Raw genomic sequence first — 142,312 nt, 5'->3', positions numbered from 1 at the left:
GAGGTGAGCTGGAGGTGGCAGAGTTGAAGATGATAAGATTTTAATTGGGAGTGATGAAGAAGGGACAGGATTAGGAACGAGTATATTAGAGGAACAGCTCAGGTTGGACGGTGTGGAGACAAAGCAAGAGAGGCGAGATGGAGATGGTTTGGACATGTGTGGAGGAGAGATGCTGGGTATACTGGAGAAGGATGCTGAATATGGAGCTGCCAGGGGAGAGGAGAAGAGGAGGTTTATGGAGGTGGTGAGGGAGGACATGCAGGTGGCTGGTGTGACAGAGGAAGACGCAGAGGACAGGAAGAGATGGGAAACGGATGATCCGCTGTGGCGCCCCCTAACGGGAGCAGCCGAAAGTAGTAGCAGTAGTAGTAGTAGTTTCATATTACTGTGCAGTAGCTGAAACGTATTCATTGACAGTACGTCAATACAAACGTTAGGGGGGGGGAAAAATACCAAGGTTCTGTGATTGCACACAAACTCGCCGTGCCGCTTGAGGGGGGGGGGGGGAACCGCAAGCCCTCACACATGGCGTGGTAGCCTTCGGAGCTGAGGGTGCCAGACAACACTGCTGGGCACAGGACTACTATTGTCTCCGCAAGATAAAGTGTATTTGTGACCAAGCCAAGGCAGAGCGGCCGAGATGCCGTGAAGAGATAGGGGTGTGTGTGTGTGTGTGTGTGTGTGTGTGTGTGTGTGTGTGTGTGTGTGTGTGTGTGTGTGTGTGTGCGAAAACAAAGCACTTTGGTGTCGCGTTGTTGTTTGCACACTGAGGTCATCGGTCCAATCTTCAGACAGACGGAATGGCCTCACACGCCATGTTGAATAGCACTGATAGGTGGGACATAAGATGTCAAGACGGCTTGTCTTTCTTTTAATCTTGTCCACCTCTCAGTTAATTGACTCCGAGGAGTGTTTGTTTGCCTGCAGGGAGCAGTCATTAAGAGTGAATAACAAAATTTAGCCGGGCAATAGAGGAGCCAGGGATCAATGGGCTAATCCAATAGCCCCTGCACGTTGCGTGTGTTGTACAGGGATATATTCGCGGGGCCTGTAAGAGACTCGTGCAGTTTTAGTGCAATTGATGCAGGTAAGGAGTCGATAAAAGCGGCAATTTTGGCTTGGCCGGGTTGGAAAAGTATTTTCGAAGAATTATGGAATGAATATTACGGATGGTGTGCTGAAAACTTTAATCAGTGACGTAAAGGTGGGAAGATGCAAATCCACCTTTGCAGCAGCCTCACCCAGCACCGTCCATGCAGTGTCTTTGTCCAGATCTGCATCTAAGTTTGTCTTCGTTTGATGGTCTGGGGGAGCCGGCGCTGGATCGGCTGGGAGAGCTCGGTCTGTGTTCCCTGCGGGCCCAGGGACCACGGCCCTCTCTGGAGCTGTGCCCGTAGAGGGAACACGAGGGCGGTCTGACAGGACGCGGAAGCGGGGCAGGCTAAGCTAACCGCTAGCCCACGCAGACCGGCAGTCCCGACAGTCATCCTGGCTGGCGTTCGTTCCCCTGGACAGTGAATTTTCTTTTTGTGTGTTTAGTTTAGATATGTGTGTTAGATTGGATATATGTGTTCTTGTAGTTTTTGGATGTGTTTTTGTCTTTGTGTTGCACTGCTGTGGGCCGGGGGGAAATGACAAAGGTGTTTCTGATTTCCTGGTTCTGAAAGGTCCGTTTAAACACAGTCAGCGACATCGTATTGCCTTTAGGTTACGATGCCTTCAAGATTGGCCGAAGTCAACTTTAAAGATAAATTTTACTGAGCTTTACTAAATGTAGCTTGACTGCTGTTTACCGTCCTCTACAGCTGCCATCAGCCAGCGTGTCAACATGTGTAAGGCTGTATTAAAACCGCCTACACGGCCTACCTCATCTCACATGTTCCCGAGTGATCGAGGAAATAATCAGCCGTTGTATTAAAAGCAGCCTTTACCCACTTCCTGTGGAGTGTTTTCAGTCACGTTAAACAAGCGGTCACCAGTCATTCGTGTCATATTACTGTAATCCCATCACAAGCAACCCTTTCTCCTCCCCCGACCCTGGTTTATTTAGGCCCGCCTTTCAAGTCCTGCTCTTCTCTAAACCAGCCAATGCCGCTGGGACACAAGCCAGGGCCTGGCCAACCCCGGCTGGGTCGCCTGAGAGAGGGCGTATGATGTTGAACGACCCGAAATGCCCGAGGACCTCAGGAAACATCACGGATGATGTGTCCCAGTGCATCCTAGGATGGATCTGCGAGTCAGGTCTCTCTGTCTCTACAGGCTCCCAAACACTGTGGGATTTGGGACATCTTGCACATTTAATGCAAGTCACACCGTACGACGGGGAAAAAGGTCAAATCCCGATCCATCCTCCCCCGTCACATTGTGCGAGTCGAAGTGTCGGGACACGCCCTTCTCGTAGTGCATACGATTTTTGGAGCAGGCTGACTCCTACACACGTTAGTATGATATTCTATTCATACATGCATCTAGTATGATGTTTCATTTGGGGTTCTCCAGGTCACCCGTTGTCACTCGGCCCACTCACTTACTGACAGGCGGAGGTCTTTCCCTGGTAGCCCGAGTTGCCAAGTCACAGAAAATGTCTTCATGCATGCTCAATAATCCAGGCAAGAAAATCCCAGAAAGTCGAATCAGCTCATCTGGACACAACGTTTATTGACAGACACGTTTCATCACTCATCTAAGTGATGTCTTCAGTCTCAACTGACCGCAGGCATCCCCACCCTTATAAACAATACAGTGGCATAACAACCCAGACCAACGAACTGGTCGTTCACCGCTTCCGGTGTGGAAAGATGGCGGCGCCAATTCACGTTTGCAGCGGCCTTGCCCAGTACCGTCCATGCAGTGTCTTTGTCCACGTCTGCATCTAAATTTGTCTTCATTGATGGCTGGGAGAGCTGGCGCTGGATCGGCTGGGAGAGCTTGGTCTGCTGCGTCCTGTGGGCCCAGGGACCACGGCCCTGCCTGGAGCTGTGACTGAAGAGGTAACACCGAGAGCGGTCTGACAGGATGCAGAAGCGGGGCAGGCTAAGCTAACTGCTAGCCATGCAGACCGGCAGTTCCGATAACACCGAGGGTGGTCTGGCGGCAGCCTCGCCTAGCCTTGCCTGTGTTTTTAATGTTGTTGTGTGGAGTGCGGGGAGGTGTGTCGAGGGTGTCTGGCTGGGAGAGCTGGCGTTGAATCGGCTGGGGGAGCTTGGTCTGCTGCGTTCTGTAGGCCCAGGGACCACGGCCCTGCCTGGAGCTGCGCCCGAAGAGGAGACACCGAGGCGGTCTGACAGGATGTGGGAGAGGGGCCAGGCTAAGCTAACTGCTAGCCCACGCAGACCAGCAGTTCCGACAGTCATCCTGGCTGGAGTTCGTTCTCCTGGACAGTGATTTTATTTTGTGTTTAGTTTAGATATGTGTGTTAGTTTGGATATATGTGTGTTCTTGTAGTTTTTGGATGTGTTTTTGTCTTTGTGCTGCACTGCTGGGGGCTGGGGGCTAGTGAGGTTTTGTTTCATTTCATGTGCAAAAGTGCATAAAATGAAATGACAAATAAAGGGTTTCTGATTTTGAAATATGGGTGTGACCAGTAACCGGCATTACAAAGGCCATGTGTACTACTCACACATGATTGGGAATGGTTGCAGTCACAGCATTGTAAGACGGTGACAGATGTACTTTAGGCCCCCCCTCCCCCCCAGTTCAGGAGTGGGTTTCAAGTTTGTTTTTTTCTCTCCTTATGCAAAGAATTAATAAATAATTTGGAGTGTAACTTTATCTTTGTTCATTGATTATAAGCCTACAACATATGGCACATCATCAAAAGTTAAAATTAAGGGCGTCTGGGTGGTGTGCGGGTCTATTCCGTTGCCTACCAACATGGGGACGACGGTTCGAATCCCCGTGTTACCTCCGCTTGGTCGGGCGTCCCCTACAGACACAATTGGCCGTGTCTGCAGGTGGGAAGCCGGATGTGGGTATGGGTCCTGGTCGCTGCACTAGCGCCTCCTCTGGTTGGTCAGGACACATGTTCAGGGGGGGGGGGGGACTGGGAGGAATAACGTGATCCTCTCACGTGCTACGTCCCCCTGGTGAAACTCCTCACTGTCAGGTGAAAAGAAGCGGCCTGGCGACTCCACGTGTATTGGAGGAGGCATGTGGTAGTCTGCAGCCCTCCCCGGGGTCAGCAGGGGGGGGGGGGTGGAGCAGCGACTGGGACGGCTCGGAAGAGGTGGGGTGATTGGCCAGGTACAATTGGGGGGAAACCCCCCCCCCCCAAAAAAAAAAGCTGAAATAAAATAGAATAAATTAAATCATCATATTATTATCATTATTAGTCATTATTAAAAGCAAACGTATAACAAATACGTCAGCGCCGCTCAGTTTGACCCATGCTGGCGGTTTTCCCGCCGAGGCCCTGGAAGGCCTCGCTCTGCCGCAATTGCGCCTCATCCTGTGACGGAAATAATCGGCACATGTGTTTGCAAGGCGAACGTCTCGCGCAATCTAACCTGAGCAAATGCACCGAATCAATACAGAATTACAGGATGTTTGTCTGGCCGCCACAACGCGCATTCCTCCTCGCCATTGTGTCGACTGGTTTTTTTTTTTTTTATTGCCTCTACATTAAAGGAGGCACTTATCAACAGACAGATAAGAGACAAGCGGCGACTGCTGACACAAGTCATAAGGCCTTGTTAGCAGTAAGGGTTGTCAAACAAAGGGCTTCTGCAGGCAAACACACTCGCCTATTGAGCAGATATACCTGCAGGCGCGGGAGAGGAGACGCCTCCGGGGGGGGGGGGGGGGGCAAACCTGCACGACAAAGTGTTGCATGTGAAACGAGCGCGCCACACCCGCTAGTTCAGCCTGCAGCGACAACCGCACGGCAGTACGAACACACAAACGAGCCCTCTGCTGCACTCAGCGCACACCAATGAAGCCCCGAGGTAAACAAACAAAGAGAAAGAAAAAGTTGGTGGCAACCCTCCATGTTGTTTTTCACCCCCCCCCTCCTCCTCCCCCCTCCCCCTTTCTCTCTTCAAACGCTTGCAGCAAACACTGTCCGGCGAGCGCCGAGGAGGGGGCCCGCTGTCTGCTCGGACCCGAGTTGGTGCATGTCTCCGCGGAGCAGATGGTCTCCGACAGCCTCTCGGACGCGCCGTTGTCTTCGTGTCCCTTGAGAGAATGCAAATGCTACCTGCTCGGCGAGGAAGCACGGCACACTGGCCATACTTGTCTATGAAAATGAAGGTAAATGTCATGGAAGTGTGGTGTGTGTGTGTGTGTGCGTGTGTGTGTGTGCGCCAACACACTATCCGTTCATAATTTTCTCTAATGGCTCTACCACTTCACATTTCAAGAAGGTTCGAAACTAATTAGCTCGGGGTGACAGTAATGTGGTGGTCTGGGTCCCCTGACAGCTGCAGGTGATTGGTTCAACATCTGAGTAGGGGACCGAGGGTACCGCAGCGAGACGAGAGGGGACTCGCCTGTCTGAGGACGTCGTTTCAGACCGGCGGGAGAAAAATTGGGAAAAGGTGGCTTTTTTCCTCCTGTGGAGGTGAAGCCGAAGATAAACACATGTTGATGTTTCTGACCAAGTTATACAGCCATCCATCCATCCATGCATCCATCCATCCATGCATCCATCCATCCATCCATCCATCCATGCATCCATCCATGCATCCATCCATGCATCCATCCATCCGTGCATCCATCCATCCATGCATGCATCCATGCATCCATCCATCCATGCATCCATGCATCCATCCATGCATCCATCCATCCATGCATCCATCCATCCATCCATCCATCCATCCATGCATCCATCCATGCATCCATCCATCCGTGCATCCATCCATCCATCCATCCATGCATCCATGCATCCATCCATCCATCCATGCATCCATCCATGCATCCATCCATCCGTGCATCCATCCATCCATCCATCCATGCATCCATGCATCCATCCATCCATGCATCCATGCATCCATCCATGCATCCATCCATCCATCCATCCATCTATCCATGCATCCATGCATCCATGCATCCATCCATCCATCCATCTATCCATGCATCCATGCATCCATGCATCCATCCATCCATCCATCCATCTATCCATGCATCCATCCATCCATCCATGCATCCATCCATCCATCCATCCATCCATGCATCCATCCATCCATCCATGCATCCATGCATCCATCCATCAATCCATCCATGCATCCATCCATCCATCCATCCATCCATCCATCCATCCATCCATCCATCCATCTATCCATGCATCCATGGATCCATCCATCCATTATTCAAACCGCTTATCCTTACCCAGGGGCGCGGGGATGCTGGAGCCTATCCCAGCAGTCATTGGGCGGCAGGCGGGGAGACACCCTGGACAGGCCGCCAGGCCGTCACCGGGCCAATTTATACAACTTTTTTTTTCGCCCCCTTTTTCTCCCCAATTGTATCCGGCCAATTACCCCACTCTTCCGAGCCGTCCTGGTCTCTGCTCCACCTCCTCTGCCGATCCGGGGAGGGCTGCAGACTACCACATGCCTCCTCCCATACACGTGGAGTCGCCAGCTGCTTCTTTTCACCTGACAGTGAGGCGTTTCGCCAGAGGGATGTAGCGTGTGGGAGGGTCACGCTATTCCCCCCCAGTTCCCCCTCCTTCCTGAACAGGCGCCCCGACCAACTGACCAGAGGAGGCGCTAGTGCAGCGACCAGGACACATACATACCCACCTCCGGCTTCCCACCCACAGACACCACCAACTATGTCTGTAGGGATGCCCGACCAGACCAAGCCGGAGGCAACGCGGAGATTCGAACCGGCGATCCCGGTGTTGGTAACCAATGGAATAGCCCACTACGCTACCCGGATGCCCTTTATACAACTTTTTAATGGTCATAGACATACAGAATCACCTACTGAGCGTACTGTGTAGTTCGCTATATAACGGGGACGCGGGGGAAATAGAAGAAATCCTAAGCTCCAAGCCTCTATAAGTGTGCAGGAGGGTAGCCCTCCAGCTTGTGAGATGTTTCGAAGGAGATGCCGTTTCCAAAAAAATAATTTTCTATCAACAGGCTTAAACATAGCACGAGCTTTACCCCCCCCCCCCCACACACACACACATAAAACCGTCCCTATCTGTGTTCCCCATCCTGAAAGTGAAATCAGGTGTAATGAGAGGAGAAAAGGGAGAGGCGGTGCTGCAAAGGAAAAGAGGACAGATAGAGTGAAGCGCGCCAAACCAACAGGGGTTGTCACTGTAATAGAGTTTTATGAGCTCCAGACCAGACCCCGAATGGAGTGCCGTGCGTGCGCAGCAGCTCTTATCAGCTCGACAGCGGTAAGGCAGGGCGAGAGCTTCGGCACTTGCGCCCCGTAAAAATGGGCTGATTCATTTTCTGCATGAGAGGGTCTCACTCTGGGGCGGCATCGGACCAGCCAGGCCACGCAGATTTATGGCCCATTAAAGCAGCAGGCCCTCTGACCACCACAGGCTGCCCACTCAGTCATGCTGCACCCTTCCCATTCATGCTCCCGCACTCCTCCCCGCCGTCACCGCCCGGCCTCCTCGCCGGTTTACGCCACCGCCACCCCCCAGCCGCTTTAATTGTTTTGCGTGAACTCCACCTTAAGCCGGTAATCTGATTTTTCTGCAGCAAATTCCGTCTTGTTCTGTACTGTCTTACCTGAGCCGGTCCTCCTCCAAATCCCCTCCGTCGGGTTTTACTGTTTACCACAAATCTTTCATCTTTCCTCTAATCAATTCTTCTTTTTTTTTTAATATTCTCTCATGTGACCAAATAAAAAAAACCTATCTTAAATGGTGTTATTCGTCAGCAATCTGTGTTAATAGTCTGTAATGTGGTCCTAGGTAGTGTTTTGGACATCCCTGTCGATAACGGTGTGGGGCATTTCGCCTCAGCCCTGACAGTTCTGAAATCAGATTAGCACCGTTGCAGACACACAGACTAATGGGCCTGCCTTTTCAAAGCATCCTCAATCAGCTCCGTTACCCTGGTGATTGCTGTATCTCACTCTCCTCTCCCATTTGCTGGCCTTGCAACTTCATCATCCCTAGCAGTGATACCGGAAGGAAAAAATGGGGCGCAGTCTATGCTGCTTGCCGGCCCTAAGAATAGCTCAGTGTGCATGGATGTGATGCCACAGCAACCTGAGCTTAGACGGCAAAAAAAAAATGGAGGGAATAAATAATACAATGGACTCCTGCGTGCTCTGCCACTGGTGACGTATCACGTCACACTCTTCAGAACCATAAACTAATCTACAGCTTCCATCAAAAAGGTAAGGCATTTCCCTGTGGAGGTAAAATGAACAACAGGAAATGTGCATAACATCACCCTCGATGTCGTTCTTCGTCGTACTACACACCGGCCTAAGATGTGCACTTCTGCATGCTTTCAAAATATAGCTACCTGGAAATTATAGCTGGTTAGAGATGGTGAGACAGATGGTTAGAGAGCACCATGGTGCCATTGCTAGAGCAAGGCAGGTGTAAGGTGCAAAGAAAAACGTCTTCTAAAACAGTTTGCTGTGCAAGCCCTGCAACCAAAAGCAGCCATTGACTCACTGCAAAGCCTGTTTGTCCGGTTCCAAGACGTGACGCGAAAAGGGGTGTGCATCAGCAGCATCGCAGAGGCATTTACATTACTGCCGTGGGCCATTTATTCGAGCTGGGTTCATGCCCGGTACGTCCAAACACAGCCCAGGCTGTTTCATGGCTTCCAAGTAGAGCGGCGGTGGTGAGTAAAGGTATCACCCCGCTGTGAAAGTTACAGTTTGGTGTAATTACACCGTTGGCCCGTAGGACTGCGCCCACTAAGCAAATATATCAGTGGCGGCTGGTGCTAAAAATTTGAGGGGGGGGGTGTGTGTGCGCAATTTACCTTAGCGCAGCGCACCTGACAGCTGCTTTAATGTCCACACAGTCACAGAGTTATTATAAGGACAATGCAGCCTATAGATTTTATCAGGGTTCGCAGACGGTGGATGATTGACAGTCGAGACGAGGCGTGGTGGTGGGTGTGAACATGATTGACAGCCACGAGAACTGTCCAATCACATTAGAGCAAACAAAACAAAAACCAAAACAAAACATTAAAACGATACCAAATTCGCTGCCAGTAAAATTTGGAGAGCGCGCCCCCCTGGAAAATCTGAAGAAACCAATCAGACAGCAGCCTCGGGTCACCTGCTCGCCACAAGCTGGAGGGCTTAGATAAGGTATGGTTTGGCCGGGGCCCCTCAGCCAGGAAGTATATTGTAGCGAATTCGGGGGGGCAACGCAACCACAGGAAGTGCCGCGGCCGGGAAGCGAACCCGCGTCGCCCGCACCGCAGGACACATCGCTAACCGCTCGACTAAAGGGTCAAACCCACCGGCTAGTGTGTCTTCTTATCCATGCACGTTACAATACGTATTCAGACAGAAACCAGCCAAACACCATTTGGAACCCATAGTTAAGACCGAAACACGTTTTTATTTCGCAATCATTTGCATGATATACAAATGTAACCGGTTATTTTCTTGCCCGGTGCGGGATTCGATACGGGGTGTTGTGCACCACAAGGCGACATCGCTAACCGCTCGGCTAAAGGGTGAGACCCGTTAGCTAGGGGCTAATGTGTCTTATTAGTGTTTACAGTCGTCATCCTCCCCGGAAGCGCGCCTTCGCGCTTTGTTATTCCCGCGCTCCGAAGAGACTTCTGAGGATCTGCACACTTCCGGGTCCCGCCGCTGCCACCAATGTAACCGGTCGTTTTCTTGCCCGATGCGGGATTCGATACGGGGTGTACTGCACCACAAGGCGACGTCACTAACCGCTCGGCTAAAGGGTCAGATCCGCTAACTTGGGGGCTAACGTGTCTTATTAGTAGTTTACACAACTAAACTATATTTAACGTGTTTAAGCGGATTTTCCTGTCTTGATGTCCTGTGCCGGCCAGCCGCCAGCGACATATATTTAAAAAGGGAAAAAGTCCACCATGGCCAGGCTGCCTGTATCCACCACGTGAAACCCTGTTAGTAGGTCAAGTTCCAGACACCGCGCTCCCTTTAATCATCTGTGGTCGCTCGGTGGTTGCCAGAGCAACCAAGTCGGACACAAAATCGCGTATACAGTGTAGCGAAAACTTCATCTGACCGCCTATGTGTGTCATTTAGCACGCCGGGTGCCGTTAGCGCCCCACTCCTCCCAACAAGTTCCGAGGGGACCCGTCAGCAGTTCCAGCCCCCCCCCCAAATTCAGCCCCGCCCGCCCGCATCGGATCTGGTCAAGGTTAGGGGAGCATTAAAGCGCACCGTGCGTGTCCAAATGTAAGCACACAACACGTGATATAAAGTGAACGCAGCGCCGCTTCAGTACCGACGGGGGGGCGCTTCAGTACCGACGGAGGGGAGGGGAGGGGGGGGTCTGTTCAGGGCTTTCCTTCCGTCTCCGCGGGTCTGGGTGTGGCCGCGGAGCGGGCACTTGCGTTTATGTGGGCCTGGCGCGGCGGCGTGTTTTCGGTCATTTCGCCGGGTTTGCGTGGGTCGCTTCCGTCCCCCATAAGTCGCAGCTATGGACGGTGTGACGGGTGACGCCACGTCACTTGTACAACACAACCACACTAGTTCCTCGTTAAAAGCCACATGCGGTGGCTGAAGAAGAAGAAGAAGAAGAAGAAGAAGAAGAAGAAGGACGACGAGGAGGCGAAGAAGAAAAGTAAGCGCGGCTCGCACGGCCGTTGCGAAGTCGGGACAAGCGTTTCCCCCGTGCTTCCGCGCTGCGGCAGTTGCCAGGGGATAGAGGAGGGGGAAGGGGGTTCTGATTGGTCGAGGGCGGCGTGTTGCCACGGCGACGGCGAGGGGGTTCGGTAGCGTTGCCGTGCGCCGCCGAACTGCGCGCTGCGTGCGTTACGGAGGAAGCAGCTGCCGTGATCTGATCTCTGACACCGCGCCGGGCAGACGTGCGAGGAGGCGGCCGCCAGCGCTCACTTCCAACACGCCGGGCTTTGAGGAGTATCGCTCGCATGATTGTAAGTACCCGGGCCGGCATGTTTGTGTCGCCAACACACCGAGAAGTGTGCGTGTGTGTGTCGGGGAAGAAGCGTAAAGTAATACGGGGTTTAAAGTGACTTCGCTCGCTCGGCCAGCATGGCAGATCGGCATGTGGCCGGGCGGCTGGCAGCAACGTCACTTGTTTCGCGTTCTTGGGGGATCCAACGTTACCGATTCCCCCCCCCTCTCCCCCGAGACGTTTCGGGGGAGAGGGGGGGAATCGGTAACGTTCAGGTGTGGAAAGTTCACGCGGACGTCTAAACGCTGCCATTTTCTGTTTCCTTAGTTTCGCTCTTCCCCAGCGGCGGCGGACGACCGCTCTCACGCCACATGTCAGCCTCCTGATCTGGGTTGGATGCTGATTATTATTTTTTAATTTTCATTTTATTTTGCCGTCGAACGAAGCTAACCGGGTTCGGCGATTATAGACGTGAAAAAACCCCTAAAAGCAGAAACAACAAAACGAAAACTTGGCGTCAGGAAGTGGCTGGCGGTCGCTTCTCGCCAACGCTTTCGGTCGGGTCCTCTCTCTCTCTCTCTTTTGGGTTTTGTTTCGAGTTCGGCGAATCGAACCGGCTCGCCGAACTCGAAACACGCGCCACCCCCCCCCCCGGTTGTTCGAACCCGCGGGAACCGGTTCGCGGACGCAAACTTGCGGCCCCCCCCCCGTAAAGGCGCTGTGAAGTTGATGCACTCGTGGTGTCCCTCCACCACGCTGGCTGGCTGGCAGGCTCTGGGCTACCCGGCACCAGAACTACGAGACGGAAAGCGGCTTATAAACCCGCGTTGTTTGGGTTGGGGGGGGGTTGTGTGTGTGTGGCTCGGTTCGTTCAGACCCCCCCTCCCCTAGACACTACCCCGCCTCACCCCCCTACGTTTCAAATGTGTGTAAATGACCAGTGAAACCAGCGGCGAGGAGGGCAAAGCTACATACGAGCTAGCTAAGCACACGATGCGATGGCTTCTCGCCAGGCTGGCCCGCGGTTCGGACCGCTCTCCTAAACCGCGTCCGGCTTCGTGTCGGTGTCGCCCATCGCCGCTATCGGTGTTATTATTGTGAATAGGCTGCGAGACACGTGACCGCCATCGTCGCGCTCGCGTGTCTCGCGTTCCTTCCTGCGGCCGCGTGACGCGCGCTCCTCTCCGGCTTCGCGTCCGCGTCTTCTTCGTGGGTTCCTCGTTGTTGACGCGGGGTTGCGGAAGGGGGTCCGAGAAGTGGCGTTCCCCCCCCCCCTCAGCAAGGTAGCGACGTTAAGACGGGGCCAGATGCTGCCGCCGCCCCCCCACCACCACCGACAGATGTGCTGGCCCCGGTGATAAAACCGTAAACAAAGGAGAGTCAGGAGATTGTAGAATAGAAAACACAAGTGGGTGAACAAAGTCAGTATAGGTTGGAACCATCCCGTTGTTGCAGTTTGTGTTCCAGACCCGTGGACGCAAAGTACTAGTACATGTTTGTGTGTGCGCAGCCCCCCACAAGGGTGAGTATTTTTACCTCCCAGAATAGACGGGAGCATGCTTACTTTACTGGCATTCGAGGCTATAAATAAAAGCCGTCATTATACCCTGTAATGGTGCTGTCGCTGAAATGAAGCGGTTTTCACTGGTACATGGCTCTTGACACGTTTGGAGGGGGTTAGCTCTACTACTACTGCTACTGCCACCACCACCACCACTACTACTATCACTACTACTGCTACTGCCACTACCACTACTATCACTACTACTGCTACTGCCACTATCACTACCACTACTACTGCTACTGCCACCATCACTACCACTACTACTGCTACTGCCACCATCACTATCACTACTACTGCTACTGCCACCATCACTACCACTACTATCACTACTACTGCCACTATCACTACCACTACTACTGCTACTGCCACCATCAATACCACTACTACTATCACTACTACTGCTACTGCCACCATCACTACCACTACCACTGCTACTGCCACCATCACCACCACTACTACTATCACTACTACTGCTACTGCCACCATCACTACCACTACTACTGCTACTGCCACCATCACTACCACTACTATCACTACTACTGCCACCATCACTACCACTACTACTATCACTACTACTGCTGCTGCCACCATCACTACCACTGCTACTGCTACTGCCACCATCACCACCACTACTACTATCACTACTACTGCTACTGCCACCATCACTACCACCACTATTACTACTACTGCTACTGCCACCATCACTACCACTACTATCATTACTACTGCTACTGCCACCATCAGTACCACTACTACTACTATCACTACTACTGCTACTACCACCACTGCTGCTACTACCACTACTACTATCACTACCACTATCACTACTACTGCTACTGCCACCATCACTACCACTACTACTATCACTACTACTGCTACTACTACTGTCACTACCACTATCACTACTACTGCTACTGCCACCATCACTACCACTACTACTACTATCACTACTACTATCACTACATGAACCAAATAAGATGATTTAGATTTGCGTTCTTGAGACTGATTTATTTTAATGATAAGTGAAATGGAAAGTCAGACTTGAGTTTTCTGCTCTGCAAGTTTATTTACGCAGCACATTTCGTACGAGGGCAACTCGAAGTGCTTTACATAAATTGTTGCTAAATTGTTTTAATGAATTGTAAATGCCTTTTTTCTAAATCTTCGCTTCTGAACTTTTAACAAAAGTTTAAAGTGTGTTTTTTTTTTTTACTTCAGCATAGACATGCCAATTCATGGCCTTGTTGTAACTTCCCAAATACTTTGCTTTTTAAATTGAAGTTCCTCATTATTGGGATATTTGGCTGTCTATGTCATGCTGGCTGAGCATTGAATAGTCTTTCATTGTGTATTCAAACACCCCAAAGTTTGATTACCATTGTTAGTGTTAACCGGTGCAACTTTTCAGAGGAGTTTCTCCAGTTTAGCGTCATTCCGTTGACTGATCAAAAAGTTCCCCTTCGCGCTGAATAAAGTTACGGTAAAATACCTTCAAAGTAAAAATAAAACCGGCCGAAGCTGATCACTGGGTTTAACATTTCCATCCACTGTGTTGTATTTCCTGTGATTCTGAAGCATAGAGTTTCCAGGGGACGTGTTTTTGTTTTCATGTGTTACACAGTAGATCGCAAATATCTCCATGAGGGATTGAAAAAACAGGACATGAAATGTCGCTCCGTGGGTTTAACTCTTATCAAAGTCAGGTGGATAAATCCACAGTGTAAATGTTGGCTCTGCCTCTTGAGCGTCCTTATCACAGACCTCTGTACTCTGACCCAGAATAAATGAAGGGCTGTGTCCCCACACGGCCACGGTCGTGTCTGTAAGTTTTTGTTTGACTGTGACTTCTTACTTTTGTTTAAAAAAAAAAAAGAAGAAGAAGAATATAGACTGGGGGAAGAATCGTTTCGGGATATATAGCGAATCTGGAGAAATCCCCGAAAGTTTTGCCGTAAAAAGGCCGAACAGAAAGAAAAAGTTGCTCACACCTTCTTGAAGCCCACCGACGTCTCAAAACCCAGTGACTCACTCCCAAGTGACTGAAAGTTTTTTGGATGTTGGATTAGTTTATCGAAGTTTGCTTTACTTCCAGTCACAACATTTGATGATGACAGTGTTACAAAGTAGTAGCTGCAGTTTTATGCACGAGATGCACATTACTTCCTGTTTGTGCATGTGGTCTCAACAATTTGAGTAACCCCGTGATTTGGAGATTTAATTAATCATGACTCTTGAGGGTATTTGGGTAGCATGGTGGTCTATTCCGTTGCCTACCAACAGGGTGATCACTAGTTCGAATCCCCGTGTTACCTCCGGCTTGGTCGGGCATCCCTACCGACACAGTTGGCCGTGTCTGCGGGTGGGAAGCCGGATGTGGGTATGTGTCCTGGTTGCTGCAGTAGCGCCTCCTCTGGTCAGTCGGGGCGCCTGTTCGGGGGGGGGATAGCGTGATCCTCCCACACGCTACACCCCCCTGGTGAAACTCCTCACTGTCAGGTGAAAAGAAGCGGCTGGCGACTCCACATGTATCGGAGGAGGCATGTGGTAGTCTGCAGCCCTCCCCGGATCAGCAGAAGGGGTGCAGCAGTGACCGGGACGGCTCGGATGAGTGGGGTAATTGGCCAAATGCAACTGGGGGGAAAAAGGGGGGGGGGGGCAAAAAAAAGATGATTCTTGGCCGTCCCACTTCATGTGGAGATGTTATGATCATATATCATCATAGCACCATCATAGGGCAAGTTGTAGGAAAGTTACATGGGTTGAACAACTCGTTCATTTGAGCTATATAACCTCTTATATGAGGGGAGGGAAATAGATGTTGCCATTTGCCTTTTCAGAAGGAGGCGAGGTGTGTGTTATTCTCCCTTTTTGATAGCAGTACGTTTGAGTAAGATCGGATGAGAATGCAAAATCTTAATCTTTGGGCGTCCAAATTTCTACTTCGCATGTAAAAAGCTCATCCAGAGTTGTTTTTTTTTGTTTGCTTTGTTTGGTCGGGGGTTGTTGGCCCTTTAAGACTTGCCAAAGTACCATAGGACACCCACAGGAGCTGGGTGACTTCTGGGCCATGTGGTGGAGCAACGCATTTCGTATTTTGTTTGCTTTGTGAACAGAGGACAGGAGGCGAACTATGATGTATGACGCCCCCAACTGAACTATTCTCACGATTTGAAGCAACAACAGCGATCGTGCTTTGTTTGCATACGGACATGTTTTTATATTAGTAAGGGCAACTTTTTGAAACGGCCTCAAACTATGCGTGACAGCCTTCCGTTAAAGGGAAGTGAAAGAAAAGACTTGTTGTTCAGTTCAAGCGTTAGTCTCTGCTAATCAAGCATTCATGGCCAGTCTAAGCTCTCTGTTAGATCTGTGGCGAATATTTTGACCTGCCCATCTCCCGTTCTTGAATCTTGCGCGCCTTGATCTTAAGTTGAGCCATCCGTCAGACATCCGTCTTTGGTGTAAAACCAACCGAGGCTCAAGCCCTCTCACTTCTACTGATCTCAAGTCTGTCTGACTTTTTGTGTTGAGTCGACAGCTTCTGCCTTCACGGCGCCCAACACACTTTTTGCGTTGACTGACTCTGTCTGCAGCTGCACCGGTTGTCGTTTTTATTTTTCTCTCTCGCTCTCTCCCTTTGCCCACTCACAGCCACGTCCCTCTTTGACCAGAGCAGCCCACTAGATGAGGGGACCTCCCCAGGAGTCTACGGTGCCTCTGTTGTCTTGGTTACACCACATTCAGGGAGCATTAATCAAATATAGATGCTAGCTTTGAATTTGGGTTGCAAATCTGTTTCTCTGGGCAGTTTTGTCACCACCCATGGCCTTCTTTGGGATCCCAACCCATAAACAAATGTTATCTCTGTGCACTCACTTCAGTCAGGGATATTGAATCAGGGATATATTTTTTATTCTTATACTGGTATTATTGCTATTTTTTTATGATCACAGAAAGTTAAATCGGTTCATCTAGTCAAAACAAAGAGAGAGAAATGTTTCATCACTCCTCTAAGTGACCTCTTCAGTTGAGACTGATCCTTTATAAAGGTCCCCACCTTCATAAAGGGAGAGGTAATGACCATCCCTGAACCCGGGGGGGTGGGGTGAAAGTACATCTTAGGGCCCCGACACACCAGGCTGACGGTCGGCCATCAGCCAATGTCGGGCCGTCGGTGAGCGTCTGTGACCCTAGTTTTTGCGGTGTGTCCCGCACCATCGGCACCAGTTGGACCCCTGTCGGCAGCTTTTCGGCCGATTCAGCATGTTGAATCGGCAGAGCCCATCGGTGAGAGAGATCACTCTGATTGGCTGTTCAACTTGGCTAATCGGTGTTAAGCTAGCGAATCAGGACCGTCTTTGCGGTGTGTTCAAGTGCTACTTTTTGGCCCGGACGGCAGGCGATGTGCGGCGACGCAACAGTCGGCCTTCGTCGCTGCTAGTCGGTTTGGTGTGTCCGGGCCCTTCCATCTTGTTGTGATTGCAACCATTCCCCAACCCTCTGTGAATAGTACACATTGTCATTGTAACTCTGGTTAATGGTCACGGCGATTTGCATATGAAGCAGATCGTTGTTTTTGGTCGTTGGGCCACTGTATTGTTTATAAGGGTGGGGATACCTGCAGTCAGGTGAGACTGAAGAGGTCACTTGGGTGATGATGATGAAACGTTTCACTCAGTAAACGTCGTGTCCAGATGAACTGATTCAACTTCCTGTGATTTCCTTACCTGGGTTATTGATTATGCATCAAGATAAAATTTTTTTATGCTTTGAAGTCATTGGCCATATCCTGATAGAGAAGAATACAGCTATCCTACTATGTGTACTACTTGTATATATGTACTATAGCAATCCTACTTGTCCCTCTTTGTGCTACTTAGCATCACAAAGTCTCACAATTTACCTGTGTGACGATGCCCTAATGTAACCGGCGTCGTTACTTCGCAAAAAAGTAGAGGCAGGGTACCATCTCAGCAGCCACCAGAGAATACACAGTCTCGATGTCGATGGGGACCGTTTGAGTACACACCCCTGTTGGTGTGTTTTCTCCACCTAACCCTGCCTCTCTCTGCATAGAACTACACACAAGTCATGCTTGGGCAGTGGGTGTTCTCCGTATTGGTCACAGTGGTTACGCGTTGAATCTATGGGGAACCACCTCCCTCTAGACGGTCCCACTGCCGTCCTTGATTTCTGAGACGTGGCCCCCATCAGAGTTCCTCTCACTGGAGGGGGGGGGGGGGAGCGCGCGAGAGAGAGCGAGAGATGTTGTGTCCTGTTTCACAATAGGCCTTTGTTCTGGCCACTCCTGGCTGAATTAACAGGGTTTATTTAATTGAGATGGTTGTGCGACAGCAGCAGCGCAGGCCATAAACCAGCTTGTGTGCAAGCGATCAGGAGCTTTTGGCGAGTGGAGGGAAACGCACGGAGAAGCCTCGTATGGAGAAGTCTCCTATCAGTTTAGCCAAACTCCAACGTCGTAGCTCCAAGAAGTGCAGAATTTAAACAATAGAGAATTGCATGGTTAAAAAAAAATGACCTCATTTGAAGAGTGCACACGGGCTTTTATCTGGACTCACCTTAGGTAAGATTTCCGGCTTTACACCAGGCAAAATTGGAATTCTAAGTTCAAGATTAAAAAAAAAAAAGTTAGCGTAAATTTTTTTAACTTGCAAAAGTAAGTTACCTGCCCACCACGACACTGCTGTCGTCTGAGCATGCAGTCGGGCTCTTTTAACCTTGGCTGCACTTTAGCGACGACTCCACCCGTGAGCAAATGTGGAGCCCAGTTTACTAGAGCGTGTTCCGACCGGGGCTATTTTTGATCTTCCAGTAATGCCATCAAACCATTATGTTGACGTACGGGCGCATGGCAGAGAAATGCAGAGGCAACTTGTTGCGTTGCATGAGGTTTCTGTGCTCGTTTGGAGCAGAAGCCACGGGGCAAGCTGCATAGTAGGGTGGAACTGGGGTAGAAAATCTTCTTGTTGTATTTTAAGATAAAATCTCTGGTCCGTGGCGCTTGCAAGTGCTTTCAAAGTTTCCCCGACTTTACTGCGGATTTTGTGTAAAAGTGTGTGTGTGTGTGGAGAGGGGGATGCAGGGATCGACGACGGCAACTTCGCTAAGGCCTCGCCGAACCCATCACGGTGCTAATTTATGTTAATATTGCCTCTCGCCATTGTTTTCTTGACGAGCCTGTCAGGAGATTTCTGTCAAACTCAGGAAATTAAAACTGCAAAGGAACTGAAAACCGTTGATTACTTGGACCCGTCGGTGGCACGTTCAAACGCCCGCCGCAATTAAACGTGCATCAGGCAAATGCAATCGGCACCGCATAGACGGTGACCTCGGCTTGTTGTGTGTAGCATGCCTGCGCAGAATAGTGCTGGAGTTGAACGTATGTGCCACTCTTTCCACATTACCCTCTTGAATGTTGCTGAGTGTTTGCACACTGAACTCCGACCACATGACTCCCAAGAGATAAGGTTTCAGTGTTGGCTCATAGTTGGCTTGTACTTTGGAAGGTCTTCCATTCGACGGTGTGTGCGTGTGCATGTGTGTGTGTGTGTGTGTGGGGGGGGGGGTTGAAGTAAAAGATCCATCTCCTTAACTAACCCGAAGATACATTTCACAAGTGAGGTTTATGTCTTAAAAAACGTCATTATTGTCGCCCATTGTGTTGTTTTCCTGTTGTGCCCCGTGAGGCAGCTTAGTGGACTTTTTCATTGTGTGGGGTTAGTTTCAAAAGGGTTGTTTTTTTCCATATTGTCTCGTTTGACTTTGAGTATGGAGCGCCATGGTGCAACACTGATGGCTCGCCTGGTAGACGAGGCCTTTTCCCCAACGCGTAGTATTGCGCCAGCCTTTCGCCACGCTGTTTTATTTATTTATTTATTTATTTATTTTGACTCGCAGTGAAAACTGCGCACCGCAATGCCGATTAATAGCTTGCCTTTTAGATAAGGTCTGTTTCCAAGACCCGTTATTACACTACCCTTTTATGACACTGGAGTCCTGACGGGCATTGCAAGGATCTGAACTTCCTCTTTCAATAGCTGGAGGAGCCTGTGCCATCTCTGCACGCCGTCGCTCTGCAGACGAGACACGGGCCCGCGCGATGCTGAAGGACCCGTCAAAAAAAATACTCCGTGTACGATATCGAGTTATCCGGCTTACTGCCGTTCTTTCTTCTGCATCCAGTCCCCAGACGTATGACGATTATAGTCTTTCGGCAGCAGTAAAATCCCGCAAAAACAATCCTCCCGATTTTCGACCCGGCGATTTCGACGACTGCCGAGCCGATGAGAGACGTGGCGAGCGCCGTTGCGGGGCCCGCCGCCGGCTGAGTCGACCGGGCCAGTGTAAGTACGGGAGGCTGACGTGTCTGTGTGAAGTCTGATTGTGTTTTTCTGAAAACCAACTTCCTCAGCAGGCAGGAGGTGTTTCCTTCCCTCTCGGCCTCGCCGCTTAATAATGTGGGGTGAATACTGAGCACTTTCCGAAACATTACGAGAACAGAAACAACCGCTCCTTTGTGTGAGGAGATTGTGGGGGTCAGCTGTAATGCCTTCGCTCTCACCTCGGCCACAGAGTAGAGCTCAGTTTGTTTATTTAGTTGTTTGTTTGTTTGTTTATTTGTTGAGTCGTTCTGTACAGAAAAGTGTGCCGTTACAATGTATCTGAACACCGACGCGAATAACTCACTGTAACTTACAGGTTGCTTCTTACTGTGACGTCACGCGACCCTGTGAAACACTGACTGGGTATGGATCACTCAGCTGATTTGCTTTAACATGTACACATTCTTTCTCTCTCTCTCTCTCTCTCTCTCTCTCTCTCTCTCTCTCTGGTCTCTGTCGCTCTCCCTCTCTCTCTTGCTCTCTCTCTCTCTTGCTCTCTCTCTCTCTCTTGCTCTCTCTCTCTCTTGCTCTCTCTCTCTGGTCTCTGTCGCTCTCTCTCTCTCTCTCTCTCTCTCTCTCTCTGGTCTCTGTCGCTCTCCCTCTCTCTCTTACTCTCTCTCTCTCTCTCTTGCTCTCTCTCTCTCTCTTGCTCTCTCTCTCTCTGGTCTCTGTCGCTCTCCCTCTCTCTCTTGCTCTCTCTCTCTCACTGTCTCTGTCTCTCTCCCTCTCTCTCTTGCTCTCTCTCTCTCTTCTGCTCTCTCTCGCTGTCTCTCTCGTCTCCCTCTGTCTCTCTCTCGCTTGCTCTCTCTCTCCTTCCTCTCTCTCTCTCCTCCCTCTGTCTCTTGCTCTCTCCTCCCTCCCTCTCTCCCCCCCTCTCTCTCTTGCTCACTCTCTCCCCCTCCCCCCCTGTCATGTCCTCTCTTATTTACACACTCAAAGCAAGAAGGCAGCTTTAACTAAGCAGCATGTCGATAGCTTAAATATCAGTTTAGGGTTTCAAATAACAGCCCTTGCCGTGTTTTGTTGCGACACACCTTTGTGTGTCAGTTACAGAGGTGTAACTGGTTTGTGTCAACCGCTTTAGTTCTCATGAGCAGGGTGTGGCGCGAGTACACCTGTGTCATTCAGACCAGCTTAGTGTGGCCGTTTCGCAATCTCGAGACGAGGTTCCGTGTGTCGGGTTTCACCACGCCGCCGCCACCGTGGTCAAGAAAACGGAAAGTTGCCGTGTTCCTGCCTGGAAATGGACCCTCAAATTAAACTCCCTCCGGTGTCGAGGGTCCAGGTGATCTGCCGGCAGCGTCGTATTGGCGATCGGTGCGAGCAGCGGCGTGGCGTCCAGGTCGGCCGCGGCCTCCCCCCCCTCTGCTCTCTTTGTCAAACAGGTTTGCAGAGAAGGGGGGGGGGGTAGACTGCTGGCCTCAGCACTTTTTCCTCCTGTATTGATCTCCTCACATTAGGCTCTCCTCGTGCACAGACGTGTGCACAATAGCAGCCCTAACAGCACTGGCTGCCTTGGCAACTGAGAACAGATCATGAGATTGTCTCCCGGTATGTCGCCTCTTACACCGTTGTCTCTCTAAGAAAAAAAAAACAAACGACAACACAACAAAAAAAAAATGTCTCAACCGGGCATTGTCATTTTTGTGTCCGCCATTATCTCGCACCTCCTTCACATTCCCTTGAACATATTTGGCATATCAAGGCTCGGTTTCTCCGCTAAAGGGCGTTTCCATATGTCTTTGTGTATTTCTGAATGGGCTAAGTGCTTAACGGGATAAAAGAGCAGTTTGAACGGGGGGGGGAGAAAAATGTGCCTTGGCACCTGCTGTTAGCGTCTGCCTGTTTGCACATGAATATGATTGGGCCGGCGGTGCGCCGAGCTGTTTTAACTTGCAGATGAGCCATTGGGTCAGCAGCAGTGCAGCTCTGGTGTATTTTCAAGGATGAGTTGCAGTCAACGGGCCAGTCCGGCTCATTAGCTCCCTCTCCCCCGCCTCTCTTTACACACTAGTGCCCCATTATCCACCGCATCCCGGGCCGCCTCGCTCCTTTGATGCCCGCCGATAAGAGCGCCGATAATGGGGGGGATCATCGGAAAAATAGTAGCGTTAACTGACCGGCCGTAATCGCGGCGAAACACTTTGTGTTTACATGGGTGCTTGGCGGGGAGGGCTTCTCTCTTTTTCTTCCTTCGTCGTCTCATGTCCAGACACAGTAGTCTTCCTGAGGAGCCTCCCAGAGGGCGGATAAGCGCTGCCCTGCGCCCCGGGGCCCAGTGGGGAGGTCAGACTCGGGGGTGGCGCTCATGGAGTGAAGCTGACCTCTGTGGTGCTCTCAGGTTAACCAGCAGTCTTGATTATTTGTTTGTTTGTTTGTTTGTTTGTTTGGCCGGTGCCTAGCAAACTCCATCCCTCGCGGTTTCGTACAAAGGAGAAACAGGAGATCCCCGCCTCACGTATTCGCTGCTGGATATTAGTCTCGCATATTTAATCGTACCGTGCCCTGCTGCGATTAAGGTCTTACTTTAATTCCCCCCCCCCCCCCTACACCTATGCCGGCTGATGTAGCGGGTTTATAATCCAGTGACCTAAATGCTCACCGTGGATATGCACGCACAGGCGGTGATGGCTGTGGACTTAACCGTTAGTCCGTAGCAGAAGCCATCGCTTCCTGCTCGCACATTTGTGTGCTTTGTGGACGCACGCCCGAGACCGTGTGTACAGTCTCAACAGCTGTTGATATTTGACCTGTACACACACGGCACTGACTGACACCTTGTCTAAACTGGTCTCTACCGGACCTTTATTTTAGTATCTATTTCATTTTTTGCACAGCGGGGGTGGGCTGGGGGGTCCGAGTGTGGACCTGCCTTGTCCCCGGCTGGTTCTACGTCCGTCTGGAGTGGGAACTTGTCCTGTGAAGGGGAATCTTTTTGTGATTGGAGCCGAGCGGAGCTTCGCTCTAACGCAACCGGGCACGTCTTTTAGCCGCCTGACGCGTGTGAGCGCTCTGCTTTGCAGGGAGCCGTGATTCATCCTCGGCTGAAGATGACTTATACAGCTTAGTTCCCCATTCAACCTCTGTCTGTCTGTCTGTCTGTCTGTCTGTCTGTCTGTCTGTCTGTCTGTCTGTCTGTCTTTGTCTCTCGCTCTGTGTTTCTCTGTAAAACGAGAAATATTTAAGCCGTTGCCTGTGGTCACTCTTCCACTTAACACTTTCATAGCCCCTGGTGTCTCCGGCTCTTTGGACTTGAGTTCACCTGCAGGCTTTCCTGGTGTTGTGTGTGTGTGTGTGTGTGTGTGTTTGGATCATTTTAATTTGCCATGTGCAACAGATGCAGGAGGAATTTGACTTGGGCAGTTGGTGCCTATTTACACACAATAATAATAAAAAAAAAAGTGATACGACAGCATCCGGGTAGTGTAGCAGTCTATTTCGTTGCCTACCAACACGGGGATCGGCGGTTCGAATCCCCACGTTGCCTCCGGCTTGGTCGGGCGTCCCTACAGACGCAGTTGGCCGTGTCTGCGGGTGGGAAGCCGGATGTGGGAATTTGTCCTGGTTGCTGCACTAGCGCCTCCTCTGGTCGGTTGGGGCGCCTGTGTGTGGGGGTGGGGGGGGGGGACTGGGGGGGAATAGTGTGATCCTCCCATATGCTACGTCCCCCTGGTGAAACTCCTCACTGTCAGGTGAAAAGAAGCGGCTGGTGGCTCCACATGTATGGGAGGAGGCATGTGGTAGTCTGCAGCCCTCCCCGGACCGGCAGAGGGGGGTGGAGCAGCGACCAAGACGGCTCGGAAGAGTGGGGTAATTGGCCAAGTACAATTGGGGGAGAAAAAGGGGGGGAATTAAAAAAAAAGGTGACACGACAAAAGATTAATGCACTAAGCGCAGGGCAGAACACACCAGGGCCTCTACATGTAGCGCACACGCAAACACGCGTGTGGTCGTCGGTGTACTCTGAACGCCTGAAGACGGAACGTGGCGGCCCTAGGTGACGGAAGTGACCCCCCCCCCCCCCCAAAACCAATATGTGATTTGCCTACACTACCTGTTTTTATCCTGTCGTTGTGAATGGAGTGGGCACTTTTTTTTTATGTGCTCATATCTCCTTTTTATTGCCTCCCTCCCCCACTGGCTGGTTCTGAGAAGCTTCCCTCATGTGTGTGTGTGACCCAATTCCTGTCTCGGAGCATCAATGGGAAAAGATATGCCTTTATATTCAAATCGCTCACTCTCTGTCTGTCTGTCTGTCTCTCTCCATCCAGCCCTGAGCCACAGCATCCTCGACCACCCCAGACCGGGGCATCTGCTGCATGCACACACGGTGCAGCAGGAGTGTTTCGCTACGGGGTGGCTGCTCAGTGGTCTTTGGTGGCAGAGCCAGCCCGGATGGATTACTCATTTTTCCCCCCATCTACTCTCCGTTTGGTGGATTTCTGCCCTTAATTGAAGGGACGGCATGGTTGTCATGGTGACACCGAGGGCATAGATTAAAGCTTGTTTTTTGCCGGGCCGAGGGAGGGATCTCTTTGTGTTCTTGGTGTCATTGACCATCATGTGAGAGCACCGCCTGCCTCTTGTAACGTTAACTCGATTTAAAAAAAGAAGTTCACAATTAGGAGAAAAAAATGCAAGCCCTTGTACCTAATAGGCCATTTGATTTTTATCAAAAAAAAAACAAAACAACAACATTGTATTGTGTCATATCGTAAAACCAACAACGAACCGGTAACCCCTCCTGAGGCTGGATTTTGTCAAGTCCACTATGTATTTTTGGGAACTTAATTTGCTGATCATTGAACCTTTTGTAGTAGTTAAAGACGTTTACCCGTTTCGAGAACCAAACGGCTTGAAGTAAGGCTAATGGGCGGCTGTAAGAGCAAATGTTCCAGGGCAGCATTGGGATCAATTAATCACTAATGAAAATGATTTCAGCAGTGATATCACATTACATCGCTGAGTGCAAGTGTGTTGTGCTGTGTGGTTCTGGATCTCCCGAGGCCCCGTCACAAGGCCTCGATGCCAGGAGCTGTGTCATTGAGAAACTGGTCGTAACCTTTCACTTCAATTGCCAAGTAACATGAGTGGACACAAGTCTGTTTTGGGGACATTGTTGAGACACTGGCAACTTACAGAAGGCATGGACGGACATACTGTTGTACGAGAATTCCAGGACCTCAAAAGACCAGTTGTGAAGTGGACAGTACACAGTGTAGTTCTGCACTATACGTATAATGCTCTTTAGCTGAGTGTTAGGGCTGTGTGGTACTGTGAAGGAAGTTGTTGACCTCAGTCTTGTGAACAGCCAAGTTGTACACTGTTCAGTTTAGAGGGGGGACGATACCGGATCGAGTTCTGAATCGTTCGATACGGTCTTCACGGTTCGAGACGCTCCCCGTTTCGCGAGATTGTGTGTTCTCATGGCCGGGATTTCCCTCCCACTTGAAACGATCATGGGCGGGCGGTCAAAATGACGGCGGGTTTTTAAACTCTATATTCTGTCAAGACAAATACCCAATTGAGATATTAATGCACTGCATCTGTTAGTATGTCTGTTAGGGAACGACTCGCACCAAAATTAACATTTTAACAACTTTAATACTGTAGCGAATTCAGGGGGCAGCCAGGACTTGAACCCGGGTCTCCCGCATTACGGGCAACTAGATGAAGCAGTCGACTACAGGGTCCGACCTGTTAGCCAGCGGGCCAGCGAGTCGACACATCCGTGATCGTTGCAATACTATTTTTCAAGCAATTTAAAATGGCCGCTGCCCGACGCCTGTAAATACTGCAGCGGTAGTCATGGTGCGTCTGTAACCAGACATTTCGGAAATACGACCTGAAAAACAAAACGGAAAACACATGTTGCTAATCCAACAAACGCAACAAGGCCTGTAAAACGTGAGATGTAAAAGGGAACTGAACTCTGCCAAGGAAATGACGCGGCCAACACACGTCCGAAATAGTGACGTGTCGCGCAAATTACGTGCGGTCATTTCGACCGCTCATGGTCGTTTCAGGTAGATCCTATAACTTCTTTTGTGCAATTAATCTAAAACTCATTTTAATGTAAATATATGCCGTTTTAGGAGCATTCAGGGAGCGGCAGGTCTGTGTCTTTTTCCCCCCCACAAAGTTATTGAACTTTTAAAATCCAAAACGGTCAAAATGACCGCCTTGGTCGTTCTAGTAGTTTTTAACAAGTTCCAACAAAATTTTGTTGGAACTTTTGCACCTGCGTTACGTTCGAATACATGCCTTGATAATGCCAAAATGTTGGGCCCAGTTCTTAAAATGAATGAAAAATAGGGGGCTGCAGTGGTGTTTTGTCTCTTGCAGGTGTCCACTGTATCGCACTGAATCGAAACCGCGAGCCCCGAATCGTGAGACATATCGAACTGCGGGATTTGTGAATCGTCCCACCCCTAATTCAGTTGTACCCTAAGGAAGTACTTCAGTAAAATTACAGGTATTGGCTGAGGTGTTAAACAGCAGTGAATGTGACTGCCAGAGTTTGTGTGCCAGGGCGGGAGTTCATTTGGTGTGGGAGCAGTAGTACTTACAGTGGTTACCTCGCTGTCTTAGCAACCCTTTCATAAGACTCACCTGTGTGTCAATGTTTTACAAAAGTCACATTGGATGAGAGGCTGTTTGACTAACCTGAGATGATTTCGTAAAGCCTGCAGATACTCGGCACCTAACCACACCTCTAATGTACCCATAATCCCAGTTGGATGGCCTTTTAGGTGTTCTTGTTATTGCACAAGATGCTGACTACTGAACACTGCTCCTGCCAGAGGTTTAACAGTGTGACGTCTAAAAGTAGCTCGGTCCCGTTGATGAATTCTAAGAGGTTCTTGGGTGGTACTTCTCATTGAAATGGGTCAACTGGCAATTTGCCAGTGCTATTAAATGACTAAGGAGACCCAGACCTGCAGCTTCTGGTTGCCACTTCATGTGGCATGTGGCACACTGGTCCTCGGCCTTGGCTGAATGCAGCTCTGTGTCCAGGAACCATCCACTCTGTCAAATGGAGGCCCTCCACTCATTCTTGCGGTTGTGGCTTTGATTTTTACCAACGGTTTCATGCTCATTTAAATTACACTTGATGAGAGGCCGCGTCTTGCCTGAAATGAGGTGGGCGTTTAGGAGTGGAGCCTTAAGTCGAGAGGACCTCCTCAAAGGTCCTTGGCTGGAGTCTGGAGGGGAGTGCGGAGAGCCTCTCCATCTCGGTGAGATGTGCGGGAGAGAGGGGTGTTGAGAGAAGGCCGGGATGTGAAATGAGAGCAGACAGGCAGGACTGCAGAGTGTGTGCCGCCTGGGGAACCTTGGGAAAACAAGTTTGACTTGGATGTTAGTTAGACTTAAACGAGCCTATCACCCCAGTGCATCGCGTCCAGTTATTTCCAACTGCCAAAATCAACTCGCCGTCAAATGCTCCAGGTTTTTGCCGTGTGTGTTGCCTCTCTCTGTTCAATATCTTAACTTTTTCTTCTTTTTTGTTTTGCAGACCTGCTTGGTTTAATGGGTCCAATCATTGGGATGTCACCAGATAAGAAAGCGGAAATTCCGGGCATGCAGGAGGAGCGGACGGGCCTCAGAGGTGCGTGTGGCGCGGGGACGCTGCCTGAGGCAGAGTGTGCGTCCAGTCCGCTAGCCACCAATGTTGACTGTACCGGAGGCTCTGAGGACGAGGAGCTGACCAACCTCAACTGGCTTCACGAGAACCTGCTCCAGAACTTCACTCTTGGAGGACCTGAGGCTCAGCTCAGCGCCAGCCCCCTTTTTGACATCGAAGGGGACCACTTGGCCAGCCAGGGCCCATCCCCTTCCTCTTCGTCATCGCCATCACACAGCAGAGGCAGAGAGAGGGACTCGCTGAACTCAAAGCCCCCTTTCTCCTTCTCTCTGCTGATCTACATGGCCATTGAGCAGTCCCCCAGCAAGTCTTTGCCTGTCAAAGAGATCTATGGGTGGATTCTTGAGCACTTCCCGTACTTCTCCAATGCGCCAACTGGCTGGAAGAACTCGGTGCGTCACAACCTGTCTCTGAACAAATGCTTCCGCAAGGTGGAGAGAAGCTTGGGGAAGGTAAACTGACAGTCTCTCTCTCTCTCGTGTATATGTCTGTTTCATTTTACTTTGGCGTTTAGTGTGTTTTTAATAAGGACGACGTAGTCTTAGCTGCTGGCGTCAGAATGGTTTACCTTGGTGATGTCATCTTGTAAGATCCACCTGTTCAAACCCCCCCCCCCCCCGTCTGAATTTTTGAACGCCACACATTTGGTGCATAGCGCGTTGTGGCAGAGAGAGCTGCAGTGGGGCTCATGTGACAGCGGACGGGGCAGTACAGCAGCCGCAGGGACCCATGGCTCGCCTCTGATAAGGTTGGAATCCTGTCAAGGTCACAGACCTTCCTTCAGAGGAAATGCAAACACAGCAGAGAGCGATAGGGCTTTATCTCTCCCACCACTACAAGGTAGGGCAACTGTTTCACAGCGCAAAGGGACAGCCCACATTTGGAAATCTCACAGTTGCACAATAAGAGGGGAGCAAAAGTGAGCGGCAGAGGGGCCAGGGACAGTTGTTTTTTTTTGTTTGTTTGTTTTTTTTTTCCACTTGGCCTATCCTGCCACTGCTTTACCTGTCTGTCCTGTATGGATTTGTTTTTGTCTTCTGCATGTCCATGAAAAGAGGGAGGCAGAGAAGCTATTTTTCTCCTGCGCACACGTAAACGCATCATACATATCTTTGTGGCGTTAGATGCTCCATCACTTTGTGGTTTTCTAAACCATTTCCTGTCTTCCTCGTTCCTTTGTTTTCTCATTCCGTCCCGTAAACCTACGACGAGACGGAACTTCCCAGGCCCAGTTCACAAAAGCATGTGAATCTGAGTGTGTGGATCTAAAAGCAGTGTGGTCTAAAAGCACAGAATCCAGTCAGGGTGACGTTATAAACGGCACTCTCATGTTTTGGTGCGTTTTGAGGAACTTTTTGTGCTGCTCCGCAACACAAGTTCGTTTGACGCCGCCTCATATTCAAGTAACAAACATGTGCCACGTTACCCCCGACACATGCAAACAACATATGTCATGAATCGGACTTGCAGCTCACAATGCTGTGACCACACGCACCTCCCCGCATTACTCCACGAGGTGTCGCTTTGGCCGCCATCATGAGCCGCCGTATAAGTCCCGACTCGTGACAGCGGCATCGCACCCTGATGGCTGAAGCCGCGGCCGGCTCGGGAGCTGCCGTTTTGTTTGCCTGCCGTGGACAAGGGGGGGGGGGGGGACAACGGAGGGCGCCCATGGGGTGGCGGGTGCTGCATGGCACTCGCCACTTGGGGTGCAGGTGCACAGCGTGAGCCCTTCTGTCTGCTTAAAGACCAGCAGCACTGGTTTCACATGACACTGCGCTGTGGTTTCCGTTGCCATGGCGACATTTCCTCCTTCCTGCATGGGAGCTTGGTTGGTAATCTGAGTCAAGGTTATTCTCCTCCTCCCCTCTTCTTCTTGTGTCCCTCCCTCCCCGACTGGGTAGGAAACACACTGCGGTGTGCTAAGACGACGGTGTGCACACACTGCTGTTGTCTCGTAACCTGACAGACTCACACGTCACGTGTTGCCCTCTACAGACTGGCCAAAATCTCACTCACACAAAAGCTCCAAGGGACAAATTTGTACAACTAGATCTAGCAAGCCAGAGTACATTTAGCCTTGACCCTGGGTGGTGGAAGTCTTCTGTGATGTTTAGCCCTAGATATCCAAGAATTTGGCACCTTTGTTGTTATAATTTTCTAAAATACGTTGGAAATCGGGGGGGATTCGCACTCTACTGGAGCGTGAACATGGACTCGTTGATTGTGAGTGTGTGTTAACTGGAAGTTTTCCTGACAGCTGGTTCAACGTCAATTACATTTTTATGTTTGGTGCATCCTGATTTACCGGAAAGCTAAAAAGACTTTCAAGAAGAAGCTTCTTCTCTCTCTTGCTCATAAAATTTACGGCCCAAAGTTATTTGTCGATCAATATCTTTATGCGATTTTGCAAATTTTTTTTTATCATTAGTTGCTTGCATTGTCATAAAATAATCCGCATGACCAAGACGGGTGCATCGAAACAGCCCGCGCTTTTGCCTGTTGACATCGTGTGCCTCTCAAATGAATGATGTTTTAAATGGTTGCTGAAAACGAGCCCACAGGTGCTGGCGTCTCACGCGCCGTTTCTGTCTGATGTGGCTTGAAAACCTTAACCGTCTCTTTCCTCCTTTACTGCAGGCCAATGGGAAGGGTTCTCTTTGGTGTGTTGATCCTGAGTACCGGCCCAACCTGATCCAAGCCCTTAGGAAACAGCACTTCCCTGTGGCACACGCTTTCTGCACACCACCCGCCTCCCCACCCAGGTGAACCCCCACCTTTTGTGTTGAATGATCACTTTGCGCTGGCGCCGATCCAATAACTAATCAGCGTCGTTTGGAAAATTATCCTTGACTGGCAAGCGGGTTTGTCCGCCACGTGTGTTGTGTGACTGAGGACTTGGAAGTAATGTTCCGCCGGTGCTGATATGCAACCTGGCAGTTTCAGTTAGGTTTGGATGCCGCTGGTGATTGTCATTATAAGCTGGTAATTCTGGTGGCTTTCAAGTTCTTAAGTGATACACGGGTTTGCCGGGGGGTCACAGTTATTCCTCTTGTTTCTCTTCCCCCTACCCCTGCTAACACAAACCTTGACCTGTGGTTTTATTTTATATGCCCGCTGCAGTGCCTCCTCACCTCCTCGCCACCTCTTCCTGCAAGGCTGTTCATTCAAAGGTGAGATCAGAGCTATCCACCGCTCTTTATGTGTCCTCCTTGAAGCATCCACACACAAAAAAAGCGCCTGTTTTGAAGGTTAAGTAGCACTTCAAAATAAAAGACAACCTGCTGGTCACCCTGCAAATATTGATGTAGTGTACTTCATTGTAATCCTGCTTCGGCGTCTGTTTATGCAGTATTTTGCCTGTTGCCGCCACACATTCCAGGCACAGGACGTGCAGCATTGCTACGCTTTCATCCTCGACATCTATGTTGTTGTTTTTTTTTTTTGTTTTTGTTTTTTTCCTTTTCTTTTGTTAAGTCACCAAAGCTTCATGTAGATCACAATGACGAGGGCTCCCAATCTATGTGTCAGCCCCCTCCCTTCCTCCTTCCTGCCTCATGGTTTTGTAACCTTGACAACAAGCGGGAGGTTCTCCCGGTGCCTCATGTCGAGCACTCAGTCTCAACAAGACCATTAATAATTTAGAGAGCCAGAAGTGAGTTATGGGGCTCTGAGACATCTCTCACTTTCTTTCCTCCATGTATCAAAAGATCGAGCAACTGTAAATATGGCAGCAGCCTGATTTGAATCCTCTGGCTTGTTTGTTTGGTTTTGTATAGCCACTCAGTTCAGTGAGTGACGTTTCAGGGAAAGAAAGAAAGAAAAAAACAAGAGAAACCACTTCAAGCGACCTCTCAGCCCTGTTCTTACACCTCAGGACTGATCATCATGCATGTTCTCTCCTCTTCCAGAGTCTGACATTGATGCTGCCACTGCCATGATGCTCTTAAACTCCGCCCCCGGGCACCAAGTCGACCCATGTAAGACTCCACCCCACACTGATGCCACGCTTCCATCTCACCCCCACCCCACCCCCCACACTGCTTACATTGTTTTATTACTTTTTGTGCCTGTCATTTGTGACCATTCCCTTATCTTTCATTGTTGTTATAAAGCTTTTTTTTTTTTTTTTTTTTTGGGTCCGTGTGTTTGCCTCTTGTCAGAGTGTGTAGTTTTGTTTAAAAAAAGAAAAACTAGGTGTTTGAGTAGTATTTTAATCAACCAGGAATCAGGAACACTTTATTTGTCATTTCACTTCATGCACTTGCGTACATGAAATGAAACGAAATGCCGTTCCCCCCAGCCCACAGCAGCACAACACAAAGACAAAACACGTCCAAAAACTACAAGAACACACATACCCAAACTAACACACATGTCAAAACTAAACAAAAAATCCCTGTCCAAGGGAACAAACACCAGCCAGGATGACTGTCGGAACCGCCGGTCTGCATGGGCTAGCAGTTAGCTTAGCCTGCCCCGCTTCCGCGTCCTGTCAGACCGCCCTCAGCGTTTCCTCCTCGAGCGCAGCTCCAAAGCAGGGGCCGTGGTCCCCGGGCCCACCGGACGAAACAGACCGAGCTCCCCCAGCCGATCCAGCACCAGCTCTCCCAGCCAGACACCCTCGACACACCTCCCCGCACTCCACACGATGACATCAAAACACCACAATCAGCGCCAGGTGAGGCCGCTGCCAGACCGCCCTCGGTGTTATCGGAACTGCCGGTCTGCATGGGCTAGCAGTTAGCTTAGCCTGCCCTGCTCTCCCAGCCGATCCAGCGCCAGCTCTCCCAGCCAGCAAACGCAGACAAAATTTAGACGCAGATGTGGACAAAGACACTGCATGGGCGGTACTGGGTGAGGCCGCCGCAAACGTGAATTCGCGCCACCATCTTCCGACACCGGCACTGGGTGAGGCCGCTGCAACCGCGACTTCGCGCAACCATCTTCCCACACCAGAAGCGGACCACTGAAATGCATGCATGTTGTCCCAGGTTTGTGTGTAGTCCAATAAGACTGATGACACAATAGAAAGTACTACGGTCATATCCTAACCCAGTGTCTCCCAGTCCAGTCCTAAAGTACCCCCATCCTTCAGATTTTCATTGTTACCCCGTGTAGCTAGGGCTGCTCGTAGTTACCCCACATATTATATTATAGCACTTAGTTATCTCCCGTGTACCAAGTCTCTTAATTTTTAACAGCATTTCACATTTAAAAGACAAACAAATAAAAGTACAGAACAAGAGGTCTTGCTTGTTATCATCAAACGCCAAAGACATATACAGGTGCAGGTTCCCATTACATCCCATCACACAGGGATTTCAGCAATGTTGCCTATAATGAGAAAGAAGAGAGAGAGAGAAAAACCCTAATCAACAACAGTTTCCTTTAAATAACAATCCTACTTTTTCCAGTATTTTCCCCCTTTGTCTTTCTGTAGATGGAAGGACGAAAGTCATCTTTTCCATGGAGCATATATAATTGACAATTCCAGTAAAAAGGTCCATATTTGGAGGGTTTTTTTTTTTTTTTCGCCAGCCAACATTTGGTGACAGCTTTTTTAGATGCTACCAAGAAAATTTTCAGGAGATAGGCGTCACCTTTACATGAGTTTTTAGGGGGAACACCAAGATACAGAGAAGGACACATCAATATTAAAGCCCAGGTAGGGCTGCTCGTTGTTACCCAACAAATTATATTATAGCACTTAGTTATCTCCCGTGTACCAGTCTGACATAATGGAATTGATTGGTTGAGTAAGTACTAGCAGACCTCCCTATCCAGAGTTATAATGGAAACCTGAGCGTAAGGTGGGAACATGCGGGCTGGGCTGGGGAACAGTGCCCTAAACGATAAAGTACACAATAGAAGATCATGTCTAAGAAGTAACAGTCGTTTATGAAGCTTAGATCTTACATTACGAACATATAATATATGTAGACATGCACTGGTGTAAGGTTTAAGTGGGAATTAATTTTGTCTGATATTAAATCATTTTTAAGACCCCTTTATCATACCGTGTCAGATTTTTCTTTGAAACGTATATGGAGACTTGTAATATGGGACTAAGACTTTCCATAGCTTATCAGTTATCAAAAATTCTTGAAAAAGATTCAGCTCGGCATGATTGTTCAGGTATTTCATGTCCCCCTGTGGCTTTACTGCCTTTCCTTTCAGTAAAACAGTATCGTTGCTGTTTTCTTGACTCTTTATCAAGCTTAACTGCGAATATTTTAAGAGCGCTCTTCACTTTCATTTACTTGATCTCCTCACAGCATAAGCTTACTACTCTACCATATGCTAATGCCGTGCCCAAGTATCGACATGCACGGTGGTCTCCAAAAGCCTTTTTCAGTCCCCTCATCTTTCTATTTCTGTTTGCTCATGATGTTTTTTTAATTATTGTTTGTTTTTGTTTTTTTTCTGTATCCTGCCCACTCTACAGGTGACTCTGACAGTCCACTGGATCTGTCCAGACCTGACGCAGTGCTGGTGAGCAGTGATCCAAAGCAGGATCACAACTACAGCAGTGTGGCCCTGCAGCGGTGCTCCTCGCGCTCCTCATCCTCCTCACTCTCTTCCCTGGACGAGGGAGGATGTGACCGCGGGCAGACCCGCCGTGCCGGCAGCGAGGGCTTCCACAGCGACGAGGACTCCGACCTCTGCGACGAGAGAGGAGGGGGTCAACCTCCACGGCGTGCACCCTCCATCAAGTGGCCCGCGGGTAAGAGGGCGCGGCACGAGGCCAAGCCAGAGCTGGACGAGGAGCTGAAGGAGGCAGCTGGCTCTCTGCTGCACCTGGCCGGCATCCGCAGCTGCACGGAGGGCTCCAAACGTACTGTGAAGAGCAAAAAGTTGGCCAGGAAATGATTTTTTTTTTCTTCCTTATTGGACTCCTCACCCTGTCGACCCTAACCTCCGACCCCTGACCATGTGTCCCAGTGTGCCTCCTTCTCCTTATCTGATCGCTGATAGGCCATTTTAAGCCTTTTTATTTTTGCTTAGGAGATCCCTGTCCATCAAAACAAATGGCAATATTATCGTTCACACAGGAGAACAAAGCCATATAGAGACTTTTGTAACTCGGGGATTCCTGCTGGGTTGGGTGGTTTGGGCTGTGGAGAAACATTGTTGAGACCTATCCAAAATGACATGCCTGCTGTTGGATTAGATGATTATGATTCAAGGATTCTTCGCTGAAAAGACAAAGTGAGAAAAGCTGAAGGTTTTATAACTCAAAAGCGTTGCATGCTTCCTCCTCAAACTTGTATCCTCTTCCAAGTGAACCTATTTATGATGCGAATGAGTGCATGTTTGTAACAAATGAAATCTAACCTCCTGGTGTAGTCGGTTTGTCCTCTTTTGTGCTGAAGAAGAACACCACCATTTTGAAAGGCATTCTTGGTCTACAGATCTTCTTTAACGAGAGATGCAATAATTAATCCTCAACCTTGACTGCTCTTTTAAATGTTATTTGTTTTGGTTTTTACTCCTCCAGATTTCAGTATGCTGGTTAAACTTTATAGTTGAGAGAATGAATGAAGTAGTATTATGATTTAGTAATCGGCTGAGCCTGTCCACGAGCTGCGGCTCTGTGTCAGGATCAGCGAGATGTGAAAATGATGTAAAATCTGCCACTGCCAAATTTAGTCGCAAAGCTAGCCATGCCGCTTCGGTTAGCCATGCCCACTGTATGAAATGGTAAAGCTATCACGTTTACATAACCACTCTTCACCCTGTCGGTCCCTCTCTTACATCACTGTGTTTTTTTGTGTTTGATGTGCAAGCTCTAAACGTGTGTTGCGTTCGTCTTTCTGCTCCAGACCTGTGCAAGCTGAGGTAACCGGTCTGGCCTCCCGTGGTCAGATGTTAACTGCATGCTCCCGTAGGTCAGTCGTAGAAAAACGAGGAGTTGATCAGAATCAGGATCATATTAATTTGCCCGTGTAGGTTTGCACATACATGGACTTTGACTCCGGTTTAACGTGGGTACCCAAATCTAAGATCCAAGTGCATGTTGACCCGAACCCAAGACGACTTGCATGGAAGAGTAATGTCTGACTCACTCAGATTAACTGGTTCTGTTTCAGCTCAGCATTTTCATCAAATAGTTTTTCATACCGATTGAGTTGTCAGGCAGGTGGTGGGCTGAGTTGAGAACATGATTTGTTTGGAGGATCTAGCCAATACCCTGCTCCAAAATACAATTTACTGCCGACTGCAAGAGAACCCTTCCTCAGTCTGTCTAAAGACCGCTGCTTCCTTGTTTTGCTTTGGGTCCTTTTTAAATAGAGAGTCAGGAAAGAGGGCAAACTAAGGCCATATGCAAATCACCACAGCACCTGGCCCTGTTCTTTTGCAGACTTCATTATCTGGGTTGGTTTGTTTGGAACATACTTTTCTGGTCTTACTTTTTTGGACTGTAGTGCTCCGCATCTTTTCTCTGGCCAAAATATGGATTTACTGACATTTTACACGCCTAAATATTTGGATAGGAACAGGGGGACTCGAGTTTCCTATTGCTTTAAGTTATGGCCAAACGCATCCACTGTTTTGTCTGTGTTTGGGGGGGGGGGCTGGGTGTCGGCTTAGGGTCTATAGTGCGGGACGTGGAGGCGCCACTAAAGTCACGGTCAGTCAGAAACTGGAGTTTGTGTGTGCAGCGCAAACAGGATTGCAGCTGTGGAGACAGGTGTTGGCGAAACAGGCAAGGCTCGTACGCCCGATTTTTGCAGCCGTCGATTCTGACTGGCCGACGTCGTCGCCTCCCCGGTTCTTCCTCCTAGAACAAAACGAGGAAGTGCACGTTCGCTTCATAAGCTGTGAAATGGGATGTTTGTTTCCAGTCGATTGCATGCAGATCACCGGGGGGAAGTTTCAAGTAACGTTATGTAAAAGGCCACAGTCCTCTTTTGAGCGTTCATGAAAGGCCGCATAAAAGGCCGTATAAGACTGCCCAGGATGCGGGGAGAGTTTGAGAGCGCCGCAAGTCCGCAAACTCAAAAGTGCATTGCATTTTATACGTGGAAAATTGTTGTACCACATCACAGTTGTAGTCACGGTGACCGTTGGTATAGTTTGCATGACCAGTGCCAAACGTATGCTCGTGCCAAGGCCGTGGTCATCTTGTTCTTCTATTCCCAGTATTGAATTATGTGGTTTAGAAGGACGGTGCCCTAGTTTTGAGAATCATTTTAACAGGAAGCGGGAGAGGACTCTGACCGGTCGAACCAGACGTTGGTTTGTCTTTGTCAGGAGTGAGGATAGTGGAGGACTCGGGACTAAACTGTGGTCCTCAGTAACGAATCTTACATACACTGGTCTTGTTCAGCTGTGAAAGGAAAAAGAAATTGCTGATGTTCATTAATCATGGATTTATTTATGACGTTAATTTATGGGATTGTTGAGGGCTTTCTGTCAAATGATGGTCATTTGAAAGGCGTCTCACTAAGGCACATTTATTTTCTCCCTCTGTGAAATAATCATGATGAGATCATTGCTTTGATTTTCCCCCCTTGTTTTACTGAAATATACCTTATTCTCTCACTGTTTTATAGTGATAAACTATGAAAGTATTTTGCCAATGTCTTTTTTTTTTGTCTTTAGAGCGGGTGTTTTCATTTTAACCACGACTGCCAGATTTTCCTGATGTTTTGTTTTTGCTTTTCTGTTTAGACTTGATAGAAAACAATTGATTAACCTATTGATCCTGAAACCTTTTGTTGCCAAAACTGATGTTCGGTGAAAGCAGGGGTAGACCGTTCAGATAAACAGACATTCCCCGCCTTGATTCCTTCAAGAGTTCATTTAATCGTTTTCGCGACCGTGCCCTGACGATGCGGGTTTATATTCGGATATTCTGAAGTCACAAACTGGAGCTAAGCTGTCGGCTTTTGGCTCGTTGCCGTCATTAAATTATGTCACACGATTACTGCCACTGATGAGTTACGCTTCCGGATATTTCTGTGTGGCATTGGAAAAAAAACCCCAATCTTTTGGGTTTGTCTTTACGCACGCTCAGTAATCCAGGCGGGAAAGTCACAGAAGGTTGAACCGGTTCATCTGAGAGGAACGTTTCATCACTCATCTAATGCCCCTTTTCCACTACACGGGACCGGCTCGACCTGACCCGACTCGACTCGATTCTGTGTCGTTTCCCATTACCGTAACAGTACCCCCTCAGTGTAGGTTTTTGGTAACCGCTCCAGTTTTTTTTTTTGGAACCCCGACAAAGGTGGTACCAGAAAAGTGGTAATGGGGGGCCAAAATGCCGGTACTGGAGTCATGTGGAGTTGAGCCGGTACCGTGTTGTGGAAAGGGGGCATTATAAGCGACCTCTTGAGTCTCGACCGACTGCAGGTATCCCCACCCTTATAGACAACACAGTGGCGTAACGACCGAAACCAAGGATCAGTTTCAGAATCAGAAATCGGAAACACTTCGTCGTTTCATTTCATGCGGTTGTGCACATGTAACGAAGCGAAACGTCGTTTCCCACGGCCCACAGCAGTGCAACACAAACAAAAACATCCAAAAACTACAAGAACACACATATCCAAACTAACACATATATATCTAAACAGAAAAAAAATGCCACTGTCCAGGAGAACGAACACCAGCCAGGATGACTGTCGGAACCGCCGGTCTGCATGGCTAGCAGTTAGCTTAGCCTGCCCCGCTTCCGCGTCCCGTCAGACCGCCCTCTGCGTTTCCTCCTCGGGCACAGCGCCGGTCAGGGCCGTGGTCCCTGGGCCCACCGGGCGCAGCAGACCAGGCTCCCTCAGCCGATCCAGCGCCAGCTCTCCCAGCCAGACACCCTCGACACACCTCCTCCCTGCACTCCGCACGGCGACACCAAAAACACAGTCAAGGAATCACGATCAGTCGGTTTCATATGCAAATCGTCGTGACTTTGCAGCGGCAGTGTGTACTGTTCACAACGTGTCCAGATGAACCGGGTCAACCTCCTAAACACCGTCGACTATTGGATATTTGCCTAAATTGGAATGATGGGAAAGGAACGGTGAACAAAGACGGAGAGACCGTCGGTGATGAAACTCACGAGCTCCCTTTGTAGCACTCGCAAAACAAAACTTGTGTTGGTCTCAAAGTTAGCAACTGTTTCAAAACTCAAGATTGGATGAATGTTAATCTGTGGATGAGCTACCTATTATTATTGTTATTATTATTTATGGGGTCCCAGGTCAAACGCAGCCCCGAAACCCGCATACAGTCGCTTCATCGCTTAACAGCTGTTATTGAATATTGATTATGTGATTCTTCAAAATCCAGTTAAATGATGGTTACGAAGAGCATTTTGTTGCATTTGATTAAGCAAAGCTGCCAACCCAGTATCTGTTTGTGTCAGTCGTCTGCCATGCCTGTTAGACAGACACACCTTTTGGTTTTTGTATGCTAACCTCTGTTGATAAAATGTTTATAAGATTTATTTTCGCCAAAGATATGCAATTGCATTATATATGGTATTACAAAATAATAATAAAACCTGTTCTTGTTTAACCACTGCGAGCGCGCGAGTTTGTTCTAATGAACTTGTCTCAGCAGACATCCCTGCCACGTTGCTGTAGCCTCACAGCGGGAAGGGTCCTGGGTTCGAGGCCCGGGGTAGTCCAGCCTTGGGGGGGGGTCGTCCTCCGTGTGGAGTTTGCGTGTCTGTGTGGGTTTCCTCCGGGGGCTCCGGTTTCCTCCCACCGTCCAAAGACATGTAGGTCAGGTGACTCAGCCGGACCAAATTGCCCCTAGGTGTGTGAATGGGGGTGGGGGGGGCTGTGTGATGGCCTGGCGGCCTGTCCAGGGTGTGTCCCCGCCTGCCGCCCAATGGCTGCCGGGATAGGCCCCAGCATCCCCGCGACCCCTGAGAGCAGGGTCGCGGGGATGCTGGGGCCTATCCCGGCCTAACCGCCTACCCTGCTCTCAGGGTCGCGGGGATGCTGGGGCCTATCCCGGCCTAACCGCCTACCCTGAGAGCAGGGTCGTGGGGATGCTGGGGCCTATCCCGGCCTAACCGCCTACCCTGAGAGCAGGGTCGCGGGGATGCTGGGGCCTATCCCGGCCTAACCGCCTACCCTGAGAGCAGGGTCGCGGGGATGCTGGGGCCTATCCCGGCCTAACCGCCTACCCTGCTCTCAGGGTCGCGGGGATGCTGGGGCCTATCCCGGCCTAACCGCCTACCCTGAGAGCAGGGTCGCGGGGATGCTGGGGCCTATCCCGGCCTAACCGCCTACCCTGCTCTCAGGGTCGCGGGGATGCTGGGGCCTATCCCGGCCTAACCGCCTACCCCGAGAGCAGGGTCGTGGGGATGCTGGGGCCTATCCCGGCCTAACCGCCTACCCCGAGAGCAGGGTCGCGGGGATGCTGTGGCCTATCCCGGCCTAATCGCCTACCCCGAGAGCAGGGTCGCGGGGATGCTGTGGCCTATCCCGGCCTAACCGCCTACTCTGAGAGCAGGGTCGCGGGGATGCTGGGGCCTATCCCGGCCTAACTGCCTACCCCGAGAGCAGGGTCGCGGGGATGCTGGGGCCTATCCCGGCCTAACCGCCTACCCCGAGAGCAGGGTCGCGGGGATGCTGGGGCCTATCCCGGCCTAACCGCCTACCCCGAGAGCAGGGTCGTGGGGATGCTGGGGCCTATCCCGGCCTAACTGCCTACCCCGAGAGCAGGGTCGCGGGGATGCTGGGGCCTATCCCGGCCTAACCGCCTACCCCGAGAGCAGGGTCGCGGGGATGCTGGGGCCTATCCCGGCCTAACCGCCTACCCTGCTCTCAGGGTCGCGGGGATGCTGGGGCCTATCCCGGCCTAATCGCCTACCCCGAGAGCAGGGTCGTGGGGATGCTGGGGCCTATCCCGGCCTAACCGCCTACCCCGAGAGCAGGGTCGCGGGGATGCTGTGGCCTATCCCGGCCTAATCGCCTACCCCGAGAGCAGGGTCGCGGGGATGCTGTGGCCTATCCCGGCCTAATCGCCTACCCTGAGAGCAGGGTCGTGGGGATGCTGGGGCCTATCCCGGCCTAATCGCCTACCCCGAGAGCAGGGTCGTGGGGATGCTGGGGCCTATCCCGGCCTAACCGCCTACCCCGAGAGCAGGGTCGCGGGGATGCTGGGGCCTATCCCGGCCTAACCGCCTACCCTGCTCTCAGGGTCGCGGGGATGCTGGGGCCTATCCCGGCCTAACCGCCTACCCCAAGAGCAGGGTCGCGGGGATGCTGGGGCCTATCCCGGCCTAACCGCCTACCCCGAGAGCAGGGTCGCGGGGATGCTGGGGCCTATCCCGGCCTAACCGCCTACCCCAAGAGCAGGGTCGCGGGGATGCTGGGGCCTATCCCGGCCTAACCGCCTACCCCAAGAGCAGGGTCGCGGGGATGCTGGGGCCTATCCCGGCCTAACCGCCTACCCCAAGAGCAGGGTCGCGGGGATGCTGGGGCCTATCCCGGCCTAACCGCCTACCCCGAGAGCAGGGTCGCGGGGATGCTGGGGCCTATCCCGGCCTAACCGCCTACCCTGAGAGCAGGGTCGCGGGGATGCTGGGGCCTATCCCAGCCTAACCGCCTACCCTGAGAGCAGGGTCGCGGGGATGCTGGGGCCTATCCCGGCCTAACCGCCTACCCCGAAAGCAGGGTCGCGGGGATGCTGGGGCCTATCCCGGCCTAACCGCCTACCCTGCTCTCAGGGTCGCGGGGATGCTGGGGCCTATCCCGGCCTAATCGCCTACCCTGCTCTCAGGGTCGCTGGCCGCCCTGCGACCCTGCTCTCAGAGTGGTCGCGGGGCGGCCAGCGACCCTGCTCTCAGGGTAGGCGGTTCGGATGATGGATGGCTGGGTTTCCGTGGATGCACCTTCGTCTTTGTTTTACGCTTTCACCTGAGGAGTCCGCATCAGCCGGTGTACGTGGTCACTTTGCTCGGCCGGTCGGAAACCTCGCTTAGGTTTTCTGATCAACATTGCCACCTTCTGTGTAGGTCACAAGATTAGACGGGTAGCTACTAACGGTGCGTGGCGTGCAACAGCCAGCTCTCCCTCCGTGTGGCCGGGTCCTCGGCTTCCGCATGACGGCGGTGCGGCCGCTGGCCGCCTCCCCCACAGAACTTCGCCGTCGAGCAGCTCCGCCACCGTCTCCCCCCCCCCCCTCCCTTCTTCCTCCCCGTCTGTCTTCTCCGCTGCTTCAGTGTCAACATGGCGGGTTGCCAAAATTGCACCTTTTCCCACTAATGATAACTCCAAAAGCTGCGCGCGTGCGTGCGCGTGCGCGCGTCATGGACGCATCATCAGATGTCCTAACGATGCCTGCCTGTTAGTTAATTAGTCATGGAGGAGTGCGCGATGAACACAGCGTGACCCTGAACAAGGGCTTGTCTGACTAGCCTAAGGCCCATTGGCACAGCTTCTATTGTTCAATAGAGTCCTCTGTCTACTGGAAGCGGGAGGGGGAGGGGGTGGGGGGGGGTTCTCCCTACTGACTGCCTCAATTCAGCGAGAAATCAGAGCACCGCCGCCTCCCCCCTTCTCCCACATGGCCTTAGCAACCACGCCACGCCGACAGTTACCAAGCAACCAGACAATGCTGGAGCCTCTGGCTGTGCGTGCGCTCGCGCGCGCGTGTGAGAGAGAGAGAGGCGCACACACACACACACAGTTTGTATTTTACTCGTTTTGTGTTTTTTGTGTTTTAATGAGGAATTGCGCGTCATCACCGGAGATGATGTTTTGTCGGTAATGAGAGAACTCGGCGCGTGACTCATCTCGGAATTCTGCAAGACAGAATTAACAGCTGGCAGGTGGACGTCCATCAAATTCTGATTCATCCACTCGTGCTATGGTGCCACGATGACTTTTAAGATGTCAGAAGAGGTGGTGGTGGTGGTGGTGAGGGGGGGGTGGTATTTGGATAAACCGGAATGAATCACGTGAAGGTGGTGCGCAATTATGTGCACATTTCGCGTGCGGCGTCCCAGCGCACCTCTCCGCCCGAACGAGGCCATCGGCGAGTTGCGAGGAAAACACGTGGTGCGCACGGGCTCCCGCACGGGCTCCCCCCGCACGGGGCTGCAGCGGCCCACCCTGGGTCGAGACCTCCATCCCCGCCGGTCTTACCAAAACTCAACGATACAAAGTCATACAGCGTTTCAAGCTGATTCACCACTAAAATGGCGGTTGAGGGGGGGGGGTCGGTTTTTGTTTGAGGGTCCGGTTACGTCACCATGTGAAGTCATAGTATCCAGTCTAATTCACAAAACAAAACCTCGGCACCATGTGGTTCACTTTTTCATTTTACTGGCAACGTTCTTCTCACGCAAGCGGGCGTTTATCCAATTCCCGACCTTACTTGCGCCATTCCCTGCTTGAACCCGAACCTCTCTTAAGTTCTGTTAGAATATCAAAAGAGAACCAGGGCACAAAAAAAGTTAAACCGCTGCGTCTTTAAAGAAGCCCCTGACAATTCTGTGATTTAATGCATCTTTATTCTTATATTTATTTTCAGTTTTAATGCAATTGTTTTTTTTCTTTTTATTTAATTTAACTATTTTTTCATGCAATGTATGTATTTTTTCATTATGTGGTTTATATTTTAAATGGGGGGGTCTGTTTTGTTCATTGTGAGTTTCTGCTTTGTGTTCGAAGTGGTGTGTACACCGCTGTTATGTGGATTCCCGTGTGTGTATTTTTTTTGGCAATTAAAAGAAACAATATTCCGTCTCAGTTTACAGCAGAATTCAAATACACGGATCACAGAAAGTCCAATGGGTAAAACGAAAGCAAGTCCGCTGTTCGTGCGTTCAACTCTATCTCCGTCCGCTAGAGGGCGGTATGCTTTGACAGTTTACCCGCCGCTGATTTTTTTTTCTTCTTCAACTTTGACCTCTTAAATTCGCTTCCGGTCGCCGTCGCTCGCTCGCCGATACGGACCTTCAACGAAACTAAAGTGTTGTTTTCTCGTCGGCCGAAGACGTGTCAAGTTCCGCCTCACGACCTGCACCGCCGGCGGACTCTGTTGCAGGCCGCTGGCCCGGGCGCGTCGCATGGGACGCCCGTGTCGCGGGGCCGCCGACTCGGTTAGCTTAGCATGCTACAGACGACGTCCGGCTCCCCCCCGGATCGAATCAGACGATCGGCGGCCAGTCCCGCTCCGGCAGCCCGTCCCTTCCGCCACCATGTGTCCGGGGTCAGTGGCGCCGAGTGGCGGAGCGTGACAGCCCCCCGTGTAGCAGGGCCCCCCCCCGGCGGCTAACGCTAACTAGCCAGGTGATCGGAGGAGGCAAACTTTGCTAGCCGTAGTGTAGTGCGAGCGGGGCGGACGGCGCACCGGAACCGTCGACTAGCTTAGTCCGCTTTCTTGGCCACACCGAACAGCCCGGCCTGTCTCGGGTCGTCGCTATAAATACACAACTCTGAAGTGACGTTTTTGGTTTTTTTTTAAGGGATTTTCGAACAGCTGACAGCGCGCGGGAGAGCTGTCAATCCGTCCGTCATCTTGGCTGACGTCTACGGTCAGCCGGTGTTGACGTCGTTTCCGTCTCTGCGACAATGGCTGCAGAGCTGCAGGCGAAGTACAGCAAGCTGGCGCAGGAGTACTCCAAGGTAAAGGCGAGAAACGGACGCTCCGGCTGGGTCGCCGGGGTCTCATCCGACGCCGGCCCGCCTCCCTGCTGGCCGGCTGTCACAGAACTGACGCCCCGCTGGGTTCTCACGCGAGCTGCCCGGTGTCTCTGCTTACTTTTCTTTCGCTTCACGACTGAAACCTCTCAGTGCAACAGTGTGCGCCTTGCAGACAAGTAGAAGTCCTGCGAGCCCCTTCTTGCTTTGCGACGTTGTCATCTTTACCTGGTGCAACTTGCAAATGACGAGCACCGCACACGTGCGCTCTAACCAACGAGGGGGCACCTGTTCCCCTCGTTTTAAAGACCCTCGGTGTCCTCTTCATGACTGCTTGCACTACCTTGAGTCACAGTGCTGATGGGTCGTTTTCCGTATTCTGCAGTGGACCGTGGCTGTGCTAATATAATCCTCGACTTGACTTAGGGCTGACTTTGTGTTTACATGCTTGCTAATTAGTCACCCTATGTTGAATTTGGCCAATTTTTTCGCAGTTGTCCTTTGTTCAAATTTCAGAAATGATCAGAAGAGGGGAGTTTGTTAATGGCTGACCGTCTGTGCTTGTGGTAATAAGCAAACCTAACATGGCAGAGTGAGCCGTTGTCCACTGTTTCTCCAGCCTTTTGTCTCTCTTGTCAGCTGACAGTGCAGGGAGTGTGTGCACCGCTTCCTGCTCCATTATCATCTGTCAGCCAAGCACAAGTCCATATCCTGCACAGGAAGTGCTGACTTTGTAATTGTCACGCTTGCAGGAACAGTTGTACGACTTCGGGTGCAGTAGCTACAAAACGTCCACTTTGGTTGTAATGAATAGACTGGAATGCGATATTGACCCTTGAAAATACATAGACTAAAAGATGCTCATGCAATGGATGGTCTCAAATGTGAATTCTGCTACATATGCCACCACTTCAGCTGTTTGGCTATATAACAGCCAAAAAACGTCCACTCACAACTTGTTGGCCTAAAAAACAACACAATGTTGTTTTCATATTCAGAACAGCCCTTCATGATGAGGTGTGACAGCGGATTTGAGAGAATGAAACAATGCATAGCTCGTCTGATGCATAACCTGTAATTTACACAAAATGATCTTACACTCTGAGCAGCAAATCAGTAAATACTTGCACTGACATTTGACTGTGAGTTTGCATCTTGGTTGTCCTTTCAGAAGCTTTTTTTTTTTTTTTTTAATATATGTGCCATCTTACGCCTCCACCCTGTTTTTACAGCTCCGGGCCCAGAACCAGGTGCTGAAGAAAGGTGTAGTGGATGAACAGGCCATGTCTGCCTCACTAAAGGTAACACAGTTTATTACAATTCGTTTTTATTTTATTTTATTTTTAATATGGCAAAGACCACTTACGGTTTTAACAATATGAACTTCTGCTTTGGCCGTGATGTATAATTTTGCTCACTGAACATATATATCACATCTGTAATAGGTGTTGGGGGATTTCGAGGGAGTTCCTGACCATGTGTAAAACCAATTTCAATGCAAGTATTGTCAGGGCAGTAAGTCCTCTTAAGAGAAGGCAGTCTGTTAAGAGAAGTTCGGTTAAGGGAGTGGCAGTGGTTCGAGAGATAAAGCAGGTCTTCTGGTAACTGAAGGGTTGCCGGTTTGATCCTCGGCTCCTCCTGGCAAAAAATATCAAGGTGTCCCTGAGCAAGACACCTCACCCCCAACTGCTCCCAATGAGCTGGTTGTTACCTTACATGGTTGACACCACCATTGGTGTATGAGTGTGTGTGTGTGTGTGTGTGTGTGTGTGTGTGTGTGTGTGTGTGTGTGTGTGTGTGTGTGTGTGTGTGTGTGTGTGTGTGTGTGTGTGTGCACGTGGGTGAATGTGAGGCATTGATGAATTGTAAAGCGCATCAAGTGGCTGTTGCAGATAGAAAAGTGCCACATAAAATGCAGTCTATTTAGAAAGACTGACGCTTACTATAGCTTCATATTTACCAGCAACAGAAATGAAATGGTTGGTTTATATCCAGGCTATCAATGATAGTGGAAAATTATGTGTTGTGCTACAAAATGTCATTGCAAGCCTTTTGTATGCATTTTGTTTTAAATCAAAATAACACTGTCACTTCTTCAAACACTCTCATTGTGTGCTGTAGCAGACCAGTGAGCAGGGACTTCATCACATGTTTCATCTGCTGTAATTGATTGACTCAACCTTACTTACTCCACAACAATAAAACATGTCTGCCCTGCTGTAAACCATGACAGTAGTCTGGGCCCCAACTTGTGTTCTCCATCTGTTCCTTTCTCTCCTTCCTCAGGAGCAACTGAAGCAGAAGGATCAGAGCCTGAGGAAGGCTGAGCAGGAGATGGACAGCCTCAGCTTCAGAAATCAACAGTTGGCCAAGAGAGTGGAGCTCCTGCAAGAAGAACTGGCTACGAGTGAAGCAAAGGGCAAAAAGGGCAAGGTAATCACAAGTGAGATGTGGGACCAGTTTGCTTGCAAAGAATAAAAACATTTCACCTCAGACTGCATAATTAAGGCTAGTCTGGGTTACTTAGCTAGATGCCATGACCATTAAAAACTATGAGTTTAATTCTTTTTGATTTGAAGAACGATTTTTACACTGCTCGTTTGGGATAGTATTGACATCTTGACCTCAGTAAACTTCAATAAATGTTAAAAATGGAAGGAAATACTTAAATACTACTGTTTGACCAGGGTTGAAATAAGATTTCATTTGTAGAAAGTCAAAGCCGCACTATATAATAATTCAGAATTATTTGTGAATAATTATCCAAAAGCCTGGGATTGCCTGTTGGTCTTCACATCTCTCTCCTTCAGAATAAAGGTGACTCCCCCTCACAACAAGGCCTGCAGGCCCAGAGTGTTTTTGATGAGGACCTGCAGAAAAAGATCCAGGAGAACGAGCGGCTTCACATCCAGGTGAACTCCCGCCACACACACACACACACACACACACACACACACACACACACACACACACACACACACACACACGTCTTTGGTTGCTTGTATATTTATAATTAATGTAATAATGCAGCTAAAATTATGGATTTGATGGTTGTATTTTTGCTTTGATATGGACTGTTTAGTTCTACGAGGCAGACGAGCAGCACCGGCGGCAGGAGGCTGAGCTAAGAGCCCGGTTAGAGGAGCTGGAGAGAGGCGCAGAGAAGCACCAGTCAGTTGTGGATAGGCTCACCACCAAATACATGGAAACCATCGAGAAGCTGCAGAGTGACAAGGCCCGTTTAGAGGTGAGGGAGGACAGGCGGATGGGGCAGTGCTAATACAATGGACAAAAATGTTTCGGTTTAAACTGAGAAATGTTTTCATTTCTTGTCTGCATGTCTGCTCTTCTTTGGCAGGTAAAAGCCCAGACTCTGGAGAGAGAAACAAAAGACTGCAGAATGCGAACAGAGGAGTGGTAAATCTTTCTTTCTAATTAATAATGTGAGAGAAGTTGAATCCATGAGTACAGTAGCAGAAAGTAAGAGGCAGATTTGGGCCTTAGAGAAAATATAAAATTATAAATAAGTCAAAAGTAGAGTGGGGGCTCAGTTTTTTACAGTATTTGGGTTTTACTTTTTACAGTGTAACCTCTTTTCACTGGTAACATACCCTTCACCTCACCTCACCCCTCTGGCTTTGGGCTATTGTGTTTGAATAGGACTCGGATGGTAGTCGTACTGTTTTGAAGTGCTTATTAGCCCTGTTAATGTCATGGTGGGCTGAAGATGAATTGAATGGAAGGCATGAGGTTGGTTGTTGTGCGTTTTATTTCCAGTCATTCACACGGTTACTGTCTCTCCACCTCCAGTCAGCAACAGTTGAGGCGGTGCCAGTCCGAGTTGAACAGACACGTGAAACAAAGCAGTAGTGTCATCCAAGAGAAAGTGCCCTTCAATGACACTAGTGAGTATAAGCCTCATTTTCACTCAACTGAAAACAAGGTTAGGACTTGGTGGCAAGCAGCCACCTATAATAGCATACCCACCTCTGGGACTGGGTCCACCACAGATAAAGTTCACTGTACTTGATGGTTAATTAGACTGGTGATTGAACTAGTCCAGTGTGCAAGGTAGGGAGAAGCTATACCAGCAAGTCATTTTTGTCAAGTTAACAAGTCTGTTACCCCAACTAACTGGCGTGCTCTTCTCTCCGGCTCTCCAGAATTTAATGACTACAATAGCCTAAATGTTCCACCTCACAATCGCAGGCACCAGGTTAGTGAGAAAATGTTCTTGTTGCTGCAGTGTTCATCTTTGACTTCATCTATACTTCATATGATAAAGAGGCGATTAGGGAAAGTTTGCACTGACAGTTGTGTGTTGGTTTTATGCTCTTCCTGTCAATCTAGCTGAAGGCCCGGGATGTAGCTGGTCAGGCATTGGGGTTTTTGCAGGATTTGGTGGCGGCTCTGTTGAATTTTCATTCCTACACAGAACAGAGAGTGCACATCTATCCTTTAGACTCCTCCATCGAGCCCATCTCCCCTCTTAACCAGAAGGTGAGGCAGCCATACCCGCTCACTAAAATCTACCATGACATTTAGTCTGAGACTTGATATCTACAGCAACTTAAACTTTACATTAACTGTAAGTCTATGTTTAAAGAGCGAGCTCGTACTTTGAAACAACATGAGTGACAATCTTTCCATACCCCTTTTCTGCCAATTACCCAGTTTTCCCAGTATCTACATGAAAATGCAGCTTTTGTGCGCCCTCTGGAGGATGGCATGCTGCAAGTACATGAGAGCATTACAGAGGAATCGGTCACAGTTCTGGTGAGCAGTTTTGGGACGGAGGCAAAGTAGGGCTGTGCGATATGACAATACATGTTGTGTGATGATAGAAAAATATCTATCATTTCAGTTTATGCTCTAGTGATTATTTTGTTGTGTCGTAAATCACACTTTATGGCGATATTTTTCGTCATTTGGAGTCTGTCCATCTTTTGCGTGGTTTACATTGATAAATTACTCTTATTGGCTTTTTACTCCTGAAGCTTTTATTGCACTTACAGTAACATAACTAGTGTAGTTGTCGTCAGCTCTCTCCTGCTGTCTGTCTCTCTGCTCCGCTGAGCTCCATGTGTGGAAGGGCTGAGCGCCGCCCGCGGTGAAGCGGCGCAGAGGAGATGCGAAACTAACGCAACCACAAATGACAGCAAAATGCAGTAGAGACTATGTTTATTAATGTTGTTTACCTAATTTATGTGCACTCCTTTCATTTCAGCTCAGTGGGAGAGTTTCTACTGCGTTTTGCTGTCATTTATGGTCGCGCTACTCTCCTCTGCTCTCTGTGGTTCAGCGAGGGCGGGGCTGCCCCCCCACACACACACACAGCGTGTGCACACACGGGGGGAGGGGGGGGCACGAACCAGAAACTGTTTATTCATTGAATTTACAGAAAATGTGCTATATTGTGATATGTATTGTCATTGGGATATGAAATTGCCTGTATCGGAATATGACATTTTGGTCATATTGCACAGCCGTAAGGAAAAGTGGTTGGCCAATATGTGCTGGATGATCAGCCGTAAACTGTATTCTATTTGTTCTATTGAAATGAAGGAGACCGTTGGCCAGCTGAAGAAGTTTGCCGATCACTTCTCCACGTACACCCATTTTCTGCAGAAGATTTTACCGTACCAGCTAAAAAGGTCAGCAAGTCTGTCTGCATGTGTGTGCATGACATAGACAGAAAGAGAGCAAGAAATCTTTTTATTTATTGCTACCCAATCCTCTTTTTAGCCTGGAGGAAGAGTGCGAGGCGCCCCTTTGCACTGCTGCCCTTACTGCTAAGAACCAAGAGTTGCAGAGCGACATGAAAAAAGTAACGTCTGTGTTTGAGAAACTGCAGAACTACATAAACCTGTTGGCCTTACCCAGTAAGTCACATGGGACGTTTGAGCTCCACCTGCTGAACATCACTATCTGTTATGCCCGTCTCTGACATTTCATCGATATTATTCTTTTACAAGTCATCTACAATTTTTTTGCTCCCTCCACTGCTTTTAAGTACTTAATATTAACTGATACTTTTTTTTTTTACACTGTCTAAAATGTCTCTCAGGTGTCCGACAGGATGTGATGCCGCACAGCAGCTCCTCCGCTGTTTTCACTCAGCTAGCTGCCTGCCTGCACAGCCTTCACGATGCTATCAAAGGTGAGAGGATTTGTGCAGATGTGTTTCAACAAAGGTTATTTGGGGGCATCCGGGTAGTGCAGCAGTCTATTCCGTTGCCTACCAACACGGGGATCGCCGGTTCAGATCCCCATGTTACCTCCGGCTTGGTCGGGCGTCCCTACAGACACAATTGGCCGTGTCTGCGGGTGGGAAGCCAGGTGTAGGTATGTCTCCTGGTCATTGCACTAGTGCCTCCTCTGGTAGGTCGGGGTGCCTGTTAGGGGGGGGGGGGGACTGGAGGTAATAGCGTGATCCTCCCACGCGCTACATCCCCCTGGCGAAACTCCTCACTGTCAGGTGAAAAGAAGCGGCTGGCGACTCCACATGTATCGCAGGAGGCATGTGGTAGTCTGCAGCGACTGGGACAGCTCAGAAGTGTGGGGTAAATGGCCGCATACAGTTGGAGAGAAAAGGGGGGAAAATCCGACGACAAAAAGAAAAAAGTTATTTGCAGACAGTGTGACACGTCACACTCCTTTAAGGACTTACAACAGCTCATATGCTGCTGTCATTCACACAGATTCTACTCTCTTTGCTGTTATTAGCCACGGTGTCTGCCGGCTAAGTTGTTGAGACACAGAGGGTAGGATTCAGTGTTTCATCAGTCACTGACACACAGTGTGAGGGGAAGAAAACACAAAAACTTGAGTGAAGTAAAATGATTATGCTGTTTTTGGCAAAGTGAAGCCATTCTTACACAGTTGAGAAAGTGGGGATCTTTCAGTTTGCAGACTGTAGTCCATTCATCTGTCTTGCATGACTTGTGTGCAAAATATGGAGACTCTGGCACTTGGATCAAACTTAACCCCTGCAGTGTGCAATGCTAATATGCAACAAAGATCCATTGCACATCATTACTCTCTTTGGTTAAGAGCCATTCAGTAATGGAGGCATCCCAAACATATTATTTATCCAGGGTTTTTCCTGCTTAGAGAATTACGAGGCGGTCGCCTCCGTCAAATTCCGTCCCGCCTCCAGCTCTCAACGGGGGTCTTAATGAAAAACACTTATTTTCTAATAAGCGTTGTACTCGGTGGATGTCATTTTTTAACTGCAGTTGCGGCATTACGCCGTCACCGTTGTGGTGGCGCTGTATCCTAATCAGCACAGTGCGCTTGGAAAGGCGCTGCCCAAACTGCCAGAGGAAAAAAAAGCTGCAATTTTCCAGAAGTTTCCAGTTGTGAAAAGTGTAAATTAAAGCTAAGTCTTTTATGTTATATTTATGTTCAACTACACTGCAAGAGGGGCCATGTGAACTTTAAATGAAAACAATAGCTTATGTTTTATTAGATTTAATTTTAAACAACTTTACTGCCAAGTGTGTAAATTAACACATTAGCATTTATGTTGTATTTCATTTAATGTTGAACAGGGCACCTATATTTTTTTAAATAAAATATGCTTTAACGTGATAATTGGCATTTTCTTCAATCATAACATTATTAGAACTCCTAAAACATGTTGCTTGTAAAAGAAGAAGAGTTTGCTTGAGCCAGTTGAAGGCACGGTACACATGCACGTGTGTGTGCATGTTCAGCATGGTACCACCTCCGCCTTAATTTGAGCCAGGAAAAGCCCTGTTATCTTAAAACATGATACATTTCTTACACAGCTGGTAATTAAAATAGAAACGACAATAAGACCGATTCCTCGCCTGCTTCTCTTCTCAATGCTGTGTATCCAGAGACGTCAAAGCATTACAGCCAGAAGGCCAGCTTAGAGCAGGAACTGCCCACCGTCACACAGAAACTCCAGACCACCACAGAGTGTCTGCTGGGATCCTTGGGTTCTCTCACGAACAACACTGGCAAGGTAAGCCTGACAGGGGGCAGGCAGCAGGAAGGTGCAAATTGCTTAACAATACCATTTTAAGCAGGGTGGAACTTCAATTTGTTTGGAAAACTGCTCAGATGTAAGTGGTAATGAGTTTTCATTGTAACTGGCTTACGTTGCCATTAACCTGACCACATGATATGGGACTCAGGTGGGCAGCAGTGCAACATTCATAAACACTGACAATACCCCAACCCTCCACAGCTGCTTCACATGGAGCAGGGGGTAAATGACTTCTCCTCTTGCCATCTAGAACAGAGTTTATGAGTTGACTGAACCGCTGGCAGAGATTTAAAAAAAAATTTTTTTTTTCATGAAGTCCAGAAGAAGGTAGTGGTTGGCCTAAGCTCCATGGCCTAGCAATATATATTGGCTCATGATGTGTAGAATGAGTGGATTCATAAGCAGTCTTCTCAGCAGCCTAAAGCTGAACAGCCTACATGTTTGACACCTTGGACAGTGCAATCAAGCCCCTCCTGTCCTAGCTGTTCAACCAGCTCTCCTTGGAGAATTTTATAGATTGTTTTTCTTCAACATACAACACACTGGTTAGTACTAGACATGATGAGCACATTTACACAGAGATGCATCTGATGATTGTGGGTACAGTGTCTTTTTTGATTTGAGGTGCTGAGGACTGTTCTCACTGTGTTATTATGCTGAAGATATCAGTTGTGTTTCTGCAGATTGCCACCTTCTTCAGCAACAACCTAGACTTCTTCACGTCGTCCACAGGGTACGGTCCAAGAGGCGGGACAGATGTCCTCAACCCTTTGCAGGCAAAAAGTATGCTTGATAACAAAAAGAGAGCAGCTGCCTATATCCATGCTGTCAGAAAGGTCAGTTTTGTCCTAGGCTGAAAGCATGCTGACACTAAATTAATCCTCTCTGTTACCAGTGTTGATTTTTCTCTTCTTATGTCATTTTGTACTTAGCCTAGGCCACAGTCGGTTCCGTACAGAGAAGCCCTTTCAAATCGTCGTATATTGACCAGCTCCACAGAAAGTAGAGAAGGTCTCACTCAGCAGGTGTGCCACTACTCGTCTTCATCTCACTCACACTATTACAAAATGGCCTTGGCACATAATCTCCTAACTTTTTTCCCTATCATCTTTGTTATCATTTGTTTAGTCCTCTTCTCACAAGTTCGTTGTTCATGCCTTTCCTGCCCTCCTTGGCCTCCTGCAGGTGCAGCAGAGCCAGGAAAAGATTGCCCGTTTGGAGCAGGAGAAGGAGCACTGGCTCCTGGAGGCCCAGCTGGGGAAGGTTAGGGTTGAGAAAGAAAACCAGCGCATTGCAGACCTCGAGGCCCAGCTCGCAGCCGCTCTGGGAGGTAGTCTGACCTCACATGTAGCTTTAACCACTGAAGTGATGCACGACCAGGAAGATGGAGAGATGGACCAGACAACCACAGGGAAGGAGGCTGTGCTGTGCACTACCTTGGTATGATTGCTTCACTGGCTCTTTAACCTTTTACTATGCTACATTTCCTGCCCACGGCATGGTTGTGGATGTTTTTGCTCTAAAGGATGTTCTGGGGGTAGGCTCCAGCATCCCCACGACCCAGAGAGCAGGATAAGTGGTTTGGATAATGGATGGATGGGTGTTCTGGGGTTGTTGGGTTTTTGTTTTTTTTATGTGTTTTTTTTTTTGTGTGTAGTTTTTGATTTTTGCAGTTGTGCATATTGTTTATGATATAATTTTACTCACCAGGTTAATTGTAGAGGGTTTTGGACACAGTAGCATCGCTAGTCACTAGTAGTAATTGTCCACTGATTGTCATGGGAGACATGAATACTCTTACTGAGAAAACCCAAACGACTGACTTCCTGTCTCTTCTGTCCTCCTTTGACCTCAGACAGGCCCCCATCCCTCCCACACACAAAGCGGGCAATATTCTTGATCTGATTTTGACTTGGAACTGCTCCACAGCAAATCTGACTGTCACCCTCCTATATCTGTCAGACCACTTCTTTATTCAATTTACGGCCTCCTTACTGGAACATCCTCACATTCCTCCACAAAGGGTCTCCTTCCGCTGAAACTTCTGGTCCCTTACACCGACCCAGCTCTCCACTGAGGTCTTGGTTTCCATACCTACTCATAATGAATTCTCTTCACTTCCTGTTCCAAGAGGCTACAGACACTCTGTTCCTCACTAGCCTCCTCTCTCAACAGTCTCTGCCCTCTAGCATCCAAACCTACTCGTAATGCCCCCCCTAGTCCATGGCTCACTGAGGTCATCAGAGAGCAAAGGGCAGGGCTCAGAGTGGCAGAGAGAAAATGACGTAAAACCATAGAGTCCACTGACCTCAGTGACTATCAGCGTCTCCTAGCATCCTTCTCCTCCAGCTTAAAACCAGCTAAGACCACTTACTATCAGAACAAGATCTGTGGCGCCACTAATGCTCTAAAAATGTTTTTTGCTTCTAACTCACTCCTCAAGCCGCCTCCTCCGACCTCCACTTGGCTCACTCCTGACATGTTCACCTCGTACTTTACTGATAAGATTTCTGCCATCAGTAACCAGCTCTCTGAGCCTGACCAACTCTGTCTGCCACTGCCAGCTAACAGTACCCCACTCACCTCATTCTCCCCCCTGACCGAGGAGGAAGTCTCCAAGCTTCTGCTTAACTCTCGTCCCACTACCTGTCAGCTGGACCCAATATCATCCAACCTCCTGCAGACCATTTCCCCCACACTTAACCCCGCAGTCACACATATCAAATCCTGGCTTACAACAGGTGTGTTCCCCACCGCATTTAAGCAAGCTCAGGTCACCCCGCTGCTCAAAAAACCTACACCCAACCCAGCCCAGGTTGAAAACTACAGACTAGTTTCACTCCTACCCTTTCTTTCAAAAATACTTGAGCACACAGTCTTTAACCAAGTCTCTGAATTCCTTTCTGAGAACAATATGCATGCTCTGAATCAATCTGGCTTTAAGCGGGGGTCACTCTACCGAGACTGCAGTCCTGTCGGTAGTAGAATCACTGCCTTTGGGTAGAGCTGCTGGTCAGTCCTCAGCTTAATTGCTGCTAGATCTGTCAGCTGCCTTGACACAGTTAATCACCAAATCCTCCTATCCACACTCACTGAGCTTGGCATCTCAGCATCTGCCCTCCGCTGGTTCATTTCCTACCTCTCAGGGAGATCTTTTAGAGTATCTTGGAGGGGAAAAATGTCTGAACCGCACGGCTTATCCACAGGGGTACCTCAAGAGTCAGTGCTCAGTTCCCTTCTCTTCTCAATATACACCACCTCACTTGGTTCAATCATCCGCTCCCATGGTTTCTTATACCATTGCTATGCTGACGATACCCAGCTCTTCCTGTCATTCCTGCCAGATGACCTCACAGTCTCAGCATGGATATCGTCATGCCTTACTGATATCTCTGCATGGATGAAAGAACGCCACCTTCAGCTTAACCTATCTAAAATTGAGCTCCTTGTCGTCCCAGCCAGTCCATCCTTACAACAACGGATCAATATCCAGTTCAGATCAACTCAACTCATGCCCACAAAGTCTGCCTGAAACCTGGGTGTCATGATTGATGACCAACTAACCTTTAAGGTTCTCGTGGCTGCGATTGTTTGGTCATGCTGATTTGCCTTGTATAACATCAGAAAAATTAGACCCTACCTATCTGAGCATGCAGCACAACTCCGGGTACAGGCTTTTGTTATGTCATGCAACTCCTTACTGGCATGTCTCCCTGCATGCACTTTCAAACCTCTGCAGATGTTCCAGAATGCGGCGGTGCGTCTGGTCTTCAACCAACCCAAAACAGCACATGTCATTCTGCTGTTCATATCCCTCCACTGGCTGCCAGTTGCTGCCTGCATCAAATTCAAAACCTTAATGTTTGCTTACAAAACAGCAACTAAAACGGCTCCCGCCTACCTGAACTTCCTCATTCAGGTCCACACTCAGTCCCGCTCACTACGCTCTGCCAATGAAAGGTGCCTGGCACTTCCGCCACAACGGGGGCTTAAGTCACTAGCCAGACTCTTATCTTCTGTAGTTCCCTGTTGGTGGAACGAGTTACCAAGCTCCATTCGATCCACTGAGTCCCTCTCCATCTTTAAGAGGAAGCTAAAGACCCAGCTCTTTCTTGAACACCTCCACAACTGCTGGTAAAAAAATAAAAATAAATAAAATAAAACAAAAGAAATTCACTTCTATGCACCCTATGCATTGCCTTTGTGCACTGCCCATTGACACCTACACTCACCGGCCACTTTATTAGGCACACCTGTCCAACTGCTCGTTAACACAAATTTCTAATCAGCCAATCACGTGGCAGCAACTCAATGCATTTAGGCATGTAGACATGGTCAAGACGATCTGCTGCAGTTCAAACCGAGCATCAGAATGGGGAAGAAAGGTGATTTAAGTGACTTTGAACGTGGCATGGTTGTTGGTGCCAGACGGGCTGGTCTGAGTATTTCAGAAACTGCTGATCTGCTGGGATTTTCACGCACAACCATCTCTAGGGTTTACAGAGAATGGTCCGAAAAAGAGAAAATATCCAGTGAGCGGCAGTTCTGTGGGCGAAAATGCCTTGTTGATGCCAGAGGTCAGAGGAGAATGGCCAGACTGGTTCGAGCTGATAGAAAGGCAACAGTAACTCAAATAACCACTCATTACAACCGAGGTATGCAGAAGAGCATCTCTGAACGCACAACATGTCAAACCTTGAGGCAGATGGGCTACAGCAGCAGAAGACCACACCGGGTGCCCCTCCTGTCAGCTAAGAACAGGAAACTGAGGCTACAATTCACACAGGCTCACCAAAATTTGACAATAGAAGATTGGAAAAACGTTGCCTGGTCTGATGAGTCTCGATTTCTGCTGCGACATTCGGATGGTAGGGTCAGAATTTGGCGTCAATCCTGCCTTGTATCAACGGTTCAGGCTGCTGGTGGTGGTGTAATGGTGTGGGGGATATTTTCTTGGCACACTTTGGGCCCCTTAGTACCAATTGAGCATCGTGTCAACGCCACAGCCTACCTGAGTATTGTTGCTGACCATGTCCATCCCTTAATGACCACAGTGTTCCCATCTTCTGACGGCTACTTCCAGCAGGATAACGCGCCATGTCATAAAGCTCGAATCATCTCAGACTGGTTTCTTGAACATGACAATGAGTTCACTGTACTCAAATGGCCTCCACAGTCACCAGATCTCAATCCAATAGAGCACCTTTGGGATGTGGTGGACCGGGAGATTCGCATCATGGATGTGCAGCTGACAAATCTGCAGCAACTGCGTGATGCTATCATGTCAATATGGACCAAACTCTCTGAGGAATGTTTCCAGTACCTTGTTGAATCTATGCCACGAAGGATTAAGGCAGTTCTGAAGGCAAAAGGGGGTCCAACCCGGTACTAGCAAGGTGTACCTAATAAAGTGGCCAGTGAGTGTATGTCCCATTGGACTTGAACCTAGTTTTTTTTATTATTTTTTTTTTTACACTTACTTGCATTGTTGCCTCCTGACTAGATCCTTGCGTGTGTTGTATTAACTCTCAGATGTTCGTCGCTTTGGATAAAAGCGTCTTCTAAATGAAATTGTAAATTGTAGTAATGTGCGATTCACAAATTAATTGTTCAGAAAAACCAACTCTTTTGTGTGAGTTGAATCAACTGGCATGTGAACATGTTTAACGTTCAACCAGATTCACAGCAGATCTCGCCACAAACCAAAAGCAGCAGACTCTGGAAGGCAACACGTCCTACCAATCTGAGAGATTTGAGAACGGCAACGAATGAGCATGAGCCTCGAGCATGCCTGCCTTTGTGATAGTCTGTCTGTTCTCCGATAATAATCACTCAATAACTCACACATTTTTAAACTTGTTCAGTGCCAAATGCTCTTTGATTCCACAGGTGTTTTATGAAATCTGTCAGTGAAGTGAATGAATGAACTGAGAGCTCAGAAGTTCAATCGCTGGCTGAATCAGGGCGAGCTACTGGATCAGCCAGTCGATCACTCAGAAAGAAAACCACTAAAAACGTATTCAAGACATATAATTAAGTTGAGTTGTGACATGCGGGGCTTAGTTCATCGTTGTGGTGGAGTGGGATGCGGACTAGCTGCCCTGAAGGAGCCCCATTAACTAACGTTACACAGCATCCACAGAAACGGGGAGAGAATGTGATGTTGAACTATCCGACTCTCCAGACTCTATAGATGTCTTGCTAAATAACTTGGCGCTTTTGTTGTTTTTAATCATGTTTTAAAAAATGAGCCCTCAGCTACCATCTTTGTCTGTGTCTGTGTGCCAGAAGACATGTGGCAGGGACAGTTTGTGGGCCAGGAAATTATCACTGTAAAAAAGTGGATTAAATTAATTCATTCAGACTGGACTCTCTGTAGTTTGAGAGTCTGAAAGAAACGGTGTCTGTTAAAAATACTCGCACATCCTGTCACAAATAGACACAGCTTTACAGCGGTGTCTTTTAGGGTCAAGGAACAGAAGTGTCAGACATGTTTCAACAAGTCCAGTTCAACCCGGTTTTCTTCACCACATTTTTGGAAGTGAAACAACAGCGAAAGTTAAATGTTATTACCTGAAATGCGAGTTTTAATGGACAGTCGCACTGTTGAGCTACACCCTGGTTCAACCAACCCATTTGCACGCACACAGTTTTTTTTTTTTATTGTGTAGTATGTGGCTCACCTTTACATAAACTGTAGGGTGAAATCCAAAATCCTAGTAAACCCGCTGCAGTGGCTGGATATTTATCTAGCTAGTATGAGGATAATTGGGTTAAACTGGACTTGTCGAAACATGTCCGACTTGTAAAGCTGTGTCTGGTGGTGCTGTTTATGTCAAAAATCTCCACAATGAAGTTGGTGTTTAGAATTATATCATCATAACCAATATGCACGACGGCAAACGCTACAAACATAACACCCAGGATGTAAAACCCCCCCCCAGAATTATCCTTTAAGAAAGGGACTGTCATCAGTCTCCCCTGCTGCTCCCACACAGGGCATCGTTTTCCTTAATAAAACCTGAACTTTAAATGTGCTGATGTAGCAGAATGGAAGAATACTGTTTATGTAACACGGTTTCATTACGGAGCTCAGGATGTGTTTGCACTCGAGAGCTGTTTGCCTGAGTAGTCATCAGACCCCCCCCTCCCCCCCGCCATCCATTTCAAACTTAAGTAGCTGTTTGCTTGCTCTTACTGTTATGTCTTGCAGGGCTTGTTGGGGCAATGTTAGAGCCCTGCTGTGCTTAATAGTGCTTCAGGGTTGTTGTGGACTTTACAACCCCTGGTCTGTGTCTAAGTTATTGACTTCTTTTTTTGTTTCTGTTTTGTATTGGTGCCACCAGGTTGGTATGTTGTCCACAACACCTACCAGTGAACATGTAAGTTTCAGCATTTCGCTAAAATAATCAAACGTGCAAAATAAGCATTTAAATCCAAACTGCTGCTGAAGGGCAAAACGCCGACGTCGTGTCGCTGCATGTTGCGTCTGTGTGTGCAGGTGGGAGATGAAGAGTCCAGGGAGCAGCTGATAAAGACTCACTACATGGCCAGAGTGGGAGAGCTCACCACTCAGCTCCAGGTTTCTGACAGCAAGGCCGTGCACTTCCATTCCGAGGTGAGACCCTTACACGACCGGTCCCAGCTGCTACACCTTGTCACGCTGTGAGACCACAACCATGTCAGAGCAGATGTAACCTCTTCATCACTGCGTGTCATCTGGTAAGGTGTATGGAAACTCACACGGGCCCTGTAGTTAGAAGGCTCTGATCCATTCAACTGAGAGCACGTCGCCTGACCTCTTCCTTCATGTCTTCCTTTTCTTAATCATCCCACGGCTATTTTTGTCTGCAGCTTCTATAGATTCAGACATCGGTGGCCATGGAAACGGCACCACATGTAAATACTGTATGGTTCTTTGTCCCTACTTCTTCCTACTTCTTCCTCCTATTGCCTGCGCTGCTCTTCGCTGCAGCTACATGTATGGTGATAGCAGGGAACCTGCTCTTCCAACCAAGTATTTTTAGTCGTATCTATTTGTGAGGCTGGATGAGAATAGCGATCTGAGCCAAAGGCATCCCGTTGAGATGTGAATAATTGGTGAATATCAGTCATCTGCGTCAAGTGTCATACCAAGAGGTGTGCATCTGTTCTTGAGTCAGTTTCTAAGCTGGTAAAACCGTGTCTTATATGCTTGTAGTTGCTTTGAATTTTATCATTGCACCTCTGCAAATGCACTGATATCCCAAAGCAGTGATACTAACATTTTTTGAAAGCGATCTGCATTATCCTGTGCTTTATATCCATAATAATTATTTAGGAAGAGCACTCTTGTTTTTCTGCTATTTTACTTTGTAGTGCCGAGCACTGGCCAAACGTTTGGCCATTGCTGAAAAATCACGGGAGACTCTAAGTGAGGAGGTCAAATTGGCCAACCAGAACATCACACGCTTACAGGTACAGTACTCACTCAGTCACAGCCCTGTGCAACCCGAAGACCAAATGAAGAAACCAGTCCCCTCAAACAACTGTTCAAGTCCCATGGAGAGTCTGACCATAACCATCTCCCTTACAGGATGAGCTGGCCACAACAAAGAGGAGCTATGAAGATCAGCTCAGCATGATGAGTGACCACCTGTGTAGCATGAATGAGACGCTGAGTAAGCAGAGGGAGGAGATCGACACGCTCAGACTGGGCAGCAAGGTACAGCTCCGAGACACATCTCCATCACGAGTACTTCATTGAAATTGCATCTCCAAGATGGGATTTTTCCTTTTAAAGCAAAGTTTTATTATTCTGATATCATTTTCAAGTTTAATTTCTGCATGGAATGTGTTTTACAGCTTTCACAAGACGCTGTAACACAAGTACAGGTGTGGTTAGTTAAGAAAGAATTACGTCACGTAATATCAGTCCTCTGTCTAATTAAAGACACATTTTAGTGAATGCTGCTAGGAGCTTTTGGTAGTTTGAGGGGTCATGTCGGGTTTTGGGTTTGACACAGGTTACCTTTCTTAAAGTTTGCTTCAGTTTGGTGTTGAGGAGGGAGGTCGGAGATGACAGTGGAGTTGCTGCCTGGTCTGATGGGTAAAGCATCCGCCACAGCCACATGAAAAAGTCATTAAGAAAAGGTTCCCAGAGTGAGAAGATGTGTGTGTGTGTGTGTGTGTGTGTACGCACACCAACTGGGCAGAGGTAGAAGAGAATGTTGGTGATCTGAGGGTAATGATTTTCTGTCCTAGCCCTGAAATAATCCTCTCCTGTTATATAGGCTTTAAAGCTCAAAATGTAGGGGAAAAAAACAGTCTGCGCTATCTACACTTGGCTTGCATCGATTGCGGTAGTATGGGAATGGAACAGTTCTTTAAAGGGGCAATCTAGAAGATTCTCACTTAGATAAGTGTTCGTTAAGTGACTGTCTTTCACAGAACGAGGTCACACAATGACGATCCAGACCATCAGCCACTGACGAAGGCAACTGCAATAATGTGGAGAAATATAAACGTATGTTTGGAGAAACTGCCACCAAAAATCTCAAGCGTCGTGGGGGCGTCCAGGTAGCGTAGCGGTCTATTCCGTTGCCTACCAACACGGGGATCGCCAGTTCGAATCCCCGTGTTACCTCTGGCTTGGTCGGGTGTCCCTACAGACACAATTGGCCGTGTCTGCGGGTAGGAAGCCGGATGTGGGTATGTGTCCTGGTCGCTGCACTAGCGCCTCCTCTGGTTGGTTGGGGGCGCCTGTTTGGGGGGGGGGGACTGGGGGAAATAGCGTGATCCTCCCACGTGCTACGTCCCCCTGGTGAAACTCCTCACTGTCAGGTGAAAAGAAGCGGCTGGTGACTCCTCATGTATAGGAGGAGGCATGTGGTAGTCTGCAGCCCGGCAGTCTGCAGCTCGGAAAATAGGGTAATTGGCCAAGTACAACTGGGGAGAAAAAGGGGGGGGGATCACAAGCCTTGTAGAGGTAGTGATGTGTTTTCTGTCACCCAGAAGCAGGCGGTCCACCAGAGGGGACAGGCAGAACAAATGCTCCGAGTTCGGCTGTTGTTTTGAAATGACTCCTGGGAAGTGTATGCAAAAAAAAACAACAGGACTCTTTGAGATTGCCTCTTTAACTACTGTTTGTGTGTTGTTTCTTTTTTTATGTTTTTATTTCAAGGGTTGCAATAGTTGATGAGGAGCCCTGATCACCTCTGCTTTCTTTAGGGAAATGCCAAAAAAAACAAAGGCCGCTAGGGTTCTCGTGTAACCGGCTTCATCTGGCATCTCAAGGACAGCTTGAGTGGAAGACAGACTGTGGAGCCGCCCTGTAACCACCACCATCGCCACCACAGCAGGCTGGGGAATCTGCCAGACACAGATATCTTCTTCACAGGGGTTATAGAGAAAGCTAACATGTCTCTGACAGGGGGAAGCCTCTTTTCTTTTTTCTCCTTGTTACGACACCATTTATGACATTATTTGTAAATTGCTTCCTGAATCGAAGGAAGGAGCTGCTTTTGGCCATACAGGGTGGGAGAAAGATAACATTTTCCTCTCGAGAGACAGGCAGATGAACAGTCAAACCCTCAGTAATACTTACATACTGAGGTCATAATTTGAAGACCGAACCCTGTTGATTAGTGGGTGTAACGCTCTGTTAGATGTATGTGTGACTGACAAAAACAAACGAAAAGAAAAACGGAGTGCATTCGTACAGCTATTCTGTGGAAAGATGCCATCAGAGTAAATGTGGTGTGGCAGAGAGTGTGTTTGTTATTATACAAGAGAATGTGTTTGTGTAATTGTGTGATTTTGCACCAGGCTTTAGAACATTAAAAAAAAAAATTTTTTTTAATGGAGAACATGTGGGCAGTTTCAAGGGCCTATATAGATTCTTACACTTGCTCCAAAAGCTTCTGTAAAGAAGGGCTTTCCAACTGAATCACCGATCAATTGACACTTGAATTCATTCCTCATTTTTTATCATTTCTGTGATCTGAAGGTGCAAGAGGGCTTCCCTTAAGCAGTTTATCACCATTTACAGAGAGCGTATGGTAGGATGGACAAGGTAGAGCTCATAACATGTTACCTATCTGCCTGTGAACATGCACTGTAACGTTAGCGCGTTTATCACCAAAGTATGTTATGGATGTGCATTTAGAATACTTTGTGTATACCACGGTAGTCTCTAAATTCATGTTCGGTCGTGTATGGATTAAAAGGGTTAATGTGAATATACACTTCTTGGAAATCTTGATATACATTATTGTGCTGTCTAATTTTAAAAGGAATATACAAACAAAGACATTTATTCTGAGGTTGCAAGTGTCTGTTCTCCTCAAGATGATACAGCACATGAATCCAAACAACTATGTCTAGGGTGTCAGAGATGTACCCTATCATGTTCCCCGGCGAGCTGCGTATGTGTGTGTGTGTGTGTGTGTGTGTGTGTGTGTGTGTATTGGGTAGTTATGAAAACCACCACATACATATGGCTTCTCAGTGGCACATGGTTAAGTACCACTGTGTTAGAGACCCTGGGATCACTAGGAATTGTCATGGTGGGGTGCAGTATACTGTAATTGTATGTTTAAAGGTGTACAGTATAGACCATGTAATCTGCCTAGAGTGCAGGTCACAGTTTACAATACACCAGAGGCAGTCTAGCTCCAACTGAATCTGTTGTCTGGGACGAGTTGTTGAAACTCCGTGCTTCATCTGCCAGGGAATCTTTTTAATGATCATTCCAAAGGTTTACCAAAACCCCGCTAGAACCTATTAAAAGTCATGTGTCTCATCACAATGTATTCAAAGCACATTAATATGTGAAAGTAATAAAGAGCTTGCTCAGTTTTGAACGTTTGAGTGCATGTTCATTACCTTGCAGTGTCACGGGCCCCTTAATATCGACTGACAATACCTCAAATCAAGGGGCCAGTCTGTGATTTATTTGACCAGATGAGCTCGAGGTATATTTACATACATACCTGAAGAGCTTGCGTTATCGATTTTAAAATAAGCATTTCCTGTCTTTTTCGGTCGATGGTGGTTGAAAACTGTTTTACTCCAGTGTTTACAACCATCGCAGATGTAAACAAACCATTTAGAGCATCAGCAAACATCACAAACTCGGATTTAGTGGTTGTGTAGTACTTGTGTTACGAGACCTGTCAGTCAGTTTGGGGGATGATGGCAGGTTTCGATCCGGTGTGTTGTATTGTTGCAACGGGGTTTACATCAGCATGTAAAGGTTTACATCAGCATCACGGATGTTGTCCGTCAGTGGAGAACTTCCATCAGTCACAATATAGAGATGGAGATGGGCGTCCGGGTGGCGTGGCGGTCTGTTCTGTTGCCTACCAACACGGGGATCGTCGGTTCGAATCCCGGTGTTACCTCCGGCTTGGTCGGGCGTCCCTACAGACACAATTGGCCGTGTCTGCGGGTGGGAAGCCGGATCTGGGTATGTGTCCTGGTCGCTGCACTAGCGCCTCCTGTGGTCGGTAGGGGCACCTGTTCGGGGGGAGAGGGGGAACTGGGGGTAATAGCGTGATCGTCCCACGCGCTACGTCCCCCTGGTGAAACTCCTCACTGTCAGGTGAAAAGAAGCGACTCCACACGTATGGGAGGAGACATGTGGTAGTCTGTAGCCCTCTCCGGCTCGGCATGGGGGGAGAGCAGTGACCGGGATGGCTTGGAAGAGTGGGGCAATTGGCCAAGTACATTTGGGGAGAAAAATGGGGGAAAATACCCTCCCAAAAATATATATATATACTATAGCGAATTATATAGCAGCGAATTATATAGTTCTCTCGCTCTCTCGCTCTATCTATCTATTGTAGCAAATTCGGGGGGGGGGGCAGTCTGGGAGACCATCGCCACAGGGGAGACACGGGTTCGCGTCCCGGCTGTGGCGACGTCTCCCGGACTAACCCCCCCCCCCGAATTCGCTACATTGGTGTCAGAAGTGGGATGGTGAGACCGTGAGGTCATTGGAAGCGCGTGCGCCCAGAGGCGTGAGGGAGCTGACACGCTGAAGCGGGGTAGCGTAACGGCCATGGATAAGTAGACACGTTGGTCCTTGACTAACAGGTCGGACCCTCTGGTTAGCGATGTCTCCTGCGATGCGGGCGATACGGGTTCGCGTCCCGGCCGCGGCAGTTCCTGTGGTTGCGTTGTCCCCCGAATTTGCTACAATAATAAAACCTTTTTCATGTATCCGTGTTGATATTCCGCTCCTCATTAGTTGAGCACTCAACACCATTGACGGTTTCGGGGGAAAAACCGCTATATATATATATATATATATATATATGTGTGTGTGCGCGCGTGCGTGCGTGTGTATACTCCATATACATAGAGAGAGCAAGAGAGAGAGAGAGAGAGAGAGATAGCCAAATCAATAATCGATTGCAGTGTTCGATTCAATAATCGAACTCTGCAACCCATTAAAGTGTATTGCCGCCTCTTTTACTGTAGGTCAAATGTGTTAAAAGTTACGAGATCATGACAGAACACACACACACACACACACACACACACACACACACACACACACACACGCACGCTGGGTGTGCAGACTGTGAGGAAACGAGAGAAACGTCCCAGAATAAACCAGAAATCCGCCGATCGCTTCGACAACCACCGCCGTTTACGTAGCGTGGAGGGTGCGCGCGGCGCGCCTCGCGGCGCAGCTGAAAAAAGGGAGGTGTAGAGGGCATGTTGACACACGGACGGGGGACGGACGGAGGGGGAGGACGGACGGAGGGACGGACGGGGGACGGACCGGGGGGGAGGACGGGAAGCGGTACGCTGAGATAACGCCGTAACTCCCCAATCTGTTCCGCCTTCCTGCCATTTTGAGGATAATCCGTCGACACCGACACGCCGACGCGCGCCGTAGCACGAGCAGAGATGACCCCATCCCCGGCGGCGGCGGCGGCCGCGGGCCGAGCTCCCGTGAGTCCTGCTTCGTCCTTCACCAAACCCTCCTTTGTTTGTTTGTTTGTTTGTTTGTTTGTTTGTTTGTTTGTTTGTTGTTGTGGGGAGTTGAGACACTTACCGGTGTTGTAACGCCGAGAAGCTGTTTTGGTGTTGGTGCTGGTCGCGTGTTGAAGCCAGAGTTTGACTCGCGAGCGACCCGGAGCGCGGCGGTGCCGCTCCCGAGCCAGAGCCGCGCGGAGGGAGTCGGTGGACTTGGGCTAGCGGACACCGCGGCGGAGCGGAGCGGTGCGGCGGAGCGGGGCCGAGGGGCCGAGGCCTGGCGCGGCGCGGCGGTGCGGCGGCGCCCAGCAGCTAGCTAGCACAACTTCTGCTCGGTCACTTCCACCGCCCTGCTCTTGTTTGTTGTTGTTGTTGGTGGTCCGAATCCCAGCGGGCGAGATGTGACTGCGAGGTGTGTGTTGGTCGGGTTCGGGTTCGGGTTCGGGGAGCGTGTTGAACAGGGCAACAGCTTGCTTGTTTTAAAGCCGCTCTCCTTCTGGACTACAGGGAAGTTGCAGCCCGGCAGAGTTGAATGGGTCTTGTTTTCGGAGCCGACAAAACCTGTTAACTTGCCCCCCCCCCCTCCCCAATCTGCCATTTTAATCAAACTCTTGGATGCCGGTGGCGAGATTTAACGGCACATGTTGGCCAGGATGTCTGCTGCTCTTGCGGCGCTGTTGTGTTTGCAAGTTCGAGCCTTTTGGCAGCGGCACACGGGCTTGTTACGCAGCCCGGCAGCAGCAGACGGGTCGGTAGTCCCAGCGAGGCGGTTGTGGGGTCGGTAGTCCCAGCGAGGCGGTTGTGGGGTGGGTAGTCCCAGCGAGGCGGCAGACGGGTCGGTAGCCCCAGCGAGGCGGTTGTGGGGTCGGTAGCCCCAGCGAGGCGGTTGTGGGGTGGGTAGTCCCAGCGAGGCGGCTGTGGGGTGGGTAGTCCCAGCGAGGCGGCTGTGGGGTGGGTAGTCCCAGCGAGGCGGCAGTCGGGTCGGTAGTCCCAGCGAGGCGGCTGTGGGGTCGGTAGTCCCAGCGAGGCGGCTGTGGGGTGGGTAGTTCCAGCGAGGCGGCAGTCGGGTCGGTAGTCCCAGCGAGGCGGCTGTGGGGTGGGTAGTGGCTGTGGGGTGGGTAGTCCCAGCGAGGCGGCTGCGGGGTGGGTAGTCCCATCGAGGCGGCTGTGGGGTGGGTAGTCCCAGCGAGGCGGCTGTGGGGTGGGTAGTCCCAGCGAGGCGGCTGTGGGGTATAAAACATGACTGCCGTCGGCGGCAGAAGGGCCCATCTTCCTCCGCAGGAACGGAAGGACCCGTTGGAATGCGAGTGGGAGTTCAGCATCAGTAGGATTCAAGCGGGCACAAACTGTTGAACCGGGCGCGTGAGCTGTGAATCGGATACATGTTTACAATCATTGTTTAACTTCGCTTTATTGTTTCTCTTATGTAAGTGCTCTGCCTCGTTTTTTATTAACTGCCCCCCCTCTTCTGTTATGGACCAGCCCTGTAACGTTACGGTTTTTAAGAAAACCCGAATTGCCTCTGATTCGTGAGTCCTGAACGAGGGCTTGGAAACGGCAGCACCGACTCGGAGGGTCGCCGCGGGGCTAGAAACCGCCCGGGAGAAGCAGACGAGTCACTTCAGTTCACCTCCCCGGGAGGCATCGCGCCCCCTCCGTCTGGCACCGGTCATGTCAGCTTGTCCTTTACGTCCTTTATTATGAGGATTTCTTGGAGATGGGGGGCGAGGGGGACCCTGTTTGGACGTGTGAAACTGACTCCATAGGGGGTTAGTTAAATTTTAGAAATGCCTGTTTTTGTTTTGCATCGGATTGTTAATGTGAGACGTTGATATTTCCTCCTGTAGTTGATCTCAACACATGAAGGGGGGGGGGGTCAGGGATTTTCCTCTCATCAGGGGTTTGGATTTGTTCTTGTGTAATTGTAAAGCGCAGAGCTGGCCGCTGTATCGATATAATATTGATACCGTGATATATATCACATATATATATATATATATATTATATGTCACGTATCAATATTATATATGTATATATCATGGTATCAATATTTTTAATATATTTATTACAGTATCAATATTATAATATTGATACCGTGATATATACATATATAATATTGATACCGTGAGATATATATATATAAAGTATTGGTACTGTTATATATATATATATATATATATATATATATATATATATAATTGATACAGTGATACGAGACTAGATATATTTGCATTTTGTTCATGGTAGTATCGTGACTTAACTTCAATGTTGGCACTGCCTGGTTTCGAAGGCTGCGGTGATGCAGTATTTTGAACTTCTGGTACAGGCTGGTCAACATACCATGACCTCCATTAAAAACAATGTAGGGGTGAGTCTGTACAGGGGATGCTCCCTTCAAATATATATATATATGTATATATATATTTCATCAATATTAACACAAACAAATACTGGGTATTGGCAGAGCTAGACCAGCCTTGGACAGCAGATGGCTGGTGTTGAGTTTGTGGGAGATGTATCTCGCAGGGGACAGGCTCGGGCTAATTCAGTTTACTTAAAGAAAACGTGATTCACCTCATTGCTGTGGCACTTGGCCAAATGCAATATATGCCCACTGCTGAATAAATCACATCCTTGTTTCACTTCCTCTTAAAGCGCTCGGAGCGGCTGTTGCCGCTGGAAAAGCGCTATGTATGTACAGTACTAATGATCATATATCTCATATATCTCGTGAACGCACCACTAGTCATCCTCACGGTAACGTCACGCGGCCGGTATCGAGGTATGCAGTCAAAAATATCGTATCGGATTCTGTCGGTGTCGTCCAACCCTAGTTGTACAACAGTCCCAACCCTCTCTAAGCTTTTAGGTCATTTATCTACAGTGAAGATGTTTTCCTCTGTTAGCCGGCGAGTCTGCCAGGAGAAACCACAATTCAGACACCTGCGGTGGGGGTTTTTCAAGAATTAACATATTGATAGCAAAGTAATGTCATCAGTTCTCATGAAAAGAGCAGGGTGGTGTTTCCTGTGTGCAAATCTGCTTGTCCCCAAGGAATGTGTGGAATGCTTTTTTTGTGTGTGTGTGTGTGTGTGTATGTGAGTGTGTGTCCACTGTAGATATAACAATCTCTCATCTCTCTGCTGCCGCTCTGTGGGAGAGCTGCGAGCGACAGTGTGAGAAGTGAGCCTGCAGGACTGTTAATTCTGCACATCACAGATGGGGAACTGCTACTTTTTTCCGTCTTAACCACATTTTAGTCATCCCATAAGAGGGGAGGGGGTGGTGTGATCGGAGATGTCTGTCTGCTGTTGCAGACATCCTCTCATGAGAATGATGTTCCCGGTTGCTGTTTCGGGCGTTGGATTAGTTAGCTGGAAGTCACATCTGCTTGGAAACAGAACTCACACGCTACTCCTAGGCCGTGACCTTAGCGGCGCTCGTTTGAAATGTCTACGCTCGCGAAAGGGCTCGCCGAAAGCTTTAAGCTTGAAAAACGTTGCTCAAAATCTGTGTCGTCACCAATAGACACGCAATCTTTTTTCGATTTTGATTTGAAGACTGGCGTCACTCAGCCACAGCTCTCGGCTCCCTGTGTATTTATAGCTGGCGGAGCTCGCCGCTTATTGTCTTTGTTTAAGTTGGGGCGCGGATCACGAGGCGAGGATGGAGGCTGTAATTGTAGGTTTCTGCTTTCAAGACACTTTTTTTTTTCTTTCCATATCTCTACGAGGAGATGCATATGTCTGAAACGCGTTGAAAGTGGGTTCTCCGCCTGCAGACCGCCTGCCTGTCAACAAGGGCGCTGCTTTCGATGAGCTGGCACATCAGCAGCAGATTGTTATTTTGACTCTGCATTGATTTACAAGCCAGAGAACCGACCTATTATACATACGGACAACTGTGTATGTGCTCGCTGCCTGTTGGGATAATGGGTCCGGATGACATCATAGGTCTACAATATTCCCACAGTTTTGGCAGCAGCGTTTTAACACTGGTGCTAAAAGTTAATACGACCATTTTGGGTGAGGGATTTTCTAACCCAGCCACCGAGGATGCACACGCTAGTGCGTTTTCTGGTTATTCTCACATTTTAGTTTGGATTTCTTTGTCTCGGCCAGAGTAATGTTAAATGTATGGTTGACATATCCCTTCAGAAAGAAACTATTTTCTCCTAATTTTGCATTAAAGCACAGTTGTGCATTATATTTAGCCTGCTGTTTGTTTGTTTGTTTGTTTGTTTGTTTTGTGCTGCTGTGCCACATAGTCTGATTCTCACAGCTGATTTTGTGCCAGACAACAAGGCTGGATCTGCTGCCATAGCCACCTTCTTAACCAACTATATCATACAGTGTTCCACGGCATGTTCTTGGAAAGGCATTTCTAGAATCCAGCATTGTGCTTCTTCCGTTCATAATGAATAATCTTTGACCAATTTTTAACAGCATCAATCGTGGCCGAGCCCCAAATTCCTACCTTTGAGTGTTTGAAGGTGAATCATTGAGCTCCTAACCATGTTTGCTAAAACTCGGTGATATAATAACCTCTATGGCTATATTGCAGTCCTTTCCGCCACAATAGCCTGTGTCTTCTACACATTGCTGTAGTTTTAAATAAATAACATTAACTGCCAACAGGGTTTTTTCCAAAGGTAAAAATAAACATTTCCTGACATTTGTCAAAGTGCTGTCCTATGGCAATTCTCTTCCAAAAGTCGAAATAGAAGTTCAAACCAGTAACTGTCATTTGTCGATCAGGAATCGCAATCCTATTGATTTGTAGCTCGCCTCACATACTGTTAGATATGTCAAATTGTAAAAACCCACATAATGATTCAGAGAGGGTTGCTTCCAAAGTCAATTAAACGTGGAGGCAGCTTTCAGTTTTTATGCACCACATATCTGGAACAAACTCCCGGAAGACTGCAGATCTGCTGCAACCCTCAGTTCTTTTAAATCGAGGCTGAAGACTTTTCTGTTTGCCGCTGCCCTTTATTAAATCAAATTTGAAGATCTTGCACTAACTTTTACTCTCCTGTTTTATCTGTCTTAGCTCATTTTTTCCATCTTTTAAATGTATTTCAATGTCTTTTTATTGCCTTATGTTTTATGCAAAGCACTTTGAATTGCCCTGTTGCTGAAATGTGCTGTACAAATGAATTTGCCTTGCCTTCCACACCTCCTTTATTTATAGTAGCTGTAAAAAGATCAGCACATTTGCAAATTTTCTGAATCAGTTGCTAATCGGTAATTTTAAAAGGCAAAGTGGATTCAGCCACTGCATTACTGTGACATGAGCAATTCAATGAATAGATCACAATAAGCCAAAAATGGTACGGTTAAAGAGTTCAGTGTGAAGCCACTTTCTCATCGGATGTAGTTTTCCTACATTTGATTTATTTACTTATTTATTTTTTTGCTGAAAAGCACAAATAAAACTGAATTTACATGCTACCCCGACATCGTGATCTTAGTGGGGTTTGTTTATGTTCATGAAGAGGCTCTTCAAAAGCCTTAAACTGGAAAAACAAGGCTCTAACCTATTATCACCAATACACAAAATCTGTCTTCATATTCACAAATTGGATCATAGGAATAATTTATAGAGGATTTTTTATTTACAAACTTGACATAATAAAATCCCAGAAAATGACTCAAATTAAGGGTTTCCTTGATTAAATTTAGCCTCTTTTAATTCTGCCTTTTTTTCATCACACAGGGATTCTGAAGTGAGGGGGAATCAGTCAGACGAAGAAGAAACTCTTGTTTTGAACCTGAAAAGTCAACATTCCAAAAATGTGTTCTATGAACAATTCAAACTGGGTTACATTTGAAGACGACAGTACACCACTCTCATCTCCTCAAAAGCCCCAACAGTCATCGTCGCCTAATGGAGCATCAGTGCCTCGTCCCAATGGTCTGAAGTTGGTGCTCCCTCCTACCAGAGATCTCTCCTGGAGCTTTAGCAGTTCCTCAGAATCTCCTCAGGTACACTCTAGTAATGGAAGCTCCTTTGCGCCAAATAACACTCCCTTTTGCACTCCTGTGGGTGGGGTTCCTAGCAATGCATCACCATTTCATTTCGGCACTTTGGAAAAGAACGATACCTTCCAAAGCCCCTCCAACACTTCTACTTCTTCCATGCCCACCTCAGATCCAGATGGCATTCTGGTCTTGAATAAGACCTCTGATGGGCCAAACCCTTTTCCCTCTTTCCGGGGAAAATCGGGACACTTGAACCCCTTCTGGGAGGAATCTGGCCCCAGTGTGGATTTGGCAAGTTCCTCTTCAGACTCCGAATCTGAAACCAATCTTCCACGGTTCTTCATCCGGGCTAAAGATGGCAGTGTACCACCACGTGACCAACTCCAGAGCTCCTTCTCCTACATTTGCCACAAGTTGGAGGGCCTACGAGCAGAGAAGGACCATGAAGCACAGACGGAGATAGCTGCAGAGAAACAACTAAGCTGCAAAACGGAATTGGGAGGCAGGCAGGTCACGAATGGTTCCTCACAGTTTGTTCCCCAAGGACTGTTCCGTAGCCAGAAGAGAGATGGTTGGTCGTTGATGCTCAGGATCCCAGAAAAAAAGAATCGCATGTCTTCTCGGCAGTGGGGACCAATCTATCTCCGCCTGTTGCCAGGGGGTGTGCTGCAGATGTACTACGAGAAAGGACTGGAGAAGCCATTCAAGGAGTTCCAGCTCCTCCCTCACTGTAGGCTCTCAGACCTTAAGCCGGAGAGCTATGGTGAGTCCCGCAAGATCCTCACAGTCAAAGTCGAACATTTCTCATACACGGAGAAGAAGCGCTACCATCCAAAGCTGGAGGTTACTCATGAGGCTGAGATAGAGCAGCTGCTCAAGTTTGGCACCACAGAGCATGACGATATGGAGGACCTGTTGGTCTCCATGGAAGAGGAAATCTTCAGGTTGTCTCCACCACACCAACAACGACGGCATTACGAGGAGAAGGAACTGTCATTGCAGGTCACTGATCACATTTGGATACAGCTGGATAAGGCTGGGGGAATAGTGGAACGGGCAGCCTTGACACAGATTCACTGCCTAGCTTTTCTGAATGGAGATGGGCACTGTTTCCTGGCACTGAATGATCTGGGACTGCTGCGCTTTGACTCTAGTTACGGGTGTGAGGAGGGAAATGAGACCTGGATGGAGATCGCTGACTATCATTTACACAGATGCATCAACGAGGTGGAGTTTCAGAGGTCTCGTCTGATTAAGTTTTCACCTCCTGACGCTTGCAGGGTGGAGCTGATGCGATACAACACCACGTCACTGGGATGTACAGAGATTCCCTTCTCAATTAAAGCTGTGGTCACAGTACAAGGAGCCTATGTGGAGCTCCAAGCCTTTCTTAACTTGTCCGCAACCTTCCCTTCCTCTGCAAGGACATTTGATGCACAGCCACTGTGCGAGAACATCGTGATCCGTGTGCCAGTACCAAGTGACTGGGTCAAAGTGTCCCAAACAGTAACCTTACTGCGACAAAGGTCGCTGAAGGCCCGTATGAATAGAAACGCCTGCCTGGGCGCTGTCAGTGCTGCAGAGTCTCAGCCTATCATGCAGGTGTCAATTGGGACAGTCAAGTATGAGAATGTATATTCAGCTATTGTCTGGAGAATTGACAGACTGCCTGCAAAGAACACAGGTAATGAACAATGCATTTCTTACTCTAAGAGTTGTGTTTTGGTTTTTGTTTTTTTGTAACTCTTTTGATTTAAAGAGTCAAGCAGTCCATGAGAGTAGGGGCAGCACAGGATAGAACTGGGGTGTCATTCAAACTTTAGTCAATTGGGGGAACAACCAGAGCCAAAAAATTGTATGGCACTATAGTGTAAGAGACTGTTTTCTCACAAGCTTCTTGGGTGTGGCCTCATGCCAATTCTTTACTCCGCTTTGTGTGTGACTTGGTGGTATAATACACTGATTCCATGCAATCTTGGTTCTTTAATTGGCAGCTGTGGATCATCCCCATTCATTTTCCTGCAAGCTAGAGCTGGGATCTGATCAGGATATCCCAAATGACTGGTACCCCTTCGTCACCATGGAATGTGAAATTATGGGGGCAGTTGTGTCACAGACCCGGATCAAGTCCTTGGGCACTGTAAATGACATCCAGCCACAGAAGCATGTGACCAGCTGGACACGTTACCATTGTCAGGTAAGACATATGAGTAACACAACGCATGCATCCTCACTAGTGATACCTATATAATGAGATGGAGAAAAGTATGGAGACAAATGTGTTTGTTCTTGAAACCATGGTAACTCAATTGTCTAATTCTCTCTTCATAGGTGGAAATAGAGAAGAAGTGGATTGACACAGAATCGCTGAAGCAGTCTGGATGTATGACACAGTGATGAATAAAGACATTCTAATGGACATTTGCCCTACCATCTCGATAGTGGAAAAATAGTATAACATAATATAATTAACATAAATAAGGTTGAAAGACTTGGTACTATTACGTGGTGTCAAATTTAATCTAATCTAGTGGTATTTCTCATGGAATTTAGAAGATTGCGTATCCTTTTACAAAGCCTGAATTACTCTCAACCTATCAAGCAATATAACGATGTCCTTTGCCTAGCACTTTACATTTTATATTTTTTTATTAATTGTACAATTCACATAATATAAACACGTAAGATTGCATTTGCATCTTATGCAATGCCTTACAGAAAGACTGGACCCCCTTTAATAAGTATGAGCCTGAAGGGTTACGAGATCAACAACGTGAAAAAGGTGAATGAAACGAGAAGAGTATGAATAACGAAACTTATGATATATTCTTTGCTCAGATTTGAGGGAAAAAAAATGAATATAAGTCTCAGCTGTTCAGAAAAGTTCAGTCTTACTATTCAATATTTTTCTCAATTGTCAAATTTAGGTGACATTTTTTTTGCACTTGCCTTTTGTTACACAGCCAAGTTCTGCTGACGTTTAAAATGATTAAATTCCCTGTAATTGTAATTTGACTTCCTTTGATACAACCTTTTCTATAGCACATTTCTTGTAGGAGTATTGCGGAAGTCTTAAGAGCTTTTTCTCCGAAAGATCCCGTCTGAAAGTCTAACATACTTCACATGCTTGACCCAGTCAAATTCTTATGTGATGGCCTTTTCTTGTAACTAATAAGAATATAATTATTACGTGATACTTTATCAAGCTCTGTTGGGAAATTCAGCCTCATTCTTGAGGCGACTGACTCACTTGACACGGAGAGTTGCTAATGTGGGGACTTGGACCAGAGTCCTGTACTTTAACTGTGGTCTCTGATCACAAAGCCAAACCTGCTGCCCAACAAGCCGATGATATGCTGCTGATTTTGACAAAATTCAAACTTATCGGGACTCAAATTGACTGTGCATCACAAATCTTTCCAGAATAAAATACTGATCAACAAATGACGTTGACCTTTTAACAGGCTTTTTATTTTGATAGTAAGGTTGCACCCTGGACTCGTTTTATTTGGAAAAAGACACTAAGCAAACAAACTTGCACTCTCTCGCCCTTTGGCCGTTGGGTTTGGTCAAAAGGACTTTCGATGCAACGGAAACACACACAAGGCCTACGTCAGTTTCTGTGAGATGACTTACAATCAAGTGCGGTCACCTCAGCAAGAAGGTCGTGGGTTCAAGCCCCGGGGTTCTCCCCGTGTCTGCGTGGGTTTCCTCCGGGGCCTCGGGTTTCCTCCCACAGGCCAAACACATGTAGGTCAGGTGAACCGGCCGTACTACATTGTCCCTAGGTATGAATGTGTGTGTGTTTGTGTGGGTGGGCAGCCTGTCCAGGGTGTGTCCCCGCCTGCTGGGATAGGCTCCAGCATCCCCGCGGCCCTGAGTGCAGGGTAAGCGGTTCGGGTAATGGATGGATGGATGACTAGAGCTGGCTGATCTAGAAGACGTGTATAAAATATGCTCCTTATTACATCTTCAGAAATCCTGACGCGCTAGAAGAGCCGTCAGCATCAGCGCTTGGGCGCAACAGGAGCTCCCAGGTGACACGCAATCACAAATGTCAGTCCAGAAGCTTATTTTATAGACGAGGTTAACGCCGGTTTAGTATGCGTCTAGTAACGTAAGAAAGATATTCTCAGGTCTTTGTGCAGCTTAATGGGTGCAGCGAGGCACGTGCGGCTGTGGTGACGTGTTTGATTCCCGCTAACACATTGTTTTTCTAATCGCAGCAGTCCGGCTGCGAGCTACTGTCCCGCCTGCAAGCCTGACGGGTTGAGCATGTTTTCTACACTAACAAACAAGACTTTCCTGAAACTTTCCATACGAGTACTCTTATCCATCCTGAGATCAGGTACATGAACAAATAAAGTGTGACTGTATTGGTTTGCTTCCTCATAGCATAGAAATTCCATATCTATAACCAGCTGACTGAATTCTCTAGATTGTAAAGCACACCCGACAGTACTGTTACTGTCGGGGACGTGGTATATTGAAAATTCAAAATAAAATCATTTGTTCAATATCGCCTTTCCACTATTGAGCGTGTCAAGAGGTTGTGTTGACTCCTGTCGGATCTGGCGGACTGGTCGTTTATCAACAGCAGACACACAAGTTGCGAACGGTATCTGTCCATCTGTCCCATCGCACACGCGTAGTAGCGAACTGGGTGTCCACGAGACGTTGCTGGGGTCCACAATATGGGAAATGAATGACCTGTACATCGGGCAGGCTGCACATGTGGTGGGTGGGTTTGTGGAGGGCCCTAATCCCGCTCCGAAAAGCCACGTTGCAAAACGGCATATTTGGAAAAACTGGCCCTGTGCGTGCACACCCCTAACTGGTTATCCACCGGTTTTTATCGTAAACTAACGGACTGTAAGTGACGTTTCATTGATGCTGATTGGGGAAATTAACTCGGGCTCCCCAGTCAAGGCACGGGGTGGGAATTGAACTAATGAAGTCACCCTTGAACTAATGAAGTCATCTTTTCTGTTAAGTCCACTTGGGCATAACGGGCGCTCGGCCGCTGTCTCGTGTCGGTGTTTGGTCCCAACAGTGTTACATGGAAGCCCTGCTTTCAAACTGTCGGCACACGGCAACATGCCCATGTAGGCCCAACATGCCCATGTAGGCCCAACATGCCAAAGTAGACCCAACGTGCCCATGTAGACCCAACATGCCCATGTAGGCCCAACATGCCCATGTAGGCCCAACATGCCCATGTAGGCCCAACATGCCCATGTAGACCCAACATGCCCATGTAGGCCCAACATGCCCATATAGGCCCAACATGCCCATGTAGGCCCAACGTGCCCATATAGGCCCAACATGCCAAAGTAGACCCAACGTGCCCATGTAGGCCCAACATGCCCATGTAGGCCCAACGTGCCCATGTAGGCCCAACGTGCCCATGTAGGCCCAACGTACCCATGTAGGCTCAACATGCCCATGTAAGCCCAACGTGCCCATGTAGGCCCAACGTGCCCATGTAGGCCCAACATGCCAAAGTAGGCCAACGTGCCCATATAGGCCCAACATGCCCATGTAGGCCCAACGTACCCATGTAGGCCCAACATGCCCATGTAGGCCCAACATGCCCGTGTAGGCCCAACGTGCCCATGTAGGCCCAACATGCCCGTGTAGGCCCAACATTCCCATGTAGGCCCAACGTGCCCATATAGGCCCAACATGCCCATGTAGGCCCAACATGCCCATGTAGGCCCAACGTGCCCATGTAGGCCCAACATGCCAAAGTAGGCCCAACATGCCAAAGTAGGCCCAACATGCCCATATAGGCCCAACATGCCCATGTAGGCCCAACATGCCCGTGTAGGCCCAACGTGCCCATGTAGGCCCAACATGCCCATGTAGGCCCAACATGCCCATGTAGGCCCAACGTGCCCATGTAGGCCCAACGTGCCCATGTAGGCCCAACATGCCCATGTAGGCCCAACGTGCCCATATAGGCCCAACATGCCCATGTAGACCCAACATGCCCATGTAAGCCCAACATGCCCATGTAGGCCCAACGTGCCCATGTAGGCCCAACGTGCCAAAGTAGGCCCAACGTGCCCATGTAAGCCCAACGTGCCCATGTAGGCCCAACGTGCCCATGTAGGCCCAACGTGCCAAAGTAGGCCCAACGTGCCCATGTAAGCCCAACGTGCCCATGTAGGCCCAACGTGCCCATGTAGGCCCAACGTGCCCATGTAGGCCCAACATGCCCATATAGGCCCAACATGCCCATGTAGGCCCAACGTGCCCATGTAGGCCCAACATGCCCATGTAAGCCCAACGTGCCCATGTAGGCCCAACGTGCCCATATAGGCCCAACATGCCCATGTAGGCCCAACGTGCCCATGTAGGCCCAATATGCCCATGTAGACCCAACGTGCCCATATAGGCCCAACATGCCCATGTAGACCCAACGTGCCCATGTAGGCCCAACATGCCCGTGTAGGCCCAACATTCCCATGTAGGCCCAACGTGCCCATGTAGGCCCAACATGCCCATGTAGGCCCAACATGCCCATGTAAGCCCAACATGCCCATATAGGCCCAACATGCCCATATAGGCCCAACATGCCCATGTAGGCCCAACGTGCCCATGTAGGCCCAACGTGCCCATGTAAGCCCAACGTGCCCATGTAGGCCCAACGTGCCCATATAGGCCCAACATGCCCATGTAGGCCCAACGTGCCCATGTAGGCCCAATATGCCCATGTAGACCCAACGTGCCCATATAGGCCCAACATGCCCATGTAGACCCAACGTGCCCATGTAGGCCCAACATGCCCATGTAGGCCCAACGTGCCCATATAGGCCCAACATGCCCATGTAGACCCAACGTGCCCATGTAGGCCCAACATGCCCATGTAGGCCCAACGTGCCCATGTAGGCCCAACATGCCCATGTAAGCCCAACATGCCCATGTAGGCCCAACGTGCCCATGTAGGCCCAACGTGCCAAAGTAGGCCCAACGTGCCCATGTAGGCCCAACGTGCCCATATAGGCCCAACATGCCCATGTAGGCCCAACGTGCCCATGTAGGCCCAACATGCCCGTGTAGGCCCAACATTCCCATGTAGGCCCAACGTGCCCATGTAGGCCCAACATTCCCATGTAGGCCCAACGTGCCCATGTAGGCCCAACATGCCCATGTAGGCCCAACATGCCCAAGTAGGCCCAACATGCCCATATAGGCCCAACGTGCCCATGTAGGCCCAACATGCCAAAGTAGGCCCAACAGGCCCATATAGGCCCAACATGCCAAAGTAGGCCCAACATGCCCATGTAGGCCCAACATGCCCAAGTAGGCCCAACATGCCCATGTAGGCCCAATATGCCCATGTAGACCCAACGTGCCCATATAGGCCCAACATGCCCATGTAGACCCAACGTGCCCATGTAGGCCCAACATGCCCATGTAGGCCCAACGTGCCCATATAGGCCCAACATGCCCATGTAGACCCAACGTGCCCATGTAGGCCCAACATGCCCATGTAGGCCCAACGTGCCAAAGTAGGCCCAACGTGCCCATGTAAGCCCAACGTGCCCATGTAGGCCCAACGTGCCCATGTAGGCCCAACGTGCCCATATAGGCCCAACATGCCCATGTAGGCCCAACGTGCCCATGTAGGCCCAACATGCCCATGTAAGCCCAACGTGCCCATGTAGGCCCAACGTGCCCATATAGGCCCAACATGCCCATGTAGGCCCAACGTGCCCATGTAGGCCCAATATGCCCATGTAGACCCAACGTGCCCATATAGGCCCAACATGCCCATGTAGACCCAACGTGCCCATGTAGGCCCAACATGCCCATGTAGGCCCAACGTGCCCATGTAGACCCAACGTGCCCATGTAGGCCCAACATGCCCATGTAGGCCCAACGTGCCCATGTAGGCCCAACATGCCCATGTAAGCCCAACATGCCCATGTAGGCCCAACGTGCCCATGTAGGCCCAACGTGCCAAAGTAGGCCCAACGTGCCCATGTAGGCCCAACGTGCCCATATAGGCCCAACATGCCCATGTAGGCCCAACGTGCCCATGTAGGCCCAACATGCCCGTGTAGGCCCAACATTCCCATGTAGGCCCAACGTGCCCATGTAGGCCCAACATTCCCATGTAGGCCCAACGTGCCCATGTAGGCCCAACATGCCCATGTAGGCCCAACATGCCCAAGTAGGCCCAACATGCCCATATAGGCCCAACGTGCCCATGTAGGCCCAACATGCCAAAGTAGGCCCAACAGGCCCATATAGGCCCAACATGCCAAAGTAGGCCCAACATGCCCATGTAGGCCCAACATGCCCATGTAGGCCCAACATGCCCAAGTAGGCCCAACATGCCCATGTAGGCCCAACGTGCCCATATAGGCCCAACATGCCCATGTAGGCCCAACGTGCCTATATAGGCCCAACGTGCCAAAGTAGGCCCAACATGCCCATGTAGGCCCACAGTGACTTGGCAGCTATCTGGCATTTTCAGATACAAACTTCTGTGGTGTGTTTCATCTCTGATATTTAGCCATGATCATTTTAATTATGAGCGGTTCTTTGCCGACTTTGTGTTTGTTTGTTTGTTCCACCACCAAGATGGCGTCACAGGAGACGGTTTGTGAATGCAGCTGGCTGACACCTGCCGTGACTGCTAACACGCGTTAACTCATTTGTGTGCGTCGCAACGGAGTTCATTTGAGCGCTTACAAAATCGGAGGATGCTTAAAGATTCAAGTTTATTTGTACAGCCCCAAAGCAAAAGGTCGTCTGAAGGGCTTTAAAATCAGCACCAACATACAACGCACGACACCCTCGCTCCTTGGATTTGAATCTACTGCTACTACTACTACTACTTTCGGCTGCTCCCATTAGGGGGCGCCACAGTTTCCATCTCTTCCTGTCCTGGACCCCCTGCGTATTTTTGATCTACCCTGAGGACCCCTCCACCTGATCTTGGGGGAGGGGGGTTGCAATTTGATAGAAACAGTAGAAACTGCATTTTAAATTGCATTATAGCATTTATTCACTCTTTGGGGCAAAAATAAGAGCTTTGAGTTGTAATTTAGATATAGTTAACACAACAGAATTCTTATGCAGTAACGTTCAGATATATGTAACAAAACAGAATATGTATTCAGTAACTTTCAGATATAGTTAACAAAACAGAATTCTTATGCAGTAACTTTCAGATATATGTAACAAAACAGAATATGTATTCAGTAACTTTCAGATATATGTAACAAAACAGAATATGTATTCAGTAACTTTCAGATATATGTAACAAAACAGAATATGTATTCAGTAACTTTCAGATATATGTAACAACAGAATTTTTATGCAGTAACTTTTAACAATGCAAACGGGAGCGAGATCTCTTATTAAAATACAATAAATTACACTTGTGAAACAGATGTAATTAGAGAACAAAAGTCCTGTTACCCTTTATAGTTTAGGTAGATAAAGGTCTCAGTCACATTTGAGTAAAATAATCCTATTTCTATAAATGTCAGGATCTTTTTTTAAAGATATTTTATTTTCACGGACCACTTGCAATTTCATCACGGACCACTAGGGGTCCGCGGACCCCCGGTTGAGAAACACTGGTCTAAGTGACCTCTTCATCAGTTACTGAAGAGGTCTCTTAGACGAGCGATGAAACGTTTCTTATCAATAAACGTTGTGTCCCCATGAACTGATTCAACCTTCTGTGGTTTTCTCACCTGGATTATCGAGCATGCGTCAAGACAACGCGGGTAAAAGTACCTGGCCGCGTTACGGAAATACTAAACGGACGCTTTTAGTGGTATTAATGTGAACACTAGGTGGCGATAGAGCACAACACGGACGTTGCGCTTCCGCTGAGCGCTTAATCGTTGTCACCGGATAAAAGGAGCTAGCTTAGCCGGCTAACGAGTCAGCGGCGCTCACGGCGGTAGCGACGCCTCTCCGTTGTCGGCCCAGAATGCTGTTGAGCTCCGGCCCGGTGGTATGCACGGCTACTCGAACCTTTCCTTTCTCCAGTGCTGTTTGTTAAAAAAATGTAAAAAAAAAAAAGTAATAAGTAGATAAATTAGCTAGTAAGCTGTGTTTCCCATGCGTATGCTAGCCATTTCCCTTCCTGTGGTTAGCCGAGTGTGGGTGGTCGACACTTCGTTGCCGCTGCTGTTTGCGAAGCTGTCGCGTAAATATTCAACCACTCTTTGTTTTGTGTCTCCGACCTGCCGTCGTCAGCCCCAACTCTACCTGTCCGTCATCGAAGATGTGATCGACAGCATGCGGGACCTCATAGCGGACGAAGGACTTGAGGAGGCCTTCCTCGACGACCTGAAGAAAGTGAGTCTCGTGTGGCCTATGTCGTTCATGTCACGGTATAGGCCGTTCATAGCACGGTATAGGCCGTTCATGTCACGGTATAGGCCGTTCATATCACGGTATAGGCCGTTAATAGCACAATATAGGCCGTTCATATCACGGTATAGGCCGTTCATATCACGATATAGGCCGTTCATAGCACGGTATAGGCCGTTCATAGCACGGTATAGGCCGTTCATATCACGGTATAGGCCGTTCATGTCACGGTATAGGCCATTCATAGCACGATATAGCCCGTTCATATCACGGTATAGGCCATTCATAGCACGATATAGCCCGTTCATATCACGGTATAGGCCGTTCATGTCACGGTATAGGCCATTCATAGCACGATATAGCCCGTTCATATCACGGTATAGGCCGTTCATAGCACGGTATAGGCCGTTCATATCACGGTATAGGCCGTTCATGTCACGGTATAGGCCATTCATAGCACGATATAGCCCGTTCATATCACGGTATAGGCCATTCATAGCACGATATAGCCCGTTCATGTCACGGTATAGGCCATTCATAGCACGATATAGCCCGTTCATATCACGGTATAGGCCGTTCATAGCACAATATAGGCCGTTAATAGCACGGTATAGGCCGTTCATAGCACGGTATAGACCGTTCATAGCACGGTATAGGCCGTTCATATCAGGGTATAGGCCGTTCATAGCACGGTATAGGCCGTTCATATCACGGTATAGGCCGTTCATAGCACGGTATAGGCCGTTCAAAGCACGGTATAGGCCGTTCATATCACGGTATAGGCCGTTCATGTCACGGTATAGGCCATTCATAGCACGATATAGCCCGTTCATATCACGGTATAGGCCGTTCATAGCACAATATAGGCCGTTCATATCACGGTATAGGCCGTTCATAGCACAGTATAGGCCATTCATTTCACGATATAGGCCGTTCATATTACGGTATAGGCCATTCATAGCACGGTATAGGCCATTCATATCACGATATAGGCCATTCATGTCACGGTATAGGCCATATCACTGTATAGGCCATTCATATCACGATATAGGCCATTCATATCACGATATACGCCATTCATATCACGATATAGGCCGTTCATATCACGATATAGGCCGTTCATGTCACGGTATAGGCCGTTCATGTCACGGTATAGGCCGTTCATATCACGGTATAGGCCGTTCATGTCACGGTGTAGGCCGTTCATGTCACGGTATAGGCCGTTCATAGCACGGTATAGGCCGTTCATAGCACGGTATAGGCCATTCATATCACGATATAGGCCGTTCATATCACGGTATAGGCCGTTCATGTCACGGTATAGGCCGTTCATATCACGATAACGATACAGCACATTGTCTATCGAATTTATGAATGGTGGAACGGTGGCGCAGTGGTTCGCGTGGTCGCCTCACAGCAAGAAGGTTGTGGGTTCGAGCTCCGGGGTAGTCCAACCTTGGGGGTCATCCTCTGTTTGGAGTCTGCATGTTCTCCCCGTATCTGTGTGGGTTTCCTCCCACAGTCCAAAGACATGTAGGTCGGGTGAATCAGCCGTACTAAATTGTCCCTAGATGTGTGTGTGTGTGTGAGAGAGAGCGAGCGAGCACAGGATAAGCGGTTCGGATAATGGATGGATGGATGGATGAATAAATAGTTTATATACAGCCAAAGAGTGCAACTTGATTGATTGATAGATATAAAATGACCACATGGAAAGCCCTATTTCCTTACATTTTGAATTATATACTTGACAAATAAAAGGTATATTTGATTCCTTTTATTTAGAGCCTTTGCGCAAATGTTAAATTAAGCATGTAACAAAATATAAAATATTAATGTATAACATGCAAACTCCACACAGGACAGAGGCTCACAATATAAATATATAAAATTAAACAAGTAAAGAAAACACTGCTTCAAGTTTGAATTCTAGCATTATATGAAAACAACCAAAGCGCCGCGAACAAAATGGATATTTGGCACCAATGCTTCAGAACGTTTGCCTTGCGTTGCCGAATCTCAGGGAGTTGGTTTTACAGGTTGACGTGGTTTTCCTCCTCTAGTTTGGCCCGACACTCTTGATATAAACGAGGCAACTCGACTTTTCGGCTTGACATTGTGTACCTTGGGTCGAGTGTTCGCACCAACTCGCAGAACCCCCGTTTCTCGATCGTGTAAATTGGGGCCGTGTCTTTGCAGATGTAAGTTGCAACGGCCGTCGTTATCTCCTTCCCTCTTCATGATTCTTTGATATATGCTGTGCCACGGACAAAAGCCTCTTGCAACATCTGAGTCTGAGGTTTGTTTTGAGCCCTCGACTGCTTTTGCGGCTCTCATCTGTAGACTCTCCGAACTCCGTACTCACTCTCTCTCATCTGTAGACTCTCTCCGGACATGATTCTTGCATAGGTGGTAAAAGAGGCTAGTGGTGTTTGAGTCTGTTGTGGGGACCGGCGTGCAGCATATTTTGCAAAGTACGGTTTTCAGGTCAGTACATATCCAAAGGAATTGAATCGAGTGCAACTGGACTTGGTATATATCCATGAAGACGTTTCGCCTCTCATCCAAGAGGCGGATGAGAGGCGAAACGTCTTCACGGATATATACCAAGTCCAGTTGCACTCGATTCAATTCCTTTGGATAACCATGACCTGGATGAATGAGAACATTCACAGACAGGTCAGTACATAACTGTGGAGGTGTTTAGGAGAGATGGAGGTGGGTTTTTTAACTAGATTGTTTAACACAATCTTGGAAAGTGAGAAGATGCCTGAGGAGTGGAGAAGAAGCATACTGGTACCAATTTTCAAGAACAAGGGTGATGGGCAGAACTGTAGCAGCTACAGAGGTATAAAGCTGATCAGTCACAGCATGAAGATATGGGAAAGAGTAATAGAAGCTAGGTTAAGAGGAGAGGCTAAATTACTACAGTTTCACAGATATTTGTGCTTTCAATAAAGCAAGCTACCTCATTTGACTTTGAGCAGCTTAGCTACACTTGAGAGCGAAATCAGTAATGTTGACCATCGTACATCTTCAGAGTCTTAATAAACTGGATTACCAGCAAAAATTACTTGTCATCAAGCAAGGCAGGCCTCCATCAGCTCTCCCTGACCTCCACCGGCGTAAAGGGCAGAAAATCATCCGATCATTCCAGCCGGAGTGGTACATAAGGAAAGAGTGGCTATGCAGCTCCAATGCTACCACCAGCAGGCTGTAGTGCTGCCCTTGTTGGCTGTTTTCCAGAGAGCAGGGCAATGTGTGGCTAGGTGCCGGCTACTGTGACCTGAACAATCTGCCTGCAGTGCACGAGCGGTCCAGTTCACACATTCAATATCAAACAGCATTGACAACCTTTGGAAACTGCACTCCGATCAACCTGGCTTTAAACGAGGCTAACAAACAGCAAGTCTCCGTGCACAACACGAGGTGAGGGAAAATCGTGAGATTCTCAAGGGCTTGATACGTGCTACTTAATACTTAGGGAAACAGGAATTAGCCTTAAGGGGAAACAAGGAAGGCACCGGCTCATCAAAGCAGGGAAACTTGGTGAGGCTCTTAAACCTCATTACGGAGAAAGACCAGTGGTTGGTGACGCATCTTGAAGATTCCGCAGTGTTTTCCGGAACATCGATCCGTATTGAAAATGACCTTATCTTGGCAGTAAGTGACGCTCTTCAACAGAACATTCAAGATGAGGTAAATGCAGCCCCCTTTCGTGTTCGTACAAGTTGATGAGACCACTGACACAACCAACAAAGCACAGCTATCTGTTGTATTCAAGGCTGGATTACAGACTAGGCATGCTGGGCAGGTGCCCCCGGACCACAAGGGGCCCCAAAAGGTTAGGGGTATTCGACTACCATGTTGGGTACTTGCATTAGTTTTACATTTAACAATGTTTAGTATTGTTTGCGTAGCCTGTCTGATTGGGGGGGGGGAATGGACGTGTATGCCCCGGGGTCCCCTGGAGGGTTAATCCGGCCATGGTTATATTGCAGTATGTCTGCCAAAATCTCTGTTCTTCTTTTCAGGTAAGGTCTCAACAATATTTACAAATGGTACCTCATAACTGCTGTTTGTAGTGACTGGTTTGGGAGCTCTAAGGAAAGGCAGTGGTGTTACTTAGTCATTTCACAGCTATCAAAAACCATATAAAACAAGAAAAATGTACTTCATATATACTTTGGCAATATTTTTGTTTAGGTTTTCATTTGGAGTGTAGTTCAGCCAGGGGGGCACCATATTCTAGAATTCTGTGGCAGTTGGAAGAATGAAGAAGGATCAGATTCTCATAAAACATTAGAGAGCACAAAAGGGTGTAATTTGGATTTGTGACTGCCCACTGCCCACCCAGCCACTGACCTCACCGCACGTCATTGCCACAGCCCATGTAGGTTGATTTTTTTTTTTTATGCATCTTCATTCACAGTTGTGGGAGTCGAAGCTGATGCAGACAAAGACAATGGAAGACTTCAAGAAAAATGACTTCGACTACTGGTCCAACTTTATGATGCAACTCCCAGCCAACTACTGCAAGACTGACCAAGAACCCAGATGTAACTTAATATTCTGTGTAGCTCAGCCTACTATAATACACTGGCTAGGCTGTCAAACAGCTCTGATCCTCTTGTATTTTTAATGATCTAATTAGAAAAGTTGATTATATTTTTGCCATTAAAACTGAATATTTTCAATCTCAAAAAAAGGACACCTTTAAAAAAGTATATCCTAGTGTGGGAAGCAATGACGTGTGGTCGTGATAATTTAATCAAAATAACCATAACCGTTCAATAAATTCACAACAACATATCAAAATCTCACTCTAGTTACAAGTATGCTGTGTTGTAGTGTTATTTATGATGACGTTTTTATGTCCTTAAACTTCTAAGAACAAAACGCCGTGTAGCGCACAAGCTCACCTACTTTTTCAATGGGAAGGGTAGGCGCTGCTTTTTTCAGGATTGTCTTTAACGTTGTGAATTTCGGAGTTTGCGCATGCGTATTGCGTAGCTTAAGGTGAAATCAATGGACGAGGAAAGGCGCGGCTTATGGTGGGAGTGTGAGTCAATCAGAGCCATCAAGGTCACATCACGAAGAGATTCATGGAGAAAGACAGGCAAATGGACTTCATCTTCAAGTGAAGGTAAGCCATTGATTTTGTGCTGTTATGCTTGTGGCAGTGTTAAAGTAGTCTGTAAATGTGTTTTTCCTGTAGTGTGGCTGTGTTGGACAAGTTAACATGAAATTTTTAATTTGATTTTATTCTCTAAATGTTGACTTTTTTTATAGAACGCTGTCCTGCATCAGACAACCATCACTGAAACGCCTTCCCTATCAGCTGCAAGCACTCGTTATTTCACATCCTTATTATTAATAGTTCGGTTTGGAGACAAAGCAAGAGAGGCAAGATTGAGATGGCTTGGACATCCGAGGAGGAGAAGAGAGGCTGGGTATATTGGGAGAAGGATGCTGAATATGGAGCTGCCAGGGAAGAGGAGAAGAGGAAGGCCAAAGAGGAGTTTTATGGATGTGGTGAGAGAGGACATGCAGGTGGCTGGTGTGACAGAGGAAGATGCAGAGGACAGGAAGAGGTGGAAACGGATGATCCACTGTGGCGACCCCTAACGGGAGCAGCCGAAAGTAGTAGTAGTAGATGATTAATAGTTCTTTGTTGTGTATGAGCTTCACCAGTCGTGGTTGTAGTTGCTGCAGTAAGCACGGCAGTTTTACGACTCTGCCAAAAATAGGGTTTTGTTGCAAAAGATGTAAAGAGAGCGGTTGAAGGTCTGATGTGCTGGCACAATAACGTTGAAATATTCAAACTGAAGTTGCGGTCCGCAAGTTATTTAACACAACATTGGCAACGATGATGGTGTTTCCGTCCCCACCTCTCTCTCCGTTCCTTGCCCTTCCCAGTGAGACAACAGTTCCATGGACTTGCTGGCATGAATCGTATGAAACAGTCATAGCAGCCATCTGATTAATGGATGCTGGTGATGAGTGGAAGAGAGCCATGCTCATCCACAACCTGGGCAGTGAGGGACAGCGGATTTTTCGGACTCTCAGACCCGCCTCTACATATGCTGCATGTGTCACACAGCTGTCCAGACATTTTGCTGTCCCACAGAGCGTTATGCTCTGACATCTTTTTCCGCCAGTGCTGGCAACAGACGGGTGGGTCAGTCCACCATTATGTAGCCCACCTGAGGGGCCTGGCCAGCCTCTGTAAGGGACCAGCTAGCTGAACACACTAATAATCCAAAACTTGGGGAGAAATTTCTAATGTCCCCTGGTGATTTAACTCTGACAAAGGCTGCGGAAATGGCATTCCAGCTTGAATTTGCAGCTGGTTTAGTGTTGTGCCTAGCACCTTCCAGCCCCTCCCTCTCTCAGCCCATGCTACTGACGCAGACAGTACGGCCGTCCACAGGGTCTCTAAGCCCTGGGTGGAAAGCCCTGAGGTGAATTTTGCCGGATGCGACGGTGCAGTAGCACGCCAAACCTGTGGTAATTGCGTCTCCTTGTCACACCCCACCCAAGCCCCGACCTGCCCTGCCAAGGGGCAGAGGTGTCAACGCTGTGGCAAACAGAACCATTTTGCTAGCATCTTTCCCTCTGCCCCCACAGCTGCCAGTCCAGCGCCACATTCACTTGGTTCACCAGCAATAACGACCATTCATTCGGTGAGCTTCACCTCCCGGCCGTTTAAGTGGTGCACAGTGGAATTAGATGGGCTGTGCCTGCCACTACTGCTGGATACGGGAGCTTCGCGGTCACTCCTAAATGTTGCTACTCTCTGGCGGCTCATTCCACTGCGGACACCCACTGCTGACACTGAGGATCTGTATGGCTATGGACACTCTAAAATTGGCATGGTGGGCAAAATCACCTTCTCTGTGTGCTATGGGACCGAGGCCCTCCCATCGTTCACCTTCCAAGTGTCCCACCATGGAACCAATCTCATGGACATGGACTTGTTTTGTGAACCGGGTTTTTCTGCCCTGGACAACTCTGGTTCCACCACCTTGACTTTTAGCTCACCTCGGCGACAACACTGGCTTTTCCTGTTGAATGGCTTGGGCTGCCTCACTGCCTGCATGACAATGTAACTACTGAACTGCAAATGCTCTTGGAGGCAGGCATAATCAAGCGGGTGGATGCATCCCCTTGGATTTCGAATTTAGTGGTGGCAAGGAAAAGGTCAGGAGGTCTGCACCCGTGCATCGACTTCAGGTCATGTCTGTGAAGGAGCACAGCAACGTACACATTTTGGACAGAGAAGATAGATGGTTTGAAAGAGGGGTGAAGGAAGCCATCTATGCGAAACTGGAAAAACCATCCCTCAACAGAGGAGGAGGTCTGCGACACCACCTATCTCCCACTTACAATGCCATCCTGTCATCTCTACCCAGGAGACTCAAGAAGCCTAGCCTCCAAGAACAACAGTCGGTCACTAACGGCTCCAACGACTCTCATGACCACTGAATGGAGCGCTAACAAAGTCGAAACTAACACCCCCCCAACGACCGTCGCTGCTAAACAAATGCAAATTAATAGCTCTGATGGCGACGGGCGCGGCTGGACATCGGAGCACAGGAGAGCCACGCATATCAATAGCTCCGATAACGACGGGTGCGGCCAAACATTGGTACACAAAAGAGCCACTCATATCTATGGCTCTGTTAGCGATGGGCGTTGGTAAAGATCGGATCACAAAGAGCCACGCATATCAATAGCTCTGACAACGACTCCTAGAGGATAAATTCTGAGTCTCATCACCAGCCAGTCAGACTAGCTTGTTCTAGTCAGAAAGGCACGAACTGAGGAAGCCTCTTGGATGAGAGGCGAAACGTCTTCACGGATATATACCAAGTCCAGTTGCACTTGATTCAACTCCTTTGGATGACTTCAGGTCAGTGAACAAGGCTGTTATCCGGACAAGTATCCACTCCCCACAGTGGAGGAATTAACTGCCAAATTCTATGGCTCCTTCGTGTTCTCCAAACTCGATTTTCGCTAGGGCTATCTGCATGTCCCGCTGCACCCTATCAGTCCCAAACTTACAGCTTTTGTATCCTATGTTGGGGTTTTTCACTACACCGGCATGCCTTTTGGCCACAGCTCCTCCCCCAGCTGCTTCCAGAAAATCATGACCACCATCTTTGCTGGCACTCTAGGAGTGGTCATTTACAGTGGCTTGCAAAAGTATTCACACCCCTTGAACTTTTCCACATTTTGTCACGTTACGACCACAAACATAACTATATTTTATTGGAATTTTATGTGAAAGACCAACACAAAGTGGCACACAATTGTGAAGTACAAAGAAAATTATACATGATTTAAAAATTTTTTTTACAAATACAAAACTGAAAAGTGCGGTGTGCGAAAGTATTCAGCCCCCCTTTTCTCTGAGTGCAACCAATTGCCTTCAGAAGTTGCCTGATGATTGCTGAATGATCGAATGTTGACCTAATGACTAAATAGAGTCAACCTGTGTGTAATCTAATCTCAGTACAAATACAGCTGTTCTGTGACGGCCTCAGAGGTTTGTTAAGAGAATATTGGCGAGCAAACAGCATCATGAAGTCCAAGGAACACACCAGACAGGTCAGGGATAAAGTTGTGGAGAGGTTTAAAGCAGGGTTAGGCTATAAAAAGATTTCCCAAGCTTTGAACATCTCACGGAGCACTGTTCAATCCATCATCCGGAAATGGAAAGAGTATGGCACAACTGCAAACCTACCAAGACACGGCCGTCCGCCTAAACTTACAGGCCGAACAAGGAGAGCACTGATCAGAGATGCAGCCAAGAGGCCCGTGGTGACTCTGGACGAACTGCAGAGATCCACAGCTCAGGTGGGGGAATCTGTCCACAGGACAACTATTGGTCGTGCACTGCACAAATCTGGCCTTTATGGAAGAGCGGCAAGAAGAAAGCCATCGTTAAAAGAAAACCATAAGAAGTCCCGTTTGCAGTTTGCCAGACTCCATGTGGGGGACACGGCAAACATGTGGAAGAAGGTGCTCTGGTCAGGTGAGACCAAAATTTAACTTTTTGGCCTAAATGCAAAACGCTATGTGTGGCGGGAAACTAACACTGCACATCACTCTGAACACACCATCATCCCCACTGTCCAACATGGTGGTGGCAGCATCATGCTCTGAGGGTGCTTCTCTTCAGCAGGGGCAGGGAAGATGGTCAGAGTTGATGGGAAGATGGATGGAGCCAAATACAGGGCAATCTTGGAAGAAAACCTGTTGGAGTCTGCAAAAGACTTGAGACTGGGGCGGAGGTTCACCTTCCAGCAGGACAACGACCCTAAACATAAAGCCAGGGCTACAATGGACTGGTTTAAAACAAAACATATTCATGTGTTAGAATGGCCCAGTCAAAGTCCAGACCTAAATCCAATTGAGAATCTTTGGCAAGATCTGAAAACTGCCGTTCACAAACGCTCTCCAACTAATCTGACTGAGCTTGAGCTGTTTTGCAAAGAAGAATGGGCAAAAATTTCAGTCTCTAGGTGTGCAAAGCTGGTAGAGACATACCCCAAAAGACTTGCAGCTGTAGTTGCAGCAAAAGGCGGTTCCACAAAGTATCGACTCAGGGGGGCTGAATACTTTTGCACACCGCACTTTTCAGTTTTTTATTTGTAAACATTTTTTTAAATCATGTATAATTTTCTTTGTACTTCACAATTGTGTGCCACTTTGTGTTGGTCTTTCACATAAAATTCCAATAACGTATATTTATGTTTGTGGTCGAAACGTGACAAAATGTGGAAAAGTTCAAGGGGTATGAATACTTTTGCAAGCCACTGTACCTGGATGACATAGTAGTACATGGTGCAACACTGGCCTTCCACGATGTATGCCTGACTAGGGTGCTCGATGTCCTTGCCAGCCACAACCTCACACTAAATGGGTTAAAGTACATCTTTGTTGTGCCCGCCATCAAGCTTGGGGTTTCGCCTGACCACTAACGGCCTCAGCCCGCTTCACTCTAATGTGGAGGCCATGCAGCGTTTCCCTGAGCTCTTCTGCCCAGCCCAAGTGGCATCATTGCTGGGAATGACAGCCCACTACCTGTGCGTCCTTCCCCAGTACTCCACAATCACTGCCTCCCTACAAGAGCTCCTGGAAAAAGGACGCAACCTGGACACTTGCCTGCTCTGCTGCTGTTTGCCAACTCAAGGCACAGCTCACCTCGCCGCCCGTTTTTGCACACTGTGATCCAGCGAGCCCCACAATCCTGACCTATGATGACTCCAATACATAGGTTGGAGCTGTGCTGTCTCAACTCCAGCATGGCACTGAACGCCTGGTGGCATTCACCTCTCGGTTCCTCACCTCAGTTGAGCAAAAGTACTCAGTGGGGGAGCAGGAGGCACTGTCCTATGTCTGGGTATGTGAGTGGTGGCACATGTACATGTGTGAATGGCACTTTACACTGTGGACGGACCACCAGGCCCTCACGGCCCTACTCGCTATGACTGGGTCGGGGCACAAACCATTAAGGATCCACTGCTGGTCGGAGAGGCTCCAGCAATACAACTTTAACCGCTCTCTTTATGTCTTTTGCCACAAAATCCTATTTTTGGCAGGCTGTCATAAAACTGCTGTGCTTACTGTGGCAACTACAGCCACAATGGTGTGGCTCATACACCCCCCCCCCCCAATAAGAAACCAAAGAAGCACAGTTGTGCTTGCACTTGAACTCCAAAACCTCACTAGTCAATCAAAGAAGGTTGATTTGGTTCATCTGGATACAACAAGACTGAAGAGGTCACTTAGTTGAGTGATGAAATATATCTGTCAATAAACGTTGTGTCCAGATGAACTGATTCCACCTTCTTTGATTTCTTTACCTGGATTATTGAGCATGCATCAAGACTCACGAGGTAATCTGATAGACTGCCAGTTACCAGCATAGCCATGTAGATTATTCTGTCACGTGACAGACTTTTGACTTCCTACACCTTGTTTAGAGCAGGGGTGGCTAACCATGTGCCATGGAGAGCCATGTGTATGCAGGTTTTCATTCCAGCTGGACTCCACCAGGTGATTTCACTGATTAGCATCCCTTCAGCCAAAGAGGAAAAATGTATCAGTGAAATCGCCTAGTGTGGAGTCTGGCTGGCAGGAAAACCTGCATACACCTGGCTCTCCATGGCACATGGTTAGCCACCACTGGTTTAGAGCATAGTCTGTCGTGTGGCAGAATAATCCACATGGCTATGCTGGTACCTGACAGTCTACCAGATTACCTAGTTAGGTTTTGGAGTTCAAGTGCAAGCACAACTGTGTTGTTTCTGTGGTTTGTTATGGGGTGGGGGGGTGTTGTGTATGAGCCACACCAGTCACGGCTGTAGTTGCTGCAGTAAGCATGGCAGTTTTACGACAGTCTGCCAAAAATGGGTTTTTGTGGCAGAAGACGTAAAGAGAGCAGTTGAAATTGTGACGCGCTGGCACAATAAGGTTGAAGTGTTCGAACTGAAGTTGCGGTCCGCAAGTTATTAAACATAACACTCTTTATACAATTATTTGCAGATATGTTTTAATTCAAGTTTCATTGTTCATTTTTACAAATCTGTACAGTTTGCATTGATATTTATTGTTCATTTTTACAAATCTATGCAAATGTAAAATTCACAATGGTATGCAACTGTGTGTGTAGCTGAACTGACGTGTTTAGTAATGGATTTTACAAATCTATACATTTGAATTGATATTGGATGAAATGGTACATAATATAAAAAAATATGTATTTGTGTATTTTTAGATATGTTAAATTACATATTTTTACCATAAATGTCGTTTCTTTTGTGTTCTTCTTTACAGGTAGCGTTTCGACAGTATTTACAAATAGGATCAGGAACAAATTTTAATTTCTTTCCTGTGCTTGTGTACACAAAAGAAACTAAATTTGGTTTCCCCCAGCCCACAGCAGTGCCACACAAAAGGCAAAAAACACATCCCAAATTGCCCAAAAACGACACCACCAAAAACATACAAAAACAGAGAACAAAGCAAAAAAAACACACAAACGGTTAACAACACAGTCCAAAAATTCCTCTGTCTAGAGAAGGAACGCCAACCAGGATGACTGTCAGAACTGCTGGTCTGCATGGGCTAGCAGTTAGCTTAGCCTGCCCCGCTTCCACGTCATGTCAGACCCTCTTGGGCACAGCTCCGGCACCTGGCCCCACCGCACGCAGCAGACCAGGCTCCCCCAGCTGATCCAACACCAGCCCTCCCAGCCAGGCCCCTTCGACACACCTCCCCACACTCCTCACGACAACACTAAAACACAGTCAACGCCAGGCGAGGCCGCCACCAGACCGCCCTGTTATCGGAACTGCCAGTCTGCATAGGCTAGCGGTTAGCTTAGCCTGCCCCGCTTCCGCATCCTGTCATACCGCCCTTGGTGTTACCTCGTCGGGCTCAGCTCAAGTCCGGGCCGTGGTCCCTGGGCCCACAGGATGCAGCAGACCAAGCTCTCCCAGCCGATCCAGCGCCAGATCTTCCAGCCATCAAGCGAAGACAAAACAAACTTAGACGTGGACAAAGACACTGCATGGATGATACTGGGTGAGGCCGCCGCAAACATAAGTTCGCGCCGCCATCTTCCCACTAGTTATGAGATACTATAAAAAGTAACTCATAACTGCCGTTTGCAGTTACCGCAATGAAATCCACAATGGTTTGGGAGCTCCAAGGAAAAGCAGTGGTGTTACTTGGTGATTTCACAGCTATCAAAAACCATATAAAACAAAAAAAAAAAGTACTTCATATATACTTGGACAGTATTTTTGTTCAGGTTTTCATTTGGAGTGTAGTTCAGCCCGGGGGGCACAATATTCTAGAGTTCTGTGGTAGTTGGAAGAATGAAGAAGGATCAGATTGTTATCAAACATTGAAGAGCACAAAAGGATGTAATTTGCCCACCCAGCCACTGACCTCACCGCACGTCACTGGTGGGAACTCGTTTGGGTTTCAAAACAATGGCGCATTCTTTTTTTGCTGAGTTTGTTTTCTTGCTTCTTTTTTTTTATTAATTTGCAAAGGTTTGGCGTTAATTCAAACCATACAAGACTATTCGGCCCTTTACGGTTGGTTAAAATCCTGAAAACCAAAATTTCAATTTAACGTCCTGACGTCTGTGATGATGCCGGTAGTTTCAAAAGCCCCCCCCTTTTTTTCTCCCCAGTTGTACTTGGCCAATTACCCCACTCTTCCGAGTCGTCCCGGTCGCTGCTCCACCCCCTCTGCCGATCCGGGGAAGGCTGCAGACTACTACATGCCTCCTCCAATACATGTGGAGTCACCAGCTGCTTCTTTTCACCTGACAGTGAGGAGTTTTACCAGGGGTACGTAGCGCATGGGAGGATCACGCTGTTCCCCCTGAACAGACGCCCCAACCGACCAGAGGAGGGGTTGGTGCAGCATCCAGGACACATACCCACATCCAACTTCCCACCCGCAGACACGGCCAATTGTGTCTGTAGGGATGCCCGACCAAGCCAGAGGCAACACGGAGACTCGATCTGGCGACCCCCGTGTTGGTGGCCAACGGAATAGACCGCTACGCTACCCGGACGCCCAGTTGCCAAAGTGTTTGACCAAATGAAACAGTTGCTAGTATTGCTCTATCCGCATCTACCACACCGCCAAACAGAAACATCATTAAATCCCAATACTAGCTCTGGGTGTTGTATCTGGTAATGGTGATCCACCATATCGGTTTGTTAGCCACAATACTTTTGTTTGTCTTCCAAGCTTTCCTGGTAAAGTCGTACCCAACACCAACCGTTTATCAGCAGCTACAGAAGGGTTCATGATTTGGAAAATCATGGCTTAGCTATTGTCTTGAAAACCTCGTGACAACAGCCAATATGTAGTCTATTTTATGCTAGTCTTTTTAAGATGTGTATTTTTGGGGCGTCCGGGTGGCGTAGCAGTCCATTCCATTGCCTACTAACATGGGGATCGCCGGTTCGAATCCCCGTGTTACCTCTGGCTTGGTCGGGCGTCCCTACAGACACAATTGTCCGTGTCTGCGGGTGGGAAGCCGGATGTGGGTGTGTGTCCTGGTCGCTGCACTAGTGCCTCCTCTGGTCAGTCAGGGCGCCTGTTCGGGGGGGGGGGGATATCGTGATCCTCCCACGCGCTACGTCCCCCTGGTGAAACTCCTCACTGTCAGGTGAAAAGAAGCGGCTGGTGACTCCACATGTATCAGAGGAGGCATGTGGTAGTCTGCAGCCCTCCACGGATTGGCAGAGGGGGTGGAGCAGAGACCGGGACGGCTCAGAAGATTGGGGTAATTCGCCGGATACAATTGGGGAGAAAAATAACAAAATAAATAAAAGATGTGTATTTTTGTACCAGAATGATCAGGAACCATTCTCTAGCACTACAAATAACTTGTTATATGTTAAAAAGAGGGCTTATACAAAAAGGTTAAAGTCACCTTCCTAAAATTGGCTTACCTGTTTTGTTTTTCTTCTTTCTTCTTCTTTTTTTTTTATAACCTATTTCCATGCCCACAAAAGCTGGTATCTATTCAAGTCAGCACACTCACTGCTTACCAGACAAGGTAAGTTTCATCTCCATACAAACACCATGTAAAATCACTTCTGATGTCCTAGTGCCACCTTTCACTAACATGCTTTAATATGGGGAGCCATGACGGGTCGGTTCTTGATGCATGCTCGGTAATCAGGTGAGAAAATCACAGAAGGTTGAATCCGTTGAGCTGGACTCAACGTTTATTAACAGATACGATAACCGATATGACCTCTTCAGTCTCAACTGACTGCAGGTACCCCCACCCTTATAAACAATACAGTACAGCACAGTTTCATAATGACCGAAACCAACGACCAGTTTCATGTGCAAATATGGATGTGACCATTAACGAGTTTCTAAGGCCATGTGTACTATTCACAGAGGATTGGGGAATATGTACACATGGCCGTAGAAACTCTAGTTAATGGTCACATCCATATTTGCATATGAAACTGGTCGTTGGTTTCGGTCGCTATGCAACTGTATTGTTTTTATATATTTTTAGTGGCATCGTTTTTAGGGAATTTCTGGAATAATTTTTTTTCTTTTGGCTTTTCCCCCCTTTTCCCCCCCAGTTGTTCTTGGCCAATTTACCCCACTCTAATGGTGGTACAGTGCTTGGCACAGTCGCCTCACAGCAAGAAGATCCTGGGTTCGAGCCCCGGGGTAGTCCAGCCTTGGGGGTCGTTGCGGGTCGTCATCTGTGTGGAGTTTGCATGTTCTCCCCATGTCTGCGTGGGTTTCATCCGGGTGCTCCGGTTTCCTCCCGCAGTCCAAAGACACGTAGGTCAGGTGAATTGGCCGTACTAAATTGTCCCTAGGTGTGAATGTGTCGGCCCTGTGATGGTCTGGCGGCCTGTCCAGAGTGTCTCCCCACCTGCCGTCCAATGACTGCTGGGATAGGCTCCAGCATCCCTGCAACCCTGAGAGCAGGATAAGCGGTTTGGATAATGGATGGATGGATGGATGTTTATAAGGGGTGAGGATGCCTGCAGTCAGTTGAGACTGAAGAAGTCTCTTAGTTGAGTGATGAAACATATCTGTTAATAAATATTGTGTCCAGATGAACTGATTCAACCTTCTTTGATGATGGGTTAACATGATGAGGAATGTGGGATGGACAAATTGTGAATATGAACAAAATAACCATGATGCTGTTTTTGGAAATTCTTGGATTTAGCCATATTTATGTAGCATATCGATTTAGGATCAGCTGTCTAGAACTGGTAATCCTTAGTTTTTAAATTCACACTGGGGTTGGTTATGGTCCAGCGGGTGCCCTCCTTTACCTAGGGTTACTGGTTTACCTAGGGTCACCAAGTCATAAAAGATGAAAACCGTTTTCTTTCCTTGTATGAAATGTGTGCAGAAAAGCTCTGAGTCCCTTGCTACTTTCACCCTTCCTGCTGGTTTGACCTACCCTGTGCAAATACCAGCCGGAGTCACTCTGCAAACATCTACAGGTGCAGGCTACCATGCCCATGATCAGTCCAATGTTTTTTTCCCGATGTTTTGGCATGGCTTAATATATATCTAGACTGATTTCAATATTTGATTTGGTCTCGCGAAGGTCGTCTATACAAGGTCAATGTTCCAGTGATGGTTACCCGGGCCCCAGCAGACTATCAACCCCCAGTCAATCCCACACAGAAGGTAATCAATTGGCGGGAAACCCGTGTCCCTTGCTCAGCTCTAGCACCCCCTGTGGGTAATACACTGCCTTCACAGGAGATGGAAGCATGTTGTGTTCTAACTACTTCATTCCCTCAGCAGGCAGACCCAAACGAACTTTTACCAGAAAGTCAGGAGAACTGTCTTCGCTGGCAGCACCATGTTCCTCTTTCTGCGGGCCCACAACCTCAAGTGTCCTGCTCTTTGCAGCCAGAGGACACTCTGGAAAAGAGCAGGGCCTTTCCAGAACCTATCGACATGAATAGAGCTTCATCCTCTTCCACACACTTGCATGTAGAGGCTCAGAATACTTTGACACCGGTGCCAGAGTCTCAAGACCGCGAGATGGCTGATGTCCCGAGAAAAGTAGTTGGGGGGGAGAAGGATGAGGCTGTAACTGCAAGAAGTCTGGCCCCTCCGAAGACTGATAAGCAGCCTGAAGCTTTTGTCAAGGTAATTTGGAAGATTACTCCCTGATCTGCTACCTTGGAGACAAAGGCCAGGTGTTGAGTTGCAAGCAGTTCTCATATTTGTACCAAAATATGTAGCTTTAATTTATCTGAAAAAATTTTGGAATTTACTTGTAAATATAAGGAATTTACATATGCCTAAAATGTCCTCTTTATACAAGCAAAGACTATGGCTAATGCTGAGGTCAAAACCCTATCCAATGTCAAACTCTGGGCATTGCCTTTGATAGTGTGATGGACGACTGTGCAACCATTTGAGACAACTCCAAATGATGCAGTTGAGCTTTAGTCCAAATCCTAGTTTTTCTACCATAGCAGTGACTTTTTACCCAGGCTTCTTTGACTCTGCCATTATCATGGCGTCTAATACATGTTTCACCCTTGTGATTTTTGCAAAGGTGAATTTGGACCTCAGCTGTAACGAGTTGTCGGACATAGTCCAACTCGATGGTCCACCGGGCAGTTCTGATATTGAAGAGGGGGCCCCACCAGCAGAGAGAGTTGATTTTCTGGATATTATCAATGCAGAGGCCCTGCAGGAAGTTGAAGGAAGCAGCGACAGCGTCATCACTTCCTCCAGCAGTGATAGTGATGGAGTGGATGAGCATACCAGTGCAGAGGATGAGGTAGAGAAGACTTAAGAGTGCCCAGAACTATGTTAATTAATGTCCTGGTTCAGTGTACCCTGATTATAAATATGTTTTAGTAGATGGGGCTATTGCATACATGGTTTCTTTTTATAAAATCAGCTGTTGAAACGGATGATTTTTTTTATCACACACCTTTTTTCTGTCAGCAGGCAATTTTCTTTCTTGTAGATACATAGAGGTACTAAACAAATGTTCTTTGAGCTGTAAACTGGATATGACTGTATGGTGACGAAACACATCAGTGCTGGTGTCTTGATGCATGCTCAGTATCATCATCATCTTGATGCATGCTCAATAGCCTCATCAAACACATCAATGCTGGTGTTAATGTTGACATTTCTTACTAAATTTATAAAAATTAGTGTTTCATGGGTTGAAACTGGCTCAACACGCCATCAACTCTTTTGTATCAGCCCTGAGCCTTGCAAGACCAATGGTGACGTAGAGTCGACCAGTTGGGACTCGCCTACGTTACAAAATTCAAAAGAAAACCAATAAAGGTAACGCCCTCTAATCAGAGGGGGGCGACCCATCTCCCCCAGCCCCGCCCTTTAGTGTGAGTCTGAAACCGTGCTCATTTTCAAATATATGCTGATCCAGACTCATCACTCACAGGCGTTTACTCGCTAACCCTACGCTTTTATATTATTTCATTATTTTCAGTTTTGGCGCAATGGTTCGGACTTATGCTTTTGACAGCTGTAGAAGCAGCACCGGACAACTGGGTCAGGTGGGCTGGGCTTGTGCCGCGGTTGGGGGAGCAATCACCCCATCACCCGCCTCTCTCCGCCGCCGGAAACCCATGGCCCATCTCGCAGGACCCCCTTCCATCTGCGGCGCATCCGCATCGCAGTGGTCGGGATGTGTTGGCGGGCCGGTGGAGGGGACCGGGTACAGCAGTGTGTGGCAGCGAGCTGGCAAAGCGCCGGGCCCTTCCTGCAGATCTCCCCAGCTCCTCCTACCTCACACATCCCCTCCCCTCTCAGCCCCCTGCCTACTTTTTAGCATTTTTCAAAATTGTGCGGTGGGTGGAGTTAGGCTCGGGGGGGGGGGGGGTTAGACTTTAAATTCAGTGGTTTGAACGTGACTTTTGCATTTTGAGATTGACTGTTCCCTGTGACACCTGGGGTCAACCAGACCACTTCCCCCTTACCTTAACGCTGGTCTCTGTCCTTCGGCAACACTACACATGTGCGTAGTTGCATTGTATGTGTTCTGTGCTTTCAGAAAGTATTCAACCCCTTTTAACATTAAACATTTTGTTCCTGTTGAACTTCAGGATTTAATGCAGTGAGTAATTGCTCCCCTCTGCAGAAAACATCTCCAAGAGCTTTTTTTTTTTTTTTCAATATGAAAGCCTTATCATTCCACATGTACAACAAGGTCGGAGTCAGTACATTACATAGGCTTTTTGCACAGCCTTAAGGCAGGAACCTTGTGCCATTAAGTTGCCTCGCTGTTCTGTGTAAAAGGTACGGGGACGAAGGGGGGGGGGTCATTGGTCATTGTTGTTCTGACGTTAAGCCTGTAGCGGAAGTCGTCACAAAGCTGGATTGACGTCTGTGTAAAGGGACAGTCGGCAGGACGGGACAGTCGGTGCTATTCTGTTACACTTCCTGACGCCTCGGCTTCCACAACGCCAGCATGCTAGTATGTAAAAGTCCCACGCTGGGGCACAATTATGCAACCTTTGTTTGGTTCAGTGTAAAAAAAAAAACAAAGCCGGGTCGTCCGGGTGACATAGCGGTCTATTCCATTGCCTACCAGCACGGGGATCGCCGGTTGGAATCCCCGAGTTACCTCCGGCTTGCTCGGGTGTCCCTACAGACACAATTGGCCGTGTCTGCGGGTGGGGAGGCGGATGTGGGTATGTGTCCCAGTCGCTGCACTAGCGCCTCCTCTGGTTGATCAGGGCACCTGTTCGGGGGGGAGGGGGAACTGGGGGGACTAACATGATCCTCCCATGCGCTACGTCCCCCTGGTGAAACTCCTCACTGTCAGGTGAAAAGAAGCAGCTGGTGACTCCACATGTATGGGGGGAGGCACGTGGTCGTCTGCAGCCCTCCCCGGATCGGCAGAGGGGGTGGAGCAGTGACCGGGACGGCTTGGAAGAGTGGGGTAATTGGCCGGGTACAATTGGGGAGAAAAAAAAACAAAGCCAACGTAAAGACGAGTCGTCATGCCGTTATTGTGCGTCTCTGTAAAAACGCCTGGTGAGTCGGCTGCAAGAAAAACTTTATGAACCGTTTGGAATTATCTGGATTTCTGCACTTCCCATAAAATGTGGTCAGATCTTCATCCAAGTTAATAACAGACACATTCTGCCTAAACTAAACAAACAAACATGTTTCTCATCATGAAGAGTGATGCTCTCTAGAGTAACACAACATATTTACTGTGGGCTGACTACCAACATAAATAATACTGAACACCAACCAAAACCCTCACATCTAGTGAGGAGATGGGAGATCTGGGAGAGCTGTTGAATTCTGAAATACAGAATATATCTGAGCTGCTGAAACGGTGTGATGGACTGGTGGTCTGGGTGTTGTTTTTCTGCAGATGTGCTAGGCTCAGCTGGAGTGCAGAGGATATGGCGTCTTCAGTGGAGCGGTTGGGGCGATATGCAAACTGGAACGGGTCTAGTGTAGGGAGAGTCTGGATAGTATGGGTAGGGAGTGTGGATATTATGTGGTCCTTGACCAGCCTCTCAAAGCACTTCATCATGATGGGAGTGAGCGCTACACGGCGCTAATCATTGAGTCATGAAATGGTAGAGTTCTTTGGCACTGGTATGATGGTGGCGGTCTTGAAGCGTGGTGGGGCAACAGCCTGGCTCAGTGACATGTTAAAAATGTTTGCGAGGACATGGCGGCACGGTGGCGCAGTGGTTAGTGCGGTCGCCTCCCAGCAAGAAGGTCCTGGGTTCGAGTCCCGGGGTAGTCCAACCTTGGGGGTTTCCCGGGTCGTCCTCTGTGTGGAGTTTGCATGTTCTCCCCGTGTCTGCGTGGGTTTCCTCCGGGTGCTCCCGTTTCCTCCCACAGTCCAAAGACATGTAAGTCAGGTGACTCGGCCGTACTAACTTGTCCCGAGGTGTGAATGTGTGTGGGTGTGTGTGGGCCCTGTGATGGTCTGGTGGCCTGTCCAGGGTGTCTCCCCGCCTGCCACCCAATGACTGCTGGGATAGGCTCCAGCATCCCCGCGCCCCTGCGCAGGATAAGCGGTTTGGGTGGACATGTGCCAGTTGGTCAGCACGTTCTCTGAGTACACGCGATCTAGTATATAGTCAGGACCTGCAGCTTTCCGTGACTTGACTCTCCTCGGGGTCCTCTGGACATCAGCTGGATCAAGACTTGAGTACCTGGTCGTCATGATGAGGGGTGGCTTTCCTCGCAGGTATGTCGTGTTTAGTGTGATTTTAAGAAAATTGAACACACATGGGCCAGTTTGTTAATACAAAGGGGGAACTTAACCAAGAAAGCAATGGTTTGGTTTTTGTTCCTGATATAAATCCGAAGACATCTAAATACTAAACATTACGAAGACTTACCCGTTTAGATATTGTAATGTGACCGCAACACAGCCGAACAAGGTAATAATCACTGGGGCATGAATACTTTCTGAACCGCGTGGCCCCGAGTCTGACTAGAAACCTCACCCTTTTACTGATTTCTAGGTTTATTTAAACATCTTGTTCATGTAAATGTCTGCTTCTTCTATTAATCTCCATGTTGTGTGAAGCGCATTGTGTTTGCATGAGACATTGCTCTATAAATCAGCTTTTCCCCCACTAGGATCCCTTGAATTCAGGAGATGATGTGATTGAGCAAGACATCCCAGGTCTGTTTGACACGGACAATGTGATCGTTTGCCAGTATGAAAAAGTAAGGAGCCCTCCTTCCTTTCTAATGAGCCACCTTAACGTGAATCCAACGCTTTGCTTAGTAACTTCACTTCTCACTTCCCAGATCCAGCGCAGTAAGAACCGGTGGAAGTTCCTTCTGAAGGACGGCGTGATGTGCTTCGGAGGCCGGGACTACGTCTTCTCTAAAGTTGTAGGGGAGGCAGAGTGGTAATGAGCTAAGACTTTTGTTCCCCAAATGGATCAAGTGGGCGGAGGGGGCGCCCTTGAGTAAATTCAGATTTAGGTTGGTGGACTTGTAAAAACAGGAAACTTACATTAAACACTGGTGCTCATAAGTAGTTTAGGTGAAAACCGGTCCCACACTGTCCTGTTTGAGAATCAGTGTAGGTGGCTTAAAGAGACGTGCACCTTGGACTTGTTCCGTAATATATTTTTGTTATGTTGTCTTCACACCTGTAACAAAGCACTACATGACCTGAGATGTATTTTCCTTGTCATGGTTACGTGGCCTGAAAGCTATTTTGAGTTGCAAATGTCACGTTCCTCCCATCACATATAAAATGTAACGAGCATCAAATCAGCTTCTCTTGTTTCTGTTCAAGCTGTTTTAATCTCAGCGGCGAAGACACCGCTGAGATTAAAAATGTCCGTCTTTATTAACCGCACCGGGTTTTCCCTACAGCCACATAACGGCTGACTTGCAGAGCCCGAGTTCAGGCAAATCAGAAGTTCGGTGAGAGAATGTGCATAAGACAGGTTTTTATGCAGCCATTACTTTTTAAAGCGGGATCATGTAGGGAGGGTCTACATTTATTACAGCCATTACTTTTTACTTTTTAAAGCGGGCTCATGTAGGGAGGGTCTACATTTATTACAGCCTTTACTTTTTAAAGCGGGATCATGTAGGGAGGGTCTACATTTATTACAGCCTTTACTTTTTAAAGCGGGATCATGTAGGGAGGGTCTACATTTATTACAGCCATTACTTTTTAAAGCGGGTTGATGTAGGGAGGGTCTACATTTATTACAGCCTTTACTTTTTAAAGCGGGTTCATGTAGGGAGGGTCTACTTTTTATTTCCTTTCCTGCTCTTTTGGTTTCCGTCAAAACCACAAACAGGATGAAGGTGGAGCTGCTCACCACACCCACCAGGACTCAACTCTCTTTTTTTTTCTCTTTTTGATTTTTTCCCCCCTTTTTCTTCCAATTGTACCTGGCCAATTAATCCACTCTTCCGAGCCGTCTCGGTCGCTGCTCCACCCCATCTGCTGATCCGGGGAGGGCTGCAGACTACCACATGCCTCCTCCCATACATGTGGAGTCACCAGCTGCTTCTTTTCCCCTGACAGTGAGGAGTTTCACCAGGGGGACGTAGCGTGTGGGAGGATCACACTATTCCCCCGCAGTTCCCACTCTCCCCTGAACAGGTGCCCCAACTGACCAGAGGAGGCGCTAGTGCGGCGACCAAGAGACATACCCACATCTGTCTTCCCACCCACAGTCACAGCCAGTTTTGTCTGTAGGGATGCCCGACCAAGCCGGAGGTAACACGGGGATTTGAACCGGCGATCCCCGTGTTGGAAGGCAACGGAATAGATCACCACGCCGCGCCACCCGGATGCCCTAGAACTCAACTCTTACCTCTGCCAACTCTCCTTCAGCCACAAGTGCTGTAGTAAAATAAAAATTTGACACAAGTAGGGCAGCAACATCTCTACTTTTAAAAATATAGGTACATAATATAATTAAATAGGATATGATATGATGTGAAATTATATGAGCGCCACAGTGGTTAGCGCGGTCGCCTCACAGCAAGAAGGTCCTGCGTTCGAGCCCCGGGGTAGTCCAACCTTGGGGGTCGTCCCGGGTCGTCCTCTGTGTGGAGTTTGCATGTTCTCCCCGTGTCTGTGTGGGTTTCCTCCGGGGTCTCCGGTTTCCTCCCACAGTCCAAAGACATGTAGGTCAGGTGACTCGGCCGTACTAAGTTGTCCCTAGGTGGGTGGGTGTGTGTGTGGGGGGGGGGCCTGGGTTATCAATGCCCAATGACTGCTGGGATAGGCGCCAGCATCCCTGATTAGGATAAGCGGCTTGGATAAGGATAGTTCTGCTTTTTAATGGTGGCAAAGACTGATGTGAAAACCAGGCTTAATGTCGTATCAGTTTAACAAAGTTGTTGGTACTGTTGCAGAAGATAACTGACCACATTTTATTATAAGTTAAAAAAAAACACTTTTTTCTAAACAAATTGAAGTACGTACATCTATCGTAAACCAGATTTGTTCAGCTCCCACTCAGAAAGATGTCCTGAGTTTGCTCAACAGATGGCACCAAGCTCAGCAGCCAGGTGGCCCGGCCTGCCAGCCGGGTTTGGGCTTCTGTGATGTTTGCTTGTGAGGTTGTTTCAACACGAGCTTCTGTTCAAGTCTCACCAGCAGAATAGCCAAATTAAAATTACATTTACTTATAACCAAGCACAACAAGTCACTTGGAACAACACACAAAAAAATTTGCACAATTGACACCTTTGCCACTGTGACTGGTCGTTACTGATAGATATTTGTATTATGGTTTCGTATCACTGAAAATATAACAAAAAAAATCATCACAAGACACGCACAACTTTATACTAGCGGAGCAACCACGGCACCTTGAATTAAACTTTAGTCCGATGTTTTGATCCTGACCTGAAATTCCAGCCTTGTAAAGTAGGTTGGTCTTATCCGACAGCTTCCATGGACAAGTTGTGCCACTGCCTTTATCTTTTATTTATTTATTTTGGACTATGGGTGGTATAACATCTCTGTCAAAATTGTAAATTCCAGTGAAACGATGCAGTTTGTATCGGTGGTCACGTGGTCCCCTTGTTGAGAATGCAGCCGCGCATCTTAATGTGGTAAGCACAGAAGGTGAGCGAGCGAGGCTTCCCCGTAGACTTGTCGGTTTTGGGGTCAGACGTGTGTGCGGCCAGGCCATAAGACCTGTAGAGCTCAGCTTTGGCGTGGCAGCAACCGCAACGGCCCATTAGCAGGCCGACGTCCTTCCGGAAGGCCCGTGTGAAGATGGTGTACAGGAAGGGGTTGCACAGAGAGTTGATGGGGTAAAAGAGGATGAGCAGGATCTTGGAGTGAGACACCGTTATGAGAGGCGTGCACAGAGCAGCAGAGATGGCAAAGAAGGAGATGGGTGCCAAGCACAGGAAGTCTGTAAAGATCAGCACAGCCATGCGCTTGGCCACCTTGGCGTCCCCTTGGCGTGTCGTGAGGCCGGGGTTGTGGATGCTCAGGTAAATGTAGACGTAGCAGTAACAGACCACCAGAAAGGCCAGCACGTTGAGAAAAAGCACAGCCACCACGTACACCTGAGAACCCAGTGTCTCGATGTCCATGGGCAGGCAGATGCTGACTTTACTGTAGCTGCTGACTCCCACCAGAGGGAGAAGGGCAACCAGCAGAGAGAAGGCCCAGCCAGCCCCCATAATGGCTCCCGCATGGCGCAGCCGTAGCCTCTTGTTTAGGTACATTGCGTTGGCGATGGTATGGCGGCGTTCAAGGCTGATTACAGTCAGTGTGTATACGGACAGTTCGCTGGCAAAAACGGTCAAAAACCCTGCTATGCCGCACCCTGCGCCCGTCTGCCAGTCCATGGCATGGTTGTAGTACTCTTGGCGAGAACGGGAGTCCATGAAGGCAATGAGCATCAGGTAGAGACCCATGCAGAAGTCTGCAAAGGCGAGGTTGCACATCAGAAATCTGGAAACCGTTAGTTTTTGATGACTGATAAGCAGGATGACCAGTACGGCCATGTTCCCGGTCACCGCAAAAGCTGTAATTATCCAGGTGAGGGACCGCAGGAAAGGGTAGCCCAACAGGTCCTCGCAAGGATTAAAAGCATCAGGCTTCGGGCTGCACTTGATGGAGGCGCTCTGACGACAGTCCCATTCCAGGTCCGGATACTGAAATTTGATGTCGTTCATACCGTCTGCAGTGGGTTCCCTAAAAACATGTAGATGGTGACATGATTATAACAATCACTGGAAGACGTGAGTTTAAGTACAAAGTACAGCACAAAGGAACCGATCAAGCTGTCCGCATGCAAGTGTTGGGAATAATCAGTAAAAGCAGCGTCTTACGTGAAGTATGTTTCGGCGATTTCACAAAGCTTTAGGAAGTTCTTGGAGGCGTTTTCCCTTCAAATGGAAAAGTACAAATACAAAAATACAGTCACAATAACCTCAACTCTTGTTGCGCTCATCATGAACATGTTATTTTTCACTCCCTACAAGTGGGAGAGTGACTCCTCCATTTGACGGAGCAGCTTTGTGCCCCTTGCAGACACAAGGGGAGTAGGTAGATCTCTGGTAGGGGTGGGGGCTACCTGCGTGTTTGTCGCCAGATATGGAAGGCACAGCAGTGGCTGGGGTAGGTGAGCTCGGCCTCCAGCAGTTCGGGGAGGCTGTCCAGAGGGGGGAGGCTCTTCAAGGCATGGACAGATCTTGCCTTCAGAAACCTTACCTGCTTCAGTCCTTTAGGGGGTAGCGAGCTTAAAGCCGTGGATGAGATGTCCCTGAGCCACACAGACAAAAAATAAGAGACCGGCTATGAAATTTACCACAGAAGGTGGGAGTAAAAGCATTTTATGTTGGCTTTGGTCCGCCACAAGTCACAGGAGCAGCTTCAGGCTGGCTACGCCCGTCCTAGTACATTTTAAGTCAGGGTTGTGACACCGCTCTCCCCTGGGAAGTGATGCCGTTTGGTTTCTGGTGGTGGAAAATGCTGGTTTCACACTCCGGCACGGTCTCCCTGTTCACTCACTCGCGTGACTGAGGGTGGCCGTTCTCAATGAGTTGTTGATTGAGGACTAATTAATTAAAAGGAAATGGCAACGCTCATAATGTGCACATCCAGGAAGTACCGGTGGTCTTCCTGTCTGTCAAACGCGTTATTTTTCCCACCAGGATTCCGGGAAGACCCGCCCCTACTCTATCTCTGATTGGCTAACCCTATCCCTAACCCCACCCTAACCTTAACCAACCTAATCAACGGAGGCAACGAGTACTAGCCAATCAGAGGCAAAGTTCCCGGAATGCGGGTCGGGGAAAAAAGCAAGGCCTGTCAAACTACTGTCTACCGGGCATCCGGGAGGCGTGGCGGTCTCTTCCGTTGCCTACCAACACGGGGATCGCCGGTTCGAATCCCCGTGTTGCCTCAAGCCGGATGTGGGTATGTGTCGTGGTCGCTGCACCAGCGAGCAACATTTTATTTATATACCACTTTTAAAAACACAGAGTTACAAACTGCTTTACACTCCATACAAATAAATACATAAATTGAGCACTAGCGCCTCCTCTGGTCGGTTGGGTCGCCTGTTCGGGGGGGGAGGGGGACTGGGGGGAATAGCGTGATCCTCCCACGCGCTACGTGCCCCTGGTGAAACTCCTCACTGTCCGGTGAAAACACGACATCCCGGTCGTTGTCGTGTTAGCACAAGACAGTGGCTCATTTTGCCACATCTCTAACCGCCTGTCAATATGATAGACCTGATGGGTGTTGGTCTGTCTCTTCAGTGACGCGGTTCACATGTTGGTGGCGCTACAGCACACATGAAAACTGCACTCACTCTCTCGTTTCATTCTGCTACCGTCATCATTTGCTACCAAGCAGCGGGGACCCCCTCTGGGGCAAATCCCCAAATACTGAAAGAAACAAGATCACGTCAAAGAGGAGTCCTCCTTTAGTTTTAGAAATCATGGTTTCTCAGCAGCTGACGTTCACTTTGATCCAGAACTGCCCCCCCCTTTTTAACCCTTTCCACTTACAGAAGACTCGGTCCTGATGCTCCTTCGAACGCGTCCTCTTGGATTTCCCTGAGGTATCTGTTGTCTCTCAGGATTCTGCGGGAGGAAACAGTCACGCATGTTGGACCTGTGCTTTGTTCGGTCTTCTCCTCGGGGTCTTTCATTGTGCGACTTTAAACCAACCAGGAAAACAGAAGACATCACCGAGGACACCGCAGAGTCCCGCCCTGCGGACCCCCCTGTAGAACCTGATAATGTAATAAATCCCCGATAATGTAATAACCCTGATAATGTAATAAAAAATGCACTTGAGGCCATTGAAAATGCAATAAAACCTGATAATGTAATAACTTCCCGATAATGTAATAAACTATATATCATAGCTAACCCTAACCCTAATAACGTCCCGTTAATGTAACACATTATTACATTATTGGTAAAAAGTTTATTACATTATTGGGACATGCACTTTATTACATTATCAGGAAGTTATTATATTATCAGGTTTTATTGCATTTTCAATGGACTCAAGAGCAGATTTTTATTACATTATCGGGGTTATTACATTATGGGGAATTTATTACATTATCAGGAAGTTATTATATTATCAGGTTTTATTGCATTTTCAATGGACTCAAGAGCAGATTTTTATTACATTATCGGGGTTATTACATTATGGGGAATTTATTACATTATCAGGTTCTACACCCCCTCATGCACGTCTCTTCTGAGAGGGCCCGAAATCAACACGTCCAGTCGCTGTCTTGTCTCGTGTAACATTTATTTACTGGGACACGCGCTTCTGTTTTGTTGTTGTTGTTGTTTTGATTAAAAAGTCTTCAACACAACTGATAAACTTCCCCCCCTTTCTCCCCAATTGTACTTGGCCAATTGCCCCACTCTTCCGAGCCGTCCCGGTCGCTGCTCCACCCCCTCTGCCGATCCGGGGAGGGCTGCAGACTACCACGTGTGTCCTCCCATACATGGGGAGTCGCCAGCTTTTTCCTTTCACCTGACAGTGAGGAGTTTCACCAGGGGGGATGTAGCGCGTGGGAGGATCACGCTATTCCCCCCAGTTCCCCCTCCCCCCTGAACAGGCGCCCCGACCGACCAGAGGAGGCGCTAGTGCAGCGACCAGGACACACACCCACATCCGGCTTCTCACCCGCAGACACGGCCAAGCCACTCTGTGCGTGGCTGTAGTCTACTGACTTCCGGTTTCTACTGCAGCGGTCATAGCAGTTTCCTGTTTGTTGGCGCCTGCGGTTGACAATTGCGTATTTCTCGCGATGCCTGCGAGATTTACCATGGATAAATGTCAACCACGTGCACACAACTGTCCACACACTTCCGCCTGCACCGACCAGCAAACGGGGGGAACGTTTCAACTTGTACATATCAAGTTACGTCCACGATTCGTCCGTCCGCTCATCCTCATTGTGGACGTAACTTGATACGTACAACTTGAAACGTTTCCCCCGTTTGCTGGTCGGTGCAGGCGGAAGTGTGTGGACAGTTGTGTGCACGTGGTTGACATGTATCCATGGTAAATCTCGCAGGCATCGCGGGAAATATGCCATTGTCAACAGCACGCGCCAACAAACAGGAAACTGGTACGACCGCTGCAGTAGAAACCGGAAGTCAGTGGACTACAGCCACGCACAGAGTCGAACGTGTCTGTAGGGACGCCCGATCAAGCCGGAGGTAACGCGGGGATTCGAACCGGCGATCCCCGGGTTGGTGGGCAACGGAATAGGCCGCTACGCCACCCGGACGCCCCACCGATAAACTTGTTAATAACGATTATTAATGTAACCGGTTATTTTCTTGCCCGGTGCGGGATTCGATACGGGGTGTACTGCACCACAAGGCGGCACCACTAACCGCTCGGCTAAAGGGTCAGACCCGGTAGCTAGGGGCTAACATGTGATATTACTAGTTTACATTATCATATCAGCTAGTGGGGGGGGGGGGTCTACCTTAGATTTGTGTTAACAAAACATATAGAGATACTTACAGGTTGTTCAGCTTGGTCCCATTAAAGGCGTGAGCTCGAATCTCGGTGAAGCTGTTTCTGGCCAGGTTCCTGTCGACGGCAGAAGTCACATGTCTTAGTTGGCTTGGGGGGGGGGTCTCCAGCATCAGCATATACTGAGACCTCAGGAACACAGTCCTGCTAGTGTCCCCGGAACGAACCTACTGCTCGGTTCCGAGAGTCTGTTGACCGGACTCTCGGGTGGTTCTCCTACTTACATGGCGACGTATTCCTCTGCGATGCCCCGGAAAGAGTTGGCGGGAATGTGATCGATCCTCATGTTGTCTGCCATCTTCCTGCAGGTGAGGCGATGGATGGCGCGGTTAGCAGCACGCCACTAATGCTCGAATCACAATAGCAAATCAATAGACTGTGACCCGTGTGAGAAGGGGGCATGTAGAGGCGGTGGCAACGTGGTCAACAGAGAAACAATAAACAACAATAAACAGTAGAGAAATGCTGCTCTGAAATCCAACCAGCGATCAGCGCTCCGCTGAGAGGCGTGCCACGTCAGACGTGCCAACACGTGCGCGCACACTGCCACTCAACACAGACGCGTGTGAAGTTTAAATAGGCGTATTTACAGGATGAACTGTGACGTCAGGGAGGAGATGCCGCTGAAGTCCGGAAAGTGTGTCACCCCGGTGTTGCAGATGCTCCTGTAAGAAACGAGAGGGGGGGGGGGCATTATGAACAGATAAGACCAAATGTTCAGATTTCCTGCCAAATGTCAAGGTGTTCACTCTTTTCGCCGTTCAGTCGGACCAGCATTGCTGATGAGCCCTCCAGCATCTAGACTTTGCCCTCTGTCACAGTCAGTTCGACTCCTCCGGCGCCGTTTCCATATTTCTGGGAGCAACATGCGCTATCGCGCTGCCTGTGGTGCCAAATGTCTCCATTTTAAAATCCTCCGAGACGGGACATGGGCGCTTTTATCATGGGCCATGGCACAAGATGACCCCGTCCTCCCTATCTGTCCTGCCGTATCAGAATCAGGCGGCACGGAATTCTAGTTAGCAGCCATCAGTGTTCCTCCTTATCAAGACCCAAGGCCAGAGACTGTCTGAGATGGAGCAGAGCATAACGCCAATAAAGCAAACCACCTTGTGCAATATGGGCTGTCTAAAACCCTGGTGAGCTGAGCTCCCCTGAGGTCTTGCTGTGTTTCAGCTCTGCTGTGACACAACTGGTCAGACCGAAGCAGCTTAAGATGTCTATGCAAACTAAAACTGGGGTGCACTTTACTATAAGGTTACATTAATTACCCAGTAATAAGCCTTAACTAAGTTAATTAACAGTTAACTAATGTTTCTAGTAATCATTTACCCACGGTGTTCCTCATTTACTAATATTAGTACCTTAATTAACCATTAATAAATGTTAAGAGAACTTTGGGTGACACTTTAGTATGGGGAACATGAAAAAACTTAATTACTAGTGAATTAGTAATGATCAAGATGTCACTTTAGTATGGGGAACATATTCTAAGTAACAAAAACTTAATTTAGAGTAATTTAACACTATTAACACTTGTAGTTTTGTGTGTTGTTATGTAAGAACAGACCATATTCATTAAGTGTTAGTAAGGGAGAATAACTCTTCTTGTGGTACGACCACCTTATAAAGGCCATACTAAGCAAAGCATATTGAGATGGTGCTACTAATAAGCAATACTTCTGAGATTATAGAGGGAAAACTCATAGTTAATGGCTTACTGGTTGTATAATAAGGCCATGCAGAATAAGGCATTAATGAGTACGTAATAATCACCAAGAGCCAATATGTTGCTAATTTGCATGCTAATAAGCACCTAATTAATGGTGACTACGTTCCCCATACTAAAGTGTTACCGAATTTTGTTAGGTTGCTTGATGATTATTAAGGTATTAACTCATTTTAATAGGGTTAGTTAACTAAATTCACTGTTAGTTAATCCTTATTAATGTTAACTAATCGGCCGTTATTGTAAAGTGTTACTTAAAAATGTTCAAATGAAATACTACCGGTAACTCATGAATTACCAACAAAAAGGTACCGTAATGCCTGGACCATAAATCACTGCTATTTTACTTGTCTGGCTGGTCCTGCGACTTATATTCCAAAGCGATTTATACAGTGCCGTTTAGTCGAATGAATACGCTGTATTGCAACGCTGTGTTTCAACTAATACCACTAGATGGCACTGTTTAATCTTCTGACTCAATTGAAAATACTGTAGTGAATTCAGGGGGCAGCTGGGAACCGCCGCAACTGGGACGCGAACCCGGGTCCCCCGCACCACGGGTGACTGTTAACCGGTCAACTAAAGGGTCCAACCTGTTAGTCAAGGGCTAGCGAGTCTAGTCATCCATGGTTGTGACAATACTGTACCACCTTAGAAATTGAATGAGAGTAGAATGGACATTGAACCGTTGGGTGTGGTCATTTGAGTAGTTCAAAAGAAAATGGCAGTGGTTGTTAGCTGTTATGGTGCCAACGCATGTCAGTGGGGCCGTAAATGTTCGGACTGCTCCGCTGCTCGGTTGATCGTTACTGCAAAACCTCACTTCAGTGAGTCCGCGACTTCAAAAAAGTCCAACTTATCGCAAGTCGGTTGATACGGAAGTTAGCCCACTACAACAGTCACAGTTCTGTGCAGTGGCAGCGGTTCAAGTAAAAATGGCCACAGTTCTGATTATCCTGCTATGTTGATTGAATGGAAATGTCCGTTCTACTCATCCAATTTCTATGATATCGCCATATAAATGCGACTTATACACCGAAGCGACTTATATATGTAGTATGTGTTTTCCCTCACAACAATGCGTTTGTTTGCCGAGTGAGACTTATACTCCGGTGCGACTTGTAGTCCGGGAAATACATTACAAGGTGGGTTATCTTAATTTTAGGAACTATAGTAGCAATAAAATAACTATGGTTTCCAATTCAAATCCGCGAATTCATACTCCTGAACGAATCTCTGCCTAACGTCACAGCAGTACATAAAAAAATGACAGACTAAACCAGAGCACTACGGTAATATAAAACAACGATTTATTAAAAACTGCATCATTAGCTTACAGGTATTCCAGCCTTGGAAGGTCGGCGAAGGCCCCTTTCTCGATAATCCTCAGACTATTAATGTTCCGTACTTCTCTAAAGGGGGAGAAAAGAAAAGAGAATAAGACTAAACAAACACCGGTTAAGGTTGATCAGTGGCAGGTGCATTGTGAACAGTGTAATGGGTGTTAAATGTGAGCGTGGCTCATGCGGGTTAGTTCCGGCAGTGCAGGTTAGTTCCGGCTCATGCAGATTAGTTCCGGCTCATGCAGATTAGTTCTGGCTCATGCAGGTTAGTTCCGGCTCATGCAGATTAGTTTCGGCTCATGCAGGTTAGTTCCGGCGGTGCAGGTTAGTTCCGGCTCATGCAGATTAGTTCCGGCTTATGCAGGTTAGTTCCGGCGGTGCAGGTTAGTTCCGGCTCATGCAGATTAGTTCCGGCTCATGCAGATTAGTTCCGGCTCATGCAGGTTAGTTCCGGCGGTGCAGGTTAGTTCCGGCGGTGCAGGTTAGTTCCGGCTCATGCAGATTAGTTCCGGCTCATGCAGGTTAGTTCCGGCGGTGCAGGTTAGTTCTGGCTCATGCAGGTTAGTTCCGGCGGTGCAGGTTAGTTCCGGCTCATGCAGGTTAGTTCTGGCTCATGCAGGTTAGTTCCGGCAGTGCAGGTTAGTTCCGGCTCATGCAGGTTAGTTCCGGCTCATGCAGGTTAGTTCCGGCGGTGCAGGTTAGTTCCGGCGGTGCAGGTTAGTTCCGGCTCGTGCAGGTTAGTTCCGGCGGCGCAGGTTAGTTCCGGCGGTGCAGGTTAGTTCTGGCAGTGCAGGTTAGTTCCGGCGGTGCAGATTAGTTCCGGCTCATGCATGTTAGTTCCGGCGGTGCAGGTTAGTTCTGGCTCATGCAGGTTAGTTCTGGCTCATGCAGGTTAGTTCCGGCGGTGCAGGTTTGTTCTGGCTCATGCAGGTTAGTTCCGGCGGTGCAGGTTTGTTCTGGCTCATGCAGGTTAGTTCCGGCGGTGCAGGTTAGTTCCGGCGGTGCAGGTTAGGTCCGGCTCGTGCAGGTTAGTTCCGGCGGCGCAGGTTAGTTCCGGCGGTGCAGGTTAGTTCTGGCAGTGCAGATAGTTCCGGCGGTGCAGATTAGTTCCGGCTCATGCAGGTTAGTTCCGGCGGTGCAGGTTAGTTCTGGCTCATGCAGGTTAGTTCCGGCGGTGCAGGTTAGTTCTGGCTCATGCAGGTTAGTTCCGGCGGTGCAGGTTAGTTCCGGCTCATGCAGGTTAGTTCTGGCTCATGCAGGTTAGTTCCGGCTCATGCAGGTTAGTTCCGGCTCATGCAGGTTAGTTCCGGCGGTGCAGGTTAGTTCTGGCTCATGCAGGTTAGTTCCGGCGGTGCAGGTTAGTTCCGGCGGTGCAGGTTAGTTCTGGCTCATGCAGGTTAGTTCCGGCGGTGCAGGTTAGTTCTGGCTCATGCAGGTTAGTTCCGGCGGTGCAGGTTAGTTCTGGCTCATGCAGGTTAGTTCCGGCGGTGCAGGTTAGTTCTGGCTCATGCAGGTTAGTTCCGGCGGTGCAGGTTAGTTCTGGCTCATGCAGGTTAGTTCCGGCGGTGCAGGTTAGTTCCGGCGGTGCAGGTTAGTTCCGGCTCATGCAGGTTAGTTCCGGCGGTGCAGGTTAGTTCTGGCAGTGCAGGTCTACGGGTGCTTACATTTCCGCCAGGCTGTGGAGGGAGAGGAACGCGTGTCTCTGTATTTCCGTGATTTGATCGCTCTGGGAGATTTCACTGCAGCACAAGGAGAAGAAAGTCATTGAATGCATGAATGAATGAATGCATGAATGAACGAACGATGTGATGACATGAGATGAAAGATTTCCGTTCCTTTAGAAGTCATGCACTTATTCCACTGCCCACCAACACGGGGATCGCCGGTTCGAATCCCCATATTACCTCCAGCTTGGCCAGGCGTCCCTACAGACACAATTGGCCGTGTCTGTGGGTGGGAAGCCGGATGTGGGTATGGGTCCTGGTCGCTGCACTAGCGCCTCCTCTGGTCAATCGGGGCCCCTGTTCGGGGGGAGGGGGAACTGGGAGGAATAGCATGATTCTCCCACGCGCTACGTCCCTCTGGTGAAACTCCTCACTGTCAGGTGAAAAGAAGCGGCTGGCGACTCCACATGTATCGGAGGAGACATGTGGTAGTCTGCAGCCCTCCCCTGATCGGCAGAGGGGGTGGAGCAATGAAGTGGGATAATTAGCCGGGTACAGTTGGGGAGAAGGAAAAAAAAGGGGGGGGGCATGCACTGATGATGGTGCGAAAGGCGATGCCGGATGGAGAGAGTAAGACGTTTTTATTTTATTTCGTTTTCCAGAAAAGCAGGCTTGACCAAAGACCTCAATGGTCTGGTGAAGAACACCCCCACTTCTGTTCTTGTTATTGTAACCTCGCCTTCAAACTATCTCTGACTCTCTCCTTACCCACTTATTGTAATGAGACATGTCTTTCATAGACCCCCTGACTCGGCTCCAACCAGCAAACAGTTTTCACCGATTATCATCGTTTTCATTCCATCTCCAACCAGGGAACAATCAAACCAGACTCCACCTGTATCGCCTATATTTGTTTTTATACTGTCCTGTTATCCTGACTTTAAATAGCATCGTCCATCCATTATCCAGACCGCTTATCCTGCTCTCAGGGTCGCAGGGATTCTGGAGCCTATCCCAGCAGTCATTGGGCGGCAGGCGGGGAGACACCCTGGACAGGCCGCCAGGCCATCACAGGGCCCACACACTTACTCACATTCACACCTAGGGACAATTTAGTACAGCCGATTCACCTGACCTACACGTCTTTGGACTGTGGGAGGAAACCGGAGCCCCCGGAGGAAACCCACACAGACACGGGGAGAACATGCAAACTCCACACAGAGGACGAAATGGGATGACCCCCCAAGGTTGGACTACCTCAGGGCTCAAACCCAGGACCTAATTGCTGTGAGGCGACCGCGCTAACCACTGTGCCACCGTGCTGCCTAAATAGTGTCATAATTATCTCCAATTGTGCACTCAGGAGCTACGTCTCGGGCGGAGGATGGCATATTGCTGTTGTGAAGCTGTGTTGCATTAAACTTCCTTTAAACTAGCCTGTTTGGTGGCATGGACAGCAACCGTCCACCTTTAGGCTGCAGACTCAGTTGAAAGTTGAATGAAAGTGATTCTGATTCTGTTCACCTAGCCCAGTGTTTCTCAACCCAGTCCTCAAGGACCCCCTATCCTGCATATTTTCTTTGCAACCCTGAATAGGTACCTGTTTGTAGTTATTCAACCAATCAGCAATGAATTTTGTCAGATGTTGCACACCTTGCATAATTAAGTGCTGCGAGATGATTGGTCGAGTAAGTACAAGCAGGGCTACCTATGCAGGGTTACAATGAAAATCTGCAGGATAGGGGGTCCTTGAGGACTGGGTTGAGAAACACTGACTTAGTACATGGGTTGTTTTTATTGCAAGTTGCTTCAGGAGTAAATCAAAAGATTTGCTAAATTACAACGATGTGTATCTAATGTAGTATCAAAGTCCCTATAGTCACACACACCGATCAGCCAAAACATTAAAACCACTGACAGGTAAGTAAATAACATTGATTATCTCGTTACCATGGCACCTGTCAAGGGGTGGGATATATTAGGCAGCAAGTGAACAGTCAGTTCTCGAAGTTGATGTGTTGGAAGCAGGAAAAATGGGCAAGCGTAAGGATCTGAGTGAGTCTGACAAGGGCCAAGTTGTGACAGCTAGACAACTGGGTCAGAGCACCTCCAAAACGGCAGGTCTAGTGGGGTGTTCCCAGTATGCAGTGGTCAGCACCTACCAAAGGTGGTCCAAGGAAGGACAACCGGTGAACCGGTGGCAGGGTCATGGGCGCCCAAAGCTCATTGGTGTGTGGTGGGAGTGAAGGCTAGCTGGTGTGGTCCGATCCCACAGAAGAGCTACTGTAGCTCAAATCGCTAAAGAAGTTAATGTTGGCTATGATAGACAGGTGCATCGCAGCTTGCTGTGTATGGGGCTGCGTAGCTGCAGACCGGTCAGAGTGCTCATGATGACCCCTGTCCACCACCGAAAGTGCCTACAATGGGCACATGAGCGTCAGAACTGGATCATGGAGCAGTGGAAGAAGGTGGCCTGGTCTGATGAATCATGCCTTTTACATCACATGGATGGCCAGGAGTGTGTGCGTCGTTTACCTGGGGAAGAGATGGCACCGGGATGCACTATGGGAAGAAGGCAAGCCAGCAGAGGCAGTGTGAGGCTCTGGGCAATGTTCTGCTGGGAAACCTTGGGTCCTGGCATTCATGTGGATGTTACTTTGACACGTACCACCTACCTAACCATCATTGCAGACCAGGTACACCCCTTCATGGCAACGGTATTCCCGGATGGCTGTGGCCTCTTGCAGCAGGATAATGCGACCTGCCACACTGAACACAGTTCAGGAATGGTTTGAGGAACATGACAAAGGGTTCAAGGTGTTGCCTTGGCCTCCAAGTTCCCCAGATGTCAATACGATTGAGCATCTGTGGGATGTGCTGGAAAACCAAGTCTGATCCACGGAGGCCCCACCTTGCCACTTACAGGACTTAAAGGGTCTGCTGCTAACCACTTGGTGCCAGATTGTTAATTGTTGTTTGTTTGCCTGCCGAGGGACTGCACGTGCAAATTAGCTGCCGGCTAACTCTGGTGCAATTGTAAAATTGTGGGTTGTCCCTGTCAAATAAACAATAAACTAAACTAAACTAGATACCAGAAGACACCTTCAGAGGTCTTGTGGAGTCCATATCTCGATGAGCCAGAGAACAGGGATTTTCATCTCCATCGCTCTGTTAAAATAGCTTTGAAAACTTTTAAAATCATTTAAAATAGTCAAAGCCATGGAAATATTTCCTCCTCATCAAACGCTACAAGACAGGCGGATTGGTGTAAGCGTCAGCAGTAATGTGGACGTTGTACCGGACCGTTGTGGTGAAGAGGGAGCTGAGCCGGAAGGCAAAGCTCTCAATTTACCAGTCAGTCTTCGTTCCAACCCTCACCTATGGTCATGAGCTTTGGGTAATGACTTAAAGGGTGAGATCGTGAATACAAGCGGCTGAAATGAGTTTCCTCTGTAGGGAGTCTGAGCTCAGCCTTAGAGATAGGGTGAGGAGCTCGGAGTAGAGCCGCTGCTCCTTCACGTTGAAAGGAGCCAGTTGAGGTGGTTCGGGCATCTGATCAGGATGCCTCCTGGGCGGGGTAGACCCAGAACTCGCTGGAGGGACTACATGTCCAGTCTGGCCTGGGGACGCCTTGGGATCCCCCAGGAGGAGCTGGAGGGCGTTGCTGGGGAGAGGGACGTCTGAGGTGCCCTACTTAGCTTGCTGCCACCGCGACCCGAACCCCGGAGAACCGGCTGATGATGACCAAATGAATGAATGAACGAACGAACGCTACAAGGTAACCAGAGAGGAAAGTGTGGCGGTAGATTCCCTTTATTCTGAAAATGAACATGAAGAGGCCTTCCCCGGTGTCCCGTTCCGTCACGTATGTGCTGCCACTTTACATGTCTCCACCTCAGTGACGGTCGGTTTCCGTCACTTCTAGCTGCAGTTGCTGGTTAGCGAGGCACAAGGGAACTACGGCACACAGCGTCTCGTCTGACACATGCCAAGATTTAAGCGTTCCCAAGTTGAACACCGGATATCTGTATTCTGGGCAGACGGCTCGTGCAGGCTGCGCCACCGAGTGAGCGCAAGCCGGAGAAATTCTGGCTATATTAGCTGTGAATTTGCATATGAATCGGATTACGGGGTTCCATTCACTTCTTCTGTGTAATTAACGTGACAAAATGAGGCAGAGCTACACGCGGCTCGGCTCAGATTAACGTGACAGAACTGATTAGACCCACGATGGAAGAGCCACGAAGAGCCATGAAGAGCCACGGTGAAGGCACAGTTTTTGCAGTTTTTGACATTTCGGGTCTGATTTTCACAAAAACAAAGGTATTAACGCAGGTAAAGCCGCGCGCGCGCACACACACACACACACACACACACACACGAACTCTGACTGGTCCTCACCAACATGGAAGTACAGGAACACACACACACAAACTCAAACTGGTCTTCACCAACATGGAAGTACAGGAACACACAAACACACAAACTCAAACTGGTCCTCACCAACATGGAAGTACAGGAACACACACACGAACTCAAACGGGTCCTCACCAACATAGAAATACAGGAACACACACACACACGAACTCAAACTGGTCCTCACCAACATAGAAGTACAGGAACACACACACACACGAACTCAAACTAATCCTCAACAACATGGAAGTACAGGAACACACACACACGAACTCAAACTGGTCCTCACCAACATGGAAGTACAGGAACACACACACACAAACTCAAACTGGTCCTCACCAACATGGAAGTACAGGAACACACACACACGAACTCAAACTGGTCCTCACCAACATGGAAGTACAGGAACACACACACGAACTCAAACTGGTCCTCACCAACATGGAAGTACAGGAACACACACACACGAACTCAAACTGGTCCTCACCAACATAGAAATACAGGAACACACACACACGACCTCAAACTGGTCCTCACCAACATGGAAATACAGGAACACACACACGAACTCAAACTGGTCCTCACCAGCATGGAAGTACAGGAACACACACACACAAACTCAAACTGGTCCTCACCAACATGGAAGTACAGGAACACACAAACTCAAACTGGTCCTCACCAACATGGAAGTACAGGAACACACACACACGAACTCAAACTGGTCCTCACCAACATAGAAGTACAGGAACACACACACACACGAACTCAAACTGGTCCTCACCAACATGGAAGTACAGGAACACACACGAACTCAAACGGGTCCTCACCAACATAGAAATACAGGAACACACACACACAAATTCAAACTGGTCCTCACCAACATGGAAGTACAGGAACACACACACACAAACTCAAACTGGTCCTCACCAACATGGAAGTACAGGAACACACCCACACGAACTCAAACTGGTCCTCACCAACATGGAAGTACAGGAACACACACACACGAACTCAAACTGGTCCTCACCAACATGGAAGTACAGGAACACACACACACACGAACTCAAACTGGTCCTCACCAACGTAGAAGTACAGGAACACACACACACACACACACGAACTCAAACTGGTCCTCACCAACATGGAAGTACAGGAACACACACACGAACTCAAACTGGTCCTCACCAACATAGAAGTACAGGAACACACACACGACCTCAAACTGGTCCTCACCAACATAGAAGTACAGGAACACACACACACGAACTCAAACTGGTCCTCACCAACATGGAAGTACAGGAACACACACGAACTCAAACGGGTCCTCACCAACATAGAAATACAGGAACACACACACACAAATTCAAACTGGTCCTCACCAACATGGAAGTACAGGAACACACACACACAAACTCAAACTGGTCCTCACCAACATGGAAGTACAGGAACACACCCACACGAACTCAAACTGGTCCTCACCAACATGGAAGTACAGGAACACACACACACGAACTCAAACTGGTCCTCACCAACATGGAAGTACAGGAACACACACACACACGAACTCAAACTGGTCCTCACCAACGTAGAAGTACAGGAACACACACACACACACACACGAACTCAAACTGGTCCTCACCAACATGGAAGTACAGGAACACACACACGAACTCAAACTGGTCCTCACCAACATAGAAGTACAGGAACACACACACGACCTCAAACTGGTCCTCACCAACATAGAAGTACAGGAACACACACACACGAACTCAAACTGGTCCTCACCAACATGGAAGTACAGGAACACACACACACAAACTCAAACTGGTCCTCAACAACATGGAAGTACAGGAACACACCCACACGAACTCAAACTGGTCCTCACCAACATAGAAGTACAGGAACACACACACACGAACTCAGACGGGTCCTCACCAACATGGACGTACAGCAAGATATAATGTACATATTAAATCTTATTTACTATTTACTAAAAAGCCCGTTTGTGTTTTATCAAACTTTAGTTTTAACCCCCGCATTGCAATGGACCAAACAAACAAACAAACAAACAAACAAACAAACAAACAAACAAACAAACATATTTGTAACTCACATTGTCGTCACGTTGACCAGCTCTTTGAAGGCATGACTCGGGACTGTTTTCAGGGGCAGGTGAATGATTCTTCTAAAAGATCAATCAATCAATCAATCAATCAATAAATTTGCATTTTAGAGTAGGTAACGCTTATGAAGTTTTCAATTTAGTGGAATAGACAAACAACAACAAAGATAAAGTCAGCGCTCTAGTCCTGGTGGGGACTGGGGAAACGTGCAGGATAACTGGTATACTGGTTACATGATATCTGGTATGCTGGTAATATGATAACTGGTATACCGGCAACAGGATAACTGGTATACTGGTAACATGATAACTGGTATACTGGTTACATGATATCTGGTATAATGGTAACATGATAACTGGTATACTTGTTACATGATATCTGGTATACTGGTTACAGGATAACTGGTATACTGGTTACATGATATCTGGTATACTGGTTACAGGATAACTGCTATACTGGTAATATAACTGGTATACTGGTTACATGATATCTGGTATACTGGTTACAGGATAACTGGTATACTGGTTACAGGATAACTGGTATACTGGTTACATGATATCTGGTATACTGGTTACAGGATAACTGCTATACTGGTAATATGATAACTGGTATACTGGTTACATGATATCTGGTATACTGGTTACAGGATAACTGGTATACTGGTTACAGGATAACTGGTATACTGGTAACAGGATAACTGGTATACTGGTAACATGATAACTGGTATACTGGTTACATGATATCTGGTATACTGGCAACAGGATAACTGGTATACTGGTTACAGGATAACTGGTATACTGGTAACAGGATAACTAGTATACTGGCAACATGATAACTTGTATACTGGTGACATGATAACTGCTATGCTGGTAATATGATAACTGGTATACTGGTAACATGATAACTGGTATACTGGCAACAGGATAACTGTTATACCGGTAACAGGATAACTTGTATACTGGCAACAGGATAACTTGTATACTGGTAACATGATATCTGGTATACTGGTAATATGATAACTGCTACACTGGTAATAGTATAACTGGTATACTGGTAACAGGATAACTGGTATACTGGTTACAGTATAACTGGTATACTGGTAACAGGATAACTGGTATACTGGTAACATGATAACTGCTATACTGGTTACAGGATAACTGCTATACTGGTTACAGGATAACTTGTATACTGATAACAGGATAACTGGTATACTGGTAACATGATAACTGCTATACTGGTAACAGTATAACTGGTATACTGGTAACATGATAACTGCTATACTGGTAACAGTATAACTGGTATACTGGTTACCGTATAACTGGTATACTGGTTACAGTATAACTGGTATACTGGTAACATGATAACTGGTATACTGGTAACAGGATAACTGCTATACTGGTTACAGGATAACTGGTATACTGGTAACAGGATAACTGGTATACTGGTAACATGATAACTGGTATACTGGTAACAGGATAACTGCTATACTGGTTACAGGATAACTGGTATACTGATAACAGGATAACTGCTATACTTTTAACATGATAACTGCTATACTGGTAACAGGATAACTGCTATACTGGTTACAGGATAACTGCTATACTGGTTACACGATATCTGGTATACTGGTTACAGGATAACTGCTATACTGGTAACATGATAACTGCTATACTGGTTACAGGATAACTGGTATACTGGTTACAGGCTAACTGCTATACTGGTAACATGATAACTGCTATACTGGTAACAGGATAACTGCTATACTTTTAACATGATAACTGCTATACTGGTAACAGGATAACTGCTATACTGGTAACAGGATAACTGCTATACTGGTTACAGGATAACTGCTATACTGGTTACAGGATAACTGCTATACTGGTAACAGGATAACTGCTATACTGGTATCAGGATAACTGCTATACTGGTTACAGAATAACTGGTATACTGGTTACAGGATAACTGCTATACTGGTAACAGGATAACTGCTATACTGGTAACAGGATAACTGCTATACTGGTAACATGATAACTGCTATACTGGTAACAGGATAACTGCTATACTGGTAACAGGATAACTGCTATACTGGTAACAGGATAACTGGTGACTTACAGCCTGCTGACGCCGGCGGGTCCGGCGGACGCCAGCTGCGTGTCTCTACTACAGTGGAACGTGTCCGCCCCGCACCGGCAGACGGGCGGGCACGTGAAGCCCCAGCAGCGGCGCGGGGGCACCGCGGCGGACAGCGCCAGCACGAGCCACAGCACGCGGCGAGGCATCACGGGGAGGGTGCGAAGGAACCTTATCTCTCTCCTGCGTTCACCTCCCTCCTCCGTTCACACCCGGGAGACCAATGCCTCCGACTGGCCCGCCGCGCTGGAGGTGGGGGCGGAGACGGGACCCGGTGGGCGGGGCCGTGGCTTCGCACACCGGCGCTTTATCTCTGGGAGCCGCGCAGCCCACAACCGCGTCAACCTGCAGCCCCCCTCCCCTTCCCTCCCCCCCCCGGACATCTGAGAAGGTCCCTGCTGAAGAAGATCTCATTTGAGAAGACCGGTGCCGAGAAGATCACCGGCCGCATGTGACACATATTTGCCAAAGGTGGCCCATATTTGTTTTGGCATGTTTGGGCCTTGTTTGCTATTATGCATGTGGGCCACTTCAGGCTCCCATCCATGTTGTCAGGGCCGGGAGGCCATCAGTGCCGCATCATTGCCTGAAGTGGCCCACGTCCGGGTGCTGTCTGGGGTACAAACGGCAGTAGGATGGAGTAGGTGGAACAGCGACCGGGACGGCTCGGAAGAGGCCGGATACAACCGGGGAGAAAAAGGGGCGGGGCAAAAAGAGAATCGAGCTACCTGAGGACCTGATTGAGAACCACCGGTACTATGTAATGCCGTTGCTACCACTCCATCCGGCCACAGCCCAGCACGTACGTGCAGAAGTGTGGGGTCTTTGTTTTGTGTTCTGGTGGTCTCACAGCTCACAGAGTTCAGGGTGACACTACCGGAAGTGAAGCGTTGGGTTTGGGTGTCTGTGTGTACTTGTGGGGCGGTGCTTTAAACGCGACTCTACCAAACGGCTCGTGTTAGAAATAAAATCCTGATTTTGGTTCAGAGCAGAGTTCAGCTCAGTCCTGCATGCAGCACATGAGCGGTGTTTTCAGCTGCTGTTTGACCGGGGTTGGCTTACAGGAAATAACAAAATTCAGCACGATCAATAAAATCCAGACCGGTCTCGTCAGAGAAACCTCTGCAGGGTGGACTGGATTCACACGGGTTGCTGGAGCTGTCTCAGCTTCCTGTACTGTGTTGTCTTCTGAAGAAGACCCCAATAGTCCTGTTGGTGCTCAGAGACACCAGAGGCTTCCTCCATGGCCCTGCTTCTGTCACTCTGTGTGTGTGTGTGTGTGTGTGTGTGTGTGTGTGTGTGTGTGTGTGTGTGTGTGTGTGTGTGTGTGTGTGTGTGTGTGTGTGTGTGTGTGTGTGTGTGTGTGTGTGTGTGTGTTGATGATGCACAGCTTAGTTGTAAACCTCTTCTTCATGGATTGCCCGCTTGTTGTGGTGGAGAAGCTAGTCTGGTCCTGAGATCCCGAGAGCAATGCCGTGTGGAGCTATGCAGTCCTGGCAGGGTCACCCATGGCGGTGACGTCAAGGGGGAGGTCCCTGATGAAGAGCAATCCAACCAACACCTCCGCGGTGGAGCAGGCGGAGGATGATGGCTGACTTTAGGGAAGCGTCACAACGGCTGGGAAGGCGGATGAAGGCTGCAGCAGAAATGGGCCTCCATTCATCTTGGACTCCATGCCACTGGATCCTGACCCAGACCCGTGCACCAGTCTCCCCACATTAAAGGACGTCACCCCCACGTGTCCTCCAGAGGACAGTCATACTCGCTTCGAGTGACCGCCGATGATGATGAGTTGTCAACTGAAGCCTTCAACACACCGGGGAAATGACAACTTATCTGCCCATTTCAGACTGAACCAATTTTGAACCAACTGTCTATGACGACACACCCCTTGGTTAATCTAATTACCACACACTCGTATTGAATGGTGTCATTACTGTGCAATTATGTACCTTCTAGGGTGTTTTAAGACCCCTGGAAGGAACAGACCTGTGCGAGAGAGCAAGAGCAGGATGTGACCTTGACTCAGTTTACCATCAGCTGTAAGAATTACAAGTCACCGTTCTGTTTAACTGTAGTAAACCGGGGCCGTGAAAGATGGAGGAGAGCCGCAGGCCAGTTCCTACTGGTTTTGCCCTCCAAGAACCCCCCCCCTCCCCTCAGCTGTGCTGCTTTTTATGAACCTGTTAACATAGGAAAGAGAAGGATGAGAGAGATCGTACGTAGTAAAGACGGGGGACAAAAAGAAAAATTTGTGCCAACCCCAAGCAACAAGACCGGCAACAACAAAAACCTGGCTGTACTAGGCCCATGAAATCCATCAGCTGCAGAAAGTCTTATTTCACGGCGCCTCGTCTTCATCCACCAGCGACCTCTCGCCACCGCAGCACAACAGGCTGGGGGTCAGGTTGGAGAAGAGGTCTTTGTCTCCACCGGCCTCGGCGGAAACGTCTCCGACCCCAGCCTCCTGTTCCCACTTTTTCTGACCAACTTCCCCCGGTATCCACAGAGAGCTCGGTAACTCTCCACCTCCCACCTCCATCTCAGTAACCTTCCACCTCCACCTCCACCTCCACCCTCTGGCCCCCAGAGGAAACGCCGTCCAGCACCATGGACCAGTGCGACCATCAGGATGAGGAGCTAGATCCATCATCGGCGGTCACTCGGGTTGAGTATGACCGTCCTCCCTCTGGGTCCCTCTGGGTCCTCAGGTGGGTGTAGAGGCCGATCTTGGAGTCGCAAAATGGGAGGACGCCTGAGCGCGGCAGCTTTTTACGTGGAGAGGATGATGCACCTTCAGCCACCACGGCCCTTGGCAGGGGGGGCGGGGGGCAGAGTCCAATGCCATGGAGAACCAAGACGATCGGGGACCACCCTCTGTTGCAGCCTCCATCCACCTTCACTGCCGTTGTGACCTGGAGACATCTTTCCCCAGTTCCACCGCTGAGGTCTTTAGATCTCGCTTCATCTGGAGCCTCCCCCTTGACCTATCCACCTTGGGTGACCCTACCAGGAGCCAAGCTCCGGACAGCATAGCTCTTGGGACCATTGGTACATGCAAGCTTCTCCACCACGGCAAGGTGGTGGTCCAGGAGAAGATCCACGGTGCAGCGGAGCACCAACTGAGATCCCAAAGCATTGACAACCAACGTTAAAAAAAAAAGAAGAAGAAAAATGTCTGCAAGGAAAGTTTCTTTCCTTGGCACGTTTCAGACATGACGGGCAGTCCATGCAGAGGGCTTTACGTAGAGGACGTGAAATAAGAGGTGCAGCACGGGAAGATGATCGCACCAGTGTCAGATGGATTTGACATGCCCTGGGCCTGTAGCGGCTGATTACAGACACATCTGAGCCACTCTGTTTCAGCAGGGGCGCGATAGCTGCAGTTTTCACAGCCTGGGGGGAGGGGGGATGGGGGGGGGGTGGCCTGATGGGAGAGAGAGAGCTAGTTACTATTTTCAGTAAATCTGTTCAAACTTTTCGTAAGAAAAGCATCCAGGCAGCAGGCTGACGGCTTGAGATGTTGCACAGTTTCTTCAAGAGTTTTGTGTTCAACGGCATTAAACCACCATATTACAGAGTACCAGATTACAGAGTACCAGATTACAGAGTACCAGACTACAGAGTACCAGATTACAGAGTACCAGATTACAGAGTACCAGACTACAGAGTGTCAGATTACAGAGTACCAGACTACAGAGTACCAGATTACAGAGTACCAGACTACAGAGTACCAGATTACAGAGTACCAGACTACAGAGTGGCAGATTACAGAGTACCAGATTACAGAGTACCAGACTACAGAGTACCAGACTACAGAGTACCAGATTACAGAGTACCAGACTACAGAGTACCAGACTACAGAGTACCAGATTACAGAGTACCAGATTACTACTGGATGGTCGAGGGAAAGCAGTTTTTCTGTGGTTCAGTGGTTGAAGCATTTTGTAACTTTATTTAGCTCGTTATTATCATCATAATTATTATTATTATTATTATTATTATTAGTAGTAGTAGTAGTAGTAGTAATCATCGTTGTTGTAATAGTGGTATTACAGTTTTTGTGTAATAGTTACCAGTGCAAATGTGAGGTGTGGGAATTTGTCTACATAGCAGTGTAATCACGTAGTAGTATGATGTGTAGTGGCACGGTGGTGCAGTGGTCGCCGCAGTCGCCTCACAGCAAGAAGGTCCTGGGTTCGAGCCCCGGGATGGTCCAACCTTGGGGGTCGTCCCGGGTCGTCTTCTGTGTGGAGTTTGCATGTTCTCCCCCTGTCTGCGTGGGTTTCCTCCCACAGTCCAAAGACATGTAGGTCAGGTGACTCGGCCGTACCAAGTCAAGTCAAGTCAGTTTTATTTGTGTAGCCCAATATCACAAATTACAAACTTGCCTCAAGGGGCTTTACAGCAACACAACATCCTGTATTAAATTGTCCCTAGGTGTGAATCTATGTGTGTGTGTGTGTGTGTGTGTGTGTGTGGGCCCTGTGATGGCGGCCTGTCCTGGGTGGCTCCCCGCCTGCCGCCCAATGACTGCTGGGATAGGCCCCAGCATCCCAGCGACCCTGTGTAGGATAATGGATGGATGGATGGATAGAAATAACAAAGCAAGAGAAAACAAAACCAAGATTGATCATTTCCACCCCGGCCAGCACAAATCCAGCACTGGCGACCAGTAAAGTGAGACCGTCCACCCCAATTACGACCTCTGATGTGTCTTCCTGACAGAGTGTGTCCTTTGTGTAGTACACTGTTATGTCACATTCATACCATGTGTGCAGTCTCATTACACGTTCCTCTTCTGGGAGATTTTCTCACCTCTTGGTGGGTCGCTGTTGACCTGCCGGTGTCCTGCTGATAAACACACATACACACACACGCACGCACACACACACACGCGGGGACAAGGATGGATGTGAAGCCGCTGCACCGGAAGGTGTGTGCGTTAACGCAGCAAGACACAACACAGAAAAACGCAACACACAGTGCAACACACAATGCAACACACAATGCAGTGCAACGCTGCACAATGAGGCACAGCGCAGAGTAACACAGGACAACACAACCCAACAGGAGTGAGTGAACGTGGAGTGAACGTGTTACCGTCTCCCAGAATCCTCTGGGACGGATTCGTGTTTCCCGGGGTGCGTCGGAGAAGGTGCCCTGCTTGGAGGCTGCGAGTGGCCACCAGCTAGCATGAATCCCCTCGACTAGCAGTGGAGTGTTTGACATGGTCCTGGGCTGAGGACGGGGACGTCGGTGCTTCGTCGGTGCCGTGAGTTTCAGAGGAACATTTGCCTTTGTTGTAGTGTGCATGAGGCACGAAGAGGATTCTAGGCAGACATCAGTACACGTTAGTGTGATTGGACTCTCCAGCACTAGCTTAGTACCGTACTGGATTAGCCTATAGTGCTAACGTTAGTCTATGTGTCAGTGAAGCTAGCTAGCTCACTGGTCCTAGTGGCTCGTTAGTTCTCAGTGCGTTCGGGTGAACTGTTGGATGCCGAGAAGAGGACTCGGAGGACAGTCGTGGTTTTTTGGTTTTGTGGCGGGAGATTTGCTGCCTGAGTGAAAGTTGTTTCAAGAGCAGTGTGAACGTTGGACGCATTGCATTGCCGTTGGCGCCATCTAACGTCTACAGTGAGTCACGTAGACTACACGCACGTCACGTGGTTTGCCCTGCCGTACAGGCGTCTCTCCAGCGGCTCATCTCGTGCCCAGGATCCATCAGACTGGTATTTGTGTCAGTTCCGTTATTACTCGTTACTAGACTGTTAAAAAACCAACTGAACTGTTTATGTTTGAACATTCATTGGTTTTGATGCTCAACACTTAGCGTGAGTTTCTCATTTGAGGTTGTGTTGACATTGTGTGTACCAAGAGATACTGTGTATACAAAGAAAGTCAAACTCTATGTTGTTGTTTTTTTTTGCATTTTATTTTTTTGCTATTGTCATCCTATAGTATTACATTCAGTTAATACTGAACTGTTGTTGCTTGTTAATTCGTCTTTACTGTGTTTGGAGTTTAGGGCTTATTACAATACTTACCTGAGGGTTTATAAGTATTTTGGAGTTGTGTACTTACCTTGGAGTAGGGGCGTCTCAACTGTCCTGTTGGTTCATGGGGGGGAGGGTTATGCTGAGTTGGACCCATAGCACAGCATGCACTCTACACGTCAGGGACCGCCGTGTCAGATAACTTAGCGTGAAGCCCACCCCACGATATCTTATAGGGTGTAACGCACTAACCACTCTGTTCAGCAGGATAGGCATCGACATACTTACCCACGTAGTTACATTACATTACATTACATTACATTACAGTCATTTAGCTGACGCTTTTATCCAAAGCGACTTATAATAAGTGCATTTAACGTAGGAAATCAGGAGAACTACTAGTCATCAGAGGTCATAAGTGCATCTAAACAAGCATCTAAGAACAAAACCAGTGCTAAAGTAAAAGTGCAAGAAAGAGATTGTTGTGTTGTTGTTGTAATGAGTGAATACAATAAGTGCTAAGAACAAGTAACAGGGTAGTAGTTCTTAAAGAGGTGAATTTTCAACCTGCACCAAAAGATGGGCAGCGACTCCGCTGTCCTGACATCAGTGGGGAGTTGATTCCACCACTGTGGGGCCAGGACAGAAAAGAGCCGTGACCGGGTCGATCGGCAGCATGGGGCCTCTGAGCGACGGGGCAACCAGGCGTCCTGAGGCAGCAGAGCGAAGTGGTCGGGCGGGGGTGTAGGACTTGACCGTGGCCTGGAGATATGAAGGAGCTGTTCCTTTCACTGCCCTGTAGGCTAGCACCAGAGTCTTAAACTGGATGCGAGCAGCTACTGGGAGCCAGTGTAGGGACATGAGAAGGGGAGTTGTGTGGGAGAACTTAGGGCGGTTGAACACCAGACAAGCTGCAGCTTTCTGAACAAGCTCCAGAGGTCTGATGGCCGACGCCTGGGCACCAGCAAGGAGGGAGTTGCTGTAGTCCAGCCGGGAGATGACCAGAGCCTGGATGAGCACCTGTGCGGTCTCGTCGGTGAGGAATGGGCGAATCCTCCTGATGTTGTAGAGGAGAAATCTGCAGGAGGGAGCAACCAATGCAACGTTTGCAGCAAACGACAGTTTGTCATCCAGGATCACACCCAGATTCCTCACAGTCCGAGTTAGTGTCACCACGGTGTTGTCAATGGTGATGGCCAGGTCTCGGTGCGGGCAACCTTTCCCCGGGAGGAACATCAGCTCTGTCTTGTCCACATTGAGCTTCAGGTGGTGTGTCGCCATCCACTCCAAGATGTCAGTCAAGCACGCAGCAATGCATGTCTCTACTTATGTGTCAGAGGGAGGAAAGGACAAGATCAGCTGGGTGTCATCGGCATAACAATGGTAAGAGAAGTCATGCGAGCGAATAACAGAACCCAGGGATGTCGTTTACAGGGAGAAAAGGAGAGGACCCAGAACCGAACCCTGTGAAACGCCTGTAGTCAGTCTGCGAGGCTCCGACACAGATCCCGTCCATGTCACCTGGTAGGAGCGACCCATCAGGTAGGTTGCAAACATTGAGAGTGCAGAGCCTGTGACACCCAGCCCTTCGAGGGTAGAGAGGAGGATCTGGTGGTTCACTGTGTCGAACGCAGCTGACAGGTCCAGGAGTATCAGGAGAGAGAGTTTGCTCTCGCAGAGCAATTAGTCTCAGGTACTGAGACTAATTGCATTGGGAATGGGGACCCAGATCCCTTCATTAACCTAATCTTTCAAGGTAAATAAGTACTATTACTACCCATACGAGGCGTGGCTTATTATGCCCGCTACACCAGGATGACTGTCGGAACTGCTGGTCTGCATGGGCTAACAGTTAGCTTAGCCTGCCCCGCTTCCGCGTCCTGTCAAACCGCTCTCAGTGCTTCCTCTTTGGGCGCAGCTCCAGGCAGGGGCTGTGGTCCTTGGGCCCACAGGACGCAGCAGACCGTGCTCCCCCCAGCCGATCCAACGCCAGCTCTTTCAGCCAGACACCCTTGACACACCTCCCCGCACTCCCCACGACGACACCAAAAACACCACAGTCAAGGCTAGGCGAGGCCGCCGCCAGACCGCCCTCGGTCTTATCGGAGCTGCCGGTCTGCATGGGCTAGCAGTTAGCTTAGCCTGCCCCACTTCCGCGTCCTGTCAGACCGCCCTCTGTGTTTCCTCTTCAGTTACAGCTCCGGGCAGGGCCATGGTCCCTGGGCCCACAGGACATGGCTGACCAAACTGCCCCAGCCGAAGACACAAACCCAGACGCAGATGCAGACAAAGACACTGCATTGACGGTACTGGGTGAGGCGGCTGCAAACGTGAGTTCACGCCGCCATCAATGGACAAAGCACATGCAGCACGGCACAGCAAGCGAACCTGGAAGTGGCGGTAGCCGCCATGGTGCCCACTGCTCTTCACATGTTGTGCCTCCATATAGAGACATTTTTACGAGTGGGGCACAACACATGCCAGTGTGTCATCTATGGTGACTGGCTGCGTTGAAAACATAATCTGGATCTGAGAGTCTCTTGTTTTATCCCTTACCAGGCGGTCCCTCGGTGGTTGTCCAGCTCGTGACTGTAAAACCCCTGTACGTTGTCCTTCGAGTCAGCGTCAACACATTATCACCTTCACTGAACCCAATTTTTGAATTTGGTCGCTTGCGATCAAGCTGTTTAGCCCCACAGTGTTTCGGTGCACACCAGATGCAGCAGTGCTGAGTACTGCAGTGACAAGCAGTCCTACATCCGGGTCCTAATTGTGAGGTAGGAATCCATAGAACCACAAATTACACCCGCACAGGCACTTTCTGTGTGTTGAAAGAGTAACAAATGTTTTTCTTTCTTTCTTTTTTTTGTTCATCTGCTCATCTGGATACAACGTTTAAACATTGTATGCATCTGGATCTGCATCTGGATCTGCATCTGGATGCATCCCCGCCTGGCATGGGGACTGTACTGCCCACAACCGCAGAACCCTGCAGAGGGTTGTGCGGATGGCCCAGGACATCGGCGGATCGAGCTTCCCTCCATGCAGGACAAAGACAACGGACGCTGTGTCAGCAAAGCCCGTAGGGTTATCAAAGACCCCAGCCCCCCAACTACGGACTGTCCCAGCTGGTACCGTCAGGCAAGCGGTACCGCAGCCTCAAAGCCCGGCCCAGTAGGCTCCAGAACAGCTTTTTCCACCAAGCAACCAGGCTGCGGAACAAAGAACATTAAAGACACTAAGCCTGGTGCCGGATTGTTGGTACTGACCCATGGTCTTCAGCGGATCATCACACACACACACACACACACCACACTATTTGTTATCATCCCTGCTTTTGTGTTCTGTTTTGTTGTTATTTTGTTACTATTGTTGCTGCAGTGTTGAGGAGCCGAAACACAAGAATTTGACTCTCTTGGACTTGTATAATGACACGTCTTGAATCTTGTATCCAGATGAGCAGATTCGACTTTCTGTGATTTTCTTCCCTGGATTATTGAGCATGCATCAAGACGTGTGTGTGTGTGTGTGTGTGTGTGTGTGTGTGTGTGTGTGTGTGTGTGTGTGTGTGTGTGTGTGTGTGTGTGTGTGTGTGCGTGTGTGTGTGTGTGTGTGTGTGTGTGTGTGTGGCAGAGACGGAGATACAACATTTGCCACTTTGCCTTCCAACCTTGTTGCAATCGAGCAGGTTTCTAAACTCAAGGACAACAGTTAAGCCTGGAATTATGAGCAAGGAAGCGACGCAGCAAAGCAGCGCAGGGAGCCAATACAGTATGACACAGCAGAGCACCCCGAGTTCTCACACACACACACACACACACATACACACGCACACACGCACACACACACACACGCACACACGCATGCAAACACTCATCAACACACGCGCATGCACGGCTGCACACGTGCAGACAGGAGCACAGTACTTACACCAATAAGAATAACGATGTGTGTGGAGAAAACACAGCAGGGCTGGTCGTGATGTTTAGGAATGTCCAGGGTGTTAGACAGATATGAGAGCATGTTATGATAATTTCCATATGCTCTCTAATTATTCTCCTACAACCCCCCCCACCCCCCCCCAAAAAAAAACAGAGGTCTTGCAGCAGGGGCACCACGAGGCGAGCATCTTAATGAAAGCATGGCTAAACAAGCTACCAACAAACACGGGAGTCGTTATTTTGACTTATTAGGCTGAGTTTATGCAGACTCCTTTTTAATGGCTTATAACCTTGAGGCTGTCCCATCGCTCTCTCTCTCTCTCTGTCTCCATCTCTCTCTGTCTCTCTCTCTCTCTCTCTCTCTCTGTCTCCATCTCTCTCTCTCTCCATCTCTCTATCTCTCTCTCTATCTCTCTCTCTGTCTCCATCTCTGTAGCTCTCTCTCTCTGTCTGTCTCCATCTCTCTCTCTCTCTCTCTCTCTCTCTCTCTCTCTCTCTCTCTCTCTCTCTCTCTCTCTCTCTCTCTCTCTCTCTCTCTCTCTCTCTGTCTCCCCTCTCTCCCTGTCTGTCTCTCACTAACTTACGCATTCACACGCACACACTTGTGGACGGGCCAGTGCTCCTGACACCTTATCGAGGCAGGAATGCACGGGGTCCTTGGGTATCTCAGCATTAATGCGCTCAGAACATTAACCCCTTCATGGCGGGCCCGGGCTGGCGTCACATTCACTGTCCTATCTTAACATCTCTTCTACGGCCACGTTTGACGAGGCGCTTTGAAACATTCGCTCATCAAGTCCTCGTCTCATGCAGTTGTAGTTCTCCATTTTGGTCAACAGGTGTCAGAAAGCACCTTTCCAATATATGAGCTGGGCTGGGATTTTATTTTATTTTTTTCTTTTGCTTTGGATTCCAACTTTAGGAACCAGCTGTTCTTTGATCACTTATTCATTCTGATCCAGAGCTAAAGAATAATAAATGGTATGAAAATGGGACACGTGCTTGGTTGGAGCTTCGTGGGAGCTGGCTTACTTCAATATGGTGTGAGGGCTTCCTACAGATTTGGATCTTTTGCAAATGTTTTTTTTTCTTTCTTTTTGAGTAAAATCTTTGCACATTATTCAAAGCCCTCCTGGGTTTCGAGTCTCAGACTAAAATTTGAATTTTGAACATTTTGGTTGAGGGACAAAGACTTGAAGGCAAACGTTTTATTTTCCTCAAAACACTATCCAGTAATGCAGTGGTTCTCAACCTTTGTGGGGTGCTGGACCCCCTGCGTATTTTTGATCTATCCTGAGGACCCCTCCACCTGATCTTGGGGGAGGGGGGGTTGCAATTTGATAGAAACAGTAGAAACTGCATTTTAAATTGCATTATAGCATTTATTCACTCTTTGGGGCAAAAATAAGAGCTTTCAGTTGTAACTTAGATATAGTTAACAAAACAGAATTCTTATGAAGTAACTTTCAGATATATGTAACAAAACAGAATATGTATTCAGTAACTTTCAGATATATGTAACAAAACAGAATTCTTATGCAGTAACTTTCAGATATATGTAACAAAACAGAATATGTATTCAGTAACTTTCAGATATATGTAACAAAACAGAATATGTATTCAGTAACTTTCAGATATATGTAACAACACAGAATATGTATTCAGTAACTTTCAGATATATGTAACAACAGAATTTTTATGCAGTAACTTTTAACAATGCAAACGGGAGCGAGATCTCTTATTAAAATACAATAAATTACACTTGTGAAACAGATGTAATTAGAGAAAAAAGTCCTGTTACCCTTTATCGTTTAGGTAGATAAAGGTCTCAGTCACATTTGAGTAAAATAATCCTATTTCTATAAATGTCATAGGATCTTTTTTTTAAAGATATTTTATTTTCACGGACCCCTTGCAATTACACCACGGACCACTAGGGGTCCGCGGACCCCCGGTTGAGAAACGCTGCAGTAATGCATACACTGTGTGCCCATTCATTGTCATTGTCAGTTACTATCAGAAATTATTGTGACATTGAATTATTGTAGCACTGTTTTTGGCCACCCCTTTCATTTCCGCTCTCAGGACCACGAGCGGACCAACGCATGCGTAGTTGTGGCGTTATTAGGAATCCCACGGCACTTTTAGGCAAGACACGCCCCGCGTAGCATCCAGGCGCTAGGATTCTAGGAAGACCCGCCCCTACTCTGCCTCTGATTAGCTAACCTTAACCCTAACCCCGCCCTAACCCTAACCTTAACCAATCCAACCAACGGAGGCAACGAGTACTGGCCAATCCTAGCGCTTGAATGCTACGCGGGGCGTGTCTTGCTTAGAAGTGCCCTGGGATTGATAACGCTTAATTGTGGGACTTTGGAAAGGGCGCCAGATCGACACGGGTTGCTAGGACACGCATCTTTTTTCTTTTTTTATAAGGCAAGAGAATCCATGCGGTGACAGGAAATAGACGCATTTTCGCGCGTGCTTTGAACAAATCGGGTTTCCGACTTTCTGCAACGGGTTGGGCACGAGGGAGGTAAAATGGCGGGTTGAGCGGTTGCGTCTTGTGGTGCTCGTTAAAACTGGTCCCAACATTTACTCCGAAGTGGACGATTTTCCCATCTAATCTGATCGAACCTGCCAAATTAAAACTGGATCTCAACAAGACAGAAAACGTCGCCTAATGTTGGACCAAAAGACGACGGTCGAGAAGAGGAGCAGGACTACGTAATGCACATAACTCTCTGCTATATAAGAGGACGCGCAGAGACAAGTCGGCACCCCCAACACCAAGCAAGATGTCTGTGGAAAAGAAGTCCCAAGACAGCGGTGAGAGTGCTGGAGTCTCTGATTAGACTATACTGGAGGCTATGCTAAGCTATGCTAAGAGTGGATGAGCAGCTGGCCGACTTAAGCAAGCAGACAAGACACAGTAGTGCAACCGGTTATTTTCTTGCTTGGTGCGGGATTCGATACGGGGTGTACTGCGCCACAAGGCGACATCACTAACCGCTCGGCTAAAGGGTCAGACCCGTTAGCTAGGGGCTAACGTGTCTCATTAGTAGTTTGCACTAGCTTAACGAAGGTAGTCCAGTTCAACACGGAAGAGGCGAACGAATGCGAAAAGAAAGTCGAAGACTTGGACAACCAACTATGCAAAGAGAACAGCGAACTTCAGGAGAGTTAGAGAACAAGAAAGATACGGAACGAGGTGGTGTCTCCGAAATCAAAGGCTTGGAAGGGGAAAAAAAAGATGAAGACATCAGAGTGCAAGTCATCCAGATCCTTGGTAAGATTGTCCCGGATATGGAGTCATGGAAGAAGCAGCTGACACTGTGCATGGAGTTGGAAGAAGGATGGACAAGAGGAACATGCTCATTCTGTTTGGCCAAAGGCAGGTGGAGGACGAGGTCTGGCGACGGAGCAAAGACTCTCCGAGTCTGCAAGGATAAAGGCATTTGTTTTGCTGAAGCGCTACCACAGCAGGATTGGGAAGAAAGGAGAAGGCTGTGGCCTCAAAATGAACAAGCGAGGCGGGCTGGAAAAGTAGCTTCCCTTCGGGGTCCTTATGGATACGTCAGAGGACGTTGGATTGGAGATGGCAGGTGAAGTCATATGCTTTTGTCTGTGATATAGTGGGGAAATTATTAATGGGATGATGGGGTGCTATCCAAAGGCTATGGTTCATCCAGTTACTGAGTGGATTGATTAAACAAGTGTTACACTTGCAGTTCATATTTTTGTTTTGTTCTAGTGTTAATGGTAAATGTTGAAATGCCGTTTGGTTCATTGAATGTTTGGGGCTTGAAGGGCGTTGTGAAGAGAAAAGCACTGTTTCTATTTTGTTAAGGGCAAAAATCTCGTGTGTTGAAGTTCAAGTTTTACTTTATTGTCATATACATACAGAAAGTACCACGTACCTTCAAGTGCAATGAAATGTGTATGCCCTGGCTCTTTCAGCCCTTAAAACTGTATATAAGGAAATAATAAACAATAGAAAAAAAACAATAAATAAGAAATCAGAAATCCCACAAAATAATAAATCACTGAAGCTATGTAAGGTGCCTACTGTTCATTATTCTGACTGCCTGGGGGTAAAAAATGTGTTTCAGGCAGCTGGTCCAAGCTCTGATGCTCTGTAAGCGCTGTCCTGAGGGAAGGAGGAGAACAGACCATGTGCCGGGTAGCTGGTGTCCTTCATCATACTTAGGGCCTTCCTTCTGCAACCGGTGGTGTAAATATCCCGAAGTTGTGGCTGTGCTGTTCCTATGAATTTGTTTAGTCATTTTTACTATCCTTCTCATTTGTTTGTGGTCCTGTTCAGTCAGGTTGCCAAACCACACCAGTATGCTTCCAGTAAGGATGCTCTCTATGGTTGTCTGATAGAAACTTACCAGAGTTTTTGCGGACATTCTGAAATTTTTAAGACGTCTCAGAAAGTATCGTCTCTGTTGTGCCTTCTTAATGACACAACTGGTGTTTAGAGACCAGGAGAGGGAGTCCGAGATCTGAATGCCTAAAAATCTGAGGTTCTTCACAATTTCAACAGGGACACCGTTGATGTAAACTGGTGACTGAACTGTTTTGGACTTCCTGAAATCAACAATTATCTCCTTTGTTTTCTGAACATTTAGGGAAAGGTTGTTATCTTGACAACATATGGATAGGTCCCTCACCTCCTTCCTATAGGCATCTTCATTGTTGTAATTTATCAGTCCAATTACCGCGGTGTCACCTGCGAATTTCACTATGTTGTTATGATGTTTGGCAACACAGTCATGTGTGAACAAACTAGAATAAGGGACTAAGGTAACAATCCTGCGGTGCTCCTCTGTGGAGAACTATGGTAGATGAGTAGCTGGTACCTGCTTTCAACTGTCTGAGGTCTGCCTGTCAGAAAGACATATGACCACTCACAGATGGAATTACAAAGACCAAGGTCCCTAAGCTTTAACACCAATTTAGATGGTAAAATTGTATTAAATGCAGAGCTATGGTCAATAAACAACATTCTGACATAGGTGTTTTTGCCTTCAAGGTTGGTCTGTCTGGTCTTATAGAGTCTTAGGTGACTGCTCTGTCAACCAGTAGCTGATGCTTTGACCCTCTGGTGTTGTTCTCAGTTCCTTTCTGAGTTTCGCTCGTGTAGACTCGTGTCCATGCAGCTTAGCTGCTATGATGCCTGACAGGATCTTCCATGTTGTAGAGAAAAGGGTTATCGGCCGATAGTTTGAAGTTTTTGTACCCTTGTAGACAGCTGATCATTGCTTACAGCATGAAACAGGCTTGTACTGTCTCATAAAGAATTTACTTGACTCACTGGATTAGTTTGCTCCTTATTTGTTGAGCACTTTCCCTACCATTGAGTGTTTCTTTTAACAAAGTTATATATATATATGTGTATATCAGTAGCGGACCGTGCATTTCAGACCTAGGCCTTCGGTGAGACGTCACCTCCTCATAATTACCCAAAGACAACCGTCATATCGCCATGCTGCAATGTTTAAGTCGCAAAAGTGGTTATCACAATCATCACCATCATCAAGCTGGGCATATTATGCTATCAAGAAACTCAACAAACACGTCCCAGCCGGGCCACTGAGCATAAAAACAATCAAACATTAAGCAAATCAACTAACTGTACAAAAAAATACATTTGACTCACCAGTGTTGTCTATTTGAAGACAAAATCCATTCTCCTTTCTTTCTGGATGAAACGGTTGATCACACGGTCATAGAGCACTCCTTTGGCTTCTAAATCCATCAGAATGTCCTTTGGCAATGGAGGCCAATGCTGTGGGTCGTGTCTGTCCCGTTGTATTCCCGGAATACGTTTTTATTCTTAAGTGCTGAAAATGTCCTTTCAACAGATGCCGTGGAAAACGGGACTGTCACAGCTAAACAAGTGAAATGCCGCGCATACGTCTTCAAAATGGTGTGACTAATAAATCTGCCACTACATCATTCATGAGTTCTCCTTGAGACACTATTCTCATTCACGGCTAGCTAGCTAGCTTAGCTAACTAAATCAAAAACACAAACGCTAGCTAACATTAGCCACCAACTACCGCGATGCGCTGCAGAATGCAACCACAACGGTTTCAACCACAGACCTAGGCGCTGCTGCTGATTGGCTGCACAATTGGTCACGTAGGCTGTATGCAGTGAAGGCCCTATGACGCTGGGCACGTATAAAAGAATACGCCCATCCGCTACACATGCAAAACCTGATTGGTTGAGTAATCTATCAATCCAGTATTAACCCCTAACTTACTTAGATAGCGGAGACCTTCACTCGAGATGCCGAAGGTGCTGGTAGGAGGAGTCTTCTCACACGGTTACAACAGAGGGAAAAAGCTGCCCTAGGGACAGTTTAGTACAGGTGATCCACCTGACCTACATGTCTTTGGACTGTGGGAGGAAACCGGAGCACCCGGAGGAAACCCACACAGACACGGGGAGAACATGCAAACTCCACACAGAGGACGACCCGGGATGACCCCCAAGGTTGGACTACCCCGGGGCTCAAACCCAGGACCTTCTTGCTGGGAGGCGACCGTGCTAACCACACACACACTCATAGTGTCTTTTTTCGGAAACCATCAATGGTGTTGATAAAAGTGCTCAACAAATGAGGAGCAGAATATCAATATAGATGTAGGGGAAAAAACTATATATATGCTATGTATTAAAAGCTTTTTCCTACATATATATATATATATATATATATATATATATATATATATATATATATATACACACACACACACACAAACATATATATATATATATATATATATATATATATATATATACACACACACACACAAACATATATATATATATATATAGTGTTTTCTTCTCTATGGATTGCCACCTTATTGTGGTGGAGAAGTTTGCGTGGTCCTGAGATCCGGAGAGCGATGCCGTCTGGTCTCACAGCTCACAGAGTTCAGGGTGACACTACCAGAAGTGAAGCGTTTGGTTTAGGTGTCTGTGTGTACTTGTGGGGCGGTGCTTTAAACACGAGTCTACCAAACGGCTCGTGTTAGAAATAAAATCCTGATCTTGGTTCAGAGCAGAGTTCAGCTCAGTCCTGCATGCAGCACATGAGCGGTGTTTTCAGCTGCTATTTGACCGGGGTTGGCTTACAGGAAATAACCAAATGCAGCACGATCAATAAAATCCAGTCCGGTCTCGTCAGAGAAACCTCTGCAGGGTGGACTGGATTCACACGGGTTGCTGGAGCTGTCTCAGCTTCCTGTACTGTGTTGTCTTCTGAAGAAGACCCCAATAGTCCTGTTGGTGCTCAGAGACACCAGAGGCTTCCTCCATGGCCCTGCTTCTGTC

At 48.3% G+C, this 142,312-nt stretch overlaps 5 protein-coding genes across 7 annotated transcripts; 4 read left to right on the top strand and 1 right to left on the bottom strand.

Annotated features, from left to right (window-relative positions):
• The first annotated feature begins 10,734 nt into the window (after positions 1-10,734).
• On the top strand, positions 10,735-38,308 carry foxn2a (forkhead box N2a). Of its 3 annotated transcripts, none has more exons than XM_056292088.1 (6): positions 10,735-11,045; positions 27,510-28,090; positions 30,279-30,403; positions 30,762-30,811; positions 31,550-31,618; positions 34,087-38,308. In XM_056292088.1, exons 2-6 carry the CDS (start codon positions 27,524-27,526, stop codon positions 34,509-34,511), a joined length of 1,236 nt encoding a protein of 411 aa, XP_056148063.1. In that variant the 5' UTR covers positions 10,735-11,045; positions 27,510-27,523; the 3' UTR covers positions 34,512-38,308. The 3 variants fall into 3 exon arrangements, with proteins under 3 accessions (XP_056148063.1, XP_056148065.1, XP_056148064.1); XM_056292090.1 differs by lacking the exon at positions 34,087-38,308 and adding an exon at positions 32,061-32,382; XM_056292089.1 differs by lacking the exon at positions 10,735-11,045 and adding an exon at positions 12,467-12,548.
• Positions 38,309-43,543: 5,235 nt separating this feature from the next.
• Positions 43,544-64,104, top strand: ppp1r21 (protein phosphatase 1, regulatory subunit 21). Its single transcript, XM_056291743.1, has 22 exons — positions 43,544-44,233; positions 45,481-45,549; positions 46,535-46,681; positions 47,059-47,160; positions 47,331-47,495; positions 47,607-47,665; positions 48,059-48,153; positions 48,412-48,464; positions 48,599-48,748; positions 48,923-49,024; positions 49,814-49,902; positions 49,994-50,130; positions 50,316-50,408; positions 52,114-52,241; positions 52,949-53,101; positions 53,198-53,290; positions 53,451-53,705; positions 59,612-59,647; positions 59,767-59,883; positions 60,624-60,722; positions 60,841-60,969; positions 62,475-64,104. The coding sequence occupies exons 1-22, from the start codon at positions 44,180-44,182 to the stop codon at positions 62,502-62,504; spliced, it is 2,355 nt and encodes a 784-aa protein (XP_056147718.1). The 5' UTR covers positions 43,544-44,179; the 3' UTR covers positions 62,505-64,104.
• Positions 64,105-66,103: 1,999 nt separating this feature from the next.
• Positions 66,104-76,744, top strand: LOC130122821 (stonin-1). The gene is made up of 4 exons (XM_056291854.1): positions 66,104-66,209; positions 71,952-73,901; positions 74,212-74,414; positions 74,549-76,744. Exons 2-4 carry the CDS (start codon positions 72,029-72,031, stop codon positions 74,612-74,614), a joined length of 2,142 nt encoding a protein of 713 aa, XP_056147829.1. The 5' UTR covers positions 66,104-66,209; positions 71,952-72,028; the 3' UTR covers positions 74,615-76,744.
• A 9,774-nt stretch (positions 76,745-86,518) lies between these two features.
• gtf2a1l (general transcription factor IIA, 1-like) lies at positions 86,519-104,359 on the top strand. Its single transcript, XM_056292256.1, has 9 exons — positions 86,519-86,598; positions 86,997-87,123; positions 97,123-97,166; positions 98,508-98,601; positions 98,709-98,791; positions 98,912-99,262; positions 99,678-99,905; positions 103,724-103,813; positions 103,898-104,359. The coding sequence occupies exons 1-9, from the start codon at positions 86,551-86,553 to the stop codon at positions 104,003-104,005; spliced, it is 1,173 nt and encodes a 390-aa protein (XP_056148231.1). The 5' UTR covers positions 86,519-86,550; the 3' UTR covers positions 104,006-104,359.
• A 2,283-nt stretch (positions 104,360-106,642) lies between these two features.
• LOC130122408 (lutropin-choriogonadotropic hormone receptor-like) lies at positions 106,643-125,171 on the bottom strand. Its single transcript, XM_056291307.1, has 11 exons — positions 125,005-125,171; positions 122,883-122,954; positions 116,354-116,428; positions 114,684-114,758; positions 112,208-112,282; positions 111,842-111,919; positions 111,606-111,674; positions 109,610-109,684; positions 108,169-108,357; positions 107,924-107,980; positions 106,643-107,786 (listed from the first exon to the last, which is right to left on the bottom strand). The coding sequence occupies exons 1-11, from the start codon at positions 125,169-125,171 to the stop codon at positions 106,643-106,645; spliced, it is 2,076 nt and encodes a 691-aa protein (XP_056147282.1).
• Positions 125,172-142,312: the final 17,141 nt, after the last annotated feature.

This window comes from Lampris incognitus, chromosome 13, assembly GCF_029633865.1.
Source record: "Lampris incognitus isolate fLamInc1 chromosome 13, fLamInc1.hap2, whole genome shotgun sequence".
Taxonomy (NCBI): Eukaryota; Metazoa; Chordata; class Actinopteri; order Lampriformes; family Lampridae; genus Lampris; species Lampris incognitus.
This window is presented reverse-complemented; position numbering and strand designations above follow the sequence as displayed.

What these genes read in the sequence shown, in the direction of transcription:
- foxn2a (XM_056292088.1), top strand. Translation starts at nt 27,524, where the DNA reads ATGGGTCCAATCATTGGGATGTCACCAGATAAGAAAGCGGAAATTCCG. An exon ending in GCAAGGCTGTTCATTCAAAG is followed by an intron (nt 30,812 to 31,549) that starts GTGAGATCAGAG and finishes CTCCTCTTCCAG; the next exon opens with AGTCTGACATTGATGCTGCC. An exon ending in CGGGCACCAAGTCGACCCAT is followed by an intron (nt 31,619 to 34,086) that starts GTAAGACTCCAC and finishes CCCACTCTACAG; the next exon opens with GTGACTCTGACAGTCCACTG.
- ppp1r21 (XM_056291743.1), top strand. Translation starts at nt 44,180, where the DNA reads ATGGCTGCAGAGCTGCAGGCGAAGTACAGCAAGCTGGCGCAGGAGTAC. An exon ending in AAACCTGTTGGCCTTACCCA is followed by an intron (nt 50,131 to 50,315) that starts GTAAGTCACATG and finishes AATGTCTCTCAG; the next exon opens with GTGTCCGACAGGATGTGATG. An exon ending in CCGTGCACTTCCATTCCGAG is followed by an intron (nt 59,884 to 60,623) that starts GTGAGACCCTTA and finishes TTTACTTTGTAG; the next exon opens with TGCCGAGCACTGGCCAAACG.
- LOC130122821 (XM_056291854.1), top strand. Translation starts at nt 72,029, where the DNA reads ATGTGTTCTATGAACAATTCAAACTGGGTTACATTTGAAGACGACAGT. An exon ending in ACTGCCTGCAAAGAACACAG is followed by an intron (nt 73,902 to 74,211) that starts GTAATGAACAAT and finishes TTTAATTGGCAG; the next exon opens with CTGTGGATCATCCCCATTCA. An exon ending in GGACACGTTACCATTGTCAG is followed by an intron (nt 74,415 to 74,548) that starts GTAAGACATATG and finishes CTCTCTTCATAG; the next exon opens with GTGGAAATAGAGAAGAAGTG.
- gtf2a1l (XM_056292256.1), top strand. Translation starts at nt 86,551, where the DNA reads ATGGTTATATTGCAGTATGTCTGCCAAAATCTCTGTTCTTCTTTTCAG. An exon ending in CACTCTGCAAACATCTACAG is followed by an intron (nt 98,602 to 98,708) that starts GTGCAGGCTACC and finishes GGTCTCGCGAAG; the next exon opens with GTCGTCTATACAAGGTCAAT. An exon ending in AGCCTGAAGCTTTTGTCAAG is followed by an intron (nt 99,263 to 99,677) that starts GTAATTTGGAAG and finishes ATTTTTGCAAAG; the next exon opens with GTGAATTTGGACCTCAGCTG.
- LOC130122408 (XM_056291307.1), bottom strand. Translation starts at nt 125,171, where the DNA reads ATGCCTCGCCGCGTGCTGTGGCTCGTGCTGGCGCTGTCCGCCGCGGTG. An exon ending in CCCGCCGGCGTCAGCAGGCT is followed by an intron (nt 122,955 to 125,004) that starts GTAAGTCACCAG and finishes TTGATCTTTTAG; the next exon opens with AAGAATCATTCACCTGCCCC. An exon ending in CTTCCAAGGCTGGAATACCT is followed by an intron (nt 112,283 to 114,683) that starts GTAAGCTAATGA and finishes CGTTTCTTACAG; the next exon opens with GAGCATCTGCAACACCGGGG.